The sequence below is a fragment of the Typopeltis vanoorti genome, chromosome 7 (assembly GCF_054136105.1).
Source record: "Typopeltis vanoorti isolate ZY-2024b chromosome 7, IOZ_Tvanoo_1.0, whole genome shotgun sequence".
Taxonomy (NCBI): Eukaryota; Metazoa; Arthropoda; class Arachnida; order Uropygi; family Thelyphonidae; genus Typopeltis; species Typopeltis vanoorti.
This window is the reverse complement of record NC_143555.1, coordinates 112,781,615-112,925,793: the sequence shown is the minus strand read 5'-3', so window position 1 is coordinate 112,925,793 and position 144,179 is coordinate 112,781,615. Positions and strand designations below refer to the sequence as shown.

The window sequence follows — 144,179 nt, the reverse complement described above, 5'->3', positions numbered from 1 at the left end:
GTATATTGTACTTTTGAATAGAGTATAAAATGAATTAGTATGCAATATTTTTGTTTAGTGAAGATTATTTAAAACCATGTCAACTCTGAATAAAATTTAGAAAAAAAAAACAAAAAAAACTATGCAATATTTATAAAGCATTCATCAGATCGATACTTGAACATCTATAACATCATTTCTATGTAGAGCTGTCTTCCACACTGCTTCGCTTATTTCAAATCATCAGAGAGAGAGAGAAATGTATTCGAATGGCGTATTGTTAGATACGTACAGGGAAATATTTTAGAAACAGTAATCCAAGGGATGGTAGGAATACAAAGTGTGCTAATGCTCAGTTATTTCAATGGCTTCCGGATAGCCAGGTTGTTGGCCTTTCTGCATACGTCTAAAATTTCCTGTTTGGAGAATCTTTAGTGTTAGGGTGTGGCATGGTATGTTCTAGCGGGGAGGAGCAATGCCAATGTTTTCGCTTCAGGGTACAGAGAAGACAAGCCCATATAACCAGATACCCTATCAGGAGAACTCTTATTCGCTACTTACATCCGTACAACATTCATTCACTTGTCTCGGACTAAAATAAGTATTACTGTCTTCACTTTTCTCCCAAAGTACCACGAATGTCTTGTTGATGAACGCCTGTTGAGAAGAAAGGGTCGGAGTAATAAGTTCTTAATGATTTTTGCGGGGCCGTAACTGGAATAGTAACCATCCTCCCAACGTCACGTACCGCAGGAAGGAAATGACAAGCACTTGAGGCAATGGATTATACAGCTAAGAAAAGTTAAGCAGCGCACTGTGATGTTGTATGGTGTTCGGTTGCGGCTTATGTAATACAGATCGTTCCCTGCAGGGGATAAAACTATGTAATGATGATTAATGAAAGCAATTACGCGAAAGAAGAAATGTGATGAGACATTTTACAAGGAAGATAATCTCCATCCCGTTTTTTACACAGTATTGGGTACATCTAAAGGCTTTATAATTTAAGAACTTTTTTTTTTCCGAAACTAATGACAATAATAATAACTAAATGAAATAAAAGTTACCCACAAAACTGTGTATTTTAGTATGAACTTATATTTTAAATCATAATAATAGATAGAGCTGCATAGCTATTCACACGGCAGGAGAAAGATTCAAAGAAAGTCAAATGGGGTTAAAGATATTGCCATTAAAGTTCTTAAAATTCGTGTTAAGTTATGAACATCAGTGGAACATTTTTATTTATTTATTTATTTTCAACAGAATATAAAATTGCAAGGAAATATTACATTTCCAGCGCCATCTATTGGCGTGAATTAGAAATGCCAATAAATGAGACACTGTATTAGTACCCTTATATTTAATCAGAGTTTCATAAACTTTACGCACCATTGGACTGTTTCTTTGGACTTATATATATATATATATATATATATATATATATGTGTGTGTGTGTGTGTGTGTGTGCAAGAAGAAAAAGGTTTAAGAAATAATTTAAAATTGCATCAATAGTTTAAGGAAACGAAAACAAACGAAAGGCTAGTGAAATATAATGTAATAATATGTATCATCCACAGTTACTATGATGATGATTATTATTAAAAATTCATTATTCTCTAGTTAAAAATGCGTCTTTCTTTTTTTTATGGCAAGCGAGTCTCACACAATGCTTCACTACCCTGTCAATGAAGAACTTTTTTAAACGAATTTTTTCCCCTTAATTACGATTATTTATAGCGATTCTTATCTTCTGCCATAACTCATTGTTCAGTAACCTAGATCTAAAGGTGATGATGACAGTTAAGAGATCACTACAGATAGACATAAAATTTAGACCATAAAGGTCAAATGGCCACCGAGCACTGTCTTCGGTGTCTTCAGTGATTCTCACATTAATTAAATGAAATTGTTGGTAATTGTTGTAATTAAAAGAACGTTATTAAACGCATGAGTTCATGCACGAACATGATTAAATTGCAGATTTTTGAAGTATTATACTATTAGAACAAGTAAGCGGTCATTTTTCTAACAGCGTTTAATGACATTTTTCATTGTAGCTCAGCACTCTGTTTTTTTGATTATTCATTTAGGCAGTAGTCTCCACATAAATGGAGAATGTTACTCAAAACTCGAACGGTTATCATATACCTCAGGCTCGCTTGTAGATCTCTAAATGAAAACTATCAGGTAAAATTTTATGTGATTTTATTATGCATTTTGCCGGTTTTATGAACTCAGATGTCAACTGTACGTAAGAAATATCACAGTTTGTATAATTTGCATAAGAGATCTCTGCATTTCATTTTTATTAGTAGAGGATGTCTTTTAATTATGTTCGAGTTAGATAGGTTTTTTATTGTTTTTCTTTTATCCCACAAAACAGATCAGCCCAAAGAGAACACACAGTTAACAGAACAAACATAATACACTGACCTCGTAGACTTTGTTGCCTTCAGCCGTAATTCAAATCAATATCAACGGTGAAGACAAAACAACAACAACAACAACTCAGTTAATCCCATTTGTTTGGTCCGCTATATCTGTCATTGTATTTATTAGAGCCTCCGTAGTTCAGTCGGTATAGACGAAGCCGTTTGGTCGGAAAGACCTGGGTTCGATTTCCGTCCATGAGGTGAGGAACCTTTATGTGGTCTCTTTCGACTAAAAGTGAGTTAGCCGTTCTCTACGGAGGTAGAAGGTTTTTTTCACTCGGAAACTCGGGTTTTTCGTCCCTCAGAACAGGCGAACCAGCCCGTGAACACACAAGGACCTACAGTAAGCTTCATCCTCGGATTATTACTTTGTTCGTATTATTCCGAAAGGTGTTTCCATTTTTACTGCGCGATTCGTTGTTGTTTCTTGCTTTGCGGCAATCATCCGCATAGTGCTGATGAACAGCAAAATTCATTTCCATTTATATATGAAAAAAAAAAAAAAAAAAAATAGGAAGAACATCTCAAAATGTTCTTCAATAGGAAACAATAACTTAATTTCACTGTTAATGTACTACACCTTAATGTTGTTGTAAAAATAATGGTTCTACGTTCATAGCTCCAGTAATGCCCAGATCACCAGACAAGATAATATCACGCTACTTTTATTAACTTTGATCTCTGAACTTTTTGTCATAAACATATCTCCCGTCCCGTCTATAGTATCTTTGGTATCCTAAAACATTTTCTTATTTAGTTCCGAGCGTATTTTTAACGGGAAAACTATTAACCTTGTACAAACCGATCCTACTACAAAATACTCTGAAGTATTTTACTCTTTGATTTCTACAAAATATTCGTTCTGAATATTTCGTAGTGAAATATGTATGTATGTATGTCTTTTTTATATATTGTATTTCCGAAAGCAGATTTTTCTATTTCGAGTGGTTTACAGCCTTTGATGGACGGGAGTCATAAAAATATCTCTCTGGCAAGATTGCTAGATGTCACTGTATTCAATGCGTAATGTTTTGAAACAGAATTACTTTAGATTAAAATACTTTGTTAAAATAGAGAAATCACCAATAATTTCTACAATGATGAAAAAATAAGGGAAATGATCGGAGATAAACACAAAATATATGCATGACTCAATAGTAGATCGAATGGTGACACACCACTCATTTTCACAGCAGTTAAGCCTCGAATTGTTGTGGTTGATATGGTGATTAATTGTAACATCGTGATGAATATTTTACCTAATTTTGCCACTAAAGTGGTCTGATACTAAAACTGAAATCGGGTGGCAAATTCTATTAAAGATCTCAAATAGCAAATCTTGTTAAATTCAATCAGAACAGTTATATGTTTACGGGCGGAAGGAAAAACAGATCCGCACTAAGCATTTTAACAAAATGCACCTAAAATTGGTTCGGGCTCCAGCTATAGAACATCCATGGAGTGTCATTAATGTTCAAGATATCATACAGAAGTTTCCATTCCCTCTAACTGATGATTTAGGAATGAGTCACATCTGCACAAGCTTTGTTCCAGAAACCTTAACCATGTCTCAGAAAAACAAAAAATTAAATGTAATATTTGTACTTGTGTGCATGTCTCCCTCCTATCCATATACGCATCAGTCCGTATCCTTACGACTTCCACTTTTTCGCAAAAATAACGTCCCCACCTCTAAGAATAATTTTCTCAGCTGAAGACATTAGGGAAGCTAACCATAATTGCATAAAATCGACTTCTGGCGACCGTAATCATTACAAAATTATTTATACCAAATTTGCAATTCATATAAAGACAATTAATATGCAAGACAATTAAAAAGGCCTATTCAAGATCTGTTGAAGCCTTACTCTGGAATTAAGACGTATTGCCAAAAACAAACAGTTCATTGAAATAGAAACCATTTGGTGAGAGAGGTGTGAGGTCGAGGAGGGTCTTTTCACATGATATGGATTTTATATTATTTGATATACAAATTGAACAAGAATGTGATATTTTTATATACTTCATTAAAATATACCTCAATTAGACATGTAAATCCTCATTAGGGTTTACATGTCTAATTTACATGTAAATGTAAATACATTTACATGTCTGATTGATTCCTTAACAGTCGATATATCGAAACTGTTTACGAGTTAATAAAGTGCTACAATTTTACGCAAATTTGAACTTCTTTTATAATATGTGTATTATGAAATCACTTTTTTAAATAATTTTAATAATATACTAATCCAAAATCAAGCTGTGCTAATAATGAGAAATGAACCATGGGAAAAAAGAGTTCAGAATACTAGAACTCAGAAAGCATTGCAGTATTCTGTTCTTCGACGTCTTAATAACGAAAGGAGACAATGGAATTCTTCGGTTTGATTTTGACATATACAGAGGACTGATCCATCTTAACTGATATCTGCAAGCAGACACCACGCACACCATTTAGTTTGACATCATAAAGGCACCAAAATATATCTCCACAATCATCTCGGAACGAACTGATTACAGAAAAAACTGGACTGTTTGGAAGGTGCACTTTTTTTTACCTTTTTGAAAGGCAATCGTGGCTTTAGGATTACAGTGACTCCATTCTTTATTAGTAACACGTTAGAACGTTTAAAGCAGTCCCAACATAATGTTAAGAGTTAACCGTTCACCCTACCGCTTACCGAAAATTACCACGAACTCTCTATTCCTTGAAGTAAAGTAAATCCCGAGTGGCTATTGATTCATATAAAAAAGATATGAGCTGAAACTTCACAGTAGCATTTCACTTTTAAATCAGAAAGTACATAAGAAATGATGACGACGATGATGCGGATAAGCACAACCCACATCATCATCATCATCAGGAAAGGATGTGGAATTTGGCTTTTATAGTCAATATCAGAAGGTCTCAAGAATTAAGCAATTGCCACTGTGAAACAACAGATAGGATACAACGTTGATGAGGATTATTGTTGAATATAGGCATTCGGTCAGTCAAATTTGTAATGCGCGCATGTTGTCCATAATATTCAAGTCATCTCCTCAATAAAAGCAATTTAGATTCCTTTATTCTCGAATCTATATTGTAAACATTTAGTTTACAATTTTATTAGTTAATAAAAGACATAATTAACCGTGAAGGCCATTGCATTTTTAGACTTCTTTAACCAGCGCTGATTACATTTTCTTTCTTTCTTAATCTTCCTCTTCTGCCTTTTACGGTGTCGAGGTTTCTTATTCTTACAACCGTACCTGTTTCAAGGATAAGGTCGTTGGTTCTATGCCTTCTGATGTGTCCTATGTCTGTAAATGCGTGTGTTGACTGGGCCGGTTTGCCTGTTCTGGGGAACTAAAAACCCGAGTTTCCGGGTGGGAAACAAAAAACCCTTACCTTCCTATGAGACCGGCTAACTCACCTTTCGTCGAAAGAGACCAGATAAAGGTTCCTCACGTCACGTGATGGGAATCGAACCCAGATGTTTCCGACCAAAGGGCTTCGCTTATAACGACTGAGCTACAGAGGCTCTGTTGATTACATACTTGTAATAAATAATTTGGTAATTTATTCTAAGCGGTATGTTAGCCTGCTTGCTTGCTAACTGTCTGATGAATATTTGAAACTTTTTCCTAGAAGACACATCAAAAATTTTCGATATAAAGCATACGTTTTCCTAATTAGAGTCGAATTCTATAAGTTTTTTTTTGTAATGAAGATATTAAAATCCAATATTATTTCTGTGTAACAGTACAAAAAGCATTGCATTAACTTCTTTGTAAGAATTTATTGTTTTAGTTGAAACACGACCACAGCCGTATCTTTATATGGTAGTTTGATTTCATGAATATAACACTGTCATGTTCATTTAAAGTTCGAACACGCCATAGCTTCCTTACTCGAAGAGAGCAAACGCTTCCGATATTAACAGCTGTGTAGATTAACAACATAAAAACAATAAAACAGCTGTAACTGCTCCTATATTTTCTCCTTTTTTTTTAATGTATACTTATACGATGTTGTTGAGCAGGTGAAACCTGAAAGTATAGACTCAGGGTGGATTTTGTTGCACCGTTATAAAACCAGGTTCATTTAGATCAATGGCAGTAAGGTAACCTTGGGATAATAATTACATTAGAAACATGAACTTTAGAATGTCCTTAATTAGTCAAAGAATAATTTATTGGCATTAATGTGAAGAATTTTAATTTCAATTGATAAAATACAAGGAAAGATAAGCTTCAACAATTAACGGGAAGAATATAAAAATAGGCTAATAAATTGTTTTTTTTTCCTTGCTTGTACATGGATGATTCAGTATAATAATAAATCACTAATAAATGAATAAATAAATAAATAAATAATTATTCTTTTAGAGGGCGAAAAATAATAGGGGGCTTTGCTTAATAATTACATTATAATTATATGATGGCTATTCTTATTTTACGTTTCGTGTGAGTTTATTTCATAAGTTATTTATTGTTTACAAAAAAATTGCGGTTTGCTTAATGTCTCTCTAAACTTATTTAAGATTAGCAATTAGCATATTGTTTTCCAAATATTTAATTCTTACTTAGTAGTGAAAAAGCAACGAGTCTCCGTAATTTCTTTTTTAATTAGGACAAATCTTGTATATTTCGATCCAAAGTTTTTCGGCCTGGATGACCCAGCAGATAGTGTCTTCCCTCCACTTAACAGACTGAATTCAAATCCCATCCAGGCACGAATGTTTGTAAATAGTGTTAGCTAACTGTTGAATTTCATCATCTCGTGTTGGGTTGCTAATCTACTTACTGGACAGCTTATATAAGCTTATAACGCCTGAAGCCAAAATAACTGTCGACTTCTTTATGACCTTAGCTGCCCTATCGCAAATGTCACCAGTCAACTAACGAAACGCATCTGGCCCTTAACAACATCACAATGGTTCCTTGCGTACGGAGATTTAGAAATAATGAAAAAGATTATCTGATCGTATTTGCTCCAGGATATCTTTTTTTTTTTTTTTTTTTACTACAATATTTTCATCATAATGCCAAGACAAAAATGGGAGAAGTTGATCATATACACGTATGAATGTAGCAGCAAAAAACGGAATCATATTACAATCTAGATATGAAACTCCCAACGAGAACATACAATATAAGCTGCAAATTAATTTTGGTACATCTTCATTTCATATAGAAAAATAATATCGATATCTTAACCAGCTGTCTTATGTTTATTTAAAAAATAATACGAAAAAAAAATGAAAGTTATCATTATGATGTCAGCACTTTAGTACTTACATTCAAATCGTTATAAAAAGATGGTGCTACACCTTTTTTTATGAATAGGCTATTCGAAGTGCATAATTATTTCCTTTTTTTTTTGTTGTTTCGTTGATCTTTTTGAGCGTTAATATAACCATTCTTCTACTGACCTTTCAGCCATCTTACCCCCCCCCCCCCAAAAAAAAAAATGCATGCCGTGAAACCTCCTAAAATCTCTGAGATGCAAAACAGCCCGTACAGCCACTACTGGATAGCATTTATATTCTAGAAGATGTGTATACCCTTCTTGTTTATCTTCAGGTCTAATATTATGTGACAAGAACAAATGGCGATCATTAATTAGTTGTAAGTTTTCTCAGAATTAGGTTTTATATTAGTTAGATAACCGGTCGCATGGTAGTGATCTCGAGACCTGGCTAAGCCTGAATTCCGCCTTGCTCTTTCCGCTTTGGGCTATTCCACCAGTCGCCACCTCTGGTCAGTGGGCGGCTAGTACGCACGTTCTGGGTGACCTGTCAAAAGACGTGAGGTAGGAGAGAGAGAGAGAGAGAGAATCTGGGTAGTAGAGGGAAAGTGGCGTGCCCGGAGCCGTCGGTAGGAGCGGCTGCGAGCAGTGAAGGCAAATACCACAACAGTAATAACGATGATGTGGATAAACGGTGCAATGGAGGGGTCACCCCCTTCTTCTTTTTTTTTTCCCTCCCCTCTCTGCCGTCTCCCAACCCTGGTAGTTGTGCCTGAGGCAAAAAACCTTGGCAAACGAAGCCGCACAGAGCCTTGCCGCGTGTGTAATTATCATTTGTTTGGTCGACGGTGGGCTATCTCCCGCCATAGAGACAGTTACTGATTTACAGCACTCGTGGTCTGGTTCGAGAGTAAGGTTCATGCACAATGAGATCGAAAAAGGGCTCGCTGGATGTTTCTGCTCGCTTTGCCGTGTTTTCATTTCAAGTATATCGAGTAAAGATGAAGTTTATTTCTCCTCTTGGATATGTTTACACCGCGCTTGTGTACAAGCACACACACACACACTGAAAGTAAACATTACAGATACATTACTTTGCATGAGAGTGTTTGCCGCGGATTACCTGTCTAATGTGTACCTATTCGCATTTTAATTTAATTACATTATCATTAAACATTTAACTAACTTGACTGATTATTAAAAGTGATGTGCTTTTTTTTTACAATCATCATCATCATCATCATCTCTCTCTCTCTCTCTCTGCATTCGTGTGTGCGATTACAATAAAAACTTTTCTAGCATATACTTCTTCGAGTGCGTTTTGAGAAGAAGGAACTAAAGAAAACAGGTTTGAAATGATCATCATGTAGAAGGATGATTTAGATCTTCGTTCTATACTATGATGATGATGATCTCATGCATTTTATATGCGTATTGATTATAACGCAAGGACCATTTGCAGTTTTCCAGTAATTTTAATAGTGCTTCTGAGAATCACTATCTTTAAATAATTAACATTTTAATTAATAAAGAATTACATCGAGCTTGTGAATTAATACCAAAAATATGAAAAGGTTATGAAGTGTACTCGTTTAATGTCTCTTTGAAATTATACGCTTCTAGGAATAATATCTAGGCAATGTTGGAATATGATTCCTAGAAATAGTCTTTGCTTGATTATATAAATCATTAATCGAATAAAATATGAATCATTAAAAAGGATCAGAAAAAAGCTGAATTTAAAAAATGCAAAGCGTAATTTCAATGAATACAGCAATTATTGAAGCTACGAAAGAATAATTTTTTTTTTAATTTTAAACAATTTTTTTTTTGTCACGTGACATGGAAAAAGGAAGGGATCGGTTTTCTTTTCCACTCTTTGTAAAATAGATGAAGAGGCAAAAAAAAGTCCGACAAAAAAAAAAGTGTGACATTATTTTAAGATGATCACTTCGAATAATTGCCAATGATTTACAATATCCAAAGAAAGTCTGAATAATGCAGTAATTATAAAGACTGTGCGAGCATTTTGCAGGTGATCATTTAATTATTCTGGCAACGAGATGCATGTATGTTCGTTCTCCAAAAACAATAACAACAACAAAAAATATTAATTCCAATTTCGTATGGATAAGAGCATTGTACATTTTTTGACAATATATTTATTACAATTGTTGTTCTTATTTTTTATCTTTCTTCTTTATAATTTTAAGTTTTCCCAATGTGGAGGAACTTGGGACTTTGTAATGTTTTTTTTTTTTTTTTATACGTAAAAATAGGAAAAGAAGGCTTCATTTTTATAATACGATTTCCGAAATTGGACATCGATCAAAACGGCTTTATATAAATCCTCTCGAACCAAATGCAATACTACATTTCAAGTGAACTTTTATGCAAAAATTACTTTTAAAATACAGCGAAGAGTAAAAAAATTAAAAAAAAAAAAAATAAATAAAATATACTAAGCCACAAGACTCTCGGAGACGAACTTACGACGTTATCGGCGCTGAGCTGTGGTAAAACGAATTTGGTTCGATCCGGCTCTAGGGATGGGAAAACAGATAATTTTTCTTCCGTTAATTAATCATCCCGTCTTACCTGAACAGGATAATTATTCAAGTTTTTATAGCGTTCATGGGAAAACTATGCAAGCGGAATTAGTAGATTTCCCTGATAAACCAGTGGATCAGTGATAGAGTCGCTTAAAAGAAATACAAGAACGTGACGTTGTTTTCTTGGATGAAAATATACAGAATTATTTTTAAAAAAAGCATTTAAAAAAGAAGGAAAGATAATGAATAATATTACAAAAAGAAAACTGCAAGTTTGGAAGAAAGGTTAGCATATTAAAAGCTTTTTTTTTTTTAAATACAACTTATCGTTTGTAGCTGAGTAATTCCAGCTAAATGCGAGTAGCGTTACTTGTGTGTATTTCTGTCATTTCGGTCAGAAAATTGCGCATGTGCACCACGCGAAATTCAATACATGACTTGTTGCTAACGGATTCCTGTTGTAAGTAGACGGTTATGCGCAAAGTTTACAGAAACATAATTACACACGCCTTTAGTTAATTAATTAATGTAAAAGTTAAAAATATATACTCTTGGTGTAATATTTCCAGGGAGTTTATTTACCTCCAGTTTTAAATCCACTCTTTGTGATATTTTCACCACGTGATTTGAACACAATTAAGATTTTAACCTGTTTTGCTCAGGATGAATATAATTTGGCAAAGGAAACAGGTTTTCGAAATATTATACTAGAGTATATGTTTTTGTTTTCTTAAATTTTAATTTGATTAATTAATACGGTGGCGTAATATGTTTCTGTACGTTTTTTTTTTTTTTTTTTTTTTACAGTTCCATAATCATCGCACGTACACAAAAGTAAGGTTTACACATATCGAAAAACAGATGGGAAGACAAAGGGACAATTAAAAAACTCATTCGCAGTTGGCAGGAGGTTCTGATTCCCCCTAATAATTGGAGCTCTGGTGAGTAATATCTATACTCTAAATCGATTCTAGGATTGCCATACTATCTCCTATATTTTCATTAATAGAAGATAAGGGAAAGGTTATTTAGCTTATAACGTTTTAGTAAACGTTTTAACCAACACTTTGATGCTTATATAAATCAAACTAACGTAAATCTCCAGAATCCATGATATTTGGATTCAAGGTGAATAATTCATAGTTGCGACATGGGATTAATTAAATTCAGTTGTGTGAGTTCAGTTCTCCTTAGCTTGGTTTTTTTTCTGGTTATATTTTCTTTAAATACATCCCTTCAAAACAGTCTTCAGTTCAAGGTATCGATAAATTGTTCAACTCTGTAGGACACTTTTCTGGACATCTCGGATTAATGTGCACTTTTCTTTCATGGGTTTCAAGAAAGAAAGAAAAGAAAAAAAAATAGACGCTATCGGTTGCTCCTGTTTTCTCAACTTTTATGACGCGCGGTTGTTTCGATGGTAGTTCAAATTATAGAAGTGATGGTCAAAAAAAAGCGAAAATAATTTTTAAAAAAAAGTTGGAAAAAAAAAAAAGGAAATCACGTAAGCTTCGGCAAACATCTCTTCATAGCTTCTTTGAATGGCTAATGGTAACACCAATGCAGTAATTTTCAAGTTTCTGTCTGCGTTGAAACAATTGCTTTTATGACCGTAATATTCTCATGACCATAACCTCTGAGCAGAGACTGCTGTACATGATAAGTATTTTTTTGTTGTTGTTGTTATTTTCTTTCTATTACGTAAATCCATATTTATAGGCCCATTGCGAAAATGTTCTTATATAAAATATAGGCGCCTTCATAAGTCCCCCTTCTCTGCATCATATTTGTAATTACTTCATATTCATATTACAAATATTTCCAAGGGAAAGTATGAATAAAAAAATATTACAATAATCAGGAAGAGAAAAGTATTGTACATGGTTTCCTAAGTTATTAGAATTAGGACCATCGCTAGCGAATAGACCAGTAAGGCATTTGACAATTTTTTAAAAAATGCAACAAATAAACTATAAATTATGGTACTATACATAATTTATGGTACTATAAATTACTATATATATAGTAATTAAGTGAAAAATTCTAGTGAATTTATGATTTCGTTAGTCAAATTATCAGTTGTAGTTTTCTTTGTTTTCGCTGCCACATATCGAATTAACCAGATTTTCCCAATAGATTCTAGGCTCTATCAGGATCTATTAGGACAATCTATTAGGTAGAATCTATTAGGACATTTTTCTATACATTTCTAATAATAGAAATGAGCAGAATCACACACATTTTAGATGACATCGGATAGACGAAGTATTCCATTATTGAGAACGATATAATGGGTTTGGCTGTTTGGAATTACATCCAACGCAACTACTGTCATCAGGCCAGTATATTATGCGTGTATTTTAGAAGGAAAAAACACTACCACATACGAGATCAGCTAACTCACCTTCACTTGAAAAGCTGTTATAAGAATCCTCGCATCAAAGAAAGATTCAAACTGTATTTTATTTTATTATTATTTTTTTTTTTTAAGAAGAATGGATTTTAAAATGTCTTGAAGGCTCAGAATAACAATATTTTGAGCGAAAATTCTGATCTTTACAGCTTTGACGTACAATATATTGAATACCTTATCTTCGAGTTGTAGTACAATGAATAACTTATTTTCGTAGTTCGAAGAGAGTCCATTCGTCAGTAGCTAACTTCATGTAAATACTTCTTCTTGATGAAACTAATTAAATTCGCACTAAAGTTGACTCGCAGATGAAAGTTCGAATGCCCTTTTGTTTTACAAACTAGGCCTAACCTGAGAATCTGTATAAGTGTATGAACAGCGGTGAATCTCACATCTAAATATTTCATATGAACACTTGTTAGACTACAAAAGAAGTATGAAAAACATCTGAAACATCATACGATAATAATAATAAACTATATTATAAGCTATTAATGTAACAAAGGGATATAAATCAACTCTATGGCTTAGGGATTTATCAAGAGCGAAAGACTAGAGCAAGCGAACTATTATTATTATTACGTGTACCTGAATGGAATTTAGGAATTCATCGCGTAAAAATACATCCACACATAACCCATTCCGTATATTACTTGATTCACTATCTACACAACACACAACTAACCGTCCGCACCGCAATCTGTCACTCGCTAATAGTTGCTTGTAAAGTGCGTGTGTTCTGCTGTCGATTTGCCTGTATGCTGGATGAAATACCGAAGTTTCCTGGAGAAAAACTATGTCTATAAGATCGGCTAACCCATCTTCATTTGAAAAATCCATATAAGGATTCCTTCAAGGCGAGAATAGAACTCAGGTCTTTTCCTATCAAAGCACGCATTATGCCACCGTTCTTTCAGCTACACGATGAAGGCGCTTATTTACCTGTTATTAAAAAAAGAAAAAAAAATTAAGATTAAAGGAATCAATGGACTCATATTTCGAAAATTCACCTAATTCGTAACTGTACAAGAACACAAAATAGCAATTGAACATTAACAGACAATTCTGAAGAGCACCACTTCAGTAGCTAATTTTAAATTTTAAATAAAGGATTAACATTCTTTGTTCTAGATTCACCTTGTGATTATGCTGGTGCACTGACGATGGCTAGTTACTTTCTGGTTGAAATATTTTCAGTAATAAAATAAAATAAAAAAAAACATTATATTCTTGTCACTACGTGTGTCTAATAAACTTTATTATGCCACAACTACCATTAAAAAGTCGTAAAATTTTCAAACATTCAACATCAAATATATAATAATATCAAAAAGGGTAAGGTAGCCATCCTCTGGAAATGCAGAGCGCTTGATTCCATTAAAAAAAAAAAATGAAATTGTGCCTTTCCGCGCAAGATAACCCTATTCTTTGGACAAAAGAATATTCTTTTCATATTGATAGTACAATATTTTATTGTTGACTCTAATTTTCAGAAAAAAAAATTAATCAAAATACTTCAAATTAAAACTTTATTTATATCTATTCCAAATATCATTTGCGTAAGCATAACAACAGCACTTCTAACTTCATTCTAATCAGTGCACAACTTGGCAGACGATTAAAAAAAAATGTATTGTATTTTTTGTTTAATATATCGAAAATACTACTTACATGATAAATAAAAAAAGTGGGGAAAAAGCAAGTATCGCTTGTTGGAAGAATCACAAGGAAAGGAGGGAACATAATGAAAGATGTTCTTCAGAAAACAAAATTAATTCCCTTAATTTTTAAGGAGAGCTCCTTAATTTATATATTGGGCAAAAAGCATCTTACTGCTTTCTTTAAAGAAGCGTATTTGATTTGTCTTCAGTTGTGTTTTGCTCCAATGAAAAACATCACGTTTTCTTAGTCTAAAAAAGACACTCGAAACGAACCTTACCATCCGTTTGGGTAATTTGTCACCACACATATTTCACTTGAATGATATTCAACTCTTTTAGAAGCGTTTTAATAAATAAAGTAAGTAAAATTGTACACTTTAATTTTCATTAAAATTTTGGGAATTTTTCCTAAAGAAGCTTGTTTTCAATCCTTTATTTTGGTTCTACTGCTTTATATTCTAAATGATTTGTTATTTCTTTGAATTTTCTTTTTCTTTCTTTCTTTTTTTTGGGGGGGGGGTTAGTTTGCATGTATACCTGATTTGCATATTATTCAGAATAAACAGGCTTTCATTTTTAAGGGCTGGCCATCTTGATTTCTGCCGTGGGAAAGATGGGGGTGCTACACTCACTTCTTGTTTAGCCTGTTTCTATCCACTGCTGGATATAGGCCTCTGTCCCTCCCCTGTAATGTTCAGATTCTTTCTGTCTTGAACTAACGTCAAATCTATCTCTATTTACATGCTTCACAACATCTTCTGCTCCCGTCATCTCTCTAATTCTACCATTTCTAATTTTATCCCACTATTGCACTCACTAACTTTTAGAAAATTACCTTATTAGGACAATGGCATAATCAGAAATGAATATTTAGAAAATCTAGTTAATCAAGCAATATTTTAATAGTTATAGCTACGTCTGTTCTTATTGGTTTTGAATAAAATAAGATCATTTATTCTGGGGATGAATAAATGATGCTAAGAATTCTTGTCAAAAGACAATTTGTCGATGATTTCAAATTATCACTTTATGAAGTGGACCGGATCTTCCTAATTCTTTGTTGCTTGCTCACTCGAAATCACCAACTAATTTACGCGTGTATTTACGTAGCTGGTTTAAAATAACACGAAATTACCTCCCCCCCCCGTGTGTGTGTGTGCGCGGGTGTTAACAGTGAATCTCGGGAACTGCTGAAAGTGGTGAACTTGGTAAATCCAACGCCAGTGTTTCCTAGTTTCTAACAATAGAATCTTCGGTGATTTATCGTGGCTCTTGCCCTTAATAATGACCTTGCGTCGGCTCTGTCACCGCACAGAACCTCGCTGATGACTGTAATTAAGTGGCCAGCAACGGTCTGCCATTACGATAATGTAGCCCCCCCCCCCTTCCCTTTAGGGAGACTATTTTACTGTTCTTTATAGAGTATTAAGGGAAGAACAAGAACTACAAAGAGCTTAGCCATAGCAGTAGTCTTATGGGCACAAAACGTGTTGGTCGTTGCTAATGCACAAAATCCTATAACTGAATGACTATAGACACAGTTGAAACCTTCAAATCCCGTGTTTCGAGAAAATCACAGGATTTTCTTGTTTATTTAAATAAGTTTCTTTGTTGTTTTCATTCACTCCAACCAACTACATTGCATTTTTGGTTGTTAGGGAAAAAAAAGTCTTAATTTTAAAAAATATTTGAAACAATGAATCTATATATCGAGCATAGTATATATACGACATAGAATGAACTCGTAAATGAATTTATAAGCAACCCACTTTTATGAAGATACTTCGAAACGACTTTTTCTATAATAGACCCTATAAGAAAACTACTGTATTTTACAAAATGCCAATGCTTTGTTTAATTCGTAAAAGTATGGTCGATCTTTCATTGCTAATGCAAGATCTCCGTAATTTATATATTATTGGTCCGAAAACTTTCCGCTAGCGGTACAGGTGTCGAAGGTACCATTCAGTGCGATTGCAGCAAAGGCAAAGTTGTCATTCTCGGGGGTTACATTTACGCCGAACTTGTAAGTCGAATCTCGCAGAACCTGAAATAACAGTCCGATATTATTCTGCAGAACAATTATGTGTTGATTTGAAATACATCAAATGTAGAGGTTAGTGTCATTAGAGCAATACTGTTTAACCGGTAGAAAACCTGTTCGTTTCATTAACAACCTCTTTATTTTTTATTTTTGTAAAAAAAAATGAAAAATATGATTTAATGAATAGTATCGCATGAAGAAAACTAGCCTTCATATTACAGCACCAGTTGTATGAAGTGTGCAGTAGTGGTCAAAGTAAGATCAACATGTTTGTGTAGTCAGTTTACATTGATGTCATTAAGTAAACTTTTTTTTTTTTTGATGCCATTTGTCTTACCGATCAGAAATTTGGGGGTGTAACGTTTAACAGCTTTTAATAATATTTAATTAGTTATAAAAATTATAAAAGAATAATTAGGGCTACACTTTTCAATGATTAAAATTAGTTTAACGTTTATAAATAAGTATTATAATCTATATTTCTGTAACAATTGTAGTTAGCATTTCAACAATTAAGATCAATTATAAGGATTTTCGGCTTAGCGACTATGTATATATTCCCTCTAGTCGGACTCATATGTGAAACCTTTTTCTAATACTTTGAGTCTTATAATTATTCAGCACTTTCTATTACTTACCTCACTATATTCTTTTAAAATGTATACACCACTTGATAACTTCGTCATCTCCTAGGTTTCTTAAAAAAAAATTTTTTTTTTCCTTCTGCCATCTACAGATTAGTGATTCATACCAATTCTTCTACCTACCAGTTCTAGACGATATAAATGAAAAATAAACCCTTTCTGCAACAGTGTTTATAAATAGTTTACAACCTCCTTTTATTTTCCTTTTCTATCTTTTTGTCTTTTTTTCTTTTATATATAAAAATGAAGCGATGAATTTATACTGCTTCCTGGAAAGGATCTTTTGATTTCAATTCATTTTCCTTCATCTCCCCCCCCCCCCGCGCTTCCCATCACCCTTCCCATCACAACTTTCAGTTCAAGGAATCTCTGCTGCCATAGCTACGTCACATTGTGATATCACTAGCACGCGGGACAATGTGTGAATTCATGCGCTCAGTCACGCTACGCTGTGTAGCGAACAATAATAACAGTTTTTTTTTTTTTTTTTTTTTTTTTTCGGCCAGAAATTCGCGCCAACAGCTGCCGACGCTGCGTCGAGCCTCCTTGTGAGTATGGAGTTCCTCTCAACTACACGGGCGGTGCGCGTGGTGTCAAATTCACAATAGTATACTGTCAGTGGAGTGTGGAGACATTAAACAAACGCGCTAATAGATACACACCGTAAATTATGTTGGGTCATTCCATTACAGTACTTGTGTGTCGACGTCTTGCTTTTGCTTCATTAATCCTCGAGCAGTTTTGGACACATCCTTTCCGATTCCCAGTTATGTTCCGTATTCTGAAGGAGTATTTTAAAAGTGACATTTATTGCTGGACATGCGTTCGTCAAACCCATGAGAAACAAATATCAAATGAGTGGTAAATGTATGCACGCGCTCATCTCAACATTATTTGTTTCAGAGCAATAATAATATTCAATTATACTCACATCAAACGTTTTTGAGATTTATATGGCGTCCGCTCCTGGTAAGGATACCTCTTTGAGACTGGTCCTTTTCTGATTGGTGCAGTACGAAGTCAACGAAGAAATTTAATTAAATTGTTTTTCTATTAACGATTTTATGCTAAAAAGCGAGAATTGTTTTGGGAAACTAAACATATACACCGAATATATTCAATCCAATTATAAATTTCAATTTTTTTTTTTTTTTCACTCACCGTCGTATAATTTTTAGATTATGCCTTTGACTAAAACAAAGTCGTTCGCACACTGCAAACAGAGATCTTATCCAGGATAAACCTCTATTTGAATGAACCTCTAAACACATTTAAAATATTTATCCAAATTATTGAGCGGATTTTATTAATTCCTGAACATGAAAATATGATTCCAATTAAATTGTAAACAAAATTGAAAATAAACTTCTGGAGCAGTCACAGTCACGCATGTCGATGGACTTATATTAAAAGGTCAGCCATATTACATAAGTAGTTTGATATATCAGTAGCAGAATCCCAAGGGATTCGAACAAAAACAGCAAATTAGTATTTATTATGTGCACATAGGTCATCAATTGTTTATATAGTTTAAAATATTAAATTAGTATTTTGTCTCTATTTTGATAAAATGCAATCTTGACGATAGAATAGCAATCTTGTAGTGTTCTATATGTTGCTCGTAATTCGAATATCAAACTTCTTAACTGACTTGTTGCTCTCTGCATAAAACGAAAAAGTAGGTCAGGTTGGAAAAAGTAACGATATATGTTGTTATGATTACATTTTTTTTACATGTTTTGTAAACATTTCCATTGTGATTATTATTTTTTGTGATATCCTGAAAAAATTTAAATCATATGTAACATTTTTATTTATTTTTTTTTTTGTTTGTTTCACTTTTTTTTTGCAAATTATATATAAGTACGTATTATTTTATAAATTTCTGTACTGAGTATTTGTGAAACGTTTTTAAAGAACTTTAAGTTTTAAATTACATCATTTTTTAATTATTTTAAATTATATACATTTTTTAATTATTTTACTTTACATACCATTAAATTTAGATATAAATAAAAAAAGATTTTAGATATAAATTTAGACATAATTGAGTTTAGATATAAAATTAAAAAAAATATGCACATATGCCGTAAATCTAAAGATGGATATCATTGAATTTATTCCGATTCCAATTTTTATTAAAAAAGAAAAAGAAAAACCTCCTAATAAAAAAAATATTCAAAAAATATGTATTTATCATTAATAAACTGGGAGGGCACGACTCGAGAGAATTACAGGGTAAAAAACTGCTGTAGTAATGGTAATGTTCAGTTTGAGAGTTCACACTAAATGATTTTTAGGGAAGAATAAAAAAAAAAGTTAATAACAAGTTCTAATGCCCTTACACTAGCTTCAGAAATAATTAAAACATCGAAACACACCTCCTTCAAGTCAGAAAACCATTAAACAATAAAGATAATTAATCAGGTAGGACAGCAGTCAATAGTGTTATCCATATTGTTAATTTATAGAATTTTAGGTGTGGAATTAATTACGCTGTTGCTGACAGTTTGAATTACATTATTTAAGTATTCTGAGCAAAGCACAAAATAACACCTGCCTCTAATAAGGTTGTGTCTGCGGGCTACAGAGGCACCTCTACAAAGTTCATGGTGTTTTCCTGCTTTTGGTTAGGTGAGCAGGACCAAAGTTGTATTTTTTTTTTTTTTATGTTATATGGCATAATGGAGACTACTAACTAATACTGATCCCGTGTTTCATTTACTTCAATCCCAGAATGTAAAGGAATACGACTTTCCAAAAATTTATAATTTATAAAGAATGCCTTCAGACACAAAACTTGTGGTTGGTTGGTTGTGTGGATTTGTTTTTCTCCCTCAAACTAGTTTTAAAAATAGGTTTATTCAACTTTTGATCCTACAAGCACTCTGACGAGATGTTACAAACCGAAACGTCATAAGTATCGGTTAAAATTCTAGATGAAGAGAAGCATTTCCTTTTCTTCACCTTAATAACCTAACTATTTATTTCTAGCTGCCTCTTTGGCTTCAAGTAGTGGCTACATCTGTTCAAACATCGTTTTCATGTTTGCACAGCAGCAGGGAAAACACAGATATATTGACTTTCGTTGACCACCTGATATTTTATATTATATAATGAGGTTGCTTTTGTCACTCCCGCTCCCCTAAAGTATAATAAATATGGGGAAAAAAGTTCGGAGTAAATAGTCTGACAACTAATAAAATCATACATCGCACCATAATGTCCGATTTGGAAATATATATAACCAGTTAGTTGTATATATACCTGAATAAATAACAAACTACAATAACTTCATGAACAGTCATTGACTCGATAGCTTTAATTCTCCGAAGCTCTGATAAGAAAATATGCTTTTATGTCTATATTTGATAGGCCTTTTCCCGCGCCTTGTTTTCTGAAAATTACTCTAGTAAAGCTTCTGTCCGTTTTTCACTAACATTAGTTGTCTTTCGGAAAGAATCTCTGGTTAATCTGAACGCTTAATGTTTATCCTATCCCTAACATAGTTCGATTACCACAGTTAATGATGTTCTATTGTGCACTTTTATCTTTTGTGGCTTGTTCTTTCATCCAATCGATCTAAGATTATGGCCACTAAAGATGACCTTTCTAAATATCAGGGTAACATTTGAGTTCAAATAATTTGCGACGTATACTCGTAGGTTATGATTTAGCTCTCTTTCAATGGAAGACTAAGTACTGTGCTTTATATTTCTTACTTTTTTTTTTTATTTATTTTGGTTTATCTTACTTACAGGGATGCTTTCATATGTTGCTACTTTTGTACATAAATGGTCGTCTTGTTTTAAAAACTTAGAACTGAAGAAAATTTTTTCAGTGTTGCACATAGTCTATTATAATATCTATTGCTCGAATTACTAATAATTATTACTAAGCTATTCTCTGATTACTAAATTATATATTAAAATGAGTATTCTTTCTTGCAACACCACATATCGATATTACAAATTATATATCAGTGATGAATTAAACATAATCTTATATTAACTTACCATAGGAACATAAGTTTTTAATGTGATTCATATCAGGATTTGAATTTAATCAAAGTGTTGGGCAAGCAAATATTAAGCTGCTATAAAAAAAAAAAGAGATGTGATGGGAAAAGAAGGAGCAGGTCACAAAAAATTTTAAAATTTCCTTGAGAGAATAAATTAAATTTCCTGAAGCATTAAATCGTTATCTTAGAAACGGTTGGAACTAAGAGTATGGTCACAAATGATCTTTCTAAATATAAAAATGACATTTGAGTTGCAATTGTTGGCGATGTGTGTATGATATGGTCAGAATGTAATTTGAAAGAAAAGCAAAATTTTCAGCTAGTTGATCAATGAATACATTATGCAATATGTAATGAATGAACTCTCTTCTTCTTCATTCTTGTTAGTTTTGCTGGATTTAAAAAAAAAAAAAAAAAGACGAAGCAGAATAATGTTTTTCTTTGAGACACCAACATTTTATTTCATCGATTTATTATTTTTCAATTAAGTCTCCAAATTTCATCACCTTTTTTAATACAATTTGCTAGTTGTAATTATTTTGTTGTTAATGTGATTGGTCTGGCTTTAATGGATTATGTTATTTATCATCTGTTTGGATTAAGTTCGTGAACCCAATGTTGCAAACATTTTTTGTAATTATCTGGAAACTAATGCACTTTCAATATTAATTTTCTATATTTTATTCGTTTTTTTAGTTATTCATTCAAATAATTTATTTTTAATTAAGCCATCGTACAAAATAACCACGCAAGTTTTGCTCTGTGAAATGAACTCGGATATATTATTCATAAACTGTGATATTTTAATGGGATTTTTTTTTTAGCATTTTTCCACTTAAACAATAGCGAGTCATCATCTCAATGTCCAAAATGTTCAAGCATTTGATGAATGTTTGGACATTCACTTCCGAAAAATGTACTCTGGAATAAATTTTAATTTACCTTTATAGATTCATTAAAATAACATTATGCTAAGGTATGAAATATGATATAAAAATCAATGTTAAAAAAATAGTGAAATAATACCAAAATTTACAGCGTAATAAATGCCTACATAACATTGTTTGTATACATAATTGTCAAATAATCTTTGATTATTTCTTTGTGGTAACCTTAGTGTGTGTGTGTGTGTGTGTGTGTGTGTGTGTGTGTGTGTGTGTGTGTGTGTGTGTGTGTGTGTGTGTGTGTGTGTGTGTGTGTGTGTGTGTGTGTGTGTGTGTGTGTGTGTGTGTGTGTGTGTGTGTGTGTGTGTGTGTGTGTGTGTGTGTGTGTGTGTGTGTGTGTGTGTGTGTGTGTGTGTGTGTGTGTGTGTGTGTGTGTGTGTGTGTGTGTGTGTGTGTGTGTGTGTGTGTGTGTGTGTGTGTGTGTGTGTGTGTGTGTGTGTGTGTGTGTGTGTGTGTGTGTGTGTGTGTGTGTGTGTGTGTGTGTGTGTGTGTGTGTGTGTGTGTGTGTGTGTGTGTGTGTGTGTGTGTGTGTGTGTGTGTGTGTGTGTGTGTGTGTGTGTGTGTGTGTGTGTGAAAGGTTGTAAACCTATAGTATATTAGTACCGTGTGCTGGCTAAGGAATAAGGAATTCAGGCTACCAGTAAGCATGTCTGTAGTCCCACATCGTGGGATGAAATTCATCGCCTACCTAAAGACAATCAAAAACATCCGTGCACACGGTGAGATTCGATTCTGGGACTTGTTGATTAGTGTGGACATGTTAACCACCGACAGCTAGACCACCGATTAAACATATAAAGTACAAATAAAAGAAAAAATATATAAAACTAAAATAAATTTAAAAGAGATTCCGATAAAAAGCAACTGCCCTTGTTAGCATATCAAAAGAGAAATAAAAGAGAGAGCCATGAACAGGTAGTTTCTTTTTTTTTTTTACCACCAGGCAATTCAGTAGAAAATTAATGGGAAACACATATATGTTGCTTTAACATTGTGAGAGTTTCCTGTTAACTGCATTACCACAGTGTCAGTTTATAACCACCTCCGTGCTGAAGGTAGGAATCGTGCTAGATGATGACTACATTAATATGCCTAAGGCTCGAGGCATTTAGTGTATGATATGACTTGAGAGCTTTCTTCTACACGATCAGCTTCATGTCTCACACAGTTTGCGCAGTCTTTAAGATCAAATAAAGCGAACCATTAGCAGCTGACTGAAGTTTGATTGATGAATCAGTTATTTGATATGCCTGGGTGGAATTTTTCTTTGAAGCTCGCCTCCCATATCTCTTAACAAATCCCTGTCTAGATACACATGCATAATTGATTTCTTGGTAGAAAAAGAAGACTAAAAAGGCAAGAGATTGGGGCAGAATCAAAGTGTTATTTTATATTAAACTGATCTCACTACACCTATAATGACATTTCTTTACATATACTAAGACTTCTCTTCATAACATTTCTTTACATATACTAAGACTTCTCTTCATAACATTTCTTTACATATACTAAGACTTCCAATCTTCATAACAAAATGAAAATACCATATTTTTAGAGATGAAATGTTGTAAACGTGCCATCCTGTGATCAAGTGACTAGAATACTAATTTACCTGTAACGAAGAAGCAATGCCATAGTTTTCTTATTAGCACATAATTTCTCTATATACAGTGCCATAATCTACGTGTGTGTGTGTGTACGCACGAAGTCATCAGTGGATACTGTATTCGATTTTTATAGCATATATGTCATGTAGTCCATGTGATGAATGTCAAAGGTATCACTTAAAAACTAAACACAGAGATTTAGCAGCCATTTCGTTACTGGTATCGTCGTTGAGGTTTAAGCTTCTTATATGCCGACTGCATGTAAGCAATACATTATTCTAAAAATATTTCTAAAATTATGAACATTTATTCAAAATTATGCATTTATTTTTTTACTTTCGTATACATTTCAAATAAATATGTTACCATAATACTCTGTGTGTGACTTAAAAGTTTGCAACATGAAAAAAAAAAAATGCGATGAATGTGAAAGTCTTCTACAATATTATAAAATTAATATTGTGGAATGAAGATTGGTGGCATAGCATCGCGTGGTTCAAAAAAAAAAAAAAAGTAAAAACACTATTTCAAATTTTGTTAAATATCTAAAAAAGGTTATGTTTTTATTATGATAACTATCAGTTAATCATTATTGTGCATAATATTTTTGCACGAGTAAGTCGATGAAAGTCACGTTTTTAGAAACGCATAGAAGATGATGTGTTATTTTTAGTTGTATCTTCACAGATTTCTTCATAGTCTTACAAGACTTTTATACATTAATAAGCTAACTGCAACGACAGAGAAAGTGCAAATAATTATGTATTACTCAAAAACGATATTTTTTTAACATAATACCTTCATCCAGTTGCTGCTCTTCATTTAATATATTAGAATCCTATAAACGACTTATACTCGCATGCATCAATCTGTTTGCATTCTGAGGACGACACATTTGCCTTCGTGTGAAAGGTCTTGGGACGAATCCCATCTAATACACGAAGCATTTATATACTTTTCAGCTGAAGTGAGTTACTGCCTCATGTGAATGTGACAAGCTTTTTTTTTTCCTGAAAGTAGGTTTTTGCTTCCGCAAAATAGATAAACTAGGTGGAAAACAAGCAGTTACTGGCTTCATAACCTTTTTTGCTTTGATTGTACTACCAGTATCAACGCAAAACGGATAAAAAATATTTTTTGTTATATTCAAAGTTCGATTTAAGACAGCAAAAAACAAAAAAATGTTTTGTTTGAGTTTTTCAGTGCCGATATTTAAAACTTGATTTAATTCTGCTTACACGAAAATAATTCAGCACAATACTATTGCGTTCAAAATTTTTCAACAATTATCGGCTTCATTGTAATCATTGCAATTATATACGAATTAAGTTTTCGCTACTTATGGTCTATAAGAAATATGAAATGGGCTTATTCAGCTGAGACTGGGACCATTGCAAGAAACATGCCAACCTGGTTGGTCGGGTGGTTAGCTATCCGCTGTAACAACTTTTTAAAATTTTATTAAAATTAATTCAATGAATAACGATCGAATTTGAAGTCATGTAATGCCGACATAGAGATTAGTTCGCACATCTATAATATGGGTGTTAGGATTAGGTTATCGGAATATCAAGGTATTGTTTTATCTTTTCTTTGTTTTCACTTACTTTCTCTAAAATTTATATTAGATATTTCGACGTTCCTTTTCGAAAGCTCGGCAAAATAAAAAGTATTTTCTGTCATTTTTTAAATTATTGAAATATGTGTCAAACTGCTTGTTTAAAGGAAATTGGTTAGCGGGTATAAAAAGAAGGTGGAAAATATATATTTCCTGTTTTGTTATAAGTTGTGCCTTATCTGAGCTATGCAAGAGAGATCTTGACCTAAATATACCGTACATTTTTAAATGAGATATTTCTAAGAATTGAAACCTGATAAGAGTGCTAAATGCACCTGATCTCTCCTATTTCTGCATCTATACTGGAATTTTTTACTCGATGTATCTTTTGAAATGCCTTTGAAACTGGGTTCAAATTTCGTCAGGGGAGAGAGAGGAACATGTTTTCAATCGAAGTAGAGTCCCCTGGTCTTCAAATTGATTGTTTGCCGCAGAAAAATAACAAACCTGTCGCCGAACACACAGTTTAGAAAAAAAAAAAACACTAGAACTTTGGTCGCGCAGTATTAATTCTAAATAACTCTGGCATATTTATTTTATTACTTTTTTGCAACATCATTATTTTTTTTCTAGAAACTTCGTATTCAATTTATCCAGTACTGATATGTTGATATATTAACATCGAATAATAATTCAGAGAAAATTAATAGACAATAAAAATCTTTCAATAAGCTTGGAATTACAATGTATAACGCTCTCAGAGATCTGTTGTATGACTTTGTTCGAATTATTATTATTATTATTATTTATTTACTTATTTATTTTGAGTGGACGAATTGTTTAGATCTTTGGCTCTTGAACCTGTTTAAATGAATTGAGCCACAGGTTCTAGAATTAAAAACAAACGAAAGAAAAGTGGAATTGAATGTATTCTATTGAATCGATTAATGTAAATAATACCCTTTTACTAAATAATTTATATTTGTAATTTGAAATATATTAAAATTTCCTGCTTGACGAAATGTAATGATAAAATGAGAAAGGAAGATATCAAGTTCATGATAAATGATCGTCCGTATTTATATAACCATTATCAAGAAACTAAAGAAATGGAGGTTAACATTTATAGTTCGTATAGGTTTCGTGAAAAACTTGTAGCTTGTTAGAGAAGTGTCACATCTCCAATGTTTAATTAAAATTCACCGAGATCGTATTTCTCCTTATTATTGAAATCATTAAAATACTATACATTTTTTTAGCTTCGCATTTTGACTTATAAAATTACAACGTCCCATCATAAAAGAAAAAGCACGAATTCTTTTTTTTTTTTAATCTATACTACGTTTTGAGATGAGGCTGTGTTAGTCAGTCTTATATGAAGATGTTAATTGGTATCGATGTTATTTGGAAAAGTTTGTAGCTTACTTCATTTCAAGCTATTCAGCAAGTTTTGATATTCATTTCTCTATCATAACATCAGCCGATAAACACATCGGTTATAGAAGAGAAGTTGAAAAAAATTTTGTCGCTTATCTTTCAGTTCATAATTCATTTTCATCAACCACAGTGTCATTTCTACGGAGCGGTGATGTATCAAAGCAATGTAATACTCATACACAAAAAATAGACAGTCGTTGGGGGGGGAGCGTAAAATTTTAGTATTGCCGTCGATCTGACCTCCATCAAGCGATCAACTCAAAATTTGGCAGCTGCCACAGAGATGGCAAGTGGTTGGCAAGTTGGTGTAATTATTCCGCACTTGGTTTTCTTGACCGCTGGTCCTTCGGTCTTTCGCGTCTGTCAGCGGCAGAGTAACCGACGCGTCAAGGGGAGTGGCAACAGAGAAGTAGAGGCATCGGACGGCGCCGGCTTTTGCGTTTACAGTCGGTTAGATGCAGGGCGCGGAAGATGCTCCAAGTCAGACATCGCAGTATGCTTCTGACATTGCTGACAAGGCTGGCTCGAGAGCTTTCAAGTACCCTACCGAAAAGGCTGCTTTTGTACAGACGTTAAAATAGCCCTCACTTGTGTGTCGGCTGGGGAGTAGGCCTAATTTGTCCCACGGAGAGTTGACCTGTGCGTCTGTAAACATATACCGCAAATAGGTGGTAAGCTCTTCACCTATGCGCTTTAGCAGCCAGCTGAAGTTGAATACTGCCTTAAAAGATTGTTAACTAAACACGTCTGACTCGTATAGCTTAAAATACAGGAGTATTTTTTCTTAATTTAAATAATAATTTATATAGCGAAATACTTGACGCATTTATATTGTTACTAAATTTGTTTGTTTACTGAAATCTGTCAATTCAAAAGTTCTCAATTAGTTTTAATTATCGTGTCCCACCTCTCAAAATTACGAACATTAACACTTATATTTGGATCTCTACGTTTTTATCCGTTTTTTTTTTTTACATTAATTTTACTAATGAAAAACAAATTTACTTGCTTTTAATAGTTATTTCTAAGAGTTTTCACATGTCTATAAAAGAAAATATCGTATGATTGAAATTAACTTTAAATGAAATTATTTAATTTAAATAAATAAACTTTAAAATAAATATTCTGCATATTTTATTCCTGTTTCAATCATGTGATCGCATTATGAGTAAACTCATTAAAACTAATCGATATGAAGATCTTTTTTATGTATATCTGACGAACGGAAAGTTGTAAACATATCCTACATTTTAGTACTGGTCGGGGACCCTTTCTCTAGAAACAAAACATACATTTTCAAGCCACTGTGGACCTCTAAAATTCAGGACATCATTAATGTCATTTGTCAATAAATTGGAACAAAACAATTTACGTACTTACAGCGCTTGCTCTGTGAAAAGAAGCAGGAAAACCTTCAAGTTTTGTGAATAGGTTTGTATAATTATAAATATTCATTACATGAGTGGTGCATATTTTTTTTATCATTTTTTTCTTCTTTTTTTTCATCCCTCAGGTTTCATTTGAGAAATCTAATGAATTAATTGCTAGGTAGTTTTATAGTTTTACAGTTTACTTAACCAGTGAGTGATGTTCGTAATTTAAACTATTATACGTCTTCACAAGGGTGAGATAAAGAAGGATTTTGTGTAATACATGATACACATCCACGGAAGACCTCAGATAAGACTGGTAATAATTCATCTTCCACTTGACACAGGTAATGATTTGTTGGGAAAAACAACGGATGTTGAGAGCTTTCATGCCACCCACTGGGAGACATGTACGCCAGCCTTCAGAAATGACCTTAAATAATGTCTCCCTCTCCCATTTTTATTACGTTTTGAAAACTGTTTTCATTTTTAATGAAAATCCGAAGAAAACTGTAAATACGATAACGTAATGTTCACTACAAATAAGAAATTATTTGTTTCCCGTTCTTTGTGCTTTGTTACTTGGTCCTCTGTTCAAAATTGGACATTTGTTCAATAGAATTATGGATAAGAAGCCTTTATATTCTCATCTGTAATTCTTAAGGTAATTACCAGGAGCGCCTTCACCCGTTATTGATGTGTCAATTGCTAATACTTTACAAATTAACATAATTCGTATGTACAAAATTTCTCTTGCTGAAGCACCGACGTTTTAAATCCTGTTGTCCTCGTGGATGTCTACGAATGCCTTTAAGGTGGGTGATCTTTTGTGGGTGAGAATTCGTGTAAAGATAAATTATTATTGTTGTTGTTGTTTAGCCGAAGGTTGTAACCAAGTGTTATTAAGTTTGCGTCCATATCGTTCACGATGAAACTAAATTATTTTTTAACTTCTCATGTAAAGATTACAAATGCGTTTCGATTTATTCACGACATAATTAAGTTTACCTTTCTGCATATTATAATAAATTACTTCAAGAATCCATGGAGAAAAAAAAAAAAAAACTTTGGGAATATTTGTTCGGTGAATATTTGGTTAATTCATTAGCTGAAATGATAAAATTTCAAACTTTATTGATTGTAAATTGCTACACGATTTCACTCAAGTTTTCTTCTTTTTTTTTTTCTTTTTCCCCATTTCAACTTCATCATAATATTCTTCATCATAATATGCATCGTAATATTCTAGCTGAAAAGTAAAGATAATATTAGTAACAAATTAATTTTAAAATTCACTTACGTTTTCTTTGCTGGTGGTAAGTAAAACAATTCAAAAATATTATGTAATACGCCTGGTTATTAATATTATTGCTTTCTGCTTCAAAACAGTTTGTGTATATGTAAATAAACAAATTATAAAACAGTATCTACCATGCATACCAGAAATATCTTTAAAAGTGTTAACGTTATTTGCCTTTACACCTACGAATATATGAGTGAGTATATTGTCATCTTCATTTTCATCTAAAGACAAGAATTAAAAGAAAAAAAATCTGGACAAAAAAAAAATGAAAAAAAGATTCACTCAAAATGCTTAATGTAACCAGGGGCTTACCAAGTGCACGTGGAGGGTGCTTTGTTTGAGATAGAGAGACGCCCCAGTGTGGCATACGTGTCAGATGAATTGTTCGCACTCTACGCTACTATACTAGGAGGGGCAGGTCGCTGTGATAAACCTGTTCTGCTAGCGCACATTCGACGGTGTCCGTGTCACGCTACACCACCACGCACCTTATAACTGCGTTATGTTTAGTGAAGTTCCTTTTGTACAGGGTCTGATTAGAATCTGAAGGCAACATTCCGACACCTCACTGATAGCACTCTGCTTAAATCTGGAGGTGGAGAAGGGAAAGTCAGCGGTGCTCGACAAGAGAAGGGCAGTGATCAGGAATGAAGGTTGTCAGAGCTATTTAGCAATACCCCACTGATCAGGTAACACTGTTATTAACCCTGTTTAAATCTATACATTGCCAACCAACACAACATTCATCAGCATGAGCAACTGGCCTCTTGAAGAGGTCGCGGTGTGTTACGGTATACGAACGTCGTTAAGCACCTGTAGAATGCAAATAGAGTAAATTTCTGTCGTTCTGACTGGACAAATAAGAAAACGGTACCTTAGTGTTTTACGAAGAGGATGTTCACTGATAAAAAAAAAGAAAAAAACGAATTAATAAACGCAATCATATTACTTGCATATAATATTAACGTTCGGGATTCGAAGATATCTGATAGCCCAGAGGAATTTTTGCATATTCAGGTACCCTTCCCAAAATATCTAACGAGTTGCTTCAAACTGCTTACTTCAAGAAGCCTTATATCAAGGGGGTGCAAAGTATGGAAACACTCCTCTTATAGATGAGGGGGGGGGGAGCAGAACTATCACTAAAGAATATTAGGAGTGGTCCTGAGTTAGATTTATTGTACTCAGGAATAATTAAACCTGCCATAATTTCTAGAAATTATGAAGGGTTTTAATTTTTAGATGTAAAGAAAATACATTTAAAAATTCAGATTTATTATGATTTTATGTATGGATGCGAAGATTTAATAATACTCTGAATAGCAATGCTGTTAATACCAAGGACGGATTCAATGACAATTGAGGCTTAGCTGTTTTGTTGGGAGTATGGAGATGAAAAACCTGATTTTTAATAGGTCAATGCTTAAAATTTCCTTTTCCCCATGCAGTAGAACCCGCGTGGATTAAAAGAAAGAGGAGGTTTGACCGAATATAGGAATGAAGTTGAAACGCGATCTGAAATTTTCAGCGCTTTTTTTTTTTTTTTTTGTGGCAGAATTGAAAATATGAGGGCTATCTAGTAAGAGTTTTCTTAAAAATTTTATATGTCTCTATCGATTACTGAATTCAATGAATATATTAATGAATTAAGGAAGATTAATCTTTTCCTTTTTTTGAAATGGGTTCAGAGAAGGAAGAATCGGGTGGGGGGGGGGATATTTATACAAAAATATCTTAAATACGGATTTAAGGTTTTAAATCCGTATGGAGGTGCTATGTAAATTGGTCATTTTCTATAAAATCAGTATTGTTAGAATGTTTCTCTGTTATCACTTATGGTGTTATCACTTTCAAGAAAAATAAAATAAAATAAATAATAATAAAATGTACTTAATTTCTTACATTAATACTTAAATAATTTTTCAAAATACAAGCGAGAAGTACTGTAATCAAATGAGTATGTAAGAACGCCATGGGATGTTTATACTCGAATTATGAATTCCTGATCTGCAGTTGCGTAGGAGTTTGCAAAAGCTGAATGAAAGACAATTAGTAAGATTGATACAAAAAAAGGGGAGGGAGGGGAAATAATGAAAGAAAAGCTTAATACAGTGAAACGGGTGTTTCATTATGATCGAAGTAACAGTGACTATTAACAGAATACTGGTTTCCACACAATAACACGAACAAGAAGTCCGAGAAAAGTGTTAGTCATATTATCTACACATAGCACCTCCATAGTAGTGTAGCGACCCCTCTTTATGTATGCCAAGACCTGGGTTCAGATCCCCTCTAGAAAGCAAAAACCATTTGTAAAGCTGTTAACCGAAAGTGGATTGTTGTCTCGTACAGAGTTCTTCCTTGGACAAAACACAAGAGAAAGACAAAGAATATGCGTATTGATAGATATGCCGGATATGGAGATAGAACTAAACGTCCAATCATTAACAGAATTAGGCGTTTAATTATAAGAAGCCTGGTTACTTTCTTTTCAGAACAGTTCTTCCCACGAAAGCTTGTAATTCTACAGTACATTAGCATCTTGGGTTATTAAGTGTTAGAGAATCCATAAATTCTTCTCTAGACACCGAACGTTGTGCTCTCCAAGCCATTTAAGGCTGGAGTAAGCAAGAAAACAACAACTTTGAGCTGATCAATGAAAATCTGCCACCTAAACACGTTCACAAACGTCCATGCTGCAGTGGGATTCGAATCTATATCTTGTAGGAAAAGTAGAGAACGCTATCCTCTCGGCGAACCAAACGGCAACTCTTTGGCCGTTACAGGGTTTGGGGCATAATACTGAAAAGAAGATTGAATGCGATTATCTTCACATGTAGACTCTACTTTTTTGTGATCCATAGATCACGACTCTTTTAAAATCATGACTCTTTTATAGCCAACAAATTCGAACGATGCCTAAATGACTAATAGTTAAGAACTCTGCATTCTTCCTCATACAAAATCAGTTCCACATAGGACATACTTAGAACTTCAAAAAAAAGAATATTAGCAAATTCAAGTTTATCTTATTTATCAAGTTTATCGTATTGTTAAACTTCTTTGGTTAAGCAATTTCAGGAGTTGCAGATAAAATAACTTTTGAACAAACAAAACATAAAAAAAACTCGTTAAAATTGTCTGTAATCAGGATAGATACAGTGAGATAAGTTGAGGAAATGGAAAAGGGTAATTAAGATACTGACTAAGAATAGAAAGCAGAAAGTTGTGAACGAATGGAGCTATAGGAGAGAAATCAATAACCAAAAAAAGAAAGAAACTGATATTTTTAGATAGAAATCGAATAGATATAAAAGTCGTGTTCAGTCATTACGATGTGCCCATGAGAGGTATCAGAGATCGATTTCCAAATCGTTTACAAATAGATCGGTCTTTCTCGGAACCAGTGGGTTGCGCTAGTTGTTTTGATCAGCTGATGTCACTAGCAAGCGGGATCTGGGTGATAAAAATCATCATTGTCAGATCAATATCATTAACTTTATCAACTCTAAGAACGCAACGCAAATGTTAAGGATAATACAATATGAAATGACGCACGTAGTTGTAAAACTGGGATGGCCAATTTTGTTTGAAGGACAGCCAGTTGCAAAGCAAAAATTCTTGACAGGCCAATGTTCTACCATCTGATTATCAGATTTTTAACTGATCCCGGATAGTACCTTAGAACTTCGCTGACCATCGAAAAAGTAACAGATTGCAATTTGGTCCGCAATGCACATAGTTAGACGCCTCTACTGTACAAGATAAAGAGAAGTTATGCCGTTTGCAGTCGAATACTGTTATATTCCTTACGTTATTGAAAAGTCAGTCCGGTTTCTTTACCTCCCGACTTGAACAATAGTTCAGCGAACTGAGAATGATCAAGTTGTCGCTTGAACTGATTGATCCGTTTATATAGCAGTTGCAAAGTCATTTCTCTGAAGAATGGGAAATCAAATCGTTATAAGTCTCTAAATAAAATAAAAAAATTACTGTGATTAGGACATTATTCATCGTTTCGAGTATAATAAAATAAGAGAGGCAGGAATTAATTTAGAAATACTTTCGTATGAGGAGAAAACATCAAGTTATTTGATTGTAGTAGGTTCCTCTTAGTCAAAGAAGCAATGACATATCTGATGGATCGTCTGATCTGAAATAGAAAAAAAAAAATGATACTGAAATTATAAGGAATATAAAACGATTAAATAACAACACTTTTGTAAAAAAAAATAAACTTCAAGAACTTTGCGGTGTATCCCAACACTTCTACGAAGTCTATAAACACTTAATATATTCGATTGAGCACGACTCCATCTCGAAAAAAAAATGCTTCAAAATAATCCAGACATCCGGAAGAGAGAAAAAAATAAGAATAACCTATTTTTGAACACCCGCTTAAATCTGTGGCGTCTAGAATGTAAAGAGCAAGATTTTCACAAGACAGAACAATATATGAGCCGATACGCTAAGAAAATAAAGTTAGAAGAAATCAATATCACAAAAGTACTTCAAGTCTTCCTCTTTGGTTGTTATTGACATATTGGCCAGTCAGGAAATATTAAGGATAAAAGTATTCAGAGTATCAGAAATCTACAATAATAATAATAATAACAATATAATATCTGATAACTGTCTTGTTGTATAAGAAGATTAAAGTTTTATGAGAAAAAATACCAGATACATACGTGTATAGCTGAAATTAATTTTAAAGAATGTTGCTGTTGTATCCTATTATTTTTAGAGCCTCCTTAGCTCAGCTGGTATATACCTTTTCGTTGGAAGGACCCGTGTTCGATTCCCATCTATGACGTGAGAAACCTTTATCAGGTCCTTTCAATCAAATGGTGAGTTAGCCGGTCTCGTAAGGAAGTAAAGGATTTTTCTTTCCCGGAAACTGGAGTTTTTCGTCCCCTCAGAATAGGCAAATCGACCCACAGCCAAAAAATATTTGCCCTTATGGGATGTAGTAGAGGTTTTTAAAAATAATAGCACATCGAGAACGGAGTAAGTAATAGGGACGTAATGTGAAATTAATTATAGAATAATAACCTAATTAATAACTTTCAGTTATTTGACACTTTCATAGAAAGATCAGTGAATTTAAATAAAATTTAAAAAAAAAAAAAAAGAAAGAAAAAGAGAAAGAAAGAAAAGGTCAGTATGCTTATCTTTCCGGTTTAAGATGCGCATGCGTCATGTGCTTTTAGTATTATCTTTATCAATTCTAATTATCATAGAGACAATGTATAGTTTTAAGACAGATGTATCGTGACCATGTCAAAACAGACGACGGATGCATGACAGCCTGCATGACCTAAAGCTATCCTGTACGGCAACTTTTCTGAACCAATGAGGAAAAATTAAATGAGACAGTACATAAGTATAGATGAAACAAAATTCTAAAAGGCTTCGTCTACCACAACTATTTATTTTTTAAAAAAAGACAATACATATCCAATTTTTATAGCCAAATTGTAAAACAATGTTTGTTTATGAAGCTTAAAAGCTTCCAAGGTGACCAAGGACTTACGAGAATGCATTCTTCGGAATGAGAGCGGCTTGCCTTGGTATTGAACTAATTAAAAGATGATCAAGTGTGACCTTATGATCGCCTTTTTTTTTTTTAGTGCTTTTAATTAAGGTTTCTCTGATTTGACAGCTGTTACGAACTGTTGATTCTCGTCCAAGACCAGGAGGAAATCCGTCTTCTTGATAAGTGAACTCTCGATCTATGCGTGAAACTTCAGTAGAGATGAAAAAAATATTCTGAAATGCTTCACTTATCATCAAGACAAAAGAAAGAATAATAAAGATCCATTATATATACAAACTTCTGGGCAGAGTTTGTTGTACTTTAAGTAGCTTAGTACTGTTTGACAGTTTCAGAAGCTAAAAATTATCATAAACTCTTGATCAATTTCGAAACTTTTTTTTTTTTTAATTTTAAAGTTAAACCATTGTTTTGCTACTTGACTCTAAATGATGATGGATATTTCTTAGGCTCTTTTAATGAGACTCCATGCGAAACGAACAATGCGCTAATAAAGAAGTGAGTTAACAACACAATATTACATCAGTGGCGTTCTGATGAGGGATTGAATGAATTAAGGCAAAGGAGGATAAAGCAGAAAGAACTCTGAGTAGAAACGAAGCAAATCGATATTATTATGTTCGTTTTTATGTTGATCCCACACACACGCAACAGGCTGCAAAACCTACAGCATATCGTTATACGAGTAATTGTAAATGTAACTGTTTTTATGTGATTCTCACCAAGAAAGGGTTGTAAATCTATAGTTCATTAGCACCGTAATGTGACCGAAGTTTTTTTATATTTTTTATTTATTTTTACATAATTTGGAAATTCTGTCCTACAGACAAAAAATGTAACTAACTTTTTGGAGCCACTTCAGATTTCCAATAAGCAGTCTCGCACCGGGTCTGAAATTCCGAAAATAATGTAGGCAGAGATTTATATATATACATTACCAAATTAATTTTCAATTTCCGCTTTCTGTGTGAAGTATTCATCAATCATACTAGTTGTTCATTAGTTATATGGTTTTTGTTTATTGATTTTTAACTAATGATTATTATTATTATTCCGTTATTATCTTAAACTTAAGACAGTATTTCCCCTCCTTAAATCTAAATCCATAATTAACTCTACTGATCATTGAACAGTATACCTAAAAATTGGTCAGTAACATCACCATAGCGAAATATATCTGGAGAAACAGCTTAACTAAAAAAAAAAAAAACCAATAATATTCAAAAATCAAAAATTGTATTTTTCTATGATTTATATCAATACAGAATACAGATTATTATTTTTTTTTTTTGAAAGTCTGTCATTGTAACGATGCTTATTATACCAACAGCAAATGCGACAAGCAAACAAAAAAAACAAGTGTATTTCTTATATATGTATACATACAGTATATAAACTTTTGCTTTTAGTTCTGAAAGCTTCATAGATATTGTTTTCAAAATAGATACTGAAATTAAAATAATTTCAAGATGCTCCATTTAATCTGTTTACAACTAGTGACACCTGTACGCAACTGTGGAAACTAAATGGATAGTTTAATCCAATATGAATTGACTTAGATTCCGGCAAAATGTTATTCTGAGACATATGTATAAATAAAGTGTATGTATAAATGTATAAATATACTGAGAATTGCACTAAAAATTCCCACCTGAACTGTTTTTTTTGGGGGGGGGGGGGAACATTTGCTTCATCACAAGTTACGACTACAAGGAAGTAGAAGTCATAATAGAAAAGACTGATGGGGATACTAATAAGAATTGTCTCCTAGACAACTCTATTTTACCATAGTTTGTGTGGCATTTTATAATGACCTCTCATTTCTTCTATAAAATCAATGTCAAAGCAACAATATAACAATAGCCGGTCCACCTAAGCAGCTACTTCCGCTATGTGTGCTAAATAGCTATTATTATTTCAGTTGTACCTTTGCGACTTCGTTTTTTGTTTATTTTTATTAATTTTATGTTATTATTATTTCTTGATTACTATTACAACATGCCTGGCAAAACTCATCAATCAATACTTATATGTAATGATCGGATTTTTAAAAAATGATAACGTTTTATAATGATATACATACATATAATTATATACTTATAATTTCATCACTAATAGGAAACAAAACAAATGCTAATACCTTTAATAGGCCGCTATCTATATTGGAAAAATGCCTATAATCACGCAGTACAGCTTCAGTTGTTATTATCTCGTAAGATTGCATTGGAATTCAAGATTTAAAAAATCAAATAACAAATTAGGAAAAAAAAAAAAGAAAAAGAAAGAAAGGAGATGACTAGAAAAAAAAAATTCAACTTTGTAATAGAAGCCTTCCTGTTAACATAAAATAAGCAAAAGAAAGTAAAAACGGTTCTTGTTTTCTCTGGATAGTCTCAGTTAATTTTTGCAATTTATTTTGCTAAATGTGATAATTAGACGCAGGCGACAGTTAACTTAGTGTGGTGATAGATCGACACAAACTTAAGTGTATTTCAGTATTCAAAGCCTTAAATAGTTGAGCTTAGGGCACCGTTTTTATCGCAATTTTATCCATCAAAATTTGACCGTAAAACTAATAAAATTATATTTAATTTTATAGTCATAAAAAACACAGTAAATAAATCGTTGACGCGATCTTAGCCATACTTTTATTGTATAAAATATTGCTATTCGAAGCGACACAGAAATAGAAGAATCTGGTGCAAAACGAACTCACCCTCTAATGACAAATGATTTCGATTCTTCCTGTAGTAATACTGTATCATTCCTGTCTGGTATCTCCTGTAATACTCGGTCTTTGCAATTGCATGAAACGCCCCTCAGCGGCAGTCTCCATAAACTGCTTATTTCCTCCCTAATATTACAGCGGTGGCGTGTTGCCCTTGGCTGCTCTTTAGAATTAACACAGAGGTCGCCAGTGTCACTACCGCTATCAATCATGACGTTCAAGAGGGCTGCGATTGGTCATCGGCACCAGGCTTTGCCACCTCAAAACAGCGGCACTCTACAATTAGTTACAGCTGTGGGCGTAACCCATGAGTAAATTCTGTGCGCAGCCCCCTTAGGCTCCTGGCAGGGAACACCAGCGAATGGGAGGCCGGGTGTATGAGACTGGGGCAGGACTGGGGAAGTGAAACCACAGCCTGTCGTCTTGAAGAACTCAGAGCGTTTTAGTCCTCCACTGTCTGTTGCTAGCTGGAAGGAACTCCACCAGTAGCGGGTACATTGTAACGTCTCCCTAACAGGATTCACAGTCTGCTAACAAGCCTACCGCTCGTGCCACAGGCCGACAGGCGCCATCATCGAGCTGTGTAGTCCCGGCAGTTTCCCGCCCGGACAGGGCGATCCAGCATATACCAGCATGGCGAGTTCAATAATTGGGGTAAGTACATTGGTGTCATCTCTCGATTCTAGCTTCTCTCTTTTTCTCTCTTTCTCTTCTACTACCGCCATATCCGGGATAGTGTCACCCTAATGGCAGGTAGTGGAAGGGTGTGCCCACGGTACTGACTCTAACAGGGGGGTGAGTTGATTATAGAGTGCCGGAAACATGGGCCTGTAACCCCATATTATCGCTACTCCTCTGTAGTGACAGCCCCAAGATAAGGTCTATGACGTAGACACTCATGTCATTCTGTCGCGGAGAATGTTATCAACGTCGAGTCACTTCTCGGATATCACACACTAACATGCATCCAACTGCGTACTCCGCTAACGTCTTTTTGTTTTCGATTTTTGGTCTCCTCAGTGTATGTTTCCTATAAAGAGGTGTGATGCAGTGTAAGTAGATTTCTCACGGATCTCATCTTTTATTATATGATTATTCTTGATTTATTTAATTTCGCTACGCAGAATAACTATTCGTATAATTAAATATCACTAAAATTATTTGCTAATCGCTATAATCTACCTACAGCACGCGAAAAAAATGCTACCTATTGTAACCTATAACTTGGAACATATCGACTTGGACACGTTAACATATAGGCAATGTTTTTTACCTGTTGATAGATTTCATCACTGGGCATCTGTACGTAGGGGTCAGTCCTAATAATATTATTATTGGCTTTATGTAGTAAGTGTTTTAAATCTAAGGTATTTATATCCTTTCTTCCATTAAACTTTATGATAAAACATTTATTTCATTTATTACTTAACTCGATTGATGTCCGACTATTTTAAATTGACAACAAGCAATATTTTTAAGGAGTGATAAAAATACAATTTTAAATTATTGTAGACGGGGAACAACGATTATATTGGATTACACTAAAACCTTGCTGGTTTATACTTGCAACTCATATTCAGACTCGTCTCGAACCTTATCTTTTCGCAAAAGTTGTTTGTGCATCAACACAAGAATTTCCAAAATCACCTGCGTTTTACGAGCGACGATTCTTCATTTAAACAAAAAATTAAAATAATAAATAAAACCTTTAACATCCTTCTTAGAAGAATTAGAATAATCTGCTGCTAAATTTTTAATACGATTGATTTATAATGTACCGTAATATCGGCACATTCCAAGGCAAACATTTATACGAGACATAAACCACACAACAGATATTATTCCAGAGTATCATCGAGTTACTGGATTTAAAGCCAACACTCGAATGTGTAACGAATAAAGTCCACCATCTTTTGTAAAGTCGGATGTTAGTATGTGTATAGAATATTGAGGATACCGTTACTTTCAAATCTGGTGAGAAATCGGAAGGACCTAGAATCCTATTGGGATATCCATCGTCATGCTTTGTGTGAGGTACTCACAGGACCTCTGTATGCTCCGTTATTTTCTTCCCTTCGTGAGAAAAAAAAGACTCCCTTAATGGTAAATACGAGGGACAAGCTAACGAGCGACCGCCATGAGGGTTAGCGTAAGTGACCCGCAGAGAGCCCTACGAAAAAAAACGGTTGACAGTCGCGCGAAATACGGTGAATGGAGTACATTATCCGATAGTGCGCAACCCACGGTGGCTTTGCCGAAGAATATTTGGGCTCATTACACAATGCAGTAACTTGTCAACCAATTAACAGCTGATGTTGACTCAGTCACTACATTTTAGATTTTTTTTTTTTTTTCAGGATAATTGTTCTCTTTGAAAAGCTGAAAGAGACTTTCCTTTGAGGGGAAACCTTGATATTTAACAAGTATTTTTTTATTTGGTGTATCGGACTTGCAAATCTTCAAATGTTCGCCGGAATTCCTTTGGAGAATTTCAATAGCATATACGATATTCTTTAAGGTCACTTGGAGTTGAGAAAATCAGCATCGGACAACACACAGCGTTGTTCGTTGACAACGAGAACTTCTTTGTCGTCGTTTATTTGCATAAGAGAAGGATATCACGTATACAAAAAACACCATTTTACAATGCCTATCGGATATATCTGGACGAACCTCTCCTGTTTTATAAGCTCTTTTATGAAATGCATCAGACGCATCATCATGCCGACAGTTCTCTCCACAGCTGCGGGCGTCAGACGAAGAAATAAAGTAACTTCGCAGTGTCTTCGAAGTTCGTGTCACTTTTCTCTGTGGTTATCATAGTGTTGAATAATTAAGTCATAATTTTGAGGGCGCCACTTACCGTCCAGACATTTTACGACCTGGACAGAAGGTAATGGAGACAGTTTTGTGTTATTGCAGAGGGAGAATGGGAACATACAAAGTTTTATGCACTCAATGCCGGAGGTGGGTAGTCGTGTCTTGGGCATATATAAAACGTATTGGCTGATGGCAATAAAAAAGGTTTTATATCGCATTATACCTCCCCATATCTTTCATCGAAACTCCTTCCCCGAGTTACGCTTTAGCAGGGAGGTTCGTTTTATGTCCGTCAAATGAGGCGGCTTCTGTAATAGAAGGTGCACAAGTTCTTTGATGATTTGCCTTCTCTACCGGCTTGCTTCTTTCCGAGTAAAAGAATCTCCCATTTGACTTTTTAACAGTTATTTGTTAGCGATTAGTTTGCAATTGAGATAAGAGTTATGGTATATAAAACGAACGATATACACGTTAAACAGGCAGGTACCTTAGTTTAGGTACGTTAAATATACAGACATTAGGTCGATACGATGAGTGCAAATGGGTCATGACTGTCTCTGGCATCCAATATTTTTTAGGCGGTTCAAAATAATATTTTTAAAAAAGCGTATCACCTACTCCCAGAAATGGAAAAATAAACTAGATCTATATATAAAAATTAATAGATTAAACTCGATTTTCATCGATTGAATCTGAATTACCTGTAGTCCAATAAATAGTATTTGGAACAAATGATTTGTTTTTTATGAGACATTTGTCATCAAGAAGTAACACATTAATATACATTTATATAGCAATGAATTTAACATTAACATCGCCTTAAATGATATTAGTTTATTTTGAAATGGTTCATATAATTTGGTAGTCGGAACGGTACACCATAATTTTTCTTCTATAGAAGCAAGTAATCAGAAATTTCATAAAAAAACAAACCAAAAAACGGAAATTAATTAATATCAGTTCGTAATTGTAATCGCTTGATGCATTGTTTTACCGAACCCTGTTAGAATTTTTATGAAAATATTGTCTCATTTAAATAATTCTATTTGCTATATGTATCGTTTAAACTGCCCTAGGCTAATTGCGCCTAAATAAATACTAATTGCCTAAATAAACACATTAAAAAAAAAGCAGTACAAAATTATATACGGACAAAAATTCTAATTTCATAAATACAAAACAAACAAAATATACGCTGTCAATACTTAACCTAGAAGATACACAGACATTAGGTCGATACGATTTATGAGAAACATCTCAAAGAATATAAAAAAACTGACATAAAAGAATAATAAAGAAAGAACTTCGACCATTGCCGGAATCCGAAATGTGTTAAGCCCAGCTCAATGCTGACGACTTTATTTATTTAAAGATGTCATCTTTATATATCTTTATCTATTTATCTTTATTTCTTTTCACAAAGCCAGTTTCAAATGAGTTATGTCGTGTTTGTAATTACTTCTTAAGTTGTTTTGATCGATGGTAGTAGTTTCAATGCAATATTCTTCGCCAAGACGATTGATAATAACAAATGCGTTTCGTAAGCTCTTTCTTTAGCGACACAACAGACCGATCAACGAAATCGTTTTTGTACGTCGCCTATAAATCCAAAATATATATTCGCCCCTCCCCCCCCCCCACACACCTTACATCACGTACAAGTATTTTTACAAACAAAGCGTTTGATCTGTTTTCGTAACACTTCAAGGATTAAAAGAACTCTCAACTTCTGGCATTGTGAAGAGGGGGCGATCTTTTAGCCCAAGAGTCTCCGACTAGTTTGTTTAACGCGCGCGCGAGCCGCGGCGCGTCCCAGCCAGCGGTAAGCGTTCGCGATAGAGACGCGCTTCTATATCCTTTCCCCGCGTCAGGGGTGCAAACCTCTTTATGCGTGGGTTAGCTGACTGTCTTCTTTTTTGCGCGCGCGGCTTAGTCGGGCTTCTGTGTCGGGTTTCACACTGGCTTCCCGACAAAACGGACCATAGGATACTTCATCAGCACATCCATAAAACACCTCACTTTGACCACCAGGGGACTCTGTACTGTTTTGTCGTGTGGTATCGAATGTCACTGGTGCGGACAAGGTGACGAACATTTCCTCTTCGTAGTTAACTCGCAAACAGCAGGAAAATTCTTGGGAGTTTTTCACTTGCAAGAAAAAAGAAAACGGTTATTTGAAGATGCCTGTGCTATAAAACACCGCAGTTTTCTCATTGATATGCGTGTGCGGATACCTTTACGAGTGTTCTACTGAATTCATTTTACGGTAACATGGCTTTGCGATTTTATTATTTCTCTAACTGTATTTTAAGTTGAACGAATATTCTTAACACTCCAACTAACAAGTTAAACTTACCGAGCGTAAAAGCTTTCAGGTTGATTTATTTATTTAGCCATTTAAACAACTAAAAAAATAGCTCGAAACATAAACAAATAGCATACGTTATCTCAGCGGCGCAATTATAAATATCCCATTATCTGTGTATAAACCTCCATTTTGGGAGGATATAATATTTAGAGGATATAATATAATATAATAATATTCCAGCAACACTCGATTCTTGCTTTTCCTTTGCTAATCATAGACTTCTGTATAACGAATATATTTCTCTTTCAACTACCGTCTTAAAACCTTTAGTTTAAAACCACTTTTACGGTGTCCGAATAAAATCATTGTGTTAGCAAATACACGAAGCAAACTCCTGTGGTATTCGTTTTGCATATCGCAAATTGTTTATAGAATGATCGTAAATTCGTCCAGACATAAATTATTTAAAAAATCATTTATTGTTTTTTCAATTCTCAAATTCCATTCGATCATAGATTTTGGCATTTTTGGATTTGCGTCGTAATTTTCTTAGTTTTATACATCACTTGAAATATTCATGCAGATATCTAAATATAATTGAATATTTACTGAACGAAACATTTCAAATGGACTACAAAATTATAATCTTCGCTTTTCTTTACATGCTTTATAAATTTCAGTTACACTGGCTCTCAAATTAGCTATAATATTTGCTAATTACGTTGTGTGTTTTTGGTGTTAGAGCGACGTCTTTGAGAAACTGGAATTACTGATAATATATATATATATATATATGTGTACACTTGACGATAACAAACTATAGACTGCATTAAAAACTAGAATTTATTTGCACAATGAAGTGTAACTTGTTTATTCTGCTAATGAATTTGCTAAGCCAAAAAAGGTCATTATATATTATTATTCTTAATGTTTGTAAGAATTGTGTGATATTTTTTATCATATATATCCTAACAGAGATTTAATTATTTTCGCTGCTACAATATCCTTTGGCTCTTAATGATATTTCTAAAAAAAAAAAATATTACTTTTCTTCTTAAAATGGTTGATAGGTGTCTTTTATTGTGTATACATTTATTTATGTACATTTAAAAACCAAATATCTGTAAATCAGTTTTGAAGGTTGGCATGTTTTTTTCTTTCTTTTATCTTGAGGCAAACACATGTGGTATTTGTTTTGCATATCGCAAATTGCAAAAATGGATTCATTGTTGGCAATAGCACGATAAGAGTCATGATGCCCTTTGATCGAAAATTCATATCTGATAACAGCTTACTCTTTACTTCTTTGTATGTCAGACGTTGTTGTTGCTGTGTTTTATCTGATTCTAAAAAGAAATACGATTCTAATTTGTGTTTCTTTTTATATCAGCTACCTCAGATAACACGTCTAAAAATGTCTTCAGTATTTTATTGAGATTATCATAACAGTATTTGATTCGTATGTGTTGTAAACAACTTTGATGCAGTGTCCTCTTGTCTGCTGATAAACCGAAGACGGACGGACTCACGAACGCGAGGTTTTCAAATCCATGTATTTGTAGGCTAATAATGTTATATCGTATAGAATCCAAATAATAGGGAGAGAATTTTCTACTATTTTTGATCGGATTTATCCTTATCTTGCCAAGAAAAAAAATGGCCTCACGTTCAATTTCAGTTTGACATCCATCCTATGTTATATTAAGGGCATCCAATATTAATTTTACCTGCCATAAGATTGTAGAGTTTTGAAAAAGGAAAAAGATGTAAATACTGTGGCGAAACAGAAAGTCTATCTGATTAAGAAGAAATAGTTGCTTTCATGAATCAACAACACAAAATCTTCTAAGAACTATTCTCACTATTTCCAAAAACTTCTGAATAAAATATAATTTTACCTTGTAAATGAACTTGTAGTTTTAGAGTGTATCTCAATAATTATATCTGAGTAAACGAATGTGTAAATTGATAAATATTGAGTACTTTTATTTACAGTCTTTTAAAGTTCTACAAACTTCAGATATATCATTAAAAATTTAGAATTGCTTATCATCTCTACCAGATGACGTATCATTGGTTCTGTCCTATACCATTTATCCCATCTATGATTTTATCCCTTCATCTTTTCATTAGTTTTTATGCGCCAGCTCATTTCAACACCATCAACCATCCCTGATAGAGTGTTTCGGAAGTATTTGGAGAACGTTAATCAGTTTGAATCGTTTACAACATATCAAGATATTAGGTCATAATTGTTCTGTTATGGTTCGATTTGAAATAATGGTTATCTAGTTTATCTAATTTTTAATTATTTAATTAAAATAAGTCCCTCCTGTAAAGTAAAACACGTAAAATTCTTCTCAAAAAGACAAGGCCAAGGGATACTGCTTATCCCAATACGAGCTGACACTTTTTAATATCTCTCCCAAGTGAAAATAATGAAACTCATGCGATCTTTTCTTCCCTTTTCATACCATTTTTAATTCTTGATGTGCATTTCCAAACATAACGAAGGTACAATGTTAAGCAAGGATCATAAAAACTGTCGTTTCATCAAGTTACGTTTCCTGATTACGTCATCAAATGTACGCCCGAAATTATAACAGCATCGAATTGAAGTCATTATAATGCTTCTTAAATCGAAGCATTATGAACTGAAAGCCTTGAATACAGTGTTATGTCGAAGTGTTTACAGCCTCATCCTGGTTTGAACTGCGTAATTATTTGACTTGTTAGATTTAATGGTTTTCTCGACATTGATTACGGAATGGGTTTAGTGCAGATAATTAATTTGTTAAGAAACTTGATAACATACTGATTTATTCTGTTAATTTTATGCTTGGAGATATATTTAAGATTGCGAGTTCGGATACTTATATTATTCCATATAAAAAAATAAACGAACGAAAAAAAAAACTTAAAAATAGAAGTGAAAAATATTGAAGCAAACATCATTTCAAACAGCAGGGATCAAAATTTAATTAGGTTAATTTATTATGTTAAAAAGTAGCCAGAAAGAACGACTCCGCTGTTGCAATGAATAAACATGTAAGATTTTCCGATTTACAGTTGCAATAAAATAAAATTTAAACATTCTTAAAACGCTGACGTATTTTCTGTTTCTTGTAGGAGTGTATAAAATTGAAAATAGCAATACAAGTAATATAAATGAAATTAAAAACAACAACAAAAAAAAAAGTTGTCCATAATGTTTACGTTATGTCACAAGGAGCACGTTGGTGGCAAGAGCCACACTTTGACCACGTTTCATTTAGGCTATGTATTTATTAGTTCATAAACATTTTCTGTTTTACACCTCAGCCTTGTCAAAATGCTGGGAAAGAGATGTTTACGATGCGAACTAAACAAAGCACCATAAAACTGTTAGAGGAATCGGGTTCCCCTTTCATTCCAAATCGGATGTGTGTTGAAAATGTAGTTTTGACTAACTGGTTTTATATAAACAACCTTCTTTTTTTTTATTTTATATATATATATATATTTCCTAATGAATAGTTTGAACACTTTGAGAAAAATTATGTACATACAGTAACTTAAAATTATATGTATATACCTCATGTACGTAAATATATGGTGTGAGAAGCCGTTGTTATGCATAATATGTTTCATCTAATCTCCCCCTATCGCTTTTGTTCTTTCTTTTGAATGAATATCCACTTAATAAAATGAATGGACCTATCAAAATGTCATCTTTTCCAAGTATTTAAACGAAAAATTTATAGCGAATGATACTTTAGTCTGTCTTTCCATCATGCACGTTGCATACATAAATAATCCAATCATCACTTCTCCAGAGCTGATATCCCGTGTCACTACCATAAGGTCCGGTGCACGTGGCAAACGACAGGTCAGTGTGTGTGTGTGTGTGTGTGTTGTGTCAGCGAAGCGGTCCCCAAAGGAGGGAGGCTAACGTTGTCGGTTTCTGTGGGGGTGAAGGCAAATGCATCAGTGACTGTTATGGATACCGGAAGGAAGGAAGAAAACCATGCTAAATTGATTCCTAACAGAATTTTTTATTTGCGTTCGAAGGACTACCTCCATGCTCGAGATCAGTGAAGCGTTGATAGAATTTGTAACCGCCATCTCCCGCTCGCATAGAGAAATTACTCACTTTAGGAAAATTATTATTAGGACTTATGATTTCAGGGGGATATCAACGCATGGATATATTAATCTCCATGCTTTCTTTGTCCAATTTTGATTGTTCTTCAAATGCAATATTTAATGGACGAAATCTTTTTCAAATCCATTTTTAATTTTTTCGATTAAAATTTTATCCTAGAATCAGTTATTAATTTCAGATTCTTTCTAATCCTTTTTTTTCTTCTTCTGTACTTTCATGTTATTGTTCGAAGAATTTTAAATCAATGAAAACAGGAACTTCGTTTTTCATCCAATCCAATAGGATGTTTCCTTTTCGTACAAAGACAGTCAGAAATATGGGTCATCCATCAAACGGCTTCTTGGTTTACTATGTGTTTTGGGTTCGAATGAAATATCGACAGAATTTTATAGGTTTTTCCAATTTGTATTTTCCTCTCCCTATCTATATAATGGTATTATAACACAAAATGTAGCCTACTTGAAATCAGAATATATGTACTTTTACTCTGTTATTTGGCCACCGTGTGTCATCTTGTATATTGTCATATTATATTCTACTTAGGCAAATTGCTGATATTTTTCGGAGAAATGCATTAACCCCCCCCCCCTCTCTCTCTCTCTCTCACTCACTCACTCACTCATGTACGGTGGTTTTGCTCCTTTTTTTTTTTTTTTTTTTGCCGTATACTAAATTAAAACAGTTTATCTTACCAAGGAAGAATGAATGAATTTATAATAAATGCGCTGAACGTATTTTACTGTTGAATCAATACGTTGCCATAGTTTTAATACGGCCACTATTCCAGTAAACAATCAATAATGACCTACACTTGCCAACTTCACAGTGAAGGACAATGATACATTCATAAATAAATATAAAACGGAAACCAAATCGTGCTATATACAGTTATCAACACTGAATATCCTGCAATCTTTGAATACTTATGAGCACAAAAATACTGTGTTATTTGGTATGATGTGACTAGTATCACATCACACCAAATTTGCGCAACAGTTCTACATATCGAAATGACTTCGTGGAGTTCAGAACATATTTAGTTTGGTGCCACATTTCCTAGTATAGTCATCCGAAACAGCAGGTGACGTCATCAGTTATTTCCATCTAAACAATGTTTAGGGAGTGGCTTCCTGTTGGCGACCTTTCATTGAAGAAAGCTACTCACATGTACGCATAAACTTAAGAAATTATGATGAACTATTACCAGCATGCGAAAGTGGAAATTGGAATAACGGTCGCCAAAGTGTGCCCCACCTTTCTTGTGCCATAAAAATGCCCCATAGAAATTGCAACATCTTACGGGGGCAATAGTTTGTGGCTAATTTTCCTGTTCCATATACATGCATGTGAAATTTACGTTAAAAATACGTTTTTTATTATTATTTTTATTAATTTGATTTTTCTTTGATATCGACAGTTATATTAATACATTAAAGATGTGTTGTATTTCCAATATGTTTGCACTGGAGTAGATCAGAGGTGCTGAATAGAAAAACAAAAGAAATTCAGGATCATTTTTATGGAGAGTGAGTCAGGATCCGGACATAGCTTTATATACTGTGGGGGGAAGGTCTCTCACAAGTTAAACCTTGAATCCGAATAAAGTAATTTTAATTCTTACTGGATACCAGCGTGCCTTATATTGGGCAAGATTTATTTGTAAAGTGTCGCTAGGATCCTAACTTCTCTTTTTCAAGTGTCCTATATGTTCTCGTCGACGTGCATATGTTACACATATCTGCGCACTAAATTTATTGTCGGAAGGCTGTTTTTGCCTCTTCTCTTCGCTATGTAAATATCTTAAAATTGCATTTTTGGTTTTGCATATTTATCCACTTCTCCCATCCATCTCAAACACATCGTTTCTTCTCTGAATGAGTTTTTGGAACATGAAATCCGACTAATAAAACATATTTCGTGAAGTATTTATTTCTGTTACATCTCTGATATAGAGATAACATACCCTGTGTGTAATATTTGTTCAGGTGTTCAGAAGACAGAAATAAGGCCTTATCCAAGGACGAAAAAACTCCAGCCAGTATTTAACGACATCTCAAGGAGTATATTTACGGTATCGATGGTCTAAATTTTCTTGCTAAGTTTGTTTCATTCTGTGACAAAAACAGATTCGTAGATAAGCTCAAATACTGTATATATATATCTCCATCTTTTCTGTTATTCCTGTCTAGGGAAATTTCACTATGGAAGCAGACCCAAGTGGTGATTTTCCCTAAACAAGCTCCATAATATTGAACATTTCGTTTTATACTGTATAGATTTAGGCATTACATAAATAATGAATGAAATATATTGATTGGTACAATGCATGACGTGCCTTAATTCCAAGCCTTATAGAAATTATATTGATGTGTATACTGCTATTATGGGAATAAAGTTTCTACTCAATATTATAATTTTATACATAACTATATTTGAATTCGGTTTATGAATGATTAACGGATTAGTAAGGAAGCTTGACTTAAGAAGTTACATGTAAGTCTGTCTTTAAAGCAACTATTTCTCTCTTCATCATAACACAATATTTTGGATTTGAAATCTCATTGAAAAACAGCTTTTCGCTCCTTCAAAATCACCATTTAAGAAGACACGGAAGAAATATTTAAGTCTTCCGCGTCTGAGAACGTAACTTCGTCAAAATGCTATCTTCCAAAACTAATCATAAGATCGTCTATATTGTGTTATGGTAAGACAAATAGTTAACGGAAAACTTCTTACTCTAGTGTAATTTCTTAAGATTTTCATTCTCTTCTTGAGCCGGGCAAAATTTAAAAAGAAAAAAAAAATTACATTAAAAATATTTTGTTGTTGTTTTAAACGTGTGCAGCTGAACCATGGCTGTTTGTACAACATTAATATAACATTGACCCACAGTGACTGCGAGAACGCTTCTATCCTGAGAAAAAAAGTGACAAACCGAAGGTTCCGTAGGTGTAGCGGCTTCGTTTCCTATTCCCATAGAAAGTAAGCAAGATTGGTGAGTGGAATTTTCTTACTTCTTCGTAGCTACCTCTTTAGTTCGTGAGTATGTGTGTGTGCGTGTGGGTTTTTGTAGAACATTTTCACCTCAATGCAGTATTCAACTTCCAGACCTGAATTGCATTAAAGTGCAGCAAATGAATATATACCAATATGTACACAAAAATGCACATAGAGTAGGCATTGTAAGATATGACATTCATTCACAAACATGTACACTCATAAAAATTTACTTCCAGCATGCTTGACGAATTTAAATCTAATGGATTAGTTTATATTCAGAAGATGACATGAAGCTGTTGATAATTGTAATTTAAAAAAAGCCCATTCCTAAAATAATACTTAGTGCTAATTAATCTGTTGAGGACCCTTTCATGGAGTCGTCTCTGAAGACATATTTCTGTGAGATTTCAAATGGACTTTGACCTGCACTTTTATTCTTTTAAATACTTGACCCACAGAAATTTATAATTAATAGTAACTCAATCTCTAAGTGATAATCAAACCTCCCTACAAACGTAAGCAGTGAATGAATTCAAGTAGAAAAAAATCACATTTTTGTCATTTGTCTTGCTTAGCATCAATAATATTTGATTTATACCAGAACATACTACTGTGATTTAGACGTAAATCCACATAATCCCCGTCTTCTTTAATGTATTAGTTTAATAACTTGGTATTACGGACAATAACTTGAGATTTTATATATATGTATAAATATAATTTTGATAATGATAGGATGGTAAACTTTATCTTCGTAATCCTATATCTCTCAATGCATATGTTCTCGGGTTTGTCTGTTTTAAGGGAAGAAAAGTTTACTGGAAGAAGCACTTGAACATTTTTATATAACAAACTCACTCAGTTTCAGTTGAAAGGCCCTTATAAGTATTCCTTGTGTCCTAGATATGATTCCAATCCTGATCTTTGTAGTCAGATGGCATTGTCATGGTGTATATTAGATCCACACCAGTGTTATAATTATTCTGAAATGTAAAAGTGTGTCTTTTAGGGATTTTTCCATAATTGAGCCAAGTATCACTAGTATATGCAAAGTTTCTGAATTTAAATTATATGCAAAGTTGACGATTTTAAATCTAATGGATTAGTTTATATCCAGAAGATGATATGAAGCTGTTGATACCTGTAATTTAAAAAATCATACTACTCAAGTCGTAAATGCAGCAAACACACCCATCTCCCTTGTGCGTGATTGGTGATAATATAAGCACGTGTGTGAGAGATATCAGAATCACAAACTCATTGTTCTGAGACAAACATAAGAGTTCATGATGGACAAGCATTAGCAAATCTCAGACATCACAAGCATCAGCAAGGTCTTATGTTGGAATATTTTACTCTTTATCTCCAGTTTATTTGATTTTCATTGTTGATTGTTGTTTCAAAACTATTCATCCCTTAAAACAATGATATTCTGAAATATTTCCTCCCCTTTTCTATTTCATAATATAAAGATTGCATTTGCATGATCAACTTGCTAAAGTGAGTTTCGTGTTATGTAGCGGCTGTGCATTCACTATTCTGTAGTACAGGTTTATACCCTGCTATTCTTTGGGGACGTTCGCATGAAAAGTGCGATGGATAGCGAACCTACGGGAGACCGTAACAATTTTTGCCATCGGAATAATGTAATAGAGTTAGATGCAACAAACACGCGCAATTGAAATGCACCGTGGCAAGTCATATTTGCAGTAGCAACATGAAATCATTTTTCTTCATATCCTAATAACATTCCCTAAAGTAATTTTTAATATATATATATATATATATATATATTGCAACTGACTGAGCCGCCGTAGCCCAGTCGGTTTTGACGATGTCCTTTGATTGGAGCTTTTTATCGAAGGTGAATTAGCGGTTTCATACGAAGGTGGCAAGATAGAAACTCTTCTAGAAACTCAAGTTTTTCATCCTGCAAAATATGCAAATCAGCCAGAAGAATACAAGTAATATACAAACATAGGATGAACATTAACCATCTTGCTTCGCCGAATAGTGTTTCGAATGCCTACATGGTACGGCGTGGGTCTAGGCATAAGCGTAAAAGTGAGCTATAAGACGTGTATTATATGATTTAACTCCCACATCACGGAGCGCAGCCAGAACGTAGAACAAGACAAAATACAAAATATATTGTATGAAAAGTATGCGCGCATTTCTACCAGCATCGGTATGGTACGTAAAAGGGAATAATGTATTTCACCGCAACTTAATAGTTTCGTAATGTCGAGTGGCAGTCTCCGAGATTTTATCGACAGAAAATCTCACCGGAAGAACAACAGTTGTCTCCTGTATCTCAGGAAACATATTCAATTGAGCAGAATGGAATTAGCTGATTTCAGATTGAGATGGTAGCTTTCCTACCCTTGAAGCAGACAAATGGCTGAGATCCACGTATTTGACAGACCTAATACATGATATTTTGGTCTTATCTGTGTCGGAAATGATTCGAAACAAAACATTCTAAACGCAACGACAGAGGTTACGGGCGAATTTCTTCATACAATCTATGCCTTCGCACTCTCTAATTCGCATCAGAAGTACCTTTCATTCTTACTCAGTACTATTTCTATATTATTCCTTGGAACTAGCATTGCGATGAAATTCTTTCAAGATACTTTCAGAATAATTTGGACACTTGTAATTTCAGCAAAATTGACACATTGACTACTGAAAAAATGCTTAGTCGATAAATTTTCTATATAGAGCAGTGATTCTTAACCGTCGATTCGCAGTGTTGTATGGATTAAGAAAATATAATGCAGACACGCCTTTAAACAAATGCAGTTATTCGCCCGATCCAGCATTCATTGTAACTCGCATTGTAGCTTCTGTGTGTTGATGGTTGTAATCTTCATTTGGTATATCACTGCTCATTAGCCACTGACTGCACAAATTTTTCACAACGATAGCAGGAACTGTCGATTCATGGCACCATAACTAAAGTTCTCGATTGAAACCATATGAAATAACCACGTAGCACAGTAACTTATTTTTCTCCAGAGTTCATTATTCGCTCGATATATTTTGGATTAGTATTCTCTGGACATTCCCAATCTTCAAATATGAATATCAATCCCAAAGATCAAGCAATTGCGAAATTCGTTGCTAAACTGCAGTCTTTAGTTGAAAAGAGTGTCCATAGCTCGGTTGGTAACAACGATAGTTAGAAAGACACCCGGGACCGAATCCATTTTACTACCCAAAGAACCTTTATAAGAGCTTTTCATCTGAAGGTGACTTGGCAAGGTTTTCCCCTCCTGAAAACTTGGATTTCTCATCCCACAAACAGGTCAGAAAAGCACACACACACACACACAAATTAATTGATATAATGCACGTGTCTCATAGTTTATTCAGCCAGAATTTCAAACGAACCAACCAACCCTTGGTTGAAAAGCAATATCTATGGTCAATCATCTAGGAGTCCAGGACCACCTCATTATTTACAGAAACGAATACTGTGGTACTATTATAATATTATAACTCAGTCTCGGCATTTTCGCCGAGACCGTTCAGATACAACTAAAGAAACTTATCTCAATCACCCAATCGGCTCCATTTCTATCCTGGACCACTCTGTCTGCACTATCTGTACAAAACATTGCTGATGACTGATTTAGAAAGATGGAATTAATGGGAACTGTGGATGAGATAATTAAGGTGATGAGGTGTTAGTTACCTAATCCTTAAGGAAGTGTTGGGGTTTTTCCTTCAGAAAACTTGAATTTTTTCATCCCGAAGTCGCAGTGGCTTTGAAGAACATATATAACTGACGATACGCTGGCCTCATAGCCAGGACCGTACTTACACTTTTTCCGAGGCGCTAGAGTGCTCTGGAGCCCCTTCTCTAATTGTTTGAGGCCCGTAATTTCCATAATTTTTCAGGGCCCTCAGCTAGCGCCTTGTGTGCCTATGCATAAGTACGGCCCTGCTCATAGCTTTAGTTGATTCTTCCGTAACTCAAAATAACCCTAACTTTCCGATGGAGGCACGACTTAGAAAGAAGACGCTGGAATGGTTTTGCCATTGCACGCACCATCTTACTGAAACAATAACAACCCAACACCTGCATTGCTAGAAGTCAGTCATTTCGCACTCTGCCATACTTTTATTTCTTCTGCTTTGAGTGGGACCTTTTGTCATCAACTTCCTTGGTGTTGCAAATGTGTCGAAAACGCTTTTGAGAATTTTAGTTAATAATTTATATAGTTTATATATAGCTATATAATTAATACATATAAGGCTGTTGAAAGCTTCGTGGTGGGTAATGTAAAATTGCATTAAACTTGAACAAAAACCTTTCTAAGTGTTTAGACCTGTTAACTGCATTCAATCAAATGATTAAATAAAAAACTCAAGTCCTAAGTCCATTACAACATAACTGCTTTAAAATAAAAAAAATTTTTAAATTAAAAAAAAAAAAAAACACGATTCAAATCATCTACGTGAGTTTTAGTTTTATTTAAGACACGCATGTTCAGTACACGACGCAAATTGTTTTTTATCCTTGCAAGAACTTTTCGAAATATTATTGTCACTTCTCTAGTTAACGACCATAAAATTTATAAAATATTCTTAATAAAAATAAATAAATAAACAAAACTGGATGCTTTGTTGTTTAAAATTCAATTACGTAGTTTAAAGTCAGATTACCTAACAATAAATTCAGCTTCAAGAATGCTTTCAAATGTGTTTAACCAACTAATTTTTATAAGAAATGTTTTCCACAAAACAAATAACATCGCTAATGCATAATTTCTGACGCGAAATACTAATTTTAATGCATTAGTATGAGAAGATTTTATACATAAATATAACGATTATCTCACTGCATTGTATATTCTTCATCTAAATAAAGCCTTTGAATTATAAACGTTTGTTCGCTATGCTATTACACCACCTATTTTTAAATATGATATGGATGATATGGAGTGTTATGAATTTTTAGTTTCCATCATATCCGTCTTCGATACCATGCATGATGATCCTTTTACCATCAGTGAAAATATCAATTAAACAGGATGACATCGAAGGTTACCACACTCACATCCCTTGTTGTGGTCTGCCTTGAGACCTGTTGTTATCATTTATTATAAGTGGCACAGAGCCGTGTAGTTTTACTCGACCAGTTTTTTTTTTTTTTTTTCTTTTAAGTCATACACTGGGGAATGGAAAGGTCATTCGGTATTACCCAAACAGACACAAATCAGTGACCAAGTTTCTGATACGTATGATGGATGATCTATGGTTAAACGTGACTCATCGATGAAGAGATTATGACGGTTTGAATCCGTATGTTTTGTAGTTTGGCTATAACATGATACAACGCGGACAACACGATACGGTTCTAACCAGACATATCAATAAAGGATTAGTAAGAAGGAATGTGTTAAAAGTTTCTTCAACAGAATTATATCCTTGTTTTTGTAAAGAATTTTGCTTAGATAATCGCCCTATCCTAATACAACAGAAAGCACGCCCGCGCGCGCACACACGCACACACACCGCACGCGCGCACACTAGATAGCACGCCATTACCTACCGATAGATCCATTTTAAACATTAGTTTTAACTGCACTGGTCTAATGTAATTGTCACCTTTCTAATCCATTTATTTTATTGGAAAGTTGCCCCTCAGTGGTATTTGTTTGTTACATGTAATGCCCGATTTCTAGAAAGATCGTTTCAAGATATATACAGTCTTACGTCGACAGGATATAAATGATCTTTCTACATCTATCGAGACACTGAAAGAAATAGATGTTATGGTTTTGAAAATAGTAAAACTTAATACCGATGTTGCCACTACTGACTTTAATCTGTCGCTATACGTCCAAGAGGATTTTTCTATATCGATTCGCGGATCTAGTGCCAATGCCTTAAAAGTAGTAGTTAATTCATTTGCAGAACATAGTCTCTTAATAAGCCGTTTGGATTCGTCAGACTAAAGGCAGGTTTTTCACATTATTCTCCTCAGACAGGTTCTGTTGTGGACTATGCCATGGCCTGTCTCTAGGACCTTCTTTGAGAAGAGATATTGCAAATATGACCTTCTATAATGTTGTTCCATAAACCACAATTAATGAATCCAAATCTGTTCAGCCAATGCAGTCTTCAAGGAAATGTGTTTTGGCTTGTGTTAATACCATATAAACGTGTAAACATTGATATAGTATGTGTGGCACTCTCTACCACTTATTAGTCTGCACTATTGCTTCTACTGGTTGTATCCTCATGGATGCCTCAAAGGATCAACTACATGATCATGATGCTCTATCCTATGAAGTATCTTTTTTTTTGATTATCTTTGATTCCTCAAATATCTCTGTCTAGCAGAACATTATTAATGACAAGCCTTGGCTGCTTCCGTATTGTGTTAGCTGACCATCTATAGATTTCATCTTTGCACTGTCCTTTAAATGCCAAAATTTTAAGATTTGACCACTTTGCTTTGAAATCGAGGTTTTCAACAGTATGTTGCAAAACAATATATACTGTAAATTTTAAACAAAACAAAAAAAAAAACCGAAATCGTTGGGATCTTTGTCGTATATTCCGATCTCAATATACTTTACGTGATGTACCATCGGGATCTGAGTTTGAAAGCAGCATTTTAGTATGACTTACTAACAATGGTCAATAGTACATCGTTACTATAATGAAAATAAACAAAAATGAGATATATTCGTTATGTTAGTGTTACTTACTTAAATTGATAGCGTCGTGTGCATTAGTGGTTTAAGCAGGTCCGGATTTACGCGTAACTCACATAGGCCACAGCTTATGGCCCTCTAATTACATTACCTTGGCCTCCGCCTCCAAATTTCTGGGGATTGAGAGAAAACATTTTCCACAAAAATGTTAATTTTGACATTCGTTATGCTTGATGTTTCACAAAAAACTTCGTTGTAGTTAAATTCATTCTTTTCATAGTTTTTTTGTATATTGTCGTACCATGGACAGCTGTTTTAAGCTACGGTTGCAAACCAATTTAAAGTTTGGCCTGCACAAAGCAAGCGCTTTTTCTTTTCACTATTGAAACACATGACAACGTTATAAAATGCACGAATAACTTCAAGGTTAAACTCGTCAGTGTTTTCAAAATTACATTTGAAGAATCATTGATATGAGACTTTAATTTATCCTCTTTATAAACTATGCTAAGTGGATATCTTCTTGGCTTAACTTTGAAAAGACTCCATCTAGAGTATTAAGTTACGCAGTTTCAATGTCGTGCTTGCTTTTTACGTTCTTTCATCCACCCCATCTCTCGTCTTCAAATGCAAATTACTGGTTATATTATTGATGAGTAGTTGGTGATGATCACCTTTGGTGCATCACGACATTTTAAAATAGATAAATCTTTGTATAGTTCAGCAGCTGTCTCAATACTGTATTTATTTTATTTAGTACTATGCATAATGCCAGGAAGTAGACACAGACGTTTTTTTAGGAGTTTGTAACTAAGCGCAAATAATACTTTCAGAACAGTGTGAACAAACAGAAACCAATGCATCTGACTAGGATACGACTACCAGTATGGAACTATGATTACTAAAATAGACTATCCATTCTCAGTTCCATAGGAATACTGGACTCACTATTTTGATCTTTACAAATGTAACCTCTCGTTTTTGAGCGCTAGTTTCGATCAATGTTACTTAAAGAATGTAATTTTTCCTTTACAGTATATTTGTTTATTGGACAAATGCTGAAATGATGGATCTTCCCTCCTAAGTACCCGAGACCACAGTACAACATTTTTTTTATTTTTTTTTTGAATACGTCAGATGAAAGAATATTTTCTCATGATAGACGCAAATGCTACTTATTGGACTACAGAATGTTAGTAAATGTATACGAACATATATACACAATACACGGTTTTTTATTATTCAGGAACATACTTTCCAATATTTTGCGATACAAAGTGGTGTATTGTCAGCATTTGAGTGCATATTCTAGTAGATTATAGTAATAGAGTGTTGGTGAATTAGTAATAATTCTATGGCATTACGGTTGAATATTTTGCGAGGAAAGACCTTGGGGGGGAAAAAGAAAATGATAACAGCGAAAAACGTTTTTGTGCTGAAATCGATGTATTATCACTTCGATCTCTCTCTCTCTCTCTCTCTCTCTCTCTCTCTCTTAGTGCGTGTGTGTGCGTGGTTAATACATTTCTTGGCTACACCGAAATTTCCTTAGTTCAATTCTGACGACCTCTATACTTAATTTTAAACGCGTCCATTCTTTTGTTTAATACGTTTGCCTCTTTGTATCTTGTAATGGTCAAATATTTAACAGAGGTCCAGACCTCACTTTTAAACCAAGCAGCAAGCTAGTCGTGATTAAAAATCAATTTTATACTACTGAAGAAGGAAAGAAAAAGAATTTAAAAAAAAAGAAAGAAAAAAAAACGCTGCTCCTTGTAATTACATTGCAGAACACAGAAAGCTATAATTTTACTGGAGGGCGAGGGGTGGTTGGTTGTCTTTTGCTATCGTTCTTTCCTTGCACCTAAGCCATTGAGAATGAATAATGGCCCAAAGAGTTCGATATCGTGGCCAGATGTTTAAGCTTACAAAAATAGCTAAAGGGGTTTACTCATGAAGTAACAAGTACCAAGCATTGGTGACCATCTAAGTGATGCCAGCGAATGGCAAAATACGAAAAGGCATCCATTCTCTCCTACTTTTCTTGATGGCCAAGCGTCAAGATTCCACTTTAAGTGATAATGGATGTTCGGGTGGACAGAAATATTCCATTCTGGATGCAATGATACAAAGTGGCGTTTCTTTTCTTTTCATGGAAATACATAACATGACGGATTGAGTTTATAATGTCTAGTGTGTGGTCAAGCGAAACAGATAAGGTCAACATTGTTGATCGATTAACTTAAACTGTTGTAGCGATTTGATTTCTTTCTTTCTTTTTTTGTTTTTGTTGCTCTTATAACATGAATTAATAGTGCTTATTCCCGAGATAATATAGTAATTTCTTCTTGATAACTTACCTTCGAAAGATATTAGAACTCCTGTTTGTTCCACGTTTTGCTGTGTGTGAGAGAGGATGCATTCTACATTCATAAAACATTATGGGGACGATTTATTTTTGTAATCATATAAAGAAGAAACTCATAATCGAATTATTCAACATTTTTTCTATAATTATAGTTATTTAAAAATTCAAATATTGCATTAGTTCTTTAATTTCTTAATGTAATGTTTTACGTTCTTACAGCTGTGTGATGTAAAAATGTAAGACATCAGTAGAAGTTGCTCTCTATATAACTTTTTTTAATTTTATTTTTTTACTACAAAATAATATCTATTTTGATAAGTAGAGGAAATTGGACCTTTCTTAAATACTTTATAATAAACGCAATTTATTTATTTATCTAATAATAGGTCCGTTAAGATTGAGAACGCAAGTTTTGATCGTATGTGCTAACTATGTAATACGGCATGGTAGCATCGTCAGCACCAAAGTTGCCTCGGTATCAACTATTACAACAGAAAACTGAATTCCTGAATGAGACCATCGTTCTTTCATTTTAAACCGTAAAATGTTTTCATTACTCATATCTGTTGGGTTTCGTGTGATTGAATGACATAAGTTACTTACTTATTCCGCGTCCACATCTTTATTGCAAGCTTCTAAGTTCGCTATCGGCCCTCCGAGATTTACTGGAGTTTTCTATATAATATACCATCGTTTTTCTATTTATATATCTATTATGTAATTTGCGAAGGCGACACATATCCTGCATGAATTGAGTTTTTCAATTTATTTTATCCCAATAACATTTTGACAATGCATCTACTAAGAAAATTAATTGAAAAATATTGACAGATAAATACCCAACCCATTGCTTGTCAATCTTAGTTATCTGAAGGGTCTGAAGAGGTACAGCGCTTTCGATTAAATACTGATTTAATGGCAAATGTCGCGGATTTTGGAAAATTTTCGAACTTCAGATACTGTCATTTTTTTATTTGACTCATGCGTAGTTTCTGAACGGTTTTCGGAACCGGTGACACCGGATACAAGCAAATTTAAACTGCTGTGATTACGAAATATAATCTTCTAATCCAGAGAGACTGGAATAAGATTTCTTTACGAATTATATTTCTCTTTATAAAAGACGCATGTAGTTGCATCAAAACTTGATCAAGTTTTGATGAAGTATGTTATCAAGTGTGTGTGTGTGCTGACGAAATGTGGATTTAAATGGCAGTTTATTATACCGTCCGATACACCAAATGCGGACTCGTTGGTTTAAAAATCCCCTCATTGAGAATAAATATATGCACGTAGGGGTTACAAATGGGCATTTTTATTATACTTGATTCCGAAAGTTTCATAAAAATATCGCATTCTTTTCTAAGTCCTATGGTTTGTAGACTTTCAACTTAAAGCCTTTAGCCTTTGAAATCTAAATCACCATGGTAACCAGTATTTCTTTCCCCTTTGAATGAACAACAAATAAATGAAATTGAGGATCGTTACATACACAAATTGCAACTTAAACATAAATCCTGAAGGGTACTTATTAGGCGAGGATATTAACTCGATCGTGACATTCTCTTTTGCCTTTTTGCATTCCCAAATCCAAGTAAAGTTCGGAGGTGTTAAAAGTGGAATTGTGTTTTATGATTCGTTGCAATTTATCAACAAAGAAGCAGGCAATGAAAGGAAAAGTTCCTGCAGTCGAGTTTGGTAAAACCCACCATTCGTAGATTATAATCATACACAATAACACATTTAAAAACTAGGAAAGATAACTTGTAGTGATAAAAAATTAAAAAAAAAATCCGAAACACCTTATATCTATTCTATCCCTTAATAATATTCATTCTATGTAAAAGAAGTTTTTCATGAACATAGTTTAAAGTAAATATGCGAAGTGGTTTCCAGGAACTATTGCGACTATAGAAAATCTAGAATTGTCAGAGAGAGAGAGAGAGAGAGAGAGAGAACGCCGAATCTCACGAAAAGACGAAATGTTCTAGTTGGAACCAGAACTTGTCATTCGACAAAAACGAAACGTTGGTATCTCGAGCAAAGAAGCTTCGTCAGCTTCCCCCCCCCCATCCCCCACTCTTGGTCTCTAAACAAGCGGGAATGGCCAAAGCGTGACCAAAGCGTACTGTCTTGGCACGATTGATTAAAAGTCTCCCCCACTGATTTATACGTGTTGTACCTAACAGTCGGCCTCTTTGTAACCTTCGTATTCATTACTCTTATCTGGCTAAACCCGCAGATTACATGCTTCTTGGGCATGATTTTATGCCATTTGACGCCTTCAAATCTTTATTTATGGTGGATGTGTGTATATAATGATATAGGGTACCGACTGTGTTCGTTTAATATCATTTATTAAGGTTTTTACCTCAAACTTTTGTTTGTTCGGATTAACTCCATCTGTCATTTGTTATCATATCTGTAAAAGGAGGAGGGAGAGGGGTGGAAACCAGTAAGGAAAAATGTCTGTTAACGCGCTCTGCTAGATTTAAATTCAACAGATAAGTGTGAGATATCCATTGCTTTGAGTAGGTTCTACAATTCGTTTGAAACGGATGAAAAGAGGCGGGAAGTATTTTTATCCCCATGAATTTTGGTAGCTGATATGTATTCGGTTCAAAAACGTGATGTATGAAGTTTACTACTTGCAATTTATCCTCATAAATTGTGCCAAAATGATTATATGAAAATATAGATTGATAAAATGGTTTAGGTGCCAGGTTATTATCATTTAAGTGAATGAAACTGTATGCCTGCATACTTTTTTTTTTTTTTTTGTAGAATTCGATTTGAAATAAAATAAAAATTCACTTATGGTTAGCAAATTATCATTATAAATAAACGTTATTATATTCTGCATTAAAAATAACAGACGTTAATTGGCCAAAACTGGAGCAGACGTCATTTGAAATGTAATCTACATAATAGACGACGTTTGTAAAGAAATATAAGCAAATTTGAAATATCATAAAGCGAGCTATGTTTAAAACGAAGTTTGAAAATGCTGCCATCTGCTGTATGCTGTACACGTACACAGTTAGCAATCGTGACACTCTATAATACGTTGTTTAACATATAAGTTTTGAAACCATATTTAATGAGCAAATCTATTACGGAATTCTACGAATTTTAAAGCAGTTTTGCCAACAGCTTTTATTTCGCTTTGATAATACCAAACAAATAATCTGATAATTGGATTATATTCACTTATGTACTTAGTGATATAGCGAAAACAAAACAAAACAAAAAAGTTTTCTTACATTGTAATTCTTCACGTTAAAATCCTTCCCAAAAGCCTTTTTAAAACCTTGGTTGATTTTTTTTTTTATTATTATATGAAGTGTCACCGCTCATTTTTACAGTTTAATTCCAGTTCTGTGGCAACTGAGCAACTGGCAGTTATCTAATTAATGTTTGGCCGATTCTCTTTTAGTTACTGAACATTTGTGCATTGAAGAAATTAAAGTTACAATGTAATCTGGTGATAATTCATGGTTACTTCCACTTAATAGCCTCCATTAATTCTCTATTCGCTACAGGTTTCGTCAAGGCCATTTGACGCTTAATTATGTACCTGCAATTCTCAGTCAAATTTAAATCCACTTGCATTTCCTGAACACTTACCGTTTGATATATTCCGAATATTTTTGCTTTTTCACCAGGTTAAGGATAATTTTATATAAAATAAAATGATGATTCAAATGTAACGTCTTTAGAGTACATAACGTCAAAATTACGATATGACATAAAGAACGTTATTAAAAAAAAAAAAAAAGAAAAAAAAAGAAATCTATCACAAACTTTATTAATAAAAACTTCGTCCAATCAAAGCGATTCTGCTACATACGTATGTAAAAAAGAAAAGAAATCTATGATAAATTTCATTAAAAAACTTCGTCCAAGCAGAATGGTTTTGTTATATACATACGGTCAAGGTAATAAGTGAGTTATACATTATAAAACTTGGTGTCTGAAAATTAATGCAAATTATTTGCTGCTAATAATTTAGAAGAAATAAATTAATACTGATTTTGAAAGAAATAATTATTTGACATATTAATTTATATAAATCTATTATATACATTAATTGATACTTTTACAATGTATATAGCTAAACCATAGTCAGTTATTCTTTTAATACATGTTCGTATATTTGTTATATGTACCGAGGGTCTACGGGACCCTGGTCCTAGTCCAGTTTTCTTAGAAAATTGACGAAGAAAAACCTAAAGGTCGAAAGAATGCATTTAAAAAAAAAAAAAAAAGTGCTTGAAAAGTAGGCCTGTTCAAAGTTGTCGTTCTTATCCACATCACTGACTTGCACATTTTATCGGCAAAGCGCAATGACGAGGAAAACCTAACGAAGGTTAAGCGGAACATAGGCGGGCCCGACACCGGAGTAGAAGAAAGGCGTGACACCTGACGTGCACTTGTGTATGTCACTTATCCGTCCACAACGTTCCACACCCTGTCGTCAGCTGATATGAAAAGTAAAGCAAGTAGAAACGTCAGTTTTTAGTGGTGGAAAGGGGTGTCGGTTCATGGCTGAACTTAAGATATCGAACTGATGGGAGGCTACAGAATTCATACGGGAAGAGTTTGGTGGAATCCAACAGCAAATTTATGCTTTTCTTTTGGTTTGATTTTTTGTTGTTTTTACAAACACAGACTGTGGATTCAGCTTTGTACAGCTATAGTTGCGAAGATGATATTATTTTTAATGGTAAATTTCCAGCTCGTGCGTGCGCGCGCGATTCTTTGATTTATTTATTTTTATTTTTTTTTTATTTTGCAAGGATTTTTCCATGTTGTTTTCTCATTGTAAATTCTCAGGTAATAGCTATTTATCATTGTCTTTAATGCCACTCGGTGTCTATGTATTGAGCAATGGAAATAAAATATTTTGAAAACAATGGTGAAAGTTATTATATCGGACAAACAAAAAAAGGGTAAGATTATATGAGCGGGGTTTTGTTGTTTACGGAATTAGCTTCGAAGCAGTTATTGTCATTGGTCTATTTCTTTGTCTTTCGATAGTTCTGTGTCTTCACAGGCAAATTTGCTATTTCACGGCAGAAAGATCCCGATAAACAGACAAAGTTTAAAAAAAAAAACATCGTTCTTTATCCACGTGCTATCTCAAATTCCGTACGATAAAATCTACATGTTCTTCCGTCTTTGACTGGATTCAAACTCTAATCTTTTCATCCTAGGGTGCTATGTCATTCTTCCATCTGCACAACGAAATCTATAAGATCAGAGTTAATATGTATAAAAGCGAGATCTACGAAGTACGGATTTAAGTCTAAGGATTCACCTGCGTTTTAACAATACTGCTAATGATATTTAGAATTAATCTTTGTGGAAATGAAAGAGCTGTAGGGAAAAGAAAAAAAAAAAAGAAAGAATAACATATTCCCCAGATAGGTGTAGCGAGCTATAATAAATTTAAACGTCTCAATTATAATACACTATGAATGAATTAAACTGAACAAAAATATATAAATAAAAAACTAACACTTCAGAGCCTGAACTCGAATGGGGCTTGGGTTTCAAATAAACTTTAAATCGTAATATTATAATGTAATGAAATAACACAGACGCCGTATGGAGTGACCATGCACCATCTGTGGATGCCCAGTGAATATATGATGAGGATGAATGCAATAACTATAGATCGCTTAATTTTTTTGCACATGCGCAGTAAAAGCAGGTCAATTATGTTAAAATAAAATTCATTTCTTAGTTGTAGTAATATATTAATATCTTATTTGACTGGAAATCCGATCATATGATTGTTCCATTACCGTTACCTTTGAAAATTGGATTAAAGCTAACTGACAACTATCTGCAAAAAGTTTTCTTAACAAATACCATTATGGTAGCTTGTAACGTAACTATATATTTTATATCGCATTTTTAAAACTGAAACCTTTGTTGTCTTACTAAATAGCTTCATTGTCAAAACATAAAGATTTTTACAAACCTCAAAAATGATTTATAAGAAGCATTTTATCCTTTGTCATATTTTATCACATTATTATAGGGCATTATATTATATGATTATAGAATGACAACACCACTTTCATTTTATTTAAAACAGTAAGACAAACGATGCTAGTGATTTTTAGAATACATGATATGATATATATCGTGATATATATACATGATACATATCGTGAGAAATCTCCTTTAAGTCTCAAAATTGACACTGCACTAGCGTGTCTTTGTGATAACTAGCTAAAGCATGCTTCGTTGGCCAAGTGAAGAAACCACAAATCTCAAAATGATTCGTCATTATGATGTGTGGTAATTATAAGGATGATAACGGTTTAGGATTTAATTGTTACGTTTGTTTTCTTCCTATTGTGATCTGTGTTGCTGTACAGATCAGAACTTTTCCAGCTATTCGAAATACTTAATCTAGTTCCGAGTGTAGGGTACTGAAATTTGGAACTAAATCATCAATATTACGTTTGAAAATCATTCTATTTTTATGAATGATTTCGGAATATAATTCTCCAAAAACTAATTTGGAGGTCTACATAGCATCAGAGTAACTTGTAGGAGGCTGAGTTTGCAAAGTCTAGTTACCTATAGGAATAATCTATAATCGTGGAACTTTTTATAAGCTTTTTTCAGGCCATTTCTGAATTAGTTGACCTTTGAAGCAAGACGTTATTCCCCCCCCCTCACGGAATAAACTAAGGTTTTTAATCCTGCAACTCAGCAAGTTCGACCGCGATCTACACACACACACACACACACACACACACACACACACACACACACACACACACACACACACACACACACACACACACACACACACGAATGCATACAAATGATACTAGTTGGTATTGAGAATATTGATTTTTATTTAGGACGCTCTGAAAATGTACAGGGCTTCAGTATTAAGGAGAAAGGCGTTTATGTTTATGTTTATCTGTTTAAAAGGATCGAAAGTTGTTTTTTAATTTGAAAATCACACTATGCATAACTGCGTACTTTTCTTTTAATTCAGAGTTATATTCATACGCACATTCATAGCGCACACGCAACACACATAAAAGATGCCATCGTTGATTGCTTTATTTACCACGTCACCGAACTGTTGTCCTACGTCAACATCATTGTACAAATGCGACCTGTGCGACTTGCACAAATGTGAAGCGAAGATAATGTTGGGTGTGATCCGTTCTACGACTCGAGAAACCTTTATAAGGACATTTTATAAGTGAAGTTGAACTAGTCAATCAAAACGGAAGTAGTGGTAATCATTGCGGTCATCATGAAATTTTTGTTCCCGCAAAATAAGCAAACCAGCCAGAGAATAACGCCATTTACAAACATAGCACATATATAATATCGTAGTACAATTAGGCTTATAAGAAACTACTTGGCTATGACAGGGCATTGGGCTACATGTAAATGGAAGATGATTTTACAATCTATATTCAAATAAACTGTTTAGTGATATGAGCAACGATTGTTGTAAAGGTATCAAAAGTAATGGTCACGTGTTTTCAGTGACTGCTGAAATGACCAGTAGCATTTTGTAAACTGCACTTATTCGTTCATCAATTCATTGCCAGAAGACATTCTTTCGATGCATTACCACCTCAATTATGTTATATTCTGGGCGATTCATATCAGGATTCTGAGATGACCAGTCACTCTGGGTATTTTCCTTGAACTTTGAAGCATTATTGTGTTAACACATGAAAGATTCTTTTTTTCGGCGCCATGATCAACTGGACAACGGAAACTACTCGAAGCATTCCCTAACACGTCCGCCATCAAACTTCGTTGCATGATTTTTGATGACGAAATGGAGGACGTATTATGGATGTACGCCTGGCATTTTCCAAACCAAATATGATCGTCAGACCTTTGTATTGCATAATGCGACTCATAACTCCATAAGACTTAATTTTATTTTCTAAGAACGATAGTAATGCATCACCGCAAACCACACTGGATCTCCGTTAATGTTATGTGGAACTTATGAATTTCAACCCAACAGTGAAAAGCCTTCAGACTTCCTTCGTGGTAGATGATGCAAGTTTCTTTTAGTCACTTTGATATCTGGTTCTATGATATCATTTGTAAACAGGTCTTCAACGTTAATGTAACCATCTGTTGGGTTTTTTGAGTTCACTTCTAGGTTTGTTGTCTATAGTACTTTTTGGGTAAACGGTACAGCGTACCGACACTTTTATTAACAGTGACAGGTAACATACGGATGCGGTATAGTTTTAATATTCAACTTTTCTTGCTAGCCAAGGGTCCTGTTTCACTACCCTCAGTCTTCAGTTTGTCATAACATGTGCTATTACTCTGGAAGATTTGATCTGGGGGAACGACAAATTTCGTATATGTCATCCTACATTTTAACCGTTTTTGAATCAAGTTTTGAATGCTATTTGCTATTGAAATGATATTAGTCCTGTATGTTGTCTGTCAATTGATTGCGGTGTGCTCCACGGCCAGTTTCTTTTCTTCAGGGGGGGGAGGAAGAAAAGAACCTTTGATCGTCATTCAGATTGATAAAGATCATTGTCGAAGATTCCCTATCGGGAACCAAAATCATAAAAACAGGCAACCGCGTCAACCGAAGTGTATGAAAACTGCGTTAGATCATTGGTTGTTATACTGTTTCCGATGAAGACATTATCCTATCAAGTAGCAACAGAGGCAGGGCACAAATGAGTCAAATAGGAGGCCCTTTCGTTAGATAACTACTTCCAAATTTTGATCCTACTGCATTAGCCAGTAGTGTGTGTGTTGGCGAGAGGGGTGCCGCTTGCTACCGACGAGAGACGCGTGAAGTGGTACATATGGTCGGGATCTGTTTTCAGCGTTGTCGCAGGGCTTAGTACAGAGGTAACACTATCTTTCTGTAATGACGTTGTCAAGAGCACTTCACGCTATGCCTGTCAAAACACTACACCTCTCAAGTTACTTCCCTCAACAACTAGCTGTATGCTTACCAACAGCTCCATCGCAGTGAAAAATCTCCGTAAGTCTGCTTTTAGTCTACACCTCAGAGGTAGAGTTCTACGGAGCGAATGAGAGTCGGTCGACCTCTTATTTCATCTTAGTCTATGTAGCTTACCCAAAAGGAAAAAAAAAAAAAAAAAAAAAAATTCTCCGCCGATCGCTTGTTTCCCTCGGACAGTAGACGACCCCATTTCACCGACGAAGACGGACTGCGTCACCGCATTATTGAGCGAGCTGCATCTCCTTCGGAAATGAAAGCTGAGAGTGCTTTATTGTAACGTCTGTGAGTCTTCTTAAACTTCTTGGGGAGGCTTATTGGGGTTTAAAGATATAACAATAACTGTTGGTAATAATTAAACATCCAAAACTACCATAACTTTATTTGCAAAATAAGTTGATGCAAATATTACGTGTAAATGTAATATAACGGATAAACACTTGTGCCCCTATTCTATCTGTTTTCAGATCCTTACTACATATTTAGATATGATTGGATCCCAACCAAATGAAACAGACAGATCCTTCGCGGATATGTGAAGGATCTCCTGTTGTCAAAGATCTGTCATTATCATTTAGTATTACAAAATAGATAATGCGGTTTTCTATTTTGAAATACTAAATGATAAATGGTTACCTAAAAGCAATATAGAGTTATCATACAGAAATCATTCTTAACCTTAACATCAAACGGAACAATAAGAATTGAAATTGCAAGTATTATTCTTGTTTTTCAGATGCTGTCTTGAAATGATTTAACAGTGAAATTTTAGTTATTTTTTATTCAAATTTAAATCTTATGTATCTTATCTTCCATTTATATAGGCTCATGTTCGATAAATAAATTTAATTTTAGGATGGTTAGTCCTATCTCTACAGTCTGCGATGTCTGTCGGTAGGGTGTTCGCTAACCGATTGGTTTGTTTAAGACTAAAATTCCGTGTTTCAGAGGTAAAACATTCCTATATACGAGATCGACTCACGCTTAAGTTGGAAAAAAGCCTACTTTATTAAGGGAGCTATTAAAAAAAAAAAAGCTTCCTTTATTTAATGATAATCTATGTAGCGCTGATTTTTCAAATCTGTCCTACGTTGCTTATCAGTATGTTAGCTACCTACCCAAACGGGTCAAAAAATGTTTTCACATTCCCGTTTTTTATTTCTAATTCTATGGAACACCTTATTCTTAGTTGTCTATAAGAATTCAGTCTGAATTTTAATGTTTTTAATGTCAATCCTGAATAAACTAAATGTTAACTAACATGAGAAGCGGTCCAAGAACCCATGTTTGCGTTCTTGGACCACTTCAGAAGTCCGTTAAACAATATAGTGGTGGTTGTGGAAGTATCACAGCGGGAAATGAAAATCGTCTGTACGATTTTTTAATAGTTCCAATAACTTTCCAAATATAGAAGAATTTTTACAATTATCCAATGTCCCAGCATATCAATAGTTTGCTTTACCTACTCTGCCACCGAATCCAATCAGAGAGTTGCTGTAGTCATATAACTGTCAGCAATGATACTGGACGGTTTAGCACATTATCTCTTTACTCATAGGCAACGCGAAGAGGGTCCTGTTATAGGCCGATATCGTTTGGGTGTTGAAAACAATACCTCCTTGACAGCTGACGTTATAATTATCTATTATTCTTTGAACCCATCTTTCCCCTCCCTTTATTTCGAAATATTCTGTGATCATCCGCTGCTCGGACCCAATACTAAAGGACTTAGTCTTCCGTAACGACCCGCTAACCTGCTCCTATCGACATTTACCCATCCGTGATCAGCGACGGAACGTCGAAAAATCTTGATCAAGGTAGGCTACTAACACCTGGTGTGACACGATACTGCTTACCCGTAGGATGGTCACAAACATAATAAAAGGCGGCGAAAGAATTAGGCTACCCCGGGTTGGCAGCGTCGACAGGAGTATACTCGTGTGTGATAAAGTGATACATCCACATAATTAGAATTTTACAGTAGCGTAACATAAAGGTACAGGAAGAGCGTGCACTATGGTTGACCTACAAGCACACACACATATACATTTATACACAGAGAGACGCGTGGTAGATTAATTAATCTATTTTATTACATTCTATAATGCTTTGTTTCCATTCTGTTTAATATTTCAACTAACTACACAGTCGCCAAACACGCACACACATACTTATTACTATCTCGCTAATCCCAGTACGCTAATCCACACGAATGTTATTATCATTATGGATATCTCGTAAGTGTTCAGTTTGTCCAATGAGTGCTCATCAAGTTGATGTCTTCTTCGGGAAATTATATTCTGAATCTTGAAGCTTTTAGTCTTGCAATGTTTAGTATACACATAATTCGTTAACACGAAACAATTAATAAAAAAACGCAGTGCATGTGTCTCTACCTATTGTAAAACTCACTAACTTCAGTTCAGTTGTAATACCGCATTGAATAGCTATTTCTAAGAATAATGATGAGTTTTTCTTCTCTTTACTTGACAAATAAATATACAGTTATCTGTAACGATAGAGGAAAATAGATTTTTGATCTCCCATCATCTATATTACGATATTTTTTGTCATTACTTTCTACTGACTTCAATGTAATGAGTTAGGCTTTTCCTATAACCTCGTATACTTGATTTTTTTTTAAAATTCCTTTTGTGATTTATATTCCTCAACCGTTATCAAAATTCTTATTATTGTCGAAGCTTGTTTATTCAAAATATTATTGGCTTTGAATTCCAGTTAGTGTTTGTTATACATACGTTTCAACTAGTGTCTCCATGTGTGTGTTTTTGTACACTGTTCGTCTACTGTACTAAATAGATCAATATCACCGCTAAAAAAATTTAAAAAAAAAAAAAAGAAAGAAAGCCATTCTAAAGTAGCTATTTTCTGTGTCTGGTACGTTATAATACCAGAAATTACCTCCACAAATTTGTACATGTTGCAGAAGTTGATTGTTCCGTTTTTACAGTACTAGGTTTGAATTATAACGTTTTTTTTTTTTTTTTTTTTGGCAATCCTTACGAAACCTAACTTATCGACCATCTGGTCGCTTTCTTAATTGCGCATGCCTTTTAAAAAATTAATTTTTAAACTGTTGTTGAAGACTATTACATGTTTGTGATGGCAGTAAAAGTAGTCTATTGGCAGTAGTATCGATCCTTTGCAATTTTCATAAATTACGTCGACCAGTTTATCTTTTTTGTTTTTGCTGGAGACTCCAAATACCTTTTCGATTGTAATGAGTGCATAAGAGCTTTTTTCTTCCCCTTTGTCATTCCTAATTTTCAAATGTGATCGGCATACATCAAGTATCAATCATTTGTAAAATTTATATTTCAGACATGAAATGCTTTTCGAAAATTCTTAAAAAAACTTGAGATAAAATGTCATATAAAAATAATTTTAGGATGTTGAATATAGCATTTACAAAGTATGGATTTATTAATAACAAGTATATTTTTTTAACTATCTTCTATATTATCTGTGAATTGCCTAACATTGTTGCATTAAGATAGCATGTCCTTTTCCTGATGCAAATTCACTCTATGAACGTAGTATTGACTTTGACCGGAAGAGGAAATGACGTAATCGCATACGCAATTGTATAGACCTATTATTAGGTGATTTGCCTATACACATTTGGTGTCTCTTTAGGAGGCACGAAATAAAGAATAAAAAAGAATTCAAATTGTTGGTACAATAAAATTGTTCTATATCTTTTAAACTATTATTATTATTATTGTGCATCATTTTCGATTATTAGTCATGAATATCTTATTTCTTCAGAGGCGTGTTTTCATATATAAAAATGCATTTTTAATTTAAGAAAAAATTGTCTTATGGTAGCCTTTGGTGGAAAAGCCAAATCCCATTGAGAAATCTATCATGTTGAACATAGGAGAAATTGGTTGTCGCATCATTTGCTGATGTTCCAATAACTGAAACACATCCACTAGCTTATTTCAGCAGCATAAACAATAACAATGCCCGGAATCTGCAGACCTAATTACAATGCAAGTGACCCAAGAAGTAATAGGACAGCTGCCGAACAATAGCTGCTACAGTTACTGTTTATCACTATAATTTCCTCTTATTATTTTGATTATTAATTTGAATATTTTTGATGTCGTTAATTCATAATTACCCACATCCATAGTTAGGATAGTTAGATAACCCACATTCCAATGTAGATTCTCCTGACTGCGCAATTACTTCTGGCCGACCCTATTTATGTGAAAAGATGAGATTTCATTATAGTCAAAGCCAGCTCTAAATATTTTAAAAATTATTTACATAATCTTCGAATATAGATAACTTTAGATACTTGTAAGTATGAGAATAAAAATTCTATGGAGCAATTTTTGACTATTGTTATAACAAGTTCGTTTTATATATGCTGTGTTCTTTTCTTTTTCGGTGAAGAATCTTAATTCCCCAAAATTGCTGTTTTTATTGATATTCTTTGCAAATGCAAAAGATTTCGTGTCTGTTTCCTAATACACTGCTTCGCAGTGAGAAAGTTTCGAAGTCGACTCGATTTTAAAGCATTATTGGAAAAATGTTTTATTGTTTGTCAGTTCTCTTTCATCGATGATGGACGGCTTAAAGACAAACTCACCTCTTTCTACTTGTGGCTTTTAGAATTCTTCTGTCGTGAATAAATCCCGTTTTTCATCTTCTCATGCATTGGCATTGACTGTTTTGCTCATCTTTGGCTTTATCATATTCAAAAGCATATTGGCCAGACCCATCCTACTCAATTTACTCTTATAATCCCTCGTGCCACAACGCTATTTTACCCCTCCCCATTACCATTTGTGGACACAGGGAGTTGGCGAAGCGGAAATCTATCAAAAATTTATGTCCATCTTTTCGGGAGTGTTTTGACATTATGGCGAGAGATGTGTGTATTTTTTTTTTTTTTTACTTTTTTTTTTAATTTTTTTTTTTATTATTTTTTTTTTGAGGCGTTGTTTGGAAAGGGATTGGAGAGAGTCGTGACTGTGCTGAAAAATTAACATTGGCCAAAACGGGTGTTGTTTAATATACTTCAGCTTTAAATATATTGCCTTATTTTTAAATCTGCAATGTCAATGTATTCCGAAGAACATACAAATAGCTCATTGACAATGAACTTTACGGGGGTACACATATAAAACTGACAAACGTTAGCCATCAAAGCAAAGCATTAGAAACATGGATTTAACTATAAAGTTTAATGACTTGGCTTGGCATGACGACACACGATCAAGTTAGACTACAGGTGAGTATTCAAGTAAGCTTGAACCCGTTTAGAAGTGGAATTCTTTCTGACTTGAATATTTTTCATTCCTCTCATTTCACGATCTTTTACAGCGCCAGATTGCACTGCTATCGGATACTCTAAAAAACGGTAACACACTCGTAATATGATCCTTGCTTTTTTTTTTCTTTTTTTTTTTTTTCGCTGACATCAAGAACAAAATCAATCATAGTCTGATTTTTCAAGTGGCGGTGGAATTGTTGGGATGGCGGTCGAGCTCATTCCCGTTTTGATATCACAGTCCTTTAAGTAGGTAAATGACTTACAATCCGAATTAAGGCCGTTTCCCTAAAAGCTACCTGGCTAATGCTGAGTGATGTAGAGTGCTTGTTGAATTTTATTTTTGATTTCGGAAATGGGGTTTACTTTGTTGTTGTTAATATCAATCAGCATAAACTATCTCTCTACTTCAGAATCAAATCGATCATCTTCGCAAATCCCAATTCATTTATTTTCTTATTCTACTTCTAAACCGAAAAATATATATTAAAAAAAAATATATATATATATATACAGTTTAATTCTAGTCCTATACCAAAATACTGAACGAAATTCCATCCCAATTTGGAATCCCTCAACAATATTTCGTTATTTTTCTTATTCTCCTTCCCCCAATTCTCATGCTTACTTCACATGTCCGATTGCAAAACGAGGATTTTATTTATTCGTTTTTTTTTTTTTAATTTTTAATTTGTAATAAATATCTCTGTTTAACGTTTCAAATATTGAATATGTTGGTTTCTTATTACACAAATGCCTGTCGAATAATAATTTTATCTTCTGTTTTTATTTTATTTATATCTTACTGCCGCATCCCCGAACAATACGCTGGTTGGAAAGATCTGAGATCAAATTCCGTCTAGGACTTTTCAAGTAAAAGTGGAGAAGGATTTTTTTTTTTCCTTTGAAAAACTGGAGGGGGAGACCACCTATGCAACTAAACACAAAAAGCCAAACCGGCGGGAGAACACACACACAGTTGATTAGCTAGCTCTTCTTACTACCAAATGTTACCGACCACAACAGCCACTTTCAGCTGATAACACTTCATCAGCATATGATCATATTAACGTAATAACTATGATCAGGAATTACAAAAATAGCAGCGGACTCATCATAGAACTATCAATTACGTCTATATATTATATATACTTTTATTATATTTATTTATTAATTAATAACAATGACAATTACCTCGGTAGTTTTTAATTTTATTTTTGTCCGCTTACCATGTTAAATTGTCTTGGCCTTTATTCACATTATAGATTATATATATATATATATATATATTTTATTATTATATATTTGTTCCGCATTTTAATGTGATATTGGCTAAGCAGTTCCTGGATTTATCGGTTGCGTTCATTTCTTTTTAAATCAATTTGTAGTTTGTTAACTGTATGCTATTATTTGCTTATCTGAATTTTCATTTACTGCAATATCAATATTTTAGCGTGCATCATTCTTGTTTTGACTTTGCATCGCGATTTATTATATTTCATTACTTTCTTATCACTATTTCTTTTTGAATCATTTTTAATTTACAACAGAGTACAAGTCAGTTTCTGCCATATCTCATGCAAAAATGATAAAGGCTCTTTTAAATTGATTTTGTTTTTCATCAAAAGTATAGTTAAGTTTTCAATGACTGCTGTAGAGCCCATACACGTAATAATAACAAAATGAACGGTATTTGGAAATATTTCATATTCAAAATAGCTACTAGTCTCTAAAAGGAAAGGTAGACAGATGAAGGTCTCGTAAATATCAATGAAACAAATAGCATAGTTGTGGAATATGGGAATATTTAAGTTACAAGAATTTAAACACCATTTCATTTATACCGCCTTAAATTACCTCTATTGTGCACTTAAAATTTATGCATTAAATTTTTTATTTTTCTCGCAAAGTAATGGCTTGTCCATGAAGGTACGCGACAGGTTGAAAGCCATTGTTTGAGCTGATAAAACAGTGTGGCATTTGTCTTCTTATTTTTTTCTTTCTTTCTTTTGTAGCCGCCAAAGCAATGGTAAATATTGTTGAGGTCAACAAGTAAGGTTCTAGGATGACTGTTGTGGTGAATGCATAGCCCCCCCTCCCCCCGTGAACAAATAAACAAAAGAAATGACTGTCGGAGAAATAGTTTGATTAAAATGATAAAATAATAATACAATGATGTTCTTACTAACGTGTGTATTTTAAGCTAATCATATTTATTAGTACACTGAGACTGTATACAAAGTTAGTTGCTTTATATGATAGGAAAAGTTAAGAATATATTGCAAAATTTGTTTGAAAAGCATCCCCCCCCCCTCTTTCTCTGTTTTTTATATGCTCAGTTGTATTAGAAATCTGTTACATTTAATATCTGTAAAATAAAACAATTTATAAGGGGGGGGGCATTACGTAAAACGTTAGAATTAATACAGATAATTGAGCACCAGCATCATAGACACTGCATTGACAAGACTTTTTTTTTTTTTTAATAATATGTTGAATCGTTGGAAATATAACACGATCCTTTGCAAAAATGATCGCTCTCTCTTTCTTTCTTTTCCTAAAGTCTTGAAGAGGCAGATCAATGAAAAAGTGACAAGACTACAAAGACGAAAAAGTGTTAAACTGTAACGACAGACGAAGCATACATATTTTATCAGCGTTTTGACGTTCAGTTGTTGATAGATAGATAGATAGATAGATGTACGTTTTTCCGATACACCATGTACTCTAATATCAAGCAAGGCTTAATGTCTGGGTTCTTGTACGGCCGTTATAGAAAGCCACCATGCAACAGCTTGCAGCGGGGTTACCTTCAGGCACTCGGCTTGTCCCAGGGGACGCTATACATCCAAAAGAAGTGTGTAAAGAATGCCCGCTTGGCTCTGTTTGACATGCAACAAGCTGGTCAGCCGGCAACAGAGCTTAGTGAAAAGCCTAACAGAATAGAACAACATACGTCGAAAGATGTGTAGGCTTACAAATAGCGTGGCCTTCCTCGACTGGCGGGAGAAAAGGGAAAGAAACGCTGTGAAAAGGCGACGATGTTCACGGGCATGGTCGCCTGGGATGTTCGAAGGTAGGGGGATTGTGGCGCGCGTGCACCCCTGCGGTGTTCCGGCCTTTGACGTCGTGAAACTGCCGCTGTGTTGAATCTACTGGTGTCGTACATATGTTCCGGGCCTTCAATAGTGGTGCGTTGGCTTGCTACGAACGCTGGCTTGTATACGGTGGTTACCAGTCTTTGTCAGCCTGCTGGTAACATGCCCTTTGACCACAGCTATGCATGTGTGCGTACGTGGAGTTCGATAAGGGAGACGCATTTAAGTATATTCCCAAAAATTTTCTTCTGATTTCGCTGGTTTTTCAAGGACTTGAACTGACGATTCTCCTTTTGTGGGGTCCTCTCACCGTGTTGTCAAGAACAAATGCGGCCAACATATGCCGTTAATGATAGCTACCCAATCGGGACGTCGTCGGCTGTCAAAGGGCGATTGTCTCGTGGGTTCGGACTTTCAGTAATTTGTGACATGCCGCGAGGGACGACCAGAAGCGTCCCGCTTCCGTAGAGGGATTCCCGCTGTTCACAATTGGGAGAGAAAAGGACTAACCCAGTCCGACACTACACGCCTGCTCATCAGTAGAGGGTTGTTCGCCATTATGAGCGACCTCAGCTTTCTCTTAATTCACCCGCCGGTTTTGACCTGCGGCCTGACTTGTAGAGTGTATTCCTCGACACCGTTCCGCATTCTCCGTCGCTAAGTAGTACACAACTTTTAACCCCTGTGACCTTTGACTTTTATAGTCACGATCGTCGTGCCCGGCCACCGGCTCTTTTGTCTTATCGTACTCAAGGCGTGGCCTGCCAAGACAATTGTGTCTTCGTCATTTTATGCACAATAACATTTGCACGGTTTCCACCTAGCTGGTAGAGCCTGTCGCGCCTTTTATTTTAACGTATTACTTTAGCGGTTTGAAGGCTAAAGTAATCGTGTGTGTGTGTGGTTCGAGCGTAAACGTGTGTAGAAAGCTTCATCTTGGATTGTTTATCGGACAGAAAAATCTAATGCAATATTTTGTGAAGTCACTTGTTACGCGTGCGTACTCACACTTGTAGATAAAAATAGATAACTTGGTTATTTCGTCTAATATTCATTATATTTTCGGTAGTTTTTTTTTTTTTTAATGTGCTATAATAACCTTTCCTTTGTTAGAGTAGCGAATTCTCTCGTGCACTGACAGCAGGCAGAATTTTATCCAAAAACGGACGAGGGTTGTGATCATCTAAAATTATAGCTACCGTACAGTGAAAAGGCTCAGAAATTAGCGGGGGAAATCCATTTAAGCAGTTATTTTTTTATTTTATGTTTATGTCTGCTATGTGAAGAGATTAAGCCTAGCAGTTCGTAAATAAGAGCAAATAAAATTCACCAATTTATAATCAAAAGTCTCTATTCTTAACCTAGAAATATTGTATAAAATATTCGAGAAAACGTGCATATATTATTCTGTAATCATCGGAGGTATATTTATCGCGTTAAGCACTCTGATCCCTACGCAAACTAATACAAAATTCGCAGTAGCAGCTACTTTAATAAATTAAAAGACGAGTCGGGATTGTAAAGCATAAAATAAAATTGGTATGAAAAAAAAAATCGAATTGCATTTAATTTTGTTTGTAGGAACACCTCTTTCAAGTCTTCAAAATCTGCTGGGCATTTATCTGAAATAAATGCATTGTAACCATTCTGTGAATTTGAATGAGAAAGCAAAATACTGTGTTTGCATTCACGATAGCTACATAAGTTTTCTCTAGGGAATATCTGGGAGGGGGGGGGGGAAATATAAATGTTTTGTAAACCCCAGTTTGCCCAATGGCAATCAGTTTGATGTAAAATGTTTTCTCTAAATTTAGGCCATAAAATTCGCCGATATTCTAAATGGTTTAAAGCAGTGAAAGGCCAAAACAGTTTATGTTGATCCTTTATTCATGTGTGTGTGTGTGTGTGTGTGAGTGATTCGCTTATTTTTAAGCTCTTCTCCACCTCGCCAGACTCATTCTAAATAACAATATACACTTGTGTGTCCCTATTCACTTTGAACCACACATTAATGCGACGCTAGCCGCATGCTAACGCTGCGAAGAATGTACTCCCAACTATTCACCCATAATTATTATTTAAATCTAGCGCCATAGATATTATTATCCGTGAGACTACAATTCACGTCCACCAGTCACCATTGACAACACATTAATTTTGTCATAATTGCGCGTAATATTTTAATCAGTGGGTGATAAAGTGAAGAGAAACACTCTGAAATGCTATCTCTTCGAATAATTTATTACACCGCAACCTCCCGACAGCTACTCCACCCATTCTAGACCGTACAGAATAAACAGGGGAAAAGATTTTGTCTTTTATTACAAAATATAACTATATTGTGCTCAAGAGCTAGTTTGTGTGCCTTCATCATGTGTTGAATATTCCGATATGTTAGAAGGCAACTTTCCATACAGGTTTTCAAAAAATTCAAATAAAAAAAAGTGATTTTTTTAAAATGAATGACTGCACAAGATGCTACTAGTTCAATTTTTTTTTTTTTTTTTTTTTTTTTGCTAGCCTGGTTGAGGAAAAGGATAACATCATGTTGTCCAAACTACAAACCTGCGGGAAAGAGTTCCATGTTCTGTATGTGGAATTTCAGTTACCATTTCCAGATTGCCTTACTCCTCTAAACATTAAACTAAATCTACTGTTCAACAGGAAAGGCAGCAGATAATAAATATATTTGAAATCTTATAATTTTCAGGCTTTAATACCAAAATTATGAGCACAGCAACGGATTGGTTGGACTTTTTTTTTTTTAGTTTTATTTGTTTTCAGGCCGGTATGTACCTATTTTGTAGAAGGTTAAATTGATGTTACCCTAAGGGAACAAACCATCGCAGCTTCCGTCTGAGACTGGATCATTAAGCTCTTTTGAAATCGTTGATCGCATCGTTGACTGACTTCGAACAAGTATGGTCTCTCTACAAACGTATGTCCTATCGATTTGTGCCTATGGACGCGTCAAGCGTAGGAAAAAAATACTCCTAATGCAGCTCATCAAGAGGATCAAAATGTTTTTGCCAAGTTTCTTCCTTCATTCTTTCAATTTGACTTCGTAATTGCAAATAAGGAACAGAATTGCTTCAAGATAATTCTCACGGACAAAAGTGCAATTTTTCGAAGCGAAAGCTGTATTCCTTATTGTAGTATATCTACAAAGGGCAGAATCAACCGAACTATACATCTATATTATTATAACCACAGAAATCTGCTCTAAAAAAAGCGAACAGAAGACTTTTTATTCAAGAGACTACGAATCTTCAGTAAACAGCGTCGTAGTGGATTCACACCGGGTGGTAAAAATCATCTAATACCTTCAGACATTTACAAAAACCCATGCCATAACTAGGATTCGAATCAGAATCCCTTTAAAAATGTATAGATAATAATAATAATAATAAGTAAATAAATAATAAAATTGCATTTATTCAAAAATCGTTTGAATGCATACAAAAGTCAAGGAAGTGGTATCATTTAAGGATAATCCCTAAAATCTGTCGACTGATTGGTTTGAAACTATTCTATCTTTCTCATCCGTCCCTGTCCCTTAGGACAGGTCGAGATCCCCCTAATGAGGGGGACCTCGACAGATTAATTCATCCGGTACGTCACTCTGCTGCATTCCCTAAGGGCGATATTCACAACTGTAATCTGTTCTAAGGGACGAAAAACCCAAGTTTCCGGGTGAAAGAAAAACCCTATCCACCGTATGAGACTGGCTAACTCACCTTTAGTCGAAAGAGACCAGATAAAGATTCCTAATGTCATAACGGGAACCGGACCCAGGTCTTTCCGACCAAAGGGCTTCGTCAAAGTTTTGTTTGAGTTAGGGTCGAGTTGGTTGGAAATGAAATATTTTCATTTTTGCTAACGGTAGGTGTCCTTCTGACTAATTTATTCTATTTTGCGGGATGAAAACCGAGTTTCAGGGTGTAAAAACCCTTCTATCTCTCCATGAGATTGTCTCACTCAGTTAAAAGCCCTTATAAAGATTTTTCTCGTTCCCAGATAGGATTGATTCTCAACGACTGGCAAACGTTACGCCCTCCGTCTCATGACTCCGTTACTTTGACAGGACGATCAGCCCTGAAATCGAAGAAAATAAGTACATTCGAGCTATACCAAGGCAACTCTGATAGCGAAGATTGTATTCTCATAAGTTTTCTGGTCAATTTTGAAATATTTTACAATATCAGATTCAGTTATTTCACTATGAGAAAATGATGAGTTTATATATCCTCTATTTCTGTAAGTGCATTAAGTTAAGAGAGTATACCAAAATATATATGTTTGGAAAGCATTTTGATCTTATCAGTCCGATATAATTGCACAAAATATTTCCCAGTTCTTTCAAGCAAGTGTCGAATCCAAATGCTTTAATAGCATGGTCGATTTGGGCCTTGCTGCATTCAGTAGGAATAAAATATTAATTAGGCGATGTTGTTGTTGTTGTTTTACTGTATGCTTGCTTATACTCCAATATGGAAGATATTGTCTGTTTTTTTATTATTATTATTTTTTAATTTTTGTGTGTGATCTACATAGCATATTTTGCAACGGTTAATTAGTGTGATTAATGATAAATAAAGTTTAATTAGTTTGACAGCTTATAATTAATTAGGGATGTTTCGGAATATGCTAGATCCCCTGATCATATCAAGAACAAACTCTGCAGTAATAAAAATGCATTCCATGTTTAGATTCCAAAGATAAAGACACGAATATAACTGATCTGTTTTGAAGAACTTTCAGCTTTGTTCTGGTTTGTTTTTCTTTTTCTCTCCCCTTTTTTTTTTTACTATATCGTCATAGACAGATTCTGCAGCTGTCTTTCGTCAACTAATTATACAGAACCAAATTTTTGAGCCATCGTAAAAAAACTGGTAATCATTATCAATTACATCTGATAAAAATTTACAAGAAAATTTAAGATAACGGTAAAAATTATTTTATTTTTTGTAGAAATTCTAGTCATGTTTACATGTATTATCTAGTATTTCCACTTCTACTCAAAAAAGTTTGTAAACATACGATAAATCAGAACTGTGTGTGTGTGTGTGTGTGTGTGTGTGTGTGTACATGCATGCACTAAGAGTTAGAAATCAAGCAGGATTCTTTTTCAAGCCACTTCATATATCTGGTACACTGGATGGTGGACACAGATCGGGCGATAAATGCCATCTACCAGCCAAAGACTCACAAATATTTATGCTGCGGGATGGGGTGGAAGGAATTGGAACCCCCCCAATGTTTGAAAAATGGAGAAACGTTCTAAGATGAGAATCGGACACTTTTAGTTCTCTTTTCAAAAATCAGTTTCTAATATTTATCAGTGTTCAACCTGGATTAATAATTTAAATAATTAAGAAAGACGAAAAGAATCTTGAATTAATATCTACTAACATATTTTTTTCTTGAATTAATATCTACTAACATTATTAGTTATTTTAGACATTTTTATCGACACTTGAAATTCTTGCATTTCCATCCAGCTGCTTTTTCTTTTTAACTCCGGACTTGTCCATCAGTGACGTAATGTGAGTTTCAGATTTTAGTGTCCCCATCCTTGTTAAAAATTATATTTCCTCAACTCAAACGTCTTCGTAACACATTCATTCTGGTTTTTTTTTTTATCTATCTATGGAATGTTTAAAAAAGTCAACTAGCAAATTATGGAAAGTAGCATCAGAAGTAGACAAACGCATATTCCTATTGTCATTGAAGTTACAAATTCACTTCGTGAAACCAATACGTTACCTCTTTCCGCAGAAATATGCTTATTTTTTTGGGGGGGGGGGGGGATAATTTCAGAAAAATGCACTCAATCGGATAAGGATTATCGGGTGCGAGACTGCCATCATGCTTACTGTATGTCTGAAGCATACTGGAAAATGTGTGTGGAGGATTTCCATGGTTTGAATCATTGTGTTTTAGAACCATTTATGAATGTGATTGTGATAAAAAAAATGAGCACTAAAGCAATGTTCATCTAATAATAAACACGTTCTATATTTAATTAAATAAAAAAATTAAAACCGAAGTTCCATTCGTAGACCAGACTGGTTATTACTCCATTAAGATTCGCGTTTTCATTCATTGGATTTGACAAATCAAATGTAAAATGTATGTTTTACAAAGCTGGAGAAAGTTTTTCTGTTATGAAACATAGACTTCCTCTCTTCTTACTCTAATAAATCTTTAACCATAAGTGTGTTACGTAATTAATGATTTTTTTTTTTTTACAATTTGGATATGTTGATTCCTAAGTCAAAAGGTGTGGACTTACCTGTTTTGGTCATCTGGTATGAGACCACCGTCTTGTCTATTTAAAGGACTGAAACGGCTTGAAAAGCCGCTTTAGGTGCAGTGTATGATCATCCTCAGATTCTAACCCTTACCCTATAATTATAAGGAAACAGAAATTTTTATAAAGTCATAACAATCCCAACAATATTGTATTGGAAAGTTAAATGAATATAATTTATAATTTGTTTCCTTATATTATCCTATAATTTACAGACTTGCTTGGATAAGATTCACGTTTCAAAAATTCATCAGTATTTAAAGTGAAAAGTGCTTTAATCTTATGGAATGTGCGACATCCTAAGTAAGGTTAAATCATCTCAAAATATGATTTAACCTTACTTAGTGTGGTACGCATACCTACGGGGATACGCAAAAGGTCTTCAGGGGGTACGTGGAAAAAAAAAAGAATTATTTTAAACTTATATATTTCACAATAAATTATATTCTCCTACTCAAATTGCGAGTTACTATCGCCACGATGCTTCGTGGCGATAGTAACCAATAGAAGTCGCCAATAGAGAACAACTTTTAACTAGCTTCTGGTGGATTCCTAAAAAATAAATACAACGAAAATATGTTATCATCATCTTGGCTACAAATACAAAAGAATTTCCTGAATTAAGGGATAAAACTCTAAGATTCATTTTTCCATTTCCAAGTTGGATTTTCGGCCCTTGCAGATATTAAGACGAAGAAGTGGAACCGCATTATCAAAAACCACATCTGAGACTGAAATTAACAACTACAGAGCCAAAGTTTGCTGAAATTTTATCCCACCATAAGAAGTTTCACTTCTCTCATTGATGATAAATTATTTAAATTAATTAAACATTTATAGCATCTGTATACATTTTTTTCTATTAAATTCAAATCACATTTTTTGTTTGCATGAACATATAAATTCAAATAAAATACACATTTACAATGAAATATACTTTATTTATTTATTTATTATTTTGATAAGAGGGTACTTGGTAATAATAAAAATTTAAGAAGGGGTACGCGGATATCTGAAGTTTGAGAAACACTGATCTAGGCTATCAGCATAGATATAAGAAAAATGATTTCGGCATCTAAAGCATTATACTTTCATTCTCTTCATAGGTCTTCCTCTATCTATTTTCCCTTCGGGTTTATATTTAATCGCTTCCTTTGGTAGTCTTACATCTTCCATTTGCTTTATATGCTCTCTTCAATTCTTTTGATGTTCTTTGATTTTATCATTTATTGCACATATTTTGTAACTTATTCCTTATTTCATCATTTCCTATTCAATCTATTATAGCACTTCCTTAAACTGCTTTAAGAAACTTATAGTACCACAGATTACTTGAGAACGGTGTTATAGTTGGTTATCGATATCAATTTTATATCACATCCTAAATATTGAAAATATGTTACTTTGTTCTGTATATTACATATAAGTGGATCATGTCCTTTCTAACTTGATAGGTTTATACTGCACCGGTTTTATACGGTATAAAAATATTGCGTGTCTTGAAAGGATCAGAGAAACGTACGTAGAATTGATCTCCACAAGTATATAAATTCTACGTGGCAGTTGAGTGTCGGTTAATAACTGATGAAAACATTAACAGATTAAGGCATGAAGGCTCTCTTTAGTTACCGAATACCATCAAAATATTTCATCAGATAACTATCATTAAACTTCGTTTGAAGTGCATAATCATGGATAAAATTCATCAGCGACAAAGTTGTTACTATGGAAACTAAACACGTGTGGATAGCTTGTCAAAACAAAGCGAAAAAGTATTCTACTTTTTTAATATTAAGTATTATACCTAATCATTCGCTAATACTGATTTCGATTTAAGCCAAAATAATTGCGGGAAGCCAGTTAATTGTAGGATGAAGTATATTTATTATTTGCTGTCGTTTCATTATGGATAGTGGCAAGCGATGAGCATTTCTGTGTAACAGATCGGTTATATATGATGAAAGTAAAATTAAGTATGTGTGTTTGTGTTGTAACTGGAATTTTTGGATCGTCAAATCGTGTCTGTTCTTTTTTTAATTGTCACAAGAATCCACTTCTTAATTTATTCATATATTATCACTAAAGGTTGACAGTTCGTGTTTCCCTGATATATTTAGCCTTCTCCTAAAACGAGTTGATAAAAAGTGTACAGCATACATATAATCTATAGAATCTTATCGAGTATGTCGCTCGCATGTGGACGATTAATAATCAACGGAATTCGCATTGCCCCCCCCCCCCAAATTCAAATTGCGGGATGTTTTCGTGTATGACAAATTTTTATTTGACCACCACACTTTTCACTTTGTCCGTCATCGGGTTAATAAGCACCCATTGGTTGACTGCCTTGCCTTTCTGTTCTTCACCATGCACGGCGTGTTTCAGCAGGTGAAGGGGAGGGGGGGGAAATAAGAGGGGAGTGTCAGAACTAAACATTAAAGTTAATTAATAGTAGCCGATGACACAAGATCCTACTAGGAATGATGGAATGTGTGCTCCCACCATTTAGTAGAACATGTATCAATCAAATGTAAGGTTAAATATCTACTTGAGTGGACACCCTAGGATGCTTAGATGATAATTAAATATGTTGTGGAGTGTACTTCATGGTGTTTTCCGTGTGGTTTTACTCTTTCCTCTGTAAATACGCCAGTCATTTGCCGACAGGTTTTAGGTCCACGGATTCTAAAGCTTTTGTAAATAAAATCCTCTATTTGAACACACTTTTGTTTTTCTATTAATTAGCAGACAAGAGGAGATCGTTTGGCATATGAATTTACGGTACTCATTTGAATTAATTTACGTTTAAATCATGAAACATATTATGACTTAATATTATTAAGTTAATTTACAGAAATGAAGTAATTTTGAACCATATTTTTTATTGTGCTCTCTCTGAAGAAAAAAAAGTAAAAAACAAACAAACAAACGGCATTCTAGATATGCTGTTATAGTGCGACAGTGAAATAGCAAATTCGAATACATATATGTATTCCGCCTTTTATCCCCAAAATTTTGTATTTATTTCTATTACAGTAAATAATGAAATAAATTGGCTTTTTATTATTACAGTTGGTTTATTCAAATGTTTTCTCCATGGTTTTGAAACCGAAATGCTGTGCGAGCGGCCCCATTTCTTTCATTCGCATTTCTTTAGTTCTAATAGACACATTCCCATAATTGTTTCTGTTTGTCTCAAGACAACTGAGTTTGTGTTGAAATTTCTTATACACTGTAATCACTCACTTTGTTTTATAAATCCAAGTGAAACCATCTAGGCCTGAAAGTTTTTCAAACAATCTTGTTATTTTAATTTTTTTTTTTTTTTATCTCTCAACATGTTAATACCATTATTATTTTATTGATTGCTAACTATAAATTATATACGTGGAGTTTAAAAATTGTAAGAAGAGAAACACGGCATCGGATTGTATCCCATATTATGTACTTAAAAATGTTTTTTTTTTTTTTTTTTTCATACATTGCTTAGCGTGAAACTTAACGCGCTTTTCTCTTGTTTGGTTCTATTATTTGTGTTCGTTCTAAACAAAGAGAAGCTGCTCAATTACTCTACTAGTAGTACACATTTCAACATGTGATAAGCTGACTTATTAAAGCTGCTGTTACTTAGAATTGGAGAGACGCCTTTTTTTCACTTAACTTGATTTTGAGATAAAAGATTTTTTTAATGTGTTCGACCAATGCTTGTGTCCCACCTCTCGCACATAGAACAACTAATGAAAAATTAACTGATATTGGTACACTGGTAATTTCTTCAGTCTATTATGTAAAGCATGTTTCCATGCATGATGTGTACTTGCTGATCGGTTGCTTTCATCTTTAATGGTGCTAAGAACACGTAATTAGAGGCTTGACTGGCTGCCTTACGATATTGTCATAGAGACAGTTCTCTTGTTCCTTCCTAATCAAGGCATCTATGAAGAAGGGGCTTGGCTATCGCTCATCTTGTCAATCCTAGTTGGGGGTACTGTAACTAGCTAATTGTCCGGGTAAGGATGAAGGCAAAGATGTTTAGAGGCTATGACTTTACCTAGAATTCTGGGTAACTTGTTAGGCCTAGTTATCGTGGGGAGAATTGCGGAGATGGCGGGGGGGGGGAGTTCTAGGGAGGGACGGCTTCTCATTTCGGTTAATCCGTTGACTAAGAGCTTACTGCCTGGCATTAGCGTCGGATCGTGGCACGTTTTAATCTGCTCGGGACAGTATCAGAGATTGGATCTAAGATGTCGTTCATATCCGAACACGTGTTTGCGAGCCCGGATAACAATGGCGTTGACGCCGTCCCCCGTTTGTCCTACTACTGGTTTATCATGCGGGGGCCTTAAAGCGTACCGCATGCGGCACTTACGGTTGTTCGGTCGGGCGCTATTCTTGCACGCTTCGACTGCAATGGCGTCGACTCTTGCGGAGCTCGGGTCGAGGGGTTACCGCTACAGGCACGCTTCATCTACTGAGCTGTGAGATAAGGCCACTTATAGTGGCGGAGCCGTGAGTAGTGCGTGCATAGGGTGGCAAACGGCTCACGAAATGTTGTCTTGACCTCCCCCCCCCCCCCTTCGTCCACCTGACATGGCAGGAGACTAGCTATTGTTTCTAATAAAATAACACTTTGCCTCCTCTGTTAAATGCGACAGGTGCTCCCGGAGGTAGGGAGGTAGTTTATTAACGCATTGGGTACAGCAGAGTGAGTTGAGGGGGGGGGGGATGACATCATTCGTCAAATCTTTTCACAACTTTATTTTCCCATTAGCGAAGCCACATGGAGACATTTGATCCGTCTGCTTTGGACATTGGCACAACGCTCGAGACCTCTCTGTAGACGTCACACTGCAAAAGAGACAAATGTCTGGGGGTCCCACGCCAAATAATGAAAGGAGTCACATGCATGCTAAGGCGTATTAGACACACTCAACTGGGATCTCAGCAGTTGGGCCAATTCATCACTCCTACTTCCTTGAGACGAAGTGAGAAGAAGAAGAAGAAGAAGAAAAAATGGCTTTGGAACATGGAATGTGAATGGTCACTTCCCTATAAGAAGAATCGGGCAGCACGGAACTGTTTATTGACTGCGCGCTTTAAAAAACACTAATAATACCTGAGTTCGACTCTCTCTCTTTAAAAACCTACTATTCATTCCCGTAAAAGGTAATTTAAAATAAGAAAATCCAACGATATTCCTTCTCGCAAATGGACTCTGAGGACGCTAATTTGGATGGAGAGAGTCCATCCATGTTTCTTTTGCTCCGGTGATACATCATTACTCCTATTTTGTGGAAACTTAGCGCGGATATCACTTTCCATTAATAATGTTATAAATAGTTTTGATGACTTTATCCGGGATATTCAATGTACCATCTATGAAATCTGACCTCGTAATCCAAAACTGGAAATCTCATAATTAATAAACAGATTTTTAAAATAGCTCAAAGGATACGTCATGATGCAGTAGACCAGACATTCACGTGACTAAAAATATGCATATTTTATGGAAAAATATTTCCTTATGTTCTATTTTCTAATTTCAGTGCATTAAACTTTTAGACTACTGCAGTAACAAAAAATAAAACAAAATAAATAAATAAAAAGTTACCTGTATTATAAGTGATAGATCGTGGGTTAAATTTTAACCAAAATGCAGATTTGTTGCATTTCATAATTTCAATGTATACATTTAGAATCAGCACTAGCGATCGTTTATGAAGTCCAATAATTGAAATAATTTTCCGAGTCAAGTGTTAGCGAAAAGCTAAAAAACATTTTCTTTCCATGTCAAAAATCTAATTTGGCGCATTGAAACGATTGTTACATGCAGAAAATCTAATTGTCATCATTAGGTAATTAAAGAAACCAATGCTCCTTAACCTAGAAGTAAGACTTCCCATGTATTCAGTCAAGTTTTTCACTATTAACTGAAATGGGTTAGCCGATCTTGTACGGAGGGGTTCTTTCCGATATAATTTCTCCGAATGTTAGTCGAAACGTTTTATTTATTAAAAATAAAGATTTTTAATTGGAACTATTTTTGTAAATTACTTTAGCTTAGAATTATCGAATTTAATTTGTTAATATAATTAGTTCGCAAACAAAAAATGAAGTAGCACCATTATACCAATTAAGACATTCTCCCATTGATTTCAGAGAATTATTATTATTATTATTCAATTAACTGAGTTCACAGTCAAAGAGCAAACAAGAAACGTGAAACAGCATAATGAAATCTTTGACTGGCAAATGAGTCCAATTCGCGCCTTATCCAAAGGCCTAGAATCGACTAGATATCGTCTTAAGATATGAGCTGTCTCTAAAAGTACCCTTTTCTGAAGTTGAGATGGTATTATATCTGAGAGGCTTAGCTTTTCCAGGTGTTTCATAAATGCTTTTGGTATCGTTTCTAGCGCTTCTACGACTATTGGAACTGTTCTTGCCCTTTTGTTGAAAAGTTGTTGAATTTTAAATCTCCAGATCCCTATACATAGTCAGTTTTTCACGCACGTTTTCTTCTACTCTATTATCCCCTGGTATTGCCACATCAATAAGCCACATATGTTGTTCTTCAGCTACAGTGATGTCTGGAATATTATAAAAATTGTGAATCCATATTTCCCACACAAGCTCCAATATACAGCTTTTGGAATGTCTTTGTTTATAGTTTGCATGAACAATCTTGCTGCAAGAATTAAGTAGATGGTCCACTGTCTCTTTTTTATCTCTGCGCATGCGCAGTCGGCATTTGCTATCGTATTATTATTATAACTGGAAGTATTTGAAGGAAAAATATTTTGAAGCTATTCCTACTGTAACATGGATGACTGTAAATGCGTTAGATATAACAGTTGAATATCGTCATCTGGTTTGAATACACCACGATCCTGCTTATTGGAAGCTTGAAATCTCTGGAGTAGTATTTCCGGATTATCTAAACCTTAACCCACCCAGAGAACATGCTCCTAATTTTTGTATATTTAACAGATTTACTTTAAAAAAATCCATAACTTGGTCGCAAGGACGTCGCGACACTTTCCCTTTAGTTGAAAAGGCCTGGGTTCGAATCCAGCTTGACTCAAAGAAACTTTACAGTGGATTTTAAACTGAATGTGAGTTAACCATATAGAACTGGAAGAGTTTTTTTTTTTCTGGAAACTCACGTTTTTCAGTCTGCAGAACATGCACCGGTCAGAGAAGTTAGCAGACATCGCGGATTAACGAGGGTAAAAGATTCACCCTCGGAAGTTTTTATTAGTAATAGTGTCTATAGGACTGTCTTATTTTTAGAAATAAATTTCAAATTTATATCCAATTTCTTGGTTTTTATGCAAAAAATACAGCTGACATCAATTGATATAAGGCTTTTTTTTTTTCTTCTAAATATTTAAATATAATTTAATTTTGCAATTTGAAATGTACAGATAGTTGTTTTGTATGTAGTAGAGGGCGCTGTGAATGCTATTTACGTAAATCTCATTGCAGTTATGAAGACTGAATGGTATGAGTATATTTTTGAATTAAAAAAAATTCTAGACGTATTTTTATACTAACATTTTAAATTTTGGAAATCTTTAACATCTTTTTAACGTGTCTTGGAACTCAAGGAACTTTATCTAAACAATCAATCACCACAAATAAAAACCCAAAACAGAATGTTAATAATGCAGTCTTCACTTATGGATTTTCTTCATATTATATGTAGAATCAGTTTAAATCATGTTATTATATCGGAGATCATTCTCGGTAGCTCCTCGTCTATATTATTTCATCCACACATGCAGTAAATAAAATTGAGCCGTGGTCACATTTTTTGTTCAAAATTTTCCAAATTATTTACTGTAAAATGCTCTGAAATAATAAACGTCACTTGTATAAGAAAGATGAGACGAAATGCTTTTTATCCGCATATTTTCAATCTTTTTTTTCCATGTCTAGGGTCAGAACAACGATATTAATCATATTGCATAAGTTACAACAGCGGCCACTTAATATTGGCCCTACCCACATATAAACCAGAGTCGAGGATAATAGAAGTCACGCGCACAGAGGCTAGATGTCCAGATAAGCCATTAGCGGTCAAGACATGTGGTATTTCTGATTGGACGAGCTCGAAACTGTTAATAAGTAACCCTGCAACGATAAATCATGGGCATTCATTTAAGATTCCGACCCTGCTAAAAAAAAGTGCATGGTTCCCAGAATGACTCTGCGAAGGTTCATAAAATACACATTGAACTTCTGGCAGCACTAAGTTCAGTTAACACGTTATTATTAACCAGCTAACACGAATTTTAACATCTGGATATGGATACTACCATTTATTTCCTATTATTGTTATTTTTGCTTGGCATAAGTAATGATCACAATTTTACGTTGATTGTGTAAGGTCATGGCCCATATTGAGATAGGTTGAATTTCTCGAAAATGACTGCGAATTCAGTCTCTTAGTTGGGATACGTTGGAGAGCTGTTTTTTGAGTAATCACTTGGGCTCACGTGCTGTATCTTTATCATTTGAATGACACAGATTGATTAATTGAAACGATAAGATATTTTAAGTTTTTCATTTTTTAAAACTGTTTTTTTTTCTGTTTTTATTTAATTTTTTTATGTTTTGTATTTCGCAGTAAATTAGGAGCACCTGGTAAAATATCAGTCCAAGATAAAGTCCAAGAAGGCCACCGATATGGTGGCCTTCGTTTGTTGCTATTTCCTGGTTTCATTCTGACCGTTTGGTCCTATAATTTTGTTGTTGTTGTTGCTGCTACTGTTGTTATTTTATTTAGGTTAATTCCCCACACCAATTCGCTTGCATTTTCAAGGATGAATTTATAATTTTACTATTTCAAAGTGACTTGGTGGCAGTCTCAAGATATGCTCATTGGTTGAAGGGCACATGGGTTCGAATCTCTAGAACACAAGGAACCTTTATAAAAGTTTTTAAACTCAAAGTCAATTACATCAGATATTGGTGGCGAGCTTTTCAGTCCCAGACATGATTTTACATTCACGAAACATAAACTTAAGAATGCATGAGATTCACAGACATGATACGCTCATCTCATAACTATAGTTTTACTTTCATGTCATCTAAAACATCCAACCATTTCAAATTATTAATAGTGCTGATGTTAACTCACGCATTACAAAACCTAATTAGTGATATCTTGCAATAACGAACCTGATTGCTGCGAAATTTGAGTACTATTTTTTTTTCCAAGATTGGTCGAATTTCTACAACGCTAGAACTGGGCAGTCCTCCTGACCCTCAGCTTTGTAGCATAATTTCTACACCCACCCGAGCAGGAGGCGCGTCTCTGTAATTGTCCATGCATACGTCAAAGGTGCGAGGTTTAGCGGAACCGGCAAACACAAAGAAAGATATTTTATGGTTTCTAAAAACAGGAAGGACAAATGTACGTACATGACTTGAGGGATTCAAAGTAATCTGAACTAGAATTCAAGATTATAATAATGAAATTAAAATGACAGAACCTCTCCCTGCCCCATTTCGGAAGAAAAACATCAGTAGCTTCAGGCATAAATGAGATGTCGGTAAGGAAGCCCCGAAAAAAAAAAAAAAAAAAAAATCATATGTCGACATTAGTAAAATCAAGTTCGCTCTTTGTATTCATCTAAGCGAATATTTTGGAGATGCATCCAAAATTGCTGTCGTAAACTGTTGTTTTGCAACTATAAAAGTAAACACCTGGAGTTTGTGGTGAGTTAAATTACCCAAGTGTGCGTAGTGGAGTCTGTGGAGTCTTTCCCACATAGTAAACATCTTGAACATATGCCTCAATATCAGTCCAACTGGAGAAGCGGAAAAACACTTGAATTAAAGCAATGCAGACACCGAGGCGCTTCGGCCTTCATTATCCGCAGGTGTGGCGTTGAAAAACCAGTTTAATGTATCATCTCGTAAGGCCTACCTCCCTCCCGAAAAAAAGAAAAAAAAACGTCCATTTTGTGCGGTCTCTCTGTATGTGTATGAATGTAAGCAGATGCGTGTTTTATTAAGAGGTCTGATATGTTTTTTTTTCTTTCCCTCTTAGCGTTTTATTAATTTCAGATTTTAATTTAAATCAGTAATGCGGGAAAACTAACGTTGCAGGAAAGAAATGCATTTTTCTGTTAGCTATTGCTGTTGTATAACACACACACATACGATCTCTTTCAACAAAGGTATGTTATGCAAATCATAATTAAACACATCTTTTTATCACCTTTCATCACCACCACACCTAAATATCAAGCAAACCTATGCCTAGATTATCGTTGTACATATCACTTTCTTTTAGAAAGGGGTTGTTGACTAACCCCCCCCCCCTGTAAACCGAAGACCTTCACTAAAGACTGACAGCCAAGCCAATATATTTGGATTTCAACCCACGTTTAAGTCGTGCTGATTGGTATGCCATCATATATTTCTAGGTTACATTGCAAAGTTTTTACCTTGCCAAAATATGAAACGCCAAGAAAAGAATGTAAATGACTCCTTTAGATAGACACACTTAATTCTTTCATTCACTCCCCATTCGACCCTCTACCGAACTCATAGGGACGTATACGCTAAATTATGATAGCTTTTCGTTGGTGAGGCTGTCGAAGGTGCTCACTGAATAATAATGAGGTAAGGAAATTGTGTGTCTGGGCGTGTGCGTACGTAAGGGAGGGAAAAGGTGGGAGGGGAAAATCTCCATGTTTATTTGGAGTTCGATATTTCCATGGTATGGATTTTTACAAATCATCGTGTGGTTTGATAAACTGAATTAAATATTGAGTTTAGCTTTTTTTTTTTTTTTTTCTTGCTGTGTAGATAGCTGCAGTTTGTAAAACTGGGGAAAAAAATTTATCGGATATTGTAGTACTATCCAAATATCCGATCTTATTCTGCTTCCATTCTGGATTAAGCAAATTTAATGCGTTAAAAATACTTAAATCTTGGTCGCATATCACAATTCTTAAATTTAAAAGAAAGATTTATAGATTCACCACCAGGTGGCGTCTGTATAGCTTGATCATTACAATCAAAAGAGAACTAAGTAGCTTATTCTAGTGTATTTCTTAAACTACTCTATGATGCATCAAATCGAATTCTGACCTGAGTATAGCAGATGTTTTAATCACTGAATTCAAAATAAGTTTGATCTCATTAATGAGTTCAGTACCACGCACCTACTCCCGAAAAAAAAAAAAAAAGAAAAAAAAAGTTAATAGAAATAGCCAAACAAAAGGCGTGAATGACAACATTGTTCCCAGTTGTCTGATGAGGTTCTTTCAATATACACTGTTCCAGTTCTTGTTATAGTTAAGCTGTCATTCAAAAATATTAAAATAAATAAACATTAATCCCCCATCCCTGAATTATTTGCACCTATCTATCAGCAGATATTTACTATGTGTCTAACAAAGCTTGATTTTGAAAAGCATCAATTATAATATCTGTAAACTTACTTCTTGACGTCATTCAGTTGGTGTCACCCCACCTTATTTAGTTAAATTTCTTTTTACTGTTTTGCAACAATAAATATCTCATGATCTGGTCTGTATTGATTGTAAGCTATTGATGCATTGTCTATACTTTATATTTTTATCGATATTTTCTAAGTTATTATATTTACGTCAAAAAAGTCAACAGCTTAAGGATAACTTGAAAAAAAAATTAAAATTTCATAGAAATTAATTCTTTAACTATTCATATTTTAATATGAATAGTTAAAGTTCAAAACAAATTTTTAGGTTTTTTATAGATTCTGTAGACTGTCAACCTTTAGTGGAATACATTGCCAGTGATTATCATGTTACAATAAATCCCTATGTGAATAGGAAATGATAGATTAAAAAGTATCGCCGGAGAAAGAATGACACACAGACATACAGGAAAGGTTAAGTCTTTTTCCTTAAGTTTTCCTTATTGTGTCACTAACGGAGAGTTGAACCATAAGGCTTCTTCGGTATTGCACTATAATCGAAGGACACCGCTTGTGCTAGGAAGATGGGTCGAATAAATGCAAAATATAAACATGATTTTATGAGTGTCAGGAGAAATTCTTAAGTCAAGACATGTTCCAAGGACAAATATTTATTAGGAAAAAAAAAAAAGAAAAGAAATAGCGTTCCCCTCGAGATAGTTTCATTAACGTCGATTAGTCACAGGAAAATAACTGCCAAAATCGTCTGTGTCAGTAAACTTGTGGTGGGAAAATAAATATGGAACTAGCGAACGCCGAAGATCGTGCATGCACTGCAAGCTAATGGAAGGGACGCGTTCGGAATACTAAACCTTCTCAATGAAATTTAGTCCCCATTTAGATGACACCAGATTAACGTTTAGCGGGAATAGAAGAAATCAAAACACTTTTATGGGATAAAGCGACGTCTAAGTGTAAGAAGTATTTCATTGGCCCAAGTTGTTAACATCTCTTCGGCCATAATAAGAGGATTGTTGAGTTGATGGATATCGACGCGAATCGTGATAGCCAATAAACTAACATAATGAAATACCGAGTTACGAGCGGTTGACAAATAGGCTAACATTTAATTCAAAATGCTTTTTTTTTTTTTTCTCTTGATAGATCCGTAGTGGTAGATCGACGGAATATTTCTTGGTTTAATCCTACGGAATAAAAAAAAAAAAAAAGCAAATGAATTTCATCTCCCTCGTGAGTGAAAGCTTAAGTATCATATTCTGGATAGGTGGGAGGAGAAGGATGAGAGGAGGACCTCCCATATACAAAGAAAACATTCTAAAATATAAATAAATAAAGCAAACACATATATACCAATAGAAATGTAAGAATAAAAGTTATTTTATTCTTCTCAAGAAATAAGCTAATATTTTTCTTACGAATCGTATTTATAATTGGAAATTTTAAATGGCACGCAGAGAAATTTTAAACATTTAAAATTTCTCTGCGTGCCATTTGACGTTATTAACATTTTCTCTATTTACGTTTGACATTAGAAATGCACTTAAGCTATTGCATTGCAGTTTGCTTACGAGTCCAGAGTTATTTTGTCTATTTCGATATGGTAAAAACAGATTTTAAGAGTGGAAAACTTCTGTCACCATATGAGTTCGAGTAATTAGTCTTTAGTTGAAAGTCATCATAAGTGTACCTACCAAGATAGACTCGACTAGAAACTCAAGTTTTCTGAACAAACGTTTTGGTCTTTATTCCGATTTTTCTATGAAAGTCCGCAACTTTTGAACACTCGCAAATTTTTGCTATGGCGTATATCACTACTCTTTAGTTGTTGTTTTTATTGTGTGTGTGTGTGTGTGTGTGTGTGTGTGTGTGTGTGTGTGTGTGTGTGTGTGTGTGTGTGTGTGTGTGTGTGTGTGTGTGTGTGTGTGTGTGTGTGTGTGTGTGTGTGTGTGTGTGTGTGTGTGTGTGTGTGTGTGTGTGTGTGTGTGTGTGTGTGTGTGTCATAGCTAGTCTTGCTATCTTTATTTGTCGAGAACACTTACTTAGAATTTGACATAGTTAATATACACGCAAGATTTTAATCTGCAACTTGTATCACTTTTGTTGTATCTTGAAGCACGCTCACAGAAGCAAATGCATATGAGAATGCTTCTTCCAACTTATGAACATCATACAACATGGCGCAATAAATAAAATTTACATTTCGTTTCCAACAGAAAAAAATTGTTAAGAATGCAATGCTTCGTAGATCAAGAAATGTTTGAGCAACGTAACCGGCTCCAAAATGACCAGGTTGTTGAAGATTTCTACCAAATGAAAGGTTTGATATCGATGCAAGGGTTAGCGATTCTGAAATCATTGTTCGTTAGTAATAGATCAAGGAGGATCGAATAATAAATCAATTTCATATATATATTTTTTTTTATATCAACCCAACATGCAAAACTATATTGAATCGGTATACCTTTTATGGGTAAGAGGTTAAAGGGAAGTATTTGGAATGCAGGAATCTGTAGATGTGTTTCTTAAACAGATGGAGGTTGGGTCTTTGGGAAAGACAGATAGAGAATGTTCCAAAAATAATAATAATAAAAGACAAGCTGGTTTGATAGGTGGGAAACTGTACCAGATGTCGAATAGTAACTGCTTGTGTTCTTAAATTTTCTAAAGAAAATTGCCTTTTAATGATGGTGACCAATTCCTCGAAGACGCATAATGCTAAAACAAAGCATCTACGAGAAAGTGATGAAAGCAAATCTCTGAGGGTGGTGGAATATCAGCTAACTGGATTGACCTTTCTGGATAGTATCAACGAATTTTAGGGAGGATTTTTGGTTCACTCCCTCAATGTGTAAACACTACAACACTATTCCAAGTTTGGATTTCAGATTTATACAGTCAGCAGTTGTATAGATGAAAAAGAGTAGCTGGAGCCGCAAAGGTCGTTAATTTTTTGGAGACTGAAGTGGCTATGGAAGTTGGGATATGTTTGTACGAGAAATAGTTATTGTCAAATGACGCGGAGCACTCCAATGCACCACACACACACACACACCACACACACACACACACACACACACACACATACAAAAGGTATTTCTTAAAATATGACTTCTTTTTTCCAGTTTATTTTTAGTTAAAAATCAAGTAAATATTTTATTCATAAATATTGCTTTTTTCAATTTATTCATTCATTTTTATTTAAATACATTTCCCGGAATATTTTGAATATTTTAGTAAGTTATCGCGTCATACAAAACATGTTAGTCAACCTTCCTGTTTGTAGCTATCATTTCACAACGAAATGAACAGCGTCAACCTGGTGTAGTTATTTGCATGAATATAAAGAGTTCAGAGATTAGTTCTAAACCCCGCCCAAAAACGGGTCGGATATTCAAAGGCAGATAATGAAAGGTTCAGTGTTTTCCGATGGCAAGGAAGTAATTCTACAAAGCCCTTCTAGCCAATGCAGTGCGTTGATTTGAAAGAGGGACACCTGGGAGACTTGTTATGTAGCACTCAGCTTTGTCACTATGGAAATATTTTAAATTCTAAATGTCTGCTGTAAAGTTTAGGTTTTAATTGTGTATCACTAGAGGGCGGGAGCATCATATTCTTATTATTCACACTGTTTCATGCATGAGTATAGATCAGGAGTCGGCAAAAGTGTATGATGACTCTTGGTAAGACGTTTTTTCGGAGTCTTGCGCTTACAAGGAAAGTTTCCAAAAGCATGAAAAGAGAAAAAAAAAAAGAAAAGAAAAAGAAACAGGATATTCCTGGCTGAACAGAGGATTGGATGGCGTGATTTGATCTTTACATTTTCTTACATTACGACAATCTTCGTTGGAAAATTCCAGCATTGTTAGTCTACTCTATAATTCTGCATTCATGAATTAATCAGTTCTGCTTATTTTGTTCAAGCGAATATAGTAAGAGAGAAATTATTGGAACTAGCATTAAATCAGTTATTGCTATTTTTATATTGTGTGATTATATAATGTCTTTCTTTCTACCCGCTCTTGCAATTTTACATATGAAGCTTAAAATTGCCGTAGCTGCACATGCAAATGTAGTCCTTCTACCGTGCGGCAAAAATAAAATAATTTCACTTCCAAGGTCACGTGGGAATTGCAAGGTTCCCCTCAACAGAGACGATAATTTTCGGTCGTGGTTTCTGTCCCAGGCGCCGACTGTCTCTTCAGTTCAAAATGACTTTAATGCCGTTGGCTATACTACCGGTACGAAAGAATCGGTAAGGGACTGGTTCCCTTACAAATACATCCATTTGTACAATTCGTTAGCAGAACTAAAGAGATGATAACACAGTAGATTTTCACAGTCGAATACAACTTCCATTTACCTTAGCGATATTAAATGAAAATTTTCAGGTTTAATGAATTTCGGTCCAAACTATGTCTTAATATTTATTACAACCATATCAATATCTCATTAGAGAAAAAAAAAAAGAAGAAAAAACGAACATGCTGTCTGTAGCTTCCATCTCATACGTCACATTGCTGAAATATGCAATATGTCTACATCATTTTCCAATATGACGTATCCATCACAACCAACTCTTTACTGATTGTTGGCGAGCTGTTAGAATGATTATATTACTGAAATTAGTCTCATCGCTGATTATTTAAACTGAAATGTAATAGAATTTTACACGTATCAGGTAGAACTGTTTTCCGTTCGTAAACTTGAATTAAAAGTAAGTTCAAATATAGTGTAATAAATATTCATCAGTAAAGCAGGAAGAAAATAAACCGTTTTCTGTTTCTCCAAAAAAACTTTTTTGGAGAAACAGAAAAATAACTTTCTATCCTAGAAAGTTATCATTACATACCCATATATATGATTGAAATAATTTTGGGCTATTTAACCCTGAAATGTACTTCTAAACCACATTTAAAAAATAAAAGAATCAAAAAGTTACGAGCATTATGTTTCCGTCAATCTGAAGACGCATAACCATCGGAACACGAATGTTGGCATATGGCTTCTGAGCTAGTCATGTGCGAAGTCTGCATGTTTGTTTACAGGGGGCGCTGTCTGTCATTGATTGCCAATGACCATTAAATTAAACAAACAAAAGCAAATAAAAGATTAAAATGGTCTAATTTCCTTTGATACAATGTCTCTACTCCAATAGTGGCTTGTTCATTTTTAATCACACGGCAAATCGACCAATTCGTCTTGTAGTATTGATAAACCTGTCTTAGATCAACAGTACATTTGGTACGAGTGGATTGGTGTAGAAACTGTATCAGCGAATTCAATCTCACAACAGTAAGAGATGGATCGATAGCAATTTTCCTTCGCAAACTTTGTTGCATGTGCAAGTAGGGAAAAAACACTATTTGATGTTAAAACTGTATATTAGTAGTGCCTTACATCAGTTATGTACCCTGAAGATGCCAACAGTCTTAGTTGGTATAACATAGTTGTTTATTATATGCACTTGATCAATATAATCCCATTTAAAGTCATTCCAGAAACACTATTGATTCGCTATCATGATTATTGTGTTTTGACAATGCATAAGTGAGTGTGCGTATGCATGTGTCTAGGCTCGAATACACAGGTCTATATGTATTGCGTGAAACCACAAGACCTTCCTTATGATACATAATAGCTATAAGGAGAAAGTGTAAAACAAACCACCAATGTTTTTGCCATTTATATATATTTATGTGTACGCAAACTTAATTTCGGTAGCCCGTATTAATACTATTTTAATATTCTTGTTCAACTTTCATGTAGCTGTATATTAGTAGTGGTTATTCAATTGTAAATGGTTTGCTAAACTACCTCGCTTTGGGGGATCCCGATGTCCTGGGCTTTATTTTCCAAAAGTGCTAATGGTGGTGTTAGGGCTCAGGAGGGGGCGAACAGGAAAGGAGATTTGTACTTCAAAGATTCTTACTCACCCCCCCCCCCCCTGGTTCTTTCCCTGTCCTTCCGCCACCGTGTACCCTATTTTGGATGTGGTAGGGGGACTGGCCTGGCAACCTTGTCCACAAAAGGGAATGTTACCGGGAACACTCTTACGGGGAAAGGATGGGGGGGAAGAGAGCGGTAGGTTTATTTATCAGGTGCGAAAAAGCTGTTCTGAATGTGAAAATCCTTTAACTTTTTTTTTTTTCGTTCTAACCCCTTAGAGTGACGAAAAAGGAAATGGATTTTCACTTACCTGGAATTTCGGATATTAACAAAAAAAGATCACTGTGTTTTATGTAATAAAACGTGCATTTGACATCTCTTCTTTAAATTTAAATATTTTTAAATAAAGTATATAACATTTATTTGTCACTTATATTATTTATTTGAAAAACTCCTTTCTTTAACTTATTTTATATATTTTTTTAAAGTTTTAAATCATGGTAATAATTTATTATTCTTTTAAAAAAAGATAAACCCAGATAGGTGGCGTAGATTTGATTCCGATCGGTGATTTTTTTAACTGACCAAAAGATGTGTTTCTTTGGTTATTTATAAATCGCGCCAACATTTTATTTCTTTTTCAGGATGAGGGCATTTACTGCATATTATCAATTTTAAACTACTCTTCCAGAGTTAATATAAAATCTATTTATCTTCTGGTAGCTTCTCTATCAACAAGCATTGCACATTCCTACTGCAAAACATACTCATGATTATAACAAATCTTACACATTGATTTATACAAACACATCTGTACCTTTTTTTTTTAGTTCGTGAGATTTACAAGAACGCCCTAGAAGACGTTATAACAAAGCCATAACTTATCGAATGACTTGAGGAAATAAGAGTCTGATCACCGTTATTGCTACATGAAGATTGATGCTATTTGAAAGCGAGCATCAATCTTTAACGATTCATATTCTTATTAGAAGTCATTCCTTGTTCGTAACCATCATTACTTATCAACGCTATTGACTCGTATGACATGAATTCTACCCATGGCAACGCACGTGCTGTGTCGTTCTAGCCATCGCATTAGTTTTATTGTACGGACTTTAGGGCTGTTTAATATAGAGGGCAGCACTATATTGGGGAATCGGTATGCTTGAGCTGCTCCGCTAGTAGACATTGGGTTGCATTGATGGCGTTCGGTTTGAAAAATATAAATAAATAAAAATAAAATAAAGATTATGAAAATAATATAAAATATAACAGACTTTAAAATAAAGTTCTAGCATTGTAAAGTGTAAAAAAACAATACAGCATCCTTAATATTTATTCACTATTATTTTTCACGGCCATGTTTCAGGTATTTCTTTTGGGCGGCCTTCCCACGAAAGGGTTTGCGTGCTATCAAATCATCTTCAGTCAAGTCGAGATCGCAAATGAATGTCACCAGTAATGATAATGTTATTGCGCATTTAGACAAAGATATTACGTACACTGAAATAAAAAATTACTTCCACCTGGAAGGCGGGGAATATTTAACTGTTTTGCGAGGCTGTTTTTGCCACAAAATAATCTTTCACAGGACGAAGTTAAATCACCCCCGCCGCCCAAGTAGAAGTAAACATTTATTATTATTATTATTATTTATGTTTTGTTTACCGTGATAACAGCTTGAATAACCATTCCTATTTTAAAGTGTCGAGTTATTTTTCTTTCTAAATCTAGAACTTTGTTAACACAACGTAATAACCCAACTTCTTTTTTGTGTGTCATTGCAGGAACATCCACGTCTTGGAGGAACCCCTCTAGCCATGCTGGCAGCTCAATGCAACAAACTGGCCAGCAAGAGTCCACCTCCCTTGGCTGATGCAGCAGTCGGTAAAGGTTTCCACCCCTGGAAGAAAGGAACTCAGCCGACTTCAGCCCCTGCAGGCACGGGACTTCCTCTTGGTTCTCAACGAGTTGCCACGCTAGCCAACAGCAGCGCCCCAACTCTCAACTATCAGCGTCCCGCTGTGACGTCAGCATGTAGCTCCGCCTCATACGGCGGGGAAAACCTGTTCTATCCTGGCACTGCGGTTACGTCACCGCAAACGGACAGTGGTCAAGCAGGCCTCCTAGGAAAGGTGCATGGTGATTCTTCTCACCTCGGTACCATGTATTCCAGAGTCAGCGTCGCTGCACATCCGTACGAAAGCTGGCCGTTCAACATGAACGTGGCGGGAGCCACTCACAGTGGCATCAAGACGGAAGTGTCAACTGTGAACACCCTTAATTCTACGACCTGGTGGGACATGCACGCCGCTTCCGGCGCTGGTTCGTGGCTCGACATGTCCGGAGCCACTTCAGGACTGCATTCTCAACTTCCCGCCAACTATCCAAGCTCCGACTACGGACTGGGACCGACACTGGCTGCTTCCAATCCGGCTCATCTGCTATCGTCGGGTCAGCACCTACTGCAAGACACGTACAAGTCGATGCTACCCTCCGCTCAGGGAGTGGGAGCTTCTGTGGCCTCCCCTTTCGGTCTTTCGCAGTCCACTCTGCCGCAGATGCCTTCGCCAAGATCGCAGCGCCGCTACACAGGTCGTGCGACCTGCGATTGCCCCAATTGTCAAGAAGCAGAACGACTTGGCCCTGCGGGGGCCCATCTCCGTAAGAAGAATATTCACAGCTGCCACATCCCAGGATGCGGGAAGGTGTACGGGAAGACCTCCCATTTGAAAGCGCATCTCCGCTGGCACACAGGTGAGCGCCCTTTCGTCTGCAACTGGCTGTTCTGCGGCAAGCGATTTACCCGATCTGACGAGCTTCAACGACACCTCCGTACCCACACGGGAGAGAAACGCTTTGCTTGTCCCATTTGCAACAAGCGTTTCATGAGATCGGATCATCTCAGCAAGCACGTGAAAACCCACAACGGGAACGGCGGGGAGAAGAAAGGAAGCAGCAGCGGCAGCTGTAGTGATTCGGAGAACAGTCAAAGTGAGCCTCCTAGCGTCAGCAGCCCAGCATCGGTTAGCACCCCACCCTTGGTTCAACAGACGTCTTTGCCAACGGAAACTCCCAACTCAGGTGTGGATGGCAAGTAAGATGGTCGAAACGAAGAATCCCATCTGGCCAGTGAGTCAAACAGTTCGCCATGAGACCTCGAAAAAAAAAAAAAATGTTGTCGGTCTCATCCTGCGGTGTATAGATCCTCTCCCACCCCCTCACCGTTCGTGGCCAAAGGTTTACCGTGTTATTCAGGGTTGCACTTTGATGTATATGTGCTTGCACGTTTAAAAAAAAAAAAAAATGCCTGATTTTTTTCCCACCCATCCCTCTTCAGCAATGGCTTCATCCAAGATGGAAAACTTAGTCATAATTGACACAGGACTGACCTCATATTTTGGTCGAGGAAGTATACGCTGTCAAGATTAAAAAAAAAACAAAAAAAAACAGTGATTGCAAAAAAGGAAAAAAAAACTCAAGTACTGATATTTTTCTCTCTTTTTTCTTCTCTTTCTGCTGTGTTCCAGAGCATGCGCAAAGCTTAGTAGACGGCTTGGCTACTGAACATGGTGTAAAAGCAGTGAAGATAGTTTGAGCTGCACAAGACATTTTCTGTGAATAACATGGAACGAAAACTAAAACAAAAAGAAAAAAAAAAACTGAATTTAAACAGATATCTTGGTTAGGAAGGAGGGAATTCTGGGATGCCAAAATAATATTAAAATGCGGGTACCTTCCTGAAATGAATACGAGAACTTGTCATCTCTAAATTAACACTGCCTCGTATAGGCGGTATATACTTTGAGGACGGTTCCTTGTAACTTTAGACATTCCAGGCAGTAGCGACCGTGTGATCAAGTGGTTAATTTTATAGTCATTGCCTGCTTGGCGTCACCCTCAGGAAAAAAAAGTCTCCTCCTTAGCCACCCTAATTCTACCCTTGACCTCTCTGGGAATGTTAGAGGACACGTTGATATTCACTAGGATAGGATTGCATTACCCTTTAGCTGTTCGTTTTTTTTTTTTTTTTTCCTTTTTGCCTCTTTCCATACCTGTATTTTAGACTCCACTTCCAAGAGACAGGTAGAAATGGGTAGCTAAGGATGTGCAACAAACCTGATGGTTGGCGTAGATGGTGTATGCTGTAACGGTAAGTCAATGGGTGTATTGTTTCATGGCAATGTGAATAAACAGTTTATTCGAGAATACAATTGTGCTGTTGTTTCTTTCAATTTTCGTTATCCCAGTTATTCTACACATATCCCTATTGGGACCATTAACATCATACTGGAACTATTAACATAATACCAACAATTTGAATTATATATTATTATTAAAATATAAAATAAGAATTAAAATTAAAAATAGATTTTAAAATATTAGTTCACTTTATTATATTTTTTATAATACATGGTATATGATTAAAAACTTTTATACACCAACTTGGTAAATAAATTTGACAATTATACTTTCATTAGCAATTGGCCAAAAAAATTAGATTTAAAACAAAACGTCTTTTAGAGTTTTGCAGAGGCTTGTCATTTTAAAACCGTTTGGTTTTAAAATGACCATCTTATAAAGTATTCTGAAAGGTGACCAGGTCATACGTCAACTAAATGCAAAGATATACAGAAAAGGCAATCACCACTCAATACAACGTGATTCAAGCCTCATCTTTCATTTGTTTCAACGTTATTAAATTTAAAACACTTCATATCTTCGAAGAACTGGCAACTTCTTCGTTGCTGGTGTCTAAAACTTGAGAAATGTAATACTAACTTAAAAGATTTGAAAAAAAAGTATATGAAAACAAAGAAACAGTAAAATATATTTTACCAATCAATTTGAGAGGGATGTGGATGAGTGCAATCGAGTTTATTAATAGCATAAAAACTTTGCATTTTAGCATTACTGTAATTAGAAAGTTTGTAGAAATACCGATAGGTGGCATTTGTGATTAAAGTGCTATCCATCGGTATTCATATATTGGACATCAAAAACATCATAGTTTGAATACGAACAGGAACAATGCTATGGATTAATAATTAGTCAAGTATTCTGTTTAAATTTCCTTAATAACTATTTTAACTTCTACATATCACGCTACCTGCAATGAACAAGTTTACGGATTACATTCAGCGAGATTTCTGTGTATATACATACACACACACACAGAATAATTACAATATATATATATATACAGGGTGTTCGGGATAAATTTGACATATTTATAATTAATTATATTTTTCCGTAAATTACATGTATTAACACACACTTCTCTTCATTTAAAAGTTTGGACCCTTCTTCATTCATATACAAGATGTCAGAAAGGATGGATAGCTGGAACCCACCTGAATCATGGAAGAGAATAACTTGTATCATGATGATTCGTGCCCGCCATCAAAATAAGGATATTACGACTGCTGCCCAATGCTCCCTGAATACAGTAAAAACAATCAGGCATGAACTAGAGACTTGCAATGGTGACTACGAGGATGTAGCAAGAAGAAAGATCCCTAGCAGACGATCTGATTGCGTTCGTACAGCAGAATTCCTCGCAAATCTGCAGGAACAGGTGTTGAAGAACCCTGGCATTGGAATTCGGGCTTTGTTCGTGGAGTTGCTAACTGTAGTCAAGCCCTGGATAACAAGGGTAGCCAATGGTAGGCCGTATGTATGGCAGCAGGATTCGGCCCCTTGCCACACCTCTGGGAAAAGTCAAAAATGGTTGTCTGAAAATTTCTACGACTTCACCAGTCCAAATGTTTGGCCTCCAAACTCCCCAGACCTTAACCCCATGGATTATTTTGTATGGGGCGCAGTTGAAAAAGACACCAATCGCACTTCCAGTAATACAAAAGCCCAGTTAATGGATAAAATTAAAACAGTTTTTGCGGCCCTTCCCAGGGAGACTGTAGCATCAGCTTGTTCGAGGTTCCGAAGCAGAATTGAAGCTGTGATCGATGCTAATGGTGGTTATTTTGAGTAAATCTTGTTGATAGTATTGTAATTAACTCTGCCTGTAATGTTTTTTGTCAATTCATTAAATTTAATAGATACAAAGAAGATTTTCTTTTTCCTTACGAAACTGTCAAATTTATCCCGAACACCCTGTATATATATATATATATATATATATATATATATTGTAAAGTATTTAAACGACTTTAATAATAACAAAAATAATAAATTTATTATTATTATTATTATTATTATTATTATTATTATTATTATTATTATTATTTAGAATGAGTTTATTCAGAAGTGTCGTCAGATTCTTGACTTTCCTCAGGAGTACCTGTCCTGAGGAAAGTCAAGAATCTGGCCACATAAAGACATACACAAGATTCTTTATTATGATATCTACGATAAATAGTGGAATGAATCAAACGAATATATCTTTCTTTTTTTTATTTGTAAAATAACAATTACTACATGATTATAAAGAAATAAATTATCAATAATAGAAAAGGAAATCAGACTTTAGTGAACAACAGAAAAAGTTAAACCATTCCTGTAAAAAAAAGACTAAAAAAAAAAAAAAGACAAACCAAAATTAAAAACCGAAAGACAATAAACATGTACATTTAATACATAATACTATGTTGTAAAATCCTAGTGGAAAATTAGTCTTTTGAAGGAAGTCTTTTGAATGGAAAATTACTTCATTGTGATTCATTTTGTTTTTCGATTAAATTTATCCCGCTTCAATGATGGTTAGCAATTTTGTGTGGATGAGAGGAAAATAATTTCCAGAGAGGAAAATAATTGTGTGATAAGATGGTCATGAAGTCGGTAAGCAGAAAAACAAAAGGAAGATGAGAGTGTAATTTTTCTACTCCACACCATACCTATCCGTTTTGAAGGAATAAAAACCAGAGTTACCGGTAGGAAAAACCCTGCTGTTTCCATGTCAGGCATAGAAAGATATCAACGGGAATATAAATGCACACAAAGAATATAATTTTTCATAATATAAAGAAAAATGTCTTAATAAGGAACACTCAAAAAAAAAAGGGGGGGGGGGTATCGGTATTTTTTCATTGGTATTTGTAATGCGGATATCTTTTCCCGCTGATAATTTGGAAATTTGCCATAATCTAAGTCGAGAATAACCAAGTAATACAAACTTAATTGAAATATCTACTCAAAATTGATTGTTATCATTATTATTTATTTTATTCTGCTCTCAAGAGTTAAATTTTATTTATTAAAAGAGTGTTGTCAGTATAGCAAATATATGCAGGCAACATTGTCAGAAAATAATGTAGGTGAACGTCACATTTGATGCATTTTATGATACTCATGCAAACAAACATATTATAGTACAGTATGCCAGATTATATTAAACAGGTTTTTAACAGTGTTGTTCAGCTTCTTTCAGTGTTATTGATATTCATCACAAGGATCTAACTTCTATATTTCAGTGATAAAAAATGCTTAGATGAAGGTCTTGAATGAAAAAGAGTTTCCCAATTAAAGCTTATGCGCCATTTGTTGTAATTAACTAGACAGCAAACACGTGAATTCCAGCGCTAAACCTTTTTACGGTAGAGGGCACCACTTGACTGATAGTCAGTACGAGTACAATTTCAAATGTTAAAAAATAATTGAATATGTATGAATTTTAAACATCTCAAAATCTAAACATATGCGATATTTTTCTTGAAAATATTATTACATTATAATAAATATTATATTAGAATAAATATATAGACGTTGAATAAATAAATATATTTAAAATCCGTGAATTTTAACACTTTTTTTTTAAATGCATAGAATATTTTCCTTGAAAATTTGTTGATTATTATAAGCATAAATAATTGCAATATAAATGTTACAATACTAGATAATACAATAAATATATTGACATCGAACAACAAATAAATATATCAGCGTCAATATCTTACTAAACAAGATGTTAACAATAGAACTTCCAATCGTTGATTCGTTTTTCAAAGGTAATTTATCTTAAAAAATTCGATCATTTCAATATAAAAAAGTTTATCTTTATTATAACTTCCTTATTTTCATTATATATGAAAACGGAACCATTTTTTTTTCATTTAATTTCCCACATATTGAAGCACACCACTTAGTGTAAACCATCCATTAATTACTACAGAGGAAGAGCATGGGTGACATCTGGTGTTTCAAAAGTTCCTGGTCTGAAAAAAAAATGAAAAGAATAAGTATTAGGTCATGCAAATACCAATTTTCAGTTTTTTTTTTGAGTTAACTGTTTAAGATTTTTTTTTTCTTTTTAACGTGATTGGAAGTAGCTCGATTATACATTATTAAAGATAATGAACAGCATAAAAAAATTCTACATAACCAGTTTAATCAAAAGAGAAACAATTTCATTATAAATTAGCTCATTGAAATAACTGGACTGAATTTTCAAATAGTTTCCTAAATAGCATGGTCTTCCTTTCCCAAAACGACCTTGAGAACTGGTTTGTTCTCAAAGAGAAGACGGCACTGACCTTCAATGAAACTTGATAAAAGTACATTATTTGAAGTTCCTGCTAAGGCATTCAACCATATCCGGAACATTAGAGTGGATTATGTCATAGATAATACCAACATACAGAAAAGCGGAAGAGATAAAAACAAAAAGAACAAAGAAATGGTAGCTAAGGTATTTTTTAATGACAGAATACAGAACTCCATAATCACAATCATATTACAATCACCCTCTTAGGTGATTGAGGTCAGGGAAAATCATGGATGCTACACTTTAAACACTTTAGGACTCATATTACTGAAATTTAACATGGATGTTACTCATTTAAATATTCGTGCATTAAGTGGGATACTATTGGGTAAAATGTACATTATTGTTTTGCAAATGAAACCGTCTAGAGAACCGATGCTCCACCCCCAATCCCACAATGCATTGTAACCAGAGGATCTTCACTGGCTATTGAAACGTCAATCATTATGCAAAAGTTGTTTTTCGTTGACATAAAAAAAAATAATAATAATAACAGCAACTATTCTATATTTTTGACTTATAAGAGAAGATATTATATCTTAAATGACAGGTGTACATTTAAAACTCGCTTTCACATCTTTATAAGTTTATAAACACATTCTTACAATGTGTTTATAAGCTTCTCAAGACATGACCTAAACTAATAGACATGTCCTGGATTCCAATATACCGTACTTTACTATTTACTCCCAAAAAGAAATTGGTGAAATTCTTAAAGTTCCACTAACTGCAAGACCATATTGGATCTGTTTTGGTCCATTCATCGTCAACTAAAAATCTCATGCTAGCACCACATTATTTGAAGGAACACATATTTCAAATTTCTTACTAATATAGACTCCTGCTTAGCTATATAGGACGATACAAATATAGACCCAAAATTGGTTTAGTTAATGAAACTTTCATATGCACTTATATACATTCTATCATGAGAGGTTATATGAGAAAAAAAAGAGTATTTTGGCTTTTAAACAAAAGCTCACAGCCCCGCAGGCTTTACTTTCCCGTGATTGTCATTTAAAAGAAACAACTGCGCTAATACACACTAATACTAATGCACTAATTATTTCTTAAAAGAACTGGGCGATAGACTGAGTCCTTGACTCTTATCCTGTCATCTGAATGAAGAAAATCTGTGTGGATGGGGTGTTATTGAGCTAAAAGCTCTAGTCATGGCTGGGTAATAACAGCAATAGCCGAGCCTCAATTAAAACTTCACTGGCTACAGCATTGCTATCCGTTACCCTGGAAGTCCTAAAAATGACTCTCCCATTCTACCTCTGCCTCTCTAATGCACTAATTCTTAAAAGAACTGGGCGATGGACTGAGTCCTTGACCCTTTATCCCGTCATCTAAATGAAGATAATCTGTGTGGGTGGGGTGTTGTTGAGCTAGAAAGCTCTAGTCATGGCTGCTGGGTAAGGGCAATAGGCAAGCCTCAGTTAAAACTTCATTGGCCACAGCATTGCCATTTGTTACCCTGGAAGTCCAAAAAAGGACTTTTTCTCGCTAAATACCCAATGCACTAATTAAGTTCTTAAAAGAACTGGGCGATGGACTGAGTCCTTGACTCTTTATCCCGTCATCTGAATGAAGAAAATCTGTGTGGATGAGATATTATTGAGCAAAACGCTCTAGTCCTGGCTGGGTAACGGCAAATAACCGAGCCTCAGTTAAAACTTCATTGGCTACAGCACTGCATTTATTACCCTGGAAGTCCTAAAAAGGACTTTTCTTCGATTATCCTTATAAGGACTGGCTTAAAGGGGCGAAGCAAGAATGCTTTTCATCTTCCCCGTTATCTGTAGAGGACAGTGTAGGGATAAGGTGTTATTGAGCTATTAAAGCTCTGATCATGGCAGGAGGGTAACAGCAATAGCCGAACCTCAGTTAGAACTTCATTAGCTATAGCATTGCCATCCATTACCCTCCAAGGGTATTGGATTGAATGAATCAATCACCGCATCTCATTTTATTCAATTAATACAATCTCTGACAATATCTAAGTAATAGATACATTAAAATGTAAGGTGTAGGAACATTACTCTTTGTATTTTATGTAAAATTATTAATAGAGTTTAAATTTCATTTATTTGCCTAAAATTGATCTATAACACAAGATTATATATGAATTATTTATTCATTTATGTTTGTGTGTGTGTGTACATATATGCATGCCTACATACGTACACATACTCGAATACACAAGCATAAACGAATCGTATTTGATTTCATCTATATATGTAAACTTACCTTAATAGGCTCAAAATACTTCATAATTCATAATTACAAGTTTATTATAGTTAACTGCGATTCCAAGCTTCTTTGTGAATACATGTTTCGTAAAAGATTCAAATACAATAGTTCCGTTTCTCATCATGTGTAGTAATACTGTCATACAAATACGAAAGTAGTTTCTTAAACTATGAGTGCTTGCCCTCTTTGCCTGAAGATGGCGTTGAATAAAAATAATATCACGAATACATGTATTTTTAAGATTGATAACAATGTTTTCAATGTTTGGACTAATTTTATTTTTATTTATGTATTTGATATTATTCCGAAAAGCGCCACCTAGTGGATACTTTCATAGTTTGTTCCCGGTAACTCAATTGCAAATAATATTCCAGTTTTTTGTAAAAAAAAAAATGTCAACTACAACAGAAAAAATTGAATCAATTTTAATCATTGACTTAAAAACAACAATATTACAATATGTATAGATACGAGAGAATGCTATGCCATAAATGGCCATGCAACTGAACACTATCAAATAAAAAAAAAAAAAAAAAAAACGGCATACTTCTCCCGCAGAAATAACTAGACTATGACCCCATTCTTTCGGCTTTTGCGGGAACTTTATTTTTAAGCATCCTAGGTATCCGATCACATGATACCGAGTTCCAGTTAAATGTATTTCACAAAATCTTTTTATAATGTTTACACTACATCGTAGCAAAAATATTGTACAAAAAAAAAAAAAAAAAAAAGTGAGCGTAGCCATAGTTGACGTTTGACAATTTATCAATATTACAGCACGAGGCCAACAAAACACCGATAGAGCCGAAACTAAGCGCTGATTACAGCGGAATGTGTTTGCTATCTACGGATCAGAAGAGGGATAGTAAGGGGGGGGGGAGAGAAAGAGCAACCTTTATTAAAAATAACTCTAGGAAATAATTCTTCCGCACACTGATAGGGCAAAAATGCAGAATATAATCGATCTTTTAAACATGGTTAATAGATCTTTGTCGTTTGACGTCTCAGGTGTTCAGTTTGTGTGCGACGGGCAGGCCCCGGTTCTAACACACACAGAAAGGTTCAGATTGATATCTTGACGCTATCTCGAAGGTGATACAGCGCGTCCTTCATCATCATGTTAACTAGGGTGGGGCTGGTCAGTACTGCCTGGTGGCGCCTCATCTGGGTGGTGTCTACACGGACAGAGTAGGACCACGTTGCCTCTGGGGGGCGATTCGCGCCCAATTGTTCCGTCTGTCTGTGGAGACGTACCGTGGTTACGGAGCGATGAATTTTGTATGACGAGCAACGTATTTGCGATGAGGTGCCGTCATAGGATCCCGTCACGCCGAGATCTCAAAGCTTACACCCTCCCTATTCCCCCCCCGCTATCTTTCTCGCTGCAGTTTCTGTAGAAAATGGTAGTGAAACGGGCGATAGACGTCCGTTTGCTTAAAGTGAAGACTTCGAATTTCCCCTCTAAGCACACATTCCCTGACGTCTATCAATAGATCACCAATTAAATTTCATGTGAACGGTTTAATTGTCTTTTCTCCCCCCCCCTCCTACAACCATTGGGTATCTTTATGTGTCTCTGATGGATACAAATAGCCAGGTTTGTTCGTTCGTGTTTCATTTAGAGAATGGCTTCGATGCTTTATTGTTTCTTTGTATAACTACGCCGTTCAGGGTTATTACCGAGGTCATTGCAATCAGCTAATACGTCGAAAATGTTGTAGAAAAGTCTGAGTAATATATTACTAGCTGTCTGGATAATTCTGTACAGAATTTAATTAATTACTTTCATTCGTTTAATCATTTAATTGTGCAAGGGACTGTATTAACCAATAATACGTGTGTGTTTTGGTATTCTAAACGTACCTACCCCCCCCCCCCCTCCCCTCCTAATTCTCCCAAATAAATCCGAGGAGTAGAACTAATAAGGAATATTTTTGTTAGATAGTTGGAATTAGAGAACGGCATTCATACTTTTTCAATATAATTTACCAAATAATTTATTTTGTTTACTATAAAATATAATTGGATATCCTATATTTTATTTAAAATATTTAAAATATTGAATATTTTTTCTATTATACTAAAAATAAATAATACACCTACAAATTTTTTTTATATAATTAAATTATCAAAAATGGGTGGAATTGGTTGAAATTACCAGTGCTCTGAATTGCATCAAAACGCTGTTTTTGTAGAGTTCGTTCACAAACACAAATATATATTCCTATCGCCATTAAATTGGACGAATGGTTAGCGTATCCACTCTCCAACCAACAGGCTGTAGATTCAAATCCTACCTTGGGCATAGACGTTTGTGATCATCTTGAGGCGCACGATGATTTTCACCGCCCGGTGTGAGACCACCTCCCCGTTTACTCGAAAGCCGAAGTGGCCTGAAAAAGTTCAAGGTTTGATGTTCGTTCTGCAAACACAATTTTATGATTGGTTTGTCATTTATCTCTGTTACATGAAAACCAATGTATTCATGTAACAATTTCGGGAAATTTAGAATTCAAGGATATGTATTTTCCCCACCCTTATGTCAGTTTATCTGTTTTGAGGAAAAAAAAAAATCATTCAAATTTATAGACGAAGAAAAACTAGAGAGAAGAATTCTTCTCTTTTGTTTGTACCATATTCAAAACGAGCTCATTCTCAAGATTCTGACTTCGGAACCAAAGATAGTTTGTATCTAATCGAACCTTGAGTAGTCCGTTGGTGTCCGCCTCCTTGTGCTAGTAGATGGCGTTTCCACTCACCACCAAGTTGCGAGGGTGAATTCCATGGTGGCAAAAGCTAAAGTTAGTTGAGACCAATGCCTTTCGTATGGAAACCTGAAGTGGCTTGAAAGAGTATTCCTATTCATCTTTGATCTTTAATTACTTCCTTACATCCGTTTGCTAGGATTCTAAACGCTATTTGATTAGAATACTAGTTTAGGAAAATTTTAATAATCTCCCCCCCCCCCCCGTTCTTGCTTAAATTGCGACTACGCAATATAACTAAGTATTTCTGTAGAGCTTCAATTTTTTTTTTTTTTTTTTTTTTTTTTGAAAGATCTTACAGGATGGAGGAAATGTTCATCGGCCTTTTCACTGAAGCGAGTTAGTCGGTCTCATACAAGAAATGGCATAATTATCCTCTCGTGCATCACACAAACGATCTAAGCTGTAAAACACCAGTTTGATTATTGTTGTTAAACGCTAATCCTCTGTTAATCTAGTAAAAATCGTATTCAGGAAGAGTTAAGTTACTTGATACTAACACATTATCTGGACTAGATATTTTGAATCGACATGGTTCAATTGGGATGCATGAGTCCCTCTGGTTGAAAAGTTTAGATCCGATTAGAACGCAAAAAACTTTTAAAGAATTTTTTCGACTAAAGTTGAGTCAGCCAAATGGAGGTAGAAGGATGTTTTTTTTTTTTTTTTTTTTTTTTTTTTTTCCAGAACTCGGAAAGAAAAAAAAAATTTTTTTTTTCTTATCTTTTGGTATAGCTTAAAATTTTTTCAAGTTAAATTATTATTTGTGAAATGGAATGTCCAATAAAAATATGAATTCATAAAGAAGGATGACTTATGCATAAATTTTGACTCAATCCAATAATGTCAGCACAAAGAAACCGAAGATGGAAGCTAGCTTTTGCTTCATACGAGTTGCCTTTGTATTAGCATTATTTAAAAAAAACTATTTTGAAGAAGAATGCATTTTTTATTTTTTTATTTAAGAATTTTTTTTTTTTTTCCAAATATGTATTTCCATCTATCCAAATCTCGTCCGTCCGAGAGTGGTTGAGTCTACTGAGTAGGGGTTTTAGACAAGTTAATGCGGCAGGCATGCCATTCCTTTAAGAGTCAATATTTTGATGTATATTCACGAGACCAGTTTGCGGGATGAAAAACCCCGTATGAGACAGGCTGACTCACTTTCAAACTCTAGTACAAGTTCTTCGAGTCTTAGGCAGGATTCAAACCCAGATCTTTCCAATCAAAGAGCATCATGTATACGGATTGAGCTACGGAGGCTCTCGAAAATATGTATCTACTGCTAGAATTGCATTCTCCTGCACTGAAGTCAATTATATTTATATAGAAATACCGTAATGAATATAATTTGTGGATGAAAAATCAGTAGAATTTCTTATTGGCAGTATATTTTCTATTTTATATCGAAAGGCAATCTTTTTGTACCTTCTTCAAATAAGATGAATCCTAACTCAGTATTACTGGAGAGACCTTTTTTTTTTTTTCTTCTTAGTCATAGTAGTGAGAAAAATTATTTTTATTACTTGACACCTCCAGGGAATCCAAAAACTCATCTGGTAGGGCACCTACTCTACAACTGACTCAACCACAATGAATCGCCACTACACCAGCGCCATCTACCGCCCACCATTACTAGTATTTCACCAGTATTACAATCACAAACACCCCTGCTCACGACGGGATTCGAACTCGCAGCCTTTTGGCTGGAAAGCGGATACGCTTACCACTCGGTCATGGCACATGCCGACTTGGTTTACCGAGTTTGCTTAACAGTAAAAGTTGAGAATCCCCTCTCCCTTGAAAATTCTGAATATGCCCCCTAGAATAAATTGAATATTGACGGATTTCCCAAAACGTATAACAACAAATATTTCCTTCTGTTTTCCATCGCATCAAAAGATAATAACAGAACATTATTAATGCTTATAACATACAATATTATGTGATAAGACTCTTTGGGTCCCACTCCATTCTGTGATATTTCGGAACTGGTCTAGATGGGTGGATGGTAGAGTCTCGAATATCTCTCTAAAATCGGGAGAGAGTTTATAGTTTACTCTAGAGCAGGATTCTCTGAATTCTCCTTGGTTCTGATACTAATGTGCTATTACAAAGATATGAGTGTCACTTTATAAAAAAAAAAAAAAAAAGAAAGAAAGAAAGAAAAAAGCATCATAAGACCATCGATGTTATCACTGATGGTCTTATGACGTCACTCCAATCTCACCATTAAAAATTAGCATTTACATTCTAAGAAAATTGAACATAAATCTTTTAGAAACGACTTTCTTAATATTTCTTCTAATCCTGTACATTTTTTTTTAAGTTCCAACTCCGAACTATGAACTCCACTTAGTTTTAAAAGAATACATAAGGGAAACAAAAAAAAAAAAGCAAAAACCGGAAAAGTAGCTTTCAATTTGTTAGAACTATGTTTCCCCCACCTCCTTTTCACTTCCTACACCTCGCCGGAGGGGGATATAGGAGGGGGGGGGGGGTTACGTCCGTTTGAAAAGTTGTACACCACGCATCAAGCATTAGCTATACTTGTACACTATGAACAAAAGGGCAATCAAAGATCATGAAACAACTAAGCCCGGAGATATTTATTGAGATAGCAGGAAGTTGAGTTTCTTTTTTTTTTTTTTTATTGCCTGTAAGTAATTGGAGGAGCTTAAGAGGGGGGGGGGGAAAGAAACAGTTTCCGTAGCAACGAAGTCCCAATATCGAGGCACTGCATCAAACACACACCGTCCGTGTAACACTTCATAAAGAAGCCTTCGTTTCACTCTAAAACTCAATACAGAACCACAAAATTACACTACGCCTAGAGCCTCTGAACCTTAATCAGTAACAAATCTCTTTGATCTCTTCCGCCACAGATGTAAACTCTATTTGTAAGCCGTGGTTCACCAAGAGTTTATTAGAATTTTAATACCGTTCTCCTTTTTATAAAATTTCAAAGTGGAGTACACTTTCATTACCGGTCTCTGAGCTGAGCAAAGTGAGTGTGTGTGTATGTGTGCGCTCTTCGTTCTCTCTCTCTGTCTCTCTCTCTCTCCCACGTCCGCGCGCCAATCCTCAGGCCTCCGCCCATTCTCCAGAGCGGTTATTACCGAAAGCCGATATTTGCTCCCCACACTGCAAAGTACTAAAGGGGACCGCCTCATTTGGAATTCGACGGGTCAAAGCAATCTGTTGGAAGATTAACATATAATGAACTTGAAGAGACGGGCGTGCAGTTGATTTGATGACCTTAGACTAGGCGCATTTACTTTGTTCATACTCTGCTCTTCATGACATGCCTGTTATAAGGGTCTGTAGCTCTCTCTCTCTCTCTCTCTCTCTCTTTCTCTTGAGCGAGAGCACCAACCACTACCACCACCATCGCACTACTCTGCTATTTACTTTGCTTTCCGATTTATGAAACGCTAAACGGTTTGCGAAACCTTATTAGTTCGACACAACTCCCGTAGCGAGTGCATATATAATGAAGGCAGCTGCATTATTCCGTGGTGCGGATTGTTGGAGAAAGTTTTAATACAAAGAACAAAGGCTGAGAGTGAGTGAATGAGTGAGTAAAGGGGGGAAAACGAGAGAAAGGTAAATGCATGTGTGATAATTACATAATCTCTAACTTCAATACTTACTCGAAGGTGATTTTTTTTTTTTTCCCCCGACCAACGCACACACACATGCAATGCTATCGCATTAAAAGTGGGTGACAAATTATTGTACGAAGACACAAAACAGCCTTCAGGAAAGTGGAAAGAAATTTAACGAATAGAAAGACATTAGAAACGTACGAAAGATAATTATTCTGTGGTAGCGAGTGGATAATTACTTTTTGTTCATATTCTGTCTTTCAAGATTAATTATCCTTTGAAACGACCCTTGATTTAGAAAATGGAAACTGCCTTACAAAATATTAGAGACAAGATTTGGTCGAAAAACAAACAAACGGCTTATTTAATTTATTATTTATTTATTTACGTACTTCTTTTAACGGATTCGTCATTTCCAAGTTGTTCAATACAGTAGCTTCACAAGATAAACCGGATATGACGTCACTTACTCGTATTCTAACGTCTGAAACTCTTTGGTTTGTTTGCTCTGAACCACTTATCTTTTAAGAAGGGCGTATACATTTATGCCATAAAAAATTAAACCAAAATGATTGTACACTAATCTATCACTGTCTCGCTATTGTCAATTCTACTAATATAACTCCACCTTTGTGAGACTTCTATCTTGCTTATTAAAGCCCTGAAGTGGCTCGAAAAAAGTGTCACGTATTTATAAACAGTATAAAGCAAGGAAATGTGTGACGCATATGGTGTACAATACTGTAAATAGAGTTATAGATAACTCACCAATCGCTTTGTATGATTGCAGTATAGTTAAAGCATCTCAGATCACACTTAGCTGATGTGTTAACGATGAAAAAGGGATGTCCAATTTCTTTACAGATCACATACACTGAAGATAAAAGGAAAGAAGGTGCTGATTGTGCGTGTGGGTGTGCATATCTGAAACTATTCCTGCGCATAACTGTACAGCAGCCCTTTTTTTTTCTTTCTTTTTTTTTTTTTTGATGGGGGATACTGGGTTAACCTCAAACGCCACCTACAAACGATGCTCATGATGCATGGTGCAGAGCTCACCATGATTGGACAATAGATCGTTTGAAAAGTCATGATATGGAATGACAAATATTCTCTATTCAAATAAGATGGATATTACAATACGGCGGTGGGGTTATGGTGTGAACACGTTCCTCTTGATTTAAAACACGAGAAAAAATGAAAGTCGCGTGTTCAACTGATTTTCTAGAGAGTTCCGTGCTTCTTCGCCTGTTTTGCTAAATAGAAATGCAAAGCAGACTCCTAATCTGAATCCTATAGGACAGTGGTTCCTTATCGTCAGCAATTGGCTACGAGAACTGGTGGAGTAATTTTTTATTTTATTTATTTTTTATTTTTTCAGTATAGTTTGAAATGAAAAAGAAATCAATGAAAGAAATTAAAAAAAAATCGCCCTTTCAAATTCATTCTTAAAATCAAAATTAAAAAGAAATGCGTTGTAGTTTAATAGCTACTCCAGAGTCCTAATTTTGCATAAAAAATATAAATGAATGAAATGAAATAGACATGGAATGCACAGGTCAAAAAATCGAGAGGGCGCAACGGATACATTCATCTTTATTACAACAATTAACAGTCACGCCATCTGATGGAAGAATAGGCCAAGATACCTCCATCCATTTATTAACATTTCAGTGGAAGATTTTAATACCATAATTTCTATTAAATTAACAATATTGTTAATTTATTAGAATTAACAATATTGATAATTGTTATTAATAACACAATTTGTGAAAATTTAGTTTTTTTTTTAATAAAATCCTTTATAGTGTTTCTATATAACGTATTCTGTATATATAGATATAATATTGAGTTTTGACTTTTAGAATAAACATTTATTAATAACTGTCGAATAAAAGGCTAGAAATGGAAGTTTTTTTAAATACAAATATCATTTTGTGATCTTGCATTATCAGATAGTTACGCAGTGTCGTTTTGGCTTGCTTTGAACATTTTTGCATGGAATTCATTTCGAATTATACAGATATAAAATAAAATAGAAAATTTTACGAAAATGATTCCATGGTTATTTGATGTCATAAAAATTCTCTTATGAATCTAAACCAGAAGAAAGCGCTTAAAAATTTGTTTTTATATAAAATTAATTAATATTTAAAAAAATATTTCAAATTTTCTAGTATTTATTATTTAAATACTGTGAAGTATATTAAAAACACCTAATATTATTTTAGAAAGAGATATTATATAAGTATAAGTACGAATTTTAGTGTGATAATGAAATTAAAGTATTCATCGACCGTGAGATACGGTGATTAAAATACCCTTGGAGGGTAATGGATGGCAATGCTGTAGCCAATGAAGTTCTAACTGAGGCTCGGCTATTGTTGTTACCCTCTTGACATGATCAGAGCTTCAATAGCTGAATAATACCTTATCCCTACATTGTCCTCTACAGATAACGGGGAAGATGAAAAGCATACTTGCTTTGCCCCTTTAAGCCAGTCCTTATGACTATAAGGACTAGTGTGATAATAAGATATGAAAAAAGTCCTTTTAAGACTCCCAGGGTAACAAATGGCAATGCTGTAGCCAATGAAGTTTTAACCGAGGCTCGGCTATTGCCGTTACCCAGCCATGACTAGAGTTTTTAGCTCAATAACACTCCATCCACACAGACTTTCTTCATTCAGATGACGGGATAAAGAGTCAAGGACTCAGTCCATCGCCCAGTTCTTTTAAGAACTAATGTGATAATGAAATTAGGTGAGAGGAGAAGCTATCGACCGTGAGATGCGGTGCTTAATACCCTTGGAGGGTGATGGATGTCAATGCTGTAGCCAATGAAGTTCTAACTGAGGCTCGGCTATTGCTGTTACCCTCCTGCCATGATCAGAGCTTTAATAGCTCAGTAACACCTTATCCCTACACTGTCCTCTACAGATAACGGGGAAGATGAAAAGCATCCTTGCTTCACCCCTTTAAGCCAGTCCTTATAAGGATTTTTACATAGTATGATAACGTTGGTTAGGTTGTGTCATGTTCTGATGATTGTCAAAATTGTACCAATTATTGTTTCAGTTGGATTATGGATTATTTGTAGGAAACCAAGTACCCAAAAGTAGAAATTATATTTTATATTAACTCAATAACGTTACGTATAAATGGTAATTGGGGGTTTAAGATCTATCATGCTGGTGTCTAATGTATACAGTGCAATATTTGTATCAACGATAATTCTGAAATGGCCAAAATGGGATTTAGGGAAACTTGAGATATAGGACATCCATTAAAATTTATCCGGTGCTTTCAAATTTTGGGTACAATCTGATCATTCGGAGTTGTAAACTGGGCAAAACAAAATAACCTCTACAGTACAAAAAGTCAAAATGAATCGAATATTACTAAATATATATAGGGTCCCCGGGTTACGAACGAGATACGTTCCTGAGAAAGTCTTTAAGTCAGATTTGTACGTAACACGGATACCTGATGAACAGCGCATATAAATTAATAATAATAATAATAATAATAATAATAATAATATATATATTTTTTTAATTTTTTTATTATGTCTCAGTATAAATTACATACAATAATAATATTTACAATATTTACAATAAAGTTTATACAGAATTTTTGAATTTAGAATATAATAATAATAATAATAATAATAATATATATATATATATATTTTTTTTTTTTTTTTTTTTTTATAAACGACTTATTTATTTTTACAATGAAAATGATAAGGTTTACTATCGCACAGAGTATCTGCACACACATAATGAAAAACTATTATCTTTTCTGTACAGTTCGAAAATTCGATATACAAAATGCAGAGTACATTTTATAAATATGAATATACATTTTTTTAAACTAGCTAAATATGGATTGGCACCAATGTGCACACAATTCACGATACAATGATGCAAGATACACACACAATTCAATAATAATAATAATAATAATTTTTTTTATTTATTTGTTTTTTTTTTTTTTTTACATTTTATTATGTCTCAGTATAAGTTACATACAATAATAATATTTACAGTATTTGCAATAAGGATTAAACAGAATTTTTTTTTTTTTTTTTTTTTATGTCTCAGATGAATTGCATACATAGTTGCTGTAGTAATTATATGTATATAATATTTATAACGCAATACAAGTGTGTATAACAGATACTTGCATGATTGTAATTTTCTTCCTCGAAGCTTAGCAGAGCTTATCTGAGGAAGATAATAGATGACAGAGGGTGGTGGTTTCATGGTTGTGTTCCTATAGTGGTCACAAGCCAGGTGTTGATTTTACTGTTTGTTGGTACGTGCTTGAAAGACTTCGACTGCTATTACAGTTTAACTTTTTTTTTTTTTTTTTTGTGCAAATAGGGTTGGATTTAGACATGGTGTGTTTGTTTCTTTGTGTTCTTGTAGTGATAGTTTTTTGAGAGGGGAGGTTGTCGTAGGTGTGTGTGTGTGTGTGTGTGTGTGTATTTGTGTGGTGGGGGAGAGAGAAACAGGAATTGCTCTAATTTTCATTCTCGCTATAATATTTATATAGTGGCTGTTTCAGCTCTCTGTATGTTCCTAGGTTTCTGTTGTCGAACGGCAGTTTGTTTATCATGTCAGGTACGTAGAAGTTTCGGGTGGCTTTGCCGTGGTGATTGTTGTACTTATATGTTATGTAGTTTGTTGACTGTGGTCTTGTTATTTGATATGTTGTTCTGGTTACTCTATATGTTGGGCTGTAGTAGTGTTTTAACATGACTGTGTAGTGGCGTAATTGTTTCACCTTAAATATTTCGTGTTTTGTCCATGCTTCCTGCATAAGAGTGGGTTGTTCCCAGAATATCAGTTTTATCATTTTATCTTGCAACCATTGTAGCCTGTTAAGTCTGTAGTCTGCGCAGAATGCATATGATGTGATTGCATATCTTAAAATGTTTTCACATAATGCTTTATAGATTAGTATTTTTATGTGGGTTGGGGCAATGTCTTTTAATCTGTATAGTTTGCTTGCTATTATCCTAAGCTTGGGATGTAGGTAGTTTGTATGGCTATTCCAACTTTGACCTGCATCGAAGTGAAGTCCAAGGTAGCGTGTTGTTTTCACCTGTGTGATGGTTGTGATTTTAGGTTCTGCACTTTGTGTATAGGAGGATGAATGTTTGATAGTGAGATATTTAGTTTCTATGGGCAGGGTTTGGGGTTTTTTGAATATCATTAGCTTTGTTTTTCCAGGGTTTATATATATGCCGTTTTCGGTTAACCAGTTAGTGATTTGATTGATGTCGTGTTGCATATTTTTGTAAGCGATTTTTGCAGTGTTGTGAATGGATACTATGGCAGTGTCGTCTGCATACTGGAAGATTTTACTTTTTAGGGGGAGTTGGCTTATGTCGTGTGTGTATATGTTAAATAGAATGGGAGATAGGACAGCTCCTTACTGTTTTTCGTGTATGCTTTAAACCACTGGAGTAGACGACCTCCAATTCCGATATGGGTAAGTTTCGTTAACAAGGTTTTATGTGTTAGTGTGTCAAATGCTTTTGTTAGGTCAATGAATACCACTAATGATAATAATAATCATAATAATACTCCCCTGTACTGTAATAATAATAAGTTACAGAAACTATCGTGATCTTTCTTTTAATTCAAACAAGCAGAACATAAAAACAAACTGATACAGAAAGTTCGGACAGGAGAAATTTCAAAAAAGAATACTGTATTAAAGGTTGCACAATGTCTTGGTGTCCGCGCGGTTAGCCTAGTGGCTGTGCGCTTCACAACCATGCTTGGGGAAGGAGTGTCCTATCTTCGATTCCTGCCGGAGACGTGAGGAGTGAACGATTTCCTCAACCACCATAGTCAAGTTAGCCGGTCTTGGGCGTGGACAGTAGGGTTTTCCCTAATTTATCGTGGGGTTTTACATCCCACAAACAGGCAAACCGGACCGTGAACACACAAGATACAGCCATAGGATATAGTACGGCAAGGAAAGCAACGGGAAACCACCTTGCTCATAGTCACTTCCCTAGTAGGGTAGCATAACTGCCCCTACCATCCGTATGGATGAAAGGAAACTAATCATCATCATCATCATCAATGGCTTGCTTACTGGAAGGGACATTTCTGAGGCAAGAAGGTAGGCTAACATTAATCGGAAGATGATGATGGAAATTGTTAGAGGATGGACCTGGTGCTGGAGAATCAGGATTTGATTCTGTTTCACAAGCAGAATTTTGAATGGAATTTTCTTTTACGAACAATAACGTTCCACAATAGGAATAAAACAGTTCAAGAACCACCAATCTTCAAGCATGGCTAGTGTGGCCCTTAAATTTTAATTCTAAATAACAGGAAGAGCTGCTTTAATAATGCGCCGATGTGTGGGTTTGTTTACATGCGCGAAAGAAACTAGTTCCCGAATTATTAATTTAATTATTAATTATCCTTATGGAGAGCCTTGGGAGCCCGTTCGTAAGTACGGAACGTAAGTCGGTTCGTCCGTAACCCGGGGATCGCCTGTATTAGAAAAACGCATCATCATAACTTAAAACACGTTATTTAAATAATAATAAAAAAAAAGATGAGTATGTTTTGTTCAGGAATCAGAACAATTTTCACTAAAACAATTAAAATATCTACAAAGTATACAACTAGGTTGGATGACTTTGGGGGATGATGTAAGATAACTTTAAAGGTGATATTCCCATTAGTTTCAACAATGTCTTAACTGTAAACAGAACCTAGTCATTAACTAAAAATATGGTGCAAGTCATAGTACCTTATCACAGTGGTTGTTTTGAGGACTCTTGATAATGAGGAGAGTGGAATCAGTGGTCTTACATCGAAGATGAAATTCATCTCCATATTCATAGCATCAATGCCTATTAGAAATCCAAAATCTGCTGGTTGGAACGCGAATACGCTAACCACTCGGCAACCATGTTGGTATATTTCAGAGCAATAATTTTTATCTGGCAAATTAATTTAGGGGCTCAAGATTGCTTAAGAAGAGTTTTTTTTTTTTTTTGTAACGAAACCATTTCTCAGACCAAACATGGAACTTTGTAAGCTCATAAATCTATAAAATCCAATGAATTACGAAGTGTATTAAAAGCATAAATATCAACCATGAAATTGTCATGAATCAAGAGTTTTCAACGCTAATAGTGTATTAAAATAAATAAATAAATAAAAAATGTTTTAGGAAACTTATTTACTGGCGATAATGGCTTAAATAAAAGAGATATTTGAACATCTATAGTTACGACTTATATAAAGTTTAATAAATTTTAATCATGATGGTCATAATTAACGTTGAAAAATTTATTGAACAAATATAAGAGAGAGAGAGAGAGAGAGAGAGAGAAGAAGTGAAGGAGCCTCCTGAAGCTATAAAATACTTCCAAACAGACAATTTGACAAATAAAAAGGGTAATATACCAGTTGGGAAAATAAAAGTCACTGAGTTTAAATGTCAGGCTTATTTTCTTAGGACCGAAGGTCCGAGGAGTGATTAGGTGTACGCTTTCTGAAATCATTTACGTTTTCTCTCTTTACATATTATTATGGAAATATTTTATGAGTTTGCTTCTTTGTTTGTGTTTCTTCAGAACATTAACTGCAGAACTTTTAATCACCAAAATTAAAAAAAAAAAGTTTGTTTGATAGACAAGATTAGCACTTCATATCTGACTGACAACTGAGTAGTTTTGATTCTTAATTTTTAAGTTACCTGATTAAAAAAAAAAGACTGAAAATAAATACTGAAAAATTTGAAAAATTAGAGAAAAATCATTAGCACTTTTCTTTTTATAACGAAAATCCTTCCAATTTCTTTGCGATTTTCCATGAGAAAAGTAGATACTATCTTTCCATTTGGTGATGGGGGAGTGTCATACTTGAGGCTCATCTCACATGCGACGTCACTCCTCTACCTCATAGGGTTTTGAGAGTGAAGCCTTCTGCTTTAAGAAATGGTAGGCTTACAGATTTCCACAAAAAGTTAGTGGGACATCCATTCCCATGACCGGATTCAAACTCGTAGACTTTTGGCTGGAGAGCGGATCCGCTAACCACTTAGTCAGCCATGCCGACCCTCACTTCACTCATGAAGTAAAATATCTCAACATTGTGTCTGCAATATTGAAATATTGCTGTGTGAATGTGCATGCTTTTTTATTATTTGAAAACTATAAATGGTATCGTAAAATTGTGGCATTATATTTCACTAAATGAATCTTTGTTTTTTAAAATTTTCATTAAACGCTATAGTAGCATGAAATATCTATTAATTAACTTAACTTTTTATGAAATATCTTCAAATAACTGGAATTTATTTCCTATTTTGAATACTTTTATAATACACCATAAAAAAATTCTTATCCTAAGAAATAAATTATTTCTGTTGAATAACCATTAATATGGGAGATTATTGGTGGAGAAATAATGGTTGGCGAAAAAAGTCCTTTTTAGGACTTCCAGGGTAACAAATGGCAATGCTGTAGCCAATGAAGTTTTAACTGAGGTTCGGCTATTGCCGTTACCCAGCCATGACTAGAGCTTTTTAGCTCAATAACATTCCATCCACACAGATTTACTTCATTCAGATGACGGGATAAAGAGTCAAGGACTCAGTCCATCGCCCAGTTCTTATAAGAACCATTAATATGTCCTACTCAGTGTCTTACCTGAGGACCATTAACATTAATATATTCCACTGTGTCTTACCTTGGTTGGAGTTCCATAAGCATTCTTCTGACTGCGATTCTGTCAGTCAGAAGTTCTCAATATATATAAATAAACATGTTCTCGACCTCAATATATATATATATATATATATATATATATATATATATATATATATATATATATATATATATATATATATATATATATATATATATATATATATATATATATATATATATATATATAGCAGATATTCTGCACAACCCAATGTCGTCCATCATGGCCTTCTATGCAGATGACACAGCGATACTAACCAGATCTCTTCAGCTACAACTTGTCACCAAAAAACTTCAAAAAATCTACTAATACTAGAGCAATGGAGATTACAAGTAAACCTCCTAGAAGAGCATAGCTATGCTCTTCACTGGAAGATTGGTATCTCTTCCTGTTTAATACCAGAATTCCTTGGCAAACAGAAGCCAAATATCTCAATGTACTGCTGGACAGAAGAATAACCTTCAACCACCACATCAAGGCCTTATGTGCAAAGGCATCTAAAGCCATCCCCCAGCTCTACCACCTGATTAACAGGAACAGCAAATTAGACACCAAAATCAAATTGCTTCTCTACCAGTTGACGATTCGTCCCACAATTACTTACGTGTTTCCAGCTTGGAGCCATACCTCCAATTCTAATATTCTCAAACTGCAACGAGTGCAAAATAAATGCTTACGAATGATTCTAAACGCTCCATGGTTTGTCAGAGACATTTAACTTCATCGTGACACAGATATCCCTTATATCTACTCTTTCCTGCAATCTCTAGCAGCAAAGTTCTTTTTAAAAACGTCTACACATCCCAATGAACTGTTTCGTCATAGTTTACAGCTTGGTAAAGCTGCAAACTATGACGAAATGGATCTATTCAAACACAAAAGATCTCTTAATTTCCAGTAATGATACGTAATCTCTTTACCCTCTCAGGGCGAGCATATAGCTCATAAATTTTTCCCTCACTGTATCCCTATCAGGTAGCGAGGAGTATAAAAATCATCTTGCTTCACCCTTGGAACCAGCAACGTTATGCATTAATATGTTTCCTCTGAAAAACCCTTTTAGATTTTCAGCAATTCCCTAACGTGTGGCATCACCTGAGGGCGGAAGAAAAGGTAAAATGTCTCAGAACCAGAAAACTCAATTTTAAATAATTTTATTTTGAAGGATGGCAGTTTTGTAGTCAATGAGGTTTTAACTGCGCTCGGCTATTGCCGTTACACAGCCATGACCAGAGCCTATAGCCCAACAACACCCCATCCATACATTTTCTTCTACAGCTAACGGGGAATATGAAAAGAATTCTTGCTTCACCCATCTAGCCCCCCCCCCCCAAAAAAAAAAATTCGTGTTGTGTTTTTCTTATGAGATTGGCTTTCATCGTGCAGAAATTTCGAAATAAAATTAAGTCTTAATTTCTAAGCTTCGGGAATTAATGAAGCTGTTAGAAAAATTAATTTTTGAAATATATAATTACTTTAAAATAAAAATGTTCAGTAATTAATAAAACGAAGAACGTTTCTAATTACATTAATTTCTAATAATTCCTAATATAATGGAATTTGGAAGTTTTAATATCTAATACAACTTAAAACTTTGTGGATATTTATCTTATTGTTATTCTCGCTTTAATGACTTTGGGCTAAAAAGGATAGTTTTGCTCCATGTTCAACTCTCATAACGATGAACTTTTTTTTCGATATTTTTCATAAGAGAATTCATAGTAATAAAAATATGGATCAACACACCGATGCAATGAATATCATCTATTCAATATTAACTGCATATCAGATCATGCGAACAAATATATCAATCTTTGTCCGTATTAATATAATCATCCTTATCATCTCTTTCAATCGTCGTTGCGGTATTGCCGATGCCCTTTAGCTGAAAATAGCCGGCTTCGAATCCTACTACGGAAAACAAAGAACGTTTATAAAAAACTTTGCAACCGAAGGTAAATTATCCGGTGTGTGGCATACGGAGATGCCAATGTTTTCTTTCGAACACATGTATTTTATCCAGCAAAACAGACTAGAACACACGCAAGTTGCTATTTTTAATCTGAACAATACTAACCAGGAATCCTCACGTATATCACGAGTCTTCATAACCGCTGTAATTATTTCAATGAACAAATTCCTCGAGTTCTTATTCGTCATCTGTTTTTAACAGCACTAAAACCCAAGTGCTGTTAATGTATGGCATGAAAATAACATAACATGTTTATTGCACCGTATATTCATATTTGATATAACACATTGCATATTTGCAGACAATACAACAATCGACTAGAAATGAAATTACTTAGAATAAAATTAATAAATTTTCTTGAAGGTGTATTAAAATATATGATTTTTTTTAAAGTGTTCTTCAAATAATATTTAATATATAATTTTAGAATAAATAAGTGTATTGATTACATATTTTTTATATAAACTTATTACATGCCAGAATAATGTGCTGCACTACATAGCATTAATAGAGGTTTTCGATTTAAAAATATAATTATATAAATTATAATTTAAAATATAGTTTATAAATACAATTGCAGGTGTGCGTTTGTGATATTAAGATGATTTATTTAACGACTGTTACATAATTAACAAAAGGGAAGAATGCAAAAGTATTTTATGCATTGGACCACTGGATGATAGTTTGAGGGCTGACGTTTCACCTCTCTCTCTCTCTCTGTCTCTCTCTTTCTCTCTCTCTTTGCTGTAGTGCAGTGTTTCTCAAACTTCAGATATCCGCGTACCCCTTCTTAAATTTTCATTATTACCAAGTACCCCCTTATCAAATAATAAATAAATAAATACAGTATATTTCATTGTAAATGTCTATTTTATTTGAATTTATATGTTCATGTAAACAAAAAATATGATTTATTTTTATTTAATTACCGTATTTCCTCGAATATAACTCGCACATTTTTCCCAAAATGCAAGCTAAAAAATCGTGGTGTGAGATATATGCGGGGATTTTCGGAAACCGAAGTTTTCAAAAAAAAAAAAAAAAATGAAAATGGTGTGACTTACCAAGAAGCTCCTACTCGCTATTGTTACTTTAGGCATCGAGAACAGTTTCCTTGTGTATATCGTCATCTACCTAAATAGCTTCATCTTCTTTCCCATTATTTCAAGCAAATATTACCAGTAATTTACAAGACTTGAGATACGTAGAGCAGCTATGAAGAAATGCATATGACTGGTGTGGTATTAACAAAAGATCACGCGAACAACCAAAGACAAATTAGCATTTCAACAGTTGAGTTGAAATGCTAATTCCCTTCAACCGAATTCCATAATATCTGAAACACATTCACTATATATTTCTTAGCATTAAGACGTTCACGACGGGATGGTGTCAAGCAAAATCATATGTTGCACCTGCAACATATAGTTTTGCTTGCGTCTATACAACAGTTTCTGTTGGAGGGGAGATATGATTCATTAGTTAGTGCCGTTTTTATCCCAGTTGTCTCTAATTGCATTATTTGTTGAGAAATATAATGATTCCATGCGTTAATAATGATGCATAGCCGAAAATTACCACATACCTCCTGAAGACCTTTCGCGTACCACACTTTGAGAAACACTGCCGTAGTGTGTGTAGAAATGGATGAGCATATGATAGACTGTAGAGACCATACATTTTTCTTATGTGAATCCTGCCCATGTTCTTAGCGTATGGGAGTAATATCCACGATACCAGCATTGGCATTTCAATTCGAAATGCGATATTGGTCAGAAGTTACTTCTTCCTAGCAGGGGCTCAGTGCGGGTTACTATCACCCCCGAAGTGTTATCTGTACATATGTGTGGTCAGGGGCCGGTTTGCCTGTTTTGTGGGATGATAAAATCCAAGTTTCCGGGAGAAAAATCAAAATCTTTCAGTCTAAAGAATAAACCTTTTTTTTTTTTTTTTTTTTCCAATACAATTCAGGGCCTACGATAAGCAGACTGGAGGCTCCAGTTGATCCATGCCATGCCTGATATATTACCTCCTGTCGGGATACGTCACTTCCTGTTTATTGTTGGAAAGTAGATGAATCCACTGAAAGAAAATCTTCAAATGTTAAAAAAATAATACAGACAGAAAAGTCATCAGAACTTTTCTAATGCTGTAAACAATTATATAAGGAATGTACTTGAATTTTAACACAGCTAAAGGAGCCCCATAAGTTTATTATCCAATCTCCCTGTCGAGCCCAAATACGCCCTCTTGGTTAGGAATATTTCGGTGACTAAGTGAAGTTACCACTCCTCACTTACCTGGGGGTTCGAATGCGATCCAGGAGAAACAGTTCGGAACAAACTTCTCTTTGGAAGATAAGGCTAAGGAAAAACTATAGTTGGAACTTGTGCAAATAGACAAATTGGCCTGAGAATACATACAACTGACAAGTACAAACACACTTTCCTAATGGTCTAAGCTGACTTGCATTAATTATTGAAACGACCCTCCTCAATTCTCTTTTTGGTCGCAGGTGAGTACGTTAAAATTCTCAAGGACAGAACTACAACAGAATAAATCTTAGGAACTGAAATATATAATACATGAATAGCACTAACCATAACCGTAATCCTTAAAAGATCTCTATTCTTTCTCTATTTTCATAATTCCTCTTACACTTCCCATGGCGTAAACGTCACACTTTTAAAAATATATATAATTATCAGAGAAAGGAGCTAAAAGGCTTCAAATTGATAATGAAAATGATTCAAAAAATACTAAATGTCCTTGATTATGAACTCTTAGGCATGAATCTGTTCCTACAACTTCCACAACGTAGGAAGTCTTGCCGTATATTCAGAATATTGCTCATATCAGTCGGTGATCATCCTCCCAGATATACCGTTCTTTCATATCACGAAGTTCCAACGTTCTGTAGATCAGTCACGATGTTCTTCACCATTGTAGTCTCCATTTCAACTGTCATGGTTAACTCAAGTGCACCTGTCTTTCGTTAAAACCGAGACTAAATCCCCAGTAGACTTTTTGAAGCCTTAAGTGATCTTTCGCAAGCAATCTTTTCCCTAAATGCTAACTTCTCGTGTGTTTCTTGGCTGAGGTAACATCTTCAGATTTCCATTTACTGATAATGTCGCTTGCAGTTAATATTGAGTGATGTAGTCTTTTATCAAAGTTAATGAATGGCAGGCTACTGATATTACATCCTATGATAAAAATGTTTTTCGAAAATCAGCAACTGTTCTTCTCATTTAAGTTCAACACTGAAAAGTTTCAGAAAATGTAATTTAAATCATCTATATTTATACTTATAAACATAATTGATCAAAAATGTTTTGATAGTAAAACCGATCAGAAAATAACCATTTACAGATAACGTTCAATAACTAATACACGATTAACGTATTAATAATAACAAACCGAATTCGATTTGATTATATCTTAATAGAAAATTTATCACTTTACTTCAAAAGAAGATAGTAATATGCATAAGTATTAATTTTTTTATGCCATTGTTTTAGATTCTCTAATTGTTAAATAAATAATTAAATACATTTAAATAAATAAATTTAAATAATTAAATAAATGATTAAATAAATGTTAAATAATTGAAAAAAAAAAAAAACCGGACGAGTAAGAAAACGATGGTAAAACAAGAACAGGCACATCCCCAAATTCTATGAAAAATGTGTAACATTATTTTTTTACATCTGTAAAAATCCTTACTGAAAAAAAATTGACTTATAGATTTGGATTCAGATCTTAATGTCAGTTATTAATTTTAATTTGCTCCGTATTTATTTCGAAACAAAACCTACCAAACGATAATAATAATTTGTGAGTTCAACAAATCTTCATCATCGGCCTGTAGAGTAAGATAGGCTGAGAGTCAGCAGATAGTAGGAGAGGAAATAAAGATAGAGTGCATAGTGGTAGAGTAGGTTAAAGAGGCCTCAGTTGACCTGTTTTAGCTGTTTGCCCCCCAGGGGCGTTTCTAAAACGGTCGTTGATTTTTCACTTTACAAAAAAGGAAAAATCCTAAAAAGAAAACATGTAACAAAACAAACAAAAAAAAGTACAGAGAAAAGCAAAAATTGAAAGGTAAACTTAGAGGTGGAGGAAGGATCTGGCCCGAGTGATGCAGCTCACAAGAAACTGCACCGCCTCGCTGTAAGCCTTCGCCGCTCGGGTTCTCAGGTCCTCCCCCACCTGTGATAGCTGAAACCGGTGAAGCTGTGTACAGAAACCCCACAAGGTGGTTACTGTGTCTTTCTTTTGTTGTGGGCAGTTATTATTCTTTTGGCCACCTCACTTCCCTTGGCCATGTCTAGTTTGCAGAGAGCTATGAAAAACGCCGAAGCTGCCTCCTCGTCTAAATCCTGGGCTACCTCTACCTGCTCAGGGGTGACTTTGCTGATGTCATCAACGAAAATGTCACCCCATTTTGCGCTGACGATGTCAGATCCATGTTCCCCTGTGAGGAGGAGTTCAGGTTCTCCTATTTTTTTCATCGCTTCTTTGAATTTTTCCGCCATCCCTGGGATACCTCTGATGAGATGGCTGAGTCTCCCCTGCTTTCGCGTGAGGGACTTCTGGGTGGGCGGTCTCAGATACTTTTGGTGTTTTGTGCGTTACCAACTCTTCTTCCTGTGGGCTTAATGGCCGTTTGGAAGTGTTGGTGTTCACCTCCATCTTTCCTATCTATATTGATATTGATGGTTTCATGGAAAATTGACGGAACAATATTTTAAATGAAATATTATTAGTATTGAAATATTCTACAATAACTATGTTTAAGGTAGCATATATATCTTTTTATACAATCTGGTATTTGGTGTATGAAGATACAAAATTTTAATTTTTATAGTGATTATTAATTATTATTTTATTTTCAAAAATTTTATAATTTAATTTATTTTTATAAAAGTTTTCATAATTAATGAATAGGAATATTAATTAAATATTTGTTGTTATTAATTTACATGATATATGTTTTCAAATGGAAAAATACTAACAAAGCTAAAGTCTATCAAAAATTGTATTTATGCACATTTATAAAATCATGCTTTTATTTTCCGTTTATGAACTCCACTACTTTTTCATTTATTAAAAAAAAAATTCGTTTGGAGAAAATTTTTGACTAAGGTCAAAATGTTTAATAATTTGTAAACAGATAAGTGTGGATAATAACATCTTATAAAAACGAGAGTGTGGAATAAAATCTTTTTATTAAAATGACGTTCACACATAATGTGATTAAACTGATATTGAAATTCTTTTATCGACTTCATTTGTGACTTTACGGTTACTGTACAAGTCCATTATAACCAGTTGAGAATATTAGGGGGAAATGTCATTATAACGAACTAATAACTACTTTTTCATTCGTTGGTACTAGCAGTATAAAATCACTTATCTGGTAGCTCAGGAGGAACAAATGCAAAGAATAAAAAAAAGGAGCAGTGAGAAATATGCAGTGTGTAATTTATTGAACATGACTGGTTGCAGTTAATGTAGATTTCCTGAGAACTATTTCATGCTAACTTGAACAGTCAGCCCTTGTTGCTATTCACGCAAAAGAACTCAACTGAAGACAAATTTGTGTGACATCCCATTAACATATTTAGTTACTTCGCAAGTGTTTCAAATGTTACAGTATTCGAGATGGAACTTAAATTTGGCCAACCAACAGCGACAATCCAGTATTATCATTGGAATGCAGCTAACCTTGAATATTATTAAACTATGTTGGAAAACGTTCGTAATTTACGAGACTACGAAAAACTTTACTAAACATTAAATCCATAAGATTGGCGATATTTAAGTAAAGCTAACTCTAAAAATTAGGATTAGGACGATCCCTAGACCACTCCATAGTGGCCGAAAGACCGTCCAACTCAGCGTTGGCTCCACTTAGTGACGTGTTTCCCCACCACCTAGCAGAACCTCTCATATTCCAGGTATTGGCATCCACCGACAAAGCCCCTCACCTGAGAACACCCTCCCCAAAAACACAAATTGTTCCTTCCAGGCAAAAAAACCTTAAGAGAGCGAAACTCCAACTCTCGAAACTCAGCTAATTATTTGAAATATTTGAGATTTCAGTCGACGTAAATAATAATAATAAACAAATTCCCAAATTTTAAACAATTTTAATGTGAGAAATGAATTTTATTTTATGGTGTGAGACTGTCAATCTGCTTATTAGAAGATTAAATTAGCTTAATAATATTTTGTTTTCCTCATTGTTATGGTTTTCATAAAGTTTCATTAGTGAAATTAAAAAACTCTAACCTGGAATTCAACATAAATATATTTATGTTTATAGAAATATGAGACATCCTCATTAGCGCTGGTACCATGTTTAGAAAACATTCCATTTATTTATTTATTTTTATATTTTATTTGAATATGAAGATAAATATTATCTTTAAATAATAAATAAATAATTATATATATATATATATCTGTCAAAACACTGATATATGTCAAAACAGTAAAAGACCTGCTCTGTCGTTCGAAGATTTAATGTTGGAAATAATATCCTTGTAAAAGAGAATCTGCTATGTTTAAAATGTCTTCAAGTTTAGATGGAGATGACGTTTCTGGCAATAAAATTTCTCCTTCATTGAAGCAAATGGTGAAATATTTGTGAAACCTGTCCGTTTAGCTTTGAATTTTAAAGAACTGCCTCAGGGAGGGAGACAACATTAAGGACAAAATGATATTGACTTTTGCTCCATTTGTACTTGTTTGACCCAAAATATTTCCATCTCGTTCTTAAGTTAATCATCTGCGATTCCATTTATTTTATTTTATTTTTTTATTTTTTTTTTCAGACTAAGAATACGTTCAGAATTGCCAACATACCAATACTGAATCGCTCTACCGGCCAAAATCAAGCTGAATATATTTATTTATTTATATATTTATTATCTATATATATATATTTATTTATTTATTTTTGGCTAGATGGGTGAAGCAAGAATGCTTTTCATATTCCATTCATATTTCATTTAAAAAATTGTTATTAATATTTTTGAAAATATATAAAATTTAAAATTGCGACTTTGAACTATTTTTATGTGTTTTTTTCCTCGGAATCTGGCCATCGTTCAAGTATTTGTCTTGTCTCTTCGTAACAAGTCTCCGCCTTCCATACTTCTCCCCCCTCCCCCCGTAAGTATTTCTGTGTTGTCGGCGTGCAAAATTCATCGACCAATCACGGACTTCGAGTTTAAATTGGTTACACGAAACTCAGGTCAAAACCATCGTGCTTTGACGACCCTTATGGTTGGGGTAACATATTTACGTTCTGCACAAGACAAGGGTTTGATGGCTGCCACGCGCCATTCACCACAGACACCTTCCAACCAGCCCAGTTGGCGCCTTTCTATGGGCGGAACAACAGAATCAGTGGACTGTGCAACCAAATAATTTCCATCACGGCCAGCTGCTTGCATAGACATATCTCGGTGGTCCAGCCACCAGGCAGTATAAGGCGTCTTTAGTGGATGTCAGCGCATCAAGGTGTATGGAGAGGGGGGGGGGGGGTTCATAGGACGAGGTGTTCATCTTTGTGAAATTGGACCTCTCCTGCTAATCTTTAAGTGGCATTGTGGAACCTTTTAAGTAGCCACCGTTGTGATACCAAAAGAAATATGAAGCATCAAATGAGAAATTTACCATTAATGACAATCTCGATTTGAATCGCGTTTCAAAAGAAAATTAAAATGTACATAAAACATTTTGTAAAATGTAATATATTACTTACTTAAATTAAAAATTTTTTTTTTATAATTATAATAAATCTAATGTTTCTCTTAAATTTTTGATACACCATTTTCTTTCCTCAAACACAAAAATTGAAATTAAAAAAAAAAAAAAAAAAAATACATATATTTTTTATTTCAATTATTTATTTATTCCGATTAATAAGAGTAATAAATAATAAATTTTATTTATATTAAATTAAGGGTCAAGGTTGAATTGTCTGAAAGAATCAATTGAATGCAAATTATCAGAAAAGATTAAATCCAACTGGACAAACAAAAAATAAAAATTAAACAAAAAAAATTGGAAGAAAGACACAAAAAAGACATGAAAAATAATAAAACTAAAAGAACATGGAATTATATAGAAAAAGTCTATTTATATGAAATATATTTCATTTATTTAATAAATGCTTAAAAGAGAAATACACTAAACAATTGAAACAATTCTATCATGACATGCTGGAAAAGATAATAAGAAACAGAAAGAAAATTACTATCAGCTTGCTGAGAATCATCAATTTTTAGATGAAGCAATTTAAAGAACACCATTTTACTTGTATTTTATGTCCTTTAAACATCCTTTCAGAAGTAATAATATTAACAATGAAGAGACATTGAATAAACCAAATCATTTACAGTTAATAAATAAAATATATAAAAAGCTAATTTTTTCTCTCTGAATAAAGCAGTCCAATTAAAAATAAACAAAGCAATACGCCAAGAAGATGCAATCTCACTCATATTATTCAACGGAGTATTAGAATATGCCCTAAGAGAACTATACTGGCACAATAAAGGAATTAATGTCAATGGTAAAAAATAATCAGTTAATATGTTAATAATATTGTGGTATTAGCAGTGCATAAAATAGAACTAGAGGAAATGATGAACGAACTAAATACAATATCAAATACAGTGTTGTAACTTATGGGAAAAAAATAAACAGCATTAACGGAAATGAAATAATAGAACAAACAGGTAATAATCTAACAAGTGTTGAAGGTTATTCATGACTTATTTTTAATAGAATTAACAACACCAAACAAACTATTTTATCAAAAGATGTTTTATTAACTGCTTACATTTCGCAGAATTTTAAATTAGCATCATCAGAGCACAACACAGCTTGTACGCGACAGTGAGTAAGTGAAACAATACAATAGAGGTAATAGAACAAGTGGAATACATGTACATTGGAAAAACCTTTATATTAGGTGTGTGTGTGGGGGGGGGAGTTGCCCTGTTCAAATATGAATAGGAAAGAAGAAATGTTCTAACAGAAATATTGACGGACACCTCTAATAGGATACCTCATCAAGTCATTGTTCGGTATCAGAAATAACTTCCAGCATAATAAATGTAAGAATCTTGACAGACATCCTAACAATGGAGAATCCCTTTCTTCAGGTGGACAGTACTTTACAGCCTCTTGATGGCTGTGCAACTTGAAACTCTCAGTCGTATACAACTAATGACAAGAACAGTTAGAAGAAAAGTCAATCAAAATTACTTTAAAAATGTACATGAAAATATGGCATTGCCATTTTTGTATTAAAACATCCGACAGAGCAAATAGTTTGCTGATGTTCTATTTCTCTAAATAAAATGAAAGGATGTCATTTTTTAAATATAAATTAATTAATAATTTCAATTTATTAAAAAAAATTTAAAGCAATGTTATATTATTTAAAATTTTAGAAAAATATTTGAAAAATTCTTTATACTTTTTATAAAAAATCTAATATCACTCAAACACTATTATTAAAATATAATAAATTAAGTATTAAATTGAAAACATGTTGCTGCTTGATAAATATCCTCAAACTACAGAAAGTGCAAAACAAATGTCTCCGCATGATATTAAACGCACCATGGTACGTCAGAAATGTCCAACTTCACCGGGATACAAATATCCCCTACATCTATTCTTTCCTGCAGTCTTCAGCAGTGAAGTTCTTCTCAGTGTCCTCTTCACATCCAAATGAATTAGTGCAACAAGCAGCAAATTATGATGAAACAGACTTCTCAAAATATAGGAGACCGAAGGCCATCCTACTTCCAAATGAAGATCTCTGAATCGCACCCACTCAGGCAGAGCTCTTAGCTCATAAACTTTTCCTCACACAGTAATCCTTATCAGATAGCAGGGAATAAAAAAGCATTTTGCTTCGCCCTTATAGTCAGCAACGTCTTGCGTCTTGCTTGATAAATATCATTTCCCATCTAAACAATGAAGAAGTTCCAGGACTGGATGGCATAACTAACAGAATAGTAAAACTACTTCCAGAAAGGCCATAGTCCATCTCGTCAACATCACAAATGCCATCTTTAGATTCCAGCATTTCCCTACTACATGGAAAACAGCCATAATCATACCACTGAAGATGCCAGGAAAAAATGCTCACCTTCCCGAAAGCTACAGCTACCCATAAGCCTATTGTCCAGTCTCGGAAAGGTGACAGAGAAAGTGATCCTCTCAAGATTCCAAGCAGAAACAGATAAGTTAGGAATTTTGCCTAATGAACAGTTCGGCTTCCGTAAGGCCCATATACAGTTCAAACACGTGCACCGGCTGGTAGAAATCATTACTAAAGGTTTCAACTGGAAACTCAATACAGCTGCCATCTTCATCGACGCAGAGAAGGCGTTTGACAAAGTATGGCATCAAGGCCTTCTCTACAAACTGATAAAATTTAACTTTCCAGTCAAGTTAATAAAAATAATACATTCTTACCTGAAAGACAGATATATGCAGGTCAGGGTCAGCGAAACGGTTTCGACCAGACGCAGGATCTCGGCAGGCGTACCTCAGGGATCTCTTCTGGCACCTCACCTGTTTTCAATCTATGTAGCAGACATCCCTCTGAACCCAAGAACAACATTCACTGCATTATATGCAGATGATACTGCACTGATGACAAGATCACTGAGCCCAAAACTGGCAACTAAAAGACTACAAACTAGCATACACACTTTAGAAAAGTGGATGGCAGACTGGAGGATCCAAGTTAACCCACAAAAAAGCTCAGCTATATTGTTTACTGGAAAGAAAATCCATACCATGGAGGATATTTATTTATTGCGAGTAAAGATTCCATGGCAGACTGAAGTTAAATATCTTGGAGTGATTCTTAATAGTAAACTCCCTCCTATTCAGCAAACATATTAGTTACATTACCTCAAAGACATCCAACCTCTTAGAACAGCTCTACCCTATGCTCAATAGACAAAGTAAACTGGACACGCAAACAAAATTAACAATTTACAAGATGGTAATTCGACCGGTCATCACTTACGCATCCCCCGCATGGAGCCACACCGCGAATTCAAACATTCTAAAACTTCCGAGATTACAGAATAAGCGCACGAGGATGATTCTAGATGCCCCTTGGTTTATAAGAAACACCCAGATCCATAGAGAAGTTAATATCCCTTATATCTCTGCCTTCCTCATAACTCTAGCTAAGAAGTTCTTTACCAAGACAAGTAACCATCCAAACCCGTTAATCAAGGAAGCCTCGGAATATAATGAAGCAGAAAGACACAAATATAAAAGACCAAAGTCTATCTTAAGTTCAGCTGAGCACAGCTAACTTCACTGCCCTGAATGGGCGAGCATAAAGCTCACAAACACTCCATTCAAAGTTCTTTCATTACAAGACAAAGGGGAATATGAAAAGCAATTTTGCTTCACCCATCTAGCCAGAAATGTTTATGTTAATGTGTTGAAGTTGGTGGCGAATATTCCAGAATACGAAACCCCGGGAGGATAATGGATGGCAATGCTGTGGCCAATGAAGTTCTAACTAAGGCTCGGCTATTGCTGTTACCTTCCTGCTATGATCAGAGCTTTAATAGCTCGATAACACCTTATCCCTACACTGTCCTCTACAGATAACGGGGAAGATGAAAAGCATTCTTGCTTCGCCCCTTTAAGCCAGTCCTTATAAGGACTATTAGATGTGTTGAAGTTTTAACATAATTACTGATTTGTAGTTGCGATAATTTCTGTTTATTCGCAGAAAGATGAAATCTATGTGTTCAACTCTATGGAAGAAAACCATCATGGTGTGTTTAAGATAAAAGTTACATAATAATTCTCGTACTTGATGAAATATCAAGTTTTGAAGATAAGAAATTCACGTAAAGAAAACGAAAAAAAAATTAAATGTTGCATTGATTCGTTCGGGTTAAATATTGATATTGGAATTACACAAAAGAAAAAGTTTCCATGAATTATTTTAGCAATAAACTTACTATAATGTTTTTTTGTTTTTTTTTCAGTAGGTATTTTCCTTACCCAAATACGTCCACCACCTTACTGGTCCATATCAGTGATAATGTGTATTGTAATCTTTGTGGTTGACCTAGGCTTGCCCACATTTCTTCCATGAAACTTTATGGCACGTAACTCTCTATCTATCATGGAAAAACACTTGTAAGATTCCTTCGGACTTCTCGCATCTCCAAACACAGATTTCTTTAGAGACGGAATGAAATCAAGCAATTCGTCTTCTCCTGTAGCATGTCTGTCAATCAGTCAGCACTTTAGGCCTACTTAGTTACATTTTTTTTGTTCAGTGTCATTTGACACTGTCATTTCTTCCGTGAAGTTGTCAACAGAAGACTCGGCACCATTTACAGGTCACAAAGTTGCATTTTGAGTGGTGACATCCATTCCGAGACGGACCCGTGCTCCATGTAGGATTATATAGTTCTTTTTACTTCTCTTTATCATCTGTTGTTCAGCGGGTACGTTAACCACTCGACCAACCAGGCCAGCTAATTTGATCGTATTTTGTCATGGATCTTTTATGAATGTCTAGAGGTAACAGTTCATTTTGTGAGACAATCAACCTGCGTATTGGAGGTCTGAAGTGGCTTGAAAACGTTACATGTGTTTGATTTCTTGAGCAGGATTACCAGTTATATTAAATCCTCGTGTGTTCGAAAATGTTTTCTTCCGGTAGGTGGCGCAACTTCGTGTTTCTCCTCAAATTGTCAGCGTCAGAAGAACAATAAAATATTTCGTAATATTATTTGTGATGCCAGACTGTCATATCAAGTGTTTATTGACAACTACTGCTATATACTGATCATATATCTTCAAATTATAAACTGGTAATGCGAACAATTAACTATTATTTCTTCCATATTCCATATTTACTACAAGACATAGTAAATAACAGTGATGGGGAAAAAAAATAATTTGTTCTTTCGATTAGAAGGAGCTTAAAGAGAAACCATCTTGATATGATAATTCCAAAACACTGATTCAGTTCTTCCAGATGAATTTCCACAAAAAAAAAGTACTTTTTTGATGAAAATGTTGAATGAGAATAATAACTGTATCGTTTAACATCATCACATCTAGAAATGATGTCTTTTGCTTGTCAAGTTTTTAATTTGTACTACTTTTATTAAATCCCAATTAATCAATACAATTGACATTTATGTGACTTTATAGGTGAAGCAAGATGCTTTTCATTTTCCCTGCTATTTGTTCAATTAATCAATACCTAACCAAAAAATACAATACCTAACCAAAATTATTTCTTGATGGTGTATCATTCATTAATTTAGATGGTGTGTAAATTTGTAAACATTTTATATAATAAAATAATAAATGAAATAGCATTAAGTTAAGTTATATTTTAGATTTATTTTTATTACTTTAATTTTTTATGACTTAAGAATGTATTAATTTATTAATGATGTCTTGGATAGGTTTTAATACTTTTTATTCGATTTTTAGATCTTTAGCTCTACTATTTTCACAAGATTTTATTTCCTCATTATGTTCATGACAGGAAGTACAGAGACTTACATTTTTGACACTTGAGGCCTTTATGTAGTCTGGATCACTTTGAATTCCCTAATGAAAGATATATGCACCATTTTTCCCAATGATTTTGTTTAGCAATTATCTTCGCAGAAAACGGTTCTTGAATGTGAGAATTTAACATGAAGTAAACTAGGGACGTAATCCCATGCTAAAAAATCTACAACGTAGCATTCTCCAAAATTAACTTTTAGCATAGTTATAAAACGAAAAGTTAATTCCTCCAATATAAATTTTATGGAAAAACATGAGATCGAAATTCTCAGTAATAATAATTTCATTAATAAAATAATAATTTTCTGAATGTATCTATAAATATACTTAAATTATTAAATTTTCTAAACGGTGTTTAAGAGATTACAAAGATTTTATTAAAATTTTTTCAACATAATTTTTTTATTTCTCGCATATTATAATAAGTATAAAAGATTTTAAAATTTATTCTATTATCCACATTTTCCGCATACTACAAGTGATAAATTAATAGCACGTATTGTAACCGTACTGGAAATAAGAATAGGCTTGTTAACCGGATCTAGAAAGGTGTTATCAAAGATCACCATATTAGTCACCAATAAGTCATTGTGGTACAGCACAAAACATCTCGCTGTGTGGTGAGGTTAGGCTAAATAAGCTGAAAGGAAATAGGCGAGAGCTGAAAATGATTGTGAATTTCAAGAGTCAGCAAATTCCCTTTAATGAGTTATTAAAATTCAAGTTCAATTTTTTAATTCAAGAATTTAAAATAATTCTCAATGTTTGATTCCCTTCATTGTACTGAAATTGCAGCAATTGAATAGTAGATCGCTAGAAGGCGCTGTGATATGGGATTCACAAAATACACACAAAGTTTCGAATAAAATGATCTTATTTAGATAGTCTACTTTTTTCTTTACAGAATCAATTATGAAGTTTATGGCTGAGGAAGATCGTTCAGTTCCTCACTTCACCGACCGGAATCAAACACTCTTTCCCTAGGAATATGGTTGAGAAGCGCATAGCCACTAGGCTAACCACGCGGACAAGTACTATGATATAGTTCATGAAATTTAATACTGGTGTGAGATACAGATTTTTTTTTTTCTTTGGAAGAAAGAGATATCCAGTTCCGAATATACCCCATAGATTCGAGATTTCGTTACAATTAAGTTTTCTGCAATTACATAAGGGAGCATCTTATGATAATTTGATATCATCTAATTTGATAATAAGATAAACGAATATTCAGTGACTACCATAACGAACTTTGATAGCAAAATGGTCAATTTTTAATATCTCATTAAAATACCTCTTTTAATAACTCATTTAAATAGCTCATAAAAACACGTCCACCTCTGGTGGAGCTATTTTAATGAGTTATTAAATGGGTCTTGTAGCCTTGGTTTGTTTCGCCAGAACAATCGTCCAATACAAGTCTTGTGAATCTCTAATGGTGTATTAGCTATAGGATTGATAAACCAAACAGTTACATTTAAAGAATGTCCTTTGGATGCATATTTTAATATGAATACAATCTTGTTATTTTACATTAAAACTAGAGATTGGATAGTTTTGTTTCTGAAAAAAGTTTCACTCACAGCTATTGATAGGAAGAGTCTACACTCGTTTCCTTAGCTTGTTGTCTCTCCCATCTTCGTATTTATATTGTTTTTATTTTCTTTTTCAAGATGGAAGGGATCTTTCTTTATTGTGATAACTGGACTGGATTCGAATCAATCACTGAAAAACTCTTTAGACGTATTAAACGTTTTCTTTGGGGGGGATGGGGGGGTGTAAAGGACTCGTTCATTGATTACGTCAAAACAACTAAGGATATTCGGCTCAGTGTTCATTGGGTGTATTTTCTTGCCGATTTGTCTCATTTGTGGGATGAGCGAAACACAGGGCTGAGAATGCACTAAATTAGCAGCCTGTTAACATTGACTTCATAATCTTAGTGCTTCAGTCGTAAGGTTTGCATCTTATGCAACAAGTGAACCTTGAAATATAACGAGGAGAAAGTGTGAAGATTTCATACGCTATCGCTTAACAGCACGGAGTAAAATGAAAAGCAATTCAAAAGAGCCGAGAAGAATCATACTGCCACATTTCTATAATACAAAGAAAAAAAAAACAGTTACAGTGGTACGCACATGTTTATCGAATGCCTACATTAAGGGCTCCTGAAATTCTCCGAAACGAAAGGGCAGAAAGAGAGATATTGCCGTAATGACCAAGAAGGAAATGGACAGAAAATATCAAGAATATAAGTAGACTGAACTCCTGCAAAAACTTAAATAACTTGGCTGCATTGAACTGAAAAGCTGTTATTCGTGGTAGTCAGGACCTGCCTGAGGTATATGACGATGGATGAAAATGAACATAAAAAAGCAAAATAACAATAAAACATAAAATAACACACTTCTTTTTCCACAAAATGTGGATTTGATTTTCAATTTGTATATAATTGATTCTCAATTTTTAATTGCTTTTTTAATTCTTTTTAAATATTTTTTTATACGAGCTACTTTTTAACATCTACGTATAATTTTTCATCACTTTTATGTTTCATTCATGAAAATGATTAACAAAATTTCGCAATCCAGGTTTCAATTTCCCCTTTAACTAAATTGTTCATTGTTTTACGCTCCATGTTATAATAAAAGGGTTCCAGAAAACCAGAAATTTGCAGTAGGTGACCCGAAAATTCTTTTTCTTATCCATATAAGAATAAGAAATATTTATCTTTATTTCTCATCCGTATAAGTTAATTTTATCCTTATTAATTTCTTATCCTTATAAGGATAAGAAATTGAATTTTTCAGGTCAACTACTGCAAATTTCTGGAACCCTTTTATTATAATATGGAGTGGAAAACAA

General features: G+C 34.4%; 1 protein-coding gene across 2 annotated transcripts; it reads left to right on the top strand.

The window, feature by feature from the left end:
• Positions 1 to 37,966: 37,966 nt before the first annotated feature.
• On the top strand, positions 37,967 to 103,160 carry LOC150104978 (transcription factor Sp9-like). Of its 2 annotated transcripts, XM_090396085.1 has the most exons (3): positions 37,967 to 38,140; positions 49,651 to 49,753; positions 101,634 to 103,160. In XM_090396085.1, the coding sequence occupies exon 3, from the start codon at positions 101,667 to 101,669 to the stop codon at positions 102,945 to 102,947; it is 1,281 nt and encodes a 426-aa protein (XP_090252211.1). In that variant the 5' UTR covers positions 37,967 to 38,140; positions 49,651 to 49,753; positions 101,634 to 101,666; the 3' UTR covers positions 102,948 to 103,160. The 2 variants fall into 2 exon arrangements, with proteins under 2 accessions (XP_090252211.1, XP_090252210.1); XM_090396084.1 differs by lacking the exon at positions 49,651 to 49,753 and having other exon boundaries at positions 38,104 to 38,140.
• Positions 103,161 to 144,179: the final 41,019 nt, after the last annotated feature.

What these genes read in the sequence shown, in the direction of transcription:
- LOC150104978 (XM_090396084.1), top strand. Translation starts at nt 38,120, where the DNA reads ATGGCGAGTTCAATAATTGGG. An exon ending in TGGCGAGTTCAATAATTGGG is followed by an intron (nt 38,141 to 101,633) that starts GTAAGTACATTG and finishes GTGTCATTGCAG; the next exon opens with GAACATCCACGTCTTGGAGG.